The sequence below is a fragment of the Equus quagga genome, chromosome 2 (genome assembly GCF_021613505.1).
Source record: "Equus quagga isolate Etosha38 chromosome 2, UCLA_HA_Equagga_1.0, whole genome shotgun sequence".
Classification (NCBI taxonomy): Eukaryota; Metazoa; Chordata; class Mammalia; order Perissodactyla; family Equidae; genus Equus; species Equus quagga.
The window spans coordinates 69,902,553-70,046,731 of NC_060268.1; the positions used below are offsets into that span (position 1 = coordinate 69,902,553).

The following is a 144,179-nucleotide window of genomic DNA, read 5'->3' on the forward strand; positions in this document are numbered from 1 at the left end:
CATCATTATATACTGCCCCTCTTGGTCTCTCTTTACCTGTCTTATCTTGAAGTCTACTTTGTCTGATATAAATATTGAGACACCTGCTTTCTTTTGTTTGCCATTAGCTTGGAGTATCATCTTCCATCCCTTCACTCTGAGCCTGTGTTTGTCATTGGAGCTGAGATGTGTTTCCTGGAGGCAGCATATTGTTGGGTCTTGTTCTTTAATCCATCTCGCCACTCTTTCTTTTTATTGGAGAAGCCAATCCATTTATGTTTAGGGTGATTATCGATATATGAGGGCTTAATTCTGCCATTTTATCACTCATTTTCTGGTTCTCCTGCATTTCCTTTGTTTCTCGTCCTGTGTATTTTGGTCTACCAATTGAGTTATGTAGTTTTTTATGTTGTGTTTCTTTTTCTTCTTATTTATTATTTGTGTCTCTGTTCTGCTTTTTTGTTTAGTGGTTACCCTGAGGTTTGTATTCAAGATCTCGTGGACAAGATAGTCCCATTTCTGATGGCTTCTAATTTCCTTAGACTAAACTGATTGAGTCCCTTTCCTCTTCCCCTCGTAAGTTGTTTTTCTCACATCCTATTCCATCTTGTGTTATGAGTTTGAGGTTAAAATGACAAGATTATCTTTGTTTTTGGTGTTGTCCTTCCCTTTGTCTTTAATGCTGTACTTGAGTATTTGCTATCCTGCTCTGATTCTGTCTGCCGATTTAACTCACTACTCTGTGCTTTGTTATCCCCCCCAACTATTTTTTAGGTATGAGGGCCTTCTTGAGGATTTCTGGTGTGTGTGTGGGGGTCTCATGGCTACAAACTCCCTTAGCTTATGTTTGTCTGGGAAAGTTTTTATTTCTCCATCATATCTGAAGGATGTTTTCACTGGATAGAGTATTGTTGGCTGACTGTTTTTGTCCTTCAATGATTTGAATATGTCATTCTAGTCTCTCCTAGACTGTAAGGTTTCTGCAGAGAAATCCGTTGAAAGCCTGATGGGGGTTCCTTTGTAGGTTATTTTCTTCTGCCTCGCTGCCCTTAGTATTCTTTCTTTGTCATTCAGTTTTGCCAGTTTCACTACTATATGCCTTGCAGTAGTATGCCTTACATTGACATATTTAGGAGATCTGACAGCCTCTTCCACATGGATTTCCTTCCCTAGGTTTGGGAAGTTCCCTGCTATTATTTCTTTGACCAAGCTCTCTACTCCATTCTCCTTTTCTTCTCCCTCTTGAATACCTATAATTCTTATGTTGCATTTCCTAATTGAGTTGTATATTTCTTGGAGACTTTCTTGATTTCTTTTTAGTCTAAGTTGTCTCTCCTCCTCTGTCTGGACCATTTCAACATGTCTGTCTTCAGTTATGCTGATTCGCTCCTCTATGGTGTCTGCTCGAGCATTCAGGGAATCCATATTTTGTTTTACTTCTTCCATTGTGTCTTTCATCTCTAATATTTCTGATTGATTCTTCTTTATAGTTTCAATCTCTTTTGTTAAGTAGCTCCTGAAATCATTGAATTTTTCTCTACATTCTCTTTTACCTCATTGAGTTTTTTGTTGATAGCTGCTTTGAATTCTTTGTCACTTAGATTACATATTTCTGCATCCTCAGGACTGATTTCTGGGTACTTGTCATTTTCTTTCTGGTCTGGAGATCTAATATAGTGTTTGATATTGCAAGAGGCTCTTTTTTTTCACATTCTGGTGTTATTATGTTGCAGTTACCACCTGTTGCCACTGGGTGGGGGTCAAGTGCTCTGTGTTCTGAGCCCTCTGCCTTCAGCTGAAATCCAAGGGGCTGGAGCCCTGCTGAGCATGTGTGGGAAGGGGTGCTTTCTCCTGCGTGTTCTCTCTGGGTTTTCTCCCTCTGCTCTCCTGGGGTGTTGGCTTGATGAGGTCACCCCTCCCTCCTCCACCTTCTTCCTCCTCCACCCTCCTCCCCATGAAGGCTTTCACTTCTCTAGGCTGCAAGGGCCCTAGGGAGTCCTTGGTGTTCCTGTGAATGAACATCCCCTCCCCCATTCCTTCCCTCCAGGAGGCCTCCTGTGGTCCTGATCGCAGTCTTTAGGGGAGCCAGCGAAGATTTCTCTTAACCCATTCCAGCTCTGAGGGGGGCCCCAGCCTCTCCAATGTCTGTCTGTCGTATGGCTGCATGGATCTCTCTGACGTTTTTTGTGTTGAGTTTGGATGTCCTCTGTTGGAGTATGGATTTTTTTGTTGTTGTGTATTGGAGGCGGAAGATTTCTGTGAGACCTCCCTCCACCGGGATGCTGACGTCACTCCACATTAGGAGTTTTAAGTGAGAGGTGAAATTTCTTACGTCAATAGAGTAGGGATCAGTTGAGATAAAAGGGAAGAAAGAATGAAGTTTGATAAGTTTGGGTGACAGAGTAGTTCAGTCTGGCCAGAATGGAGGAGACAATATAGGAAGTAGAGGAGGAAAGGCATTTGAGGCCAAATTACTGAGCGCCTTCAATGCCAGAATTTTTTGCCTGTAGGTAATGGGAAGGGAAGATTAAAGTGATGTTTTAGGATGATGAGGCCTCACACTCTCCCATCCTGCATGTTCCTCTTACAATGTCGCATGGATGCTTCTCATTGACAGGTTCTGTGTCCTCTTGCCCTGAATCTGGGTGGGCCTGTTGCTACAACTGAAGTGACATCATGTGACATCCAAAGGTAGGTCATAAAAGATGATATAATTCTGTCTTGTCCTCTTGGATGGTTGTTCTTAGAACCTGGGCACTTTGCTGTGAGGGAGTAGAGACCACATGGAGATCTGTTTGGCCAACAGCCTGGATGAGATCCCAGCATCACCTGCCAGATACGTGAGGGAAGATTCCTCCATATGGTTCTAGTCCCCAGACACTGAGTCTCCCAACCATAAAATCTCCCCCAGCATTCAAATCTTACTACCTGAGGCCCCAGGCATGTGATGTGGAGGTAGGCTGTCCCAAGGCCTGTGTAAATTCATGACTCATAGAAACCATGAGATAATAAAATGATTGTTTGAAGTTTTTAAGCCATTATGTTTTTGGTTAAATTGTCACATTGTGCTAGCAATATATGTAAATAGAGTTTTTATCTGCCTCTAATATGAAGGATGTAGGTTGGAAAGACTAAGGATAAGAAGACCAGAAGGTAAAGTTCTGTTGCAGTCTAGAGGGGATAAAAGCCTGGACAGAAAAAGATACTTGCAAGAGCAGAGTCTTTGCCAGACTTATGGTGGTGATTCCAAAATCTAGAACTGGGTTTTCTCCTGTTGAAATAAATTTCTAGGCCCAAGATGGAGCTGCTTCTACCCAGGGTGCTACATCAGCAAACCAAACTTTCATATTCCTGTAAATGCTCCAACTGACCAGAAACACAGTATATCCAGTCATCTAATCCCCAAATGCCAAGTCAAGTCTGGGCTCTGTATTTATTTCCTTAATTTTTCTAAATAAGGTCAGATTTACAACCCCAGGCAATCATGCCCTGTCTCTGTGTTGCTGCTTCTAACACTCTATAAAACTCCTCTTGCCCCAAATCCCTTGGGTAGAATGCTCCACTGCTTGAGAGGCAGTGTACTCCCTAAGTCCATGGACTTTTCCCTTGAATAAAGGACATCCAACTCCTTACTACATTGTTTTAATTTTGTCATTTGACACTCCTCATTAGTTGCAAGGACAGGGACTGGCACTTGTAGAAGTGCATTCCTTCTTATAGTTCATCCAACACATATTTATTAAGGGTCTGCTAGGGACCTGGCACAGAGCTAGGTCCTGAAGATAACATCAAATAAATATTATTCAATTTATGTCATCAAAGAGTTTATAAACTGCATGGAACTGATTGATTTGAGATAAGCTAGGCAAACACCATAAAATATCAATGCAAGGCAGCACATATTTAAATATTGAAATAATGCAATATTTGGGTTAGGAATTCAGTGAAGGGGAATCCATGGTAGTAAGAGCAAGAAAGAGGAAAATCCATAGAGTTTCATGGTCTAAGAGAATGAACTGTGGTCTGTGAGTGAAATCCAACTTTCCGTCCATTTTTCTGTTCTCCAATTTCCTGAATGGTCAAGCTAGATAAAAATCATAATCCCTTAAATTTGAGAAGCATAAGTGGTTTCAGGTGAATGATCTCAGTTGATCCGCTTACACAGATATGTGTGTGCATGTGTGTGTGTGCACGTGCACGTGTTCGGGGGACAGGTGGGGAGGAGGAGGAGAAGTAATATGGGGCACTGGCCCTGGCTCTCTTTGAGCAAATTGATTCAACTTTTCAAGCATCTATTTCCTCATCTGAAAATGGGGGTTAATCATAACACTACTTTTCTCGTGGGTTTGTTGTGGAGATTAAATGGGATTAAAGCATGTAAAATACTGTAATATAAGAAATATATGTTTGGTCTTCTAAAAACCAAAAAGTCCTTGTAATTTCCTGAGGGGTAGGGGAGAGAGGAGCGTCTTTTGCTATTCATAATAAGCCCCTTTCAGCCACACCTGAATTTATGCTAATGAGGTGACTCTTGGAGGATGAGTACTGGCTGCCAGAAGAACCAACCAGGTGATTAGAGGGCTAGAACTTTCAGCCCTACCCCCCAACCTGCAGAGACGGAACCGGGACTGGGGACTGACTTAATCACCAATGACCAGTGATTTAATCGACCATGCCTGTGGGTTCAAGAGCTTCTGGTTGGTGAACACATCCACATGCCAGGAGGGTGGCGCACTCCAGCTCCATGGGGAAAGAAGCTCCTGTTCTCTGGACCCTTCTGGACCTCACTCTGTGTATCTCTTTCTCTGGCTGTTCATCTGTATCCTTTATTATATCCTTTATCATAAACCGATAAACATAAGTATTTCTCTGAGTTCTGTGAGCCGTTCTAGCAAATTATCAAACTGAGGAGGGGGTCATGGGAACCCTCAATTTATAGTCGGTTGGTCAGAAGTACAGGCATCTCAAGTGGAGGCAGTTTTGTGGGACTGAGCCCTTAACCTGTGAGGTCTGTGTTAACTCTGGGTAGTTAGTGTCAGAATTGTTTAATGTGAGAGAAAACCCCACATATTTGATATCAGAAGTGTTGTGAGAGTAGAGAGAGTTTTCTTTTAAGTACTTAATGCTCAATAAATATTGGTTTGTATTATATATTGTTAAAAACTTAAAGCGGGAAGGAAAAGGATTATGACCGCCTTTTATTGTTGTAAAATTCTGATTCCTAAGAATCAGATCACTGATTGAGTATGAGAGAGGCAAATGAAAAATTACTCCAACATTTTGAGTCTGGGTAACCTGGAATATGGTTCATTCATTTAGTAAATATTTATTAAACGTCTCCTATGTGCCAAGCACTATGCTAAGAACTTTGTATTATTCTCTGTGAAATCCTCACAACTAACTCTGTGAGATAGGTATTACCATTACCCCAGTTTTACAGATAAGACTTTTAGCTAGTCACATGGGATCCCAGATTTGTAGGACTTGGCAGTTTCAAACCAGATTTCTTCTACAGTTTTCTGGCCCATGTCAAACATTTGCTGTAAGTGTTTCCACCCGGTTTTTGCAGTGATCATGAGATATTCTTCATTCTCTGGGTGTAGCTGGCAAGAGTATGCAGCCATGACAAGTGACTGACAAAAACGACTGCATACAAGTAGAAACAAAGCACTTCTCTCTACAGTTGTCAGTGGGATTATACTTTCAAACCCTGCAAGGACATGACCTCCTACTTGTATAGGATTCTTACTTTCAATCATCATATACATGATGGTGATTGCCAATTCAAACACATAGTAGCCATAGCTCATGTCATCAAAGTCTAAAATCCCAGACACTTGATATACAGCATCTCCAAAGGCTGACTTGCTGGACTCTATTAAAATGTTATGGTCATTAAGATCTCCATGATTGATACCTGAAAGGAGAAGAATCAAGCCATGTGAAAACAGTTATTTAATACCCCAGTTCATTCCCTTGCCGATTCTCTTTCTCAAGCATGGCCATTCAGATAATTTGATGAGCAGTCAGAGATAAAGAGCTAAACCCTATTTTTCTTGAAATAAAACAATTTCCCTGAAAAAGATAAAAGCAGTTAATTTTGGTGGTTGTTTTTGCGTTTGCTTCTCATCAGTCCAAGGCCAGAAGATGGAGATTGTAGTTATTGCAAATATCTGATTTTGGCTACTAGCAGAGTAAGGGGATAAGGAGAAATGCCCCAAACCAGAAAGGTTCAAAAAGAATATACATATATTCATATTACTATAAGAAGCAAAGAGTCCTCAAATGGACCAGATGTGCCTTTACTTTAACCTAGAATTTCCAAAAAAAATTTCTGATGACCAAGTAATTCTGAATTTCCCCAGTCTTTTGATTACTAGAATAGATGGTGATATTTTAAATCAGTACCACTCAAAGTGGGGATCTGTGGTCAGTGCTGGCCCACAAACTGTTACTAATCTGTGTGAGATAAAAACAGAAATTGAGAGTGTTTAGATAATTTTATTATTTGTCATCTAAGAATGTGATCAGTGGCCTTGTCTCATTGAACAGAGTATAGCCCAGTTTGGGTATTGTTAAACTTGCATGGTAAGTTGCGTGTGGTGCAAGCTGTGAGCTAATCATGAACAGTAGGACCATGTATCAGGTGGCAGTGGGTTGAGGAAAAAAAACCCCAGATTTGTCTTTTACCATGGATAGTTTGAGAAGCACTGATTTAAACCACTGACTAAGGATTAGAAGAAGATGGGGTGTCCATGAGCACTGATATAGTAGTCATGTACTTTAAAAGTATGTGATATAAAGTCCATAATATTAACTTCTAAATATAAGCTGACTTTTTCTATATGAGTTAAGATTGTGTAAATCATACTTAAGTAATGTAGCACAGTGGGCGGCATATAGAAGCAATGAACATTACTATAAACCACAGATTCTAGACTACATCTTTCTGAAATTGGGATGCATTGTACAATTGATGCTATGTCATAGTTTCATTGGCAATGTTTTCCTCTCTTATTTCATTGTTTCCATTCTCATGTACAATGGCCAATCAAGAAATGATACAGCTATTTAATGCCTGGAATAAAATACAAAAGTTGTTGAATTTGGGAATTAAGGAAGAAAAGGAGTTCTGATGAAGATGGCAGAATGAATTCATTCTTTGATAACTGCACTGTACTTGGTATACTTAGCAGTGATAAAAATAAAAAAAGAAAATAATACAGGTACAGCCAGCCTCAAAAATAGATCTGCATACTAAAAAACAATAGAAATGCCAAGCAGTGAGCAGGAATAAAGCTATAGGTCTGTCTTTTGTGCTCCAGATCAGCAATGTGCTTTACCCTTTTGGGAGAACAGGAACTGAAAGTGCTATCTGCCACTTGGGGAAACAGGCTCACTGCATGAAGCCAGGGGCAGTGACAAGGTCTTCCTAACTCACAAAAGGATGACAAAAGCGGTTACCAGTCCACTGCTTAGAATACTATGGGTTCAAGGGAGCAAAAGGACAAAAATTTAGGCTTGAAACCACATGCCAAACTTGGCTGCTATGTGAATATATTCTCTGTCTGATCATTCTAGGTACTGAAGTCTTTGGTTCAGTTTGTATACAGTAGTCAGTTTCTTTTGGTTCTTGCTCCTAGGATCTTATTTCCTTGTGTGCTGGTATATAGTATGTTCTCTGGCCACAAGGCAATTACTCTAGAAAAATAACCAAGAGGAACTTCTAAAACCAAAAAATACAATGAATAAAATTAAGAAAATAATGGATAGGTTTAACAGATTAGACACAGCTAAACAGAGAATCAGTAAACTAGACAATGGGTTAGAAAGTTATCCAAAATGCAGTAGGGACAGAGAAAAAGATTTTTTTTTTTTTTTGAGGAAGATTGGCCTTGAGCTAACATCTGCTGCCAATCCTCCTCTTTTTGCTGGGGGAGACTGGCCCTGAGCTAACATCCATGCCCATCTTCCTCTACTTTATAAGTGGGATGGCTACCACAGCATGGCTTGCCAAACGGTGCCATGTCCGCACCTGGGATCCGAACCAGCAAACCCCGGGCCATGGAAGTGGAATGTGTGCACTTAACCACTGCCCCACTGGGCCAGCCCCCAGAGAAAAAGATTTTTTAAAAAACACACACAGATGAGAAGGTAAGAGAAAGAGAGGATGCACTAAGAAGACCTAAGACTAACTTAAATGGAGTCCAAAAGGAGAAGAGGGAATGGGGCAGAGGCAAGAATTTTCCATAACTGATGAAAGACAATATCTACATACATATGTAAGAAACCCAAGCAGAGTAAGAAAAAAATTATTTAAGAAAAAGAGGACATCTTAAAAGTATCCCAAAGGGGAAAAAGACAGTTTGTCTTCAGAGGACCAACAGACTGACAGCTGGCCTCTCAGCAGCAAAGGAAGCTAGAAGACAGTAGAATTCTAAAATTCTAAACCCCTGAAACCTAAAATTCTATAGGCTGTGAAAATATCCTTCAAGAATGAAGACAAAATAAAAACATTTTCAGACAAATAAAATCAGAGTTCACCAGTAGAAAACTGCATTAAAGGAAATTGTAAAGGATGTATTTCTGACAGGAAAAAATGACTCCAGACAGGTTTGAGGTTCTGGAAGATATGAAGCTAATATCTAAGTAAATCTAAACAAACTTGACTATAAAACAAAAATAATAATGTCTTTTGGGGTAAAAATACAGAATTAAAGTTTAACACAACAGCATATAAGTCAGGAAAGAGATAAATGGAATTAAAGTATTTTAAGATCCTTTGTATGGTCTTGCATACCAGTAGACTTTATAAGTTAAAGTCACATGTCAGAATTTCTAGGGTAATCAGTCAAAAAATAGAAAGAGAGTATATAATTTCCAGACTCCTGGAAAGAAAAGAAAAAGAATGACAAAAACAATTAGCTCAAAAGAAGGGAGGACAAAGAAGAAAAAATTGGAACAGAAAAACATCAGGAGTACAAAAATAAGATGGTATAGCTATATAATGTCAGACAGAGTAGACATTAAGGCAAAAACCATTAGGAGAGGTAAGGAGAGATACTTTATATTGATAAAAGGTTCAATTTGCTAGTAAGATAACTTCTAATTTTATACGTAGATTGCCTCAAAATATATAAAGCAAAATTTTACAGAAATACAAGTAAAAATAGACAATCCACAATCATAGTGGGAGATTTAAAATACACTTTTCTTAGTAACTGTTAGAATAAGCAGGCAAAAAAATAAGTCAATAGTATAGAAAATTTAAACAACATGATTAACAAACTTGACCTACTGGACATATATATATAATTCTGTACCCAAAAACTGCAGAATAAACTTTCTTTTTAAGCACACATGGACCATTTAAAAAATTTTACCAAATGCTGCATTATAATGTAAATCTTAATAAATTTCAAATCATATACAGCCGCTGTATCTCATATGGTACCACTAATCATATGTTGCTATTTAAATTCATTAAGATTAAAAAAAAATACATAGCATTGGAGATTGGACTGGTGGTTACCATTAGGGAAGGGGGGAGGGGGGAGGGCAAAAGGGTCACATGTGAGGGGATGCACTATAATTAGTGTTCGGGTGGTGAACATGATGTAATGTATACAGAATTTGAAATATGATGTACATCCGAAAAAAAAATTAAAAAAAAAGCAATTAAATAAAATTGAAAATCTAGTTCCTTAATTGCACTAGCCACATTTTCAAGTGCTCAATAGCCACACAGAAGCTATTGTATTGGACAACACAGATATACAACATTTCCATCATGAAGAAAATTCTGGACAACACTGATATAAATTATGTTCTCTGACCATACTGCTATTATGTAGAAATCAACAGTAAAAGGATAACGAAAAATTTCATCATGCATATCTTTTATTGATCCAAATAAAGAGACCAATGTTCATGGATTACTCAATCTTATAAATATACTATAATATCCATTTTCTCCCAATTTATATATAGATTCAATCAAATCTAGCCAAAATCTCAACAAAAATAGTCAAGATCCTCTTATAGAAGAACAAGAAGGTGGGAGGACATGTTCTACCAGATATGAAGGCTTAAAAAGTTAAAGAAATTGGGGCAGGCCTGGTGGCACAGTGGTTAAGTGCACATGTTCCACTTTGGCAGCCCAGGGTTTGCTGGTTCAGATCCCGGGTGCGGACATGGCACTGCTTGGCACGCCATGCTGTGGTAGGCGTCCCACATATAAAGCAGAGGAAGATGGGCACGGATGTTAGCTCAGGGCCAGTCTTCCTCAGCAAAAAGAGGAGGATTGGCAGCAGTTAGCTCAGGGCTAATCGTCCTCAAAAAAAAAAAAAAGAAAAGAAAGGAAAGAAAAAAAAAAGGTTAAAGAAATTAAGATAGTGTGGTAATCTTTAGGGATGCTCACAAATATGCCAGTTATCTCCCTTCCAGGAACATGCTGGGTTGCACTTTCCTGCCCCCACAAAACTTGTGTTTGGCCAAGTGGTGTTTTTTTGGCCACTGACATATGAACAGAAGTGGCATCTCTTCAGGGCAGAAGCTTTAAGAGTCAGTGTGCAATTTACTACATTTGCTTTCCCCATCCCATAGCAGTACTCCAGCTGGTGACATTCCATCAGTCTAAATCCCAAAGTGAGAATGCATAGAACAAAGCCCTAGCCAATCCGTGAGAGACATGCAGCTTGAGTTAGAACTAAACCTTTGTTATTTTGGATCACAATGATTGGCAGGTTATTGGTTACTGTAGCATAACCTAGCCTAGCTGATACACAGTGTAGTATGGGTGCAGAAATAGACAAATAGACCAACAGAATAAAATAGAGTGTCCAAAAACATATTTGATTTACAACAGTGGTAGTACTGCAAAACAAAGGGTGAAAAGATGATTTTCCAATAAGTGTTGGTGGGAAAATTTATCAGACATAAGAAAAATTTACACCATATATAAAAATAAATTCCAGATGGATTGTAGACCTATTACGAAAGGCAAAAACTATAGGAAGATAATATAGGGGAATATCTCCATGACCACAAGGTAGGGAAAAATTTCTGTATAAGGCACAAAATACTAACCATGAAGTAAAAGATTTATATATTTGAAACCAATGAATTAAGGATTGTTCACCAAAACACATTATAAAGTGAGTGAAAAGATGAGCCACAGAATGGGACAAAATATTTGTAACATATATAACCAACAAAGGACTTGTATCTCGAAAATATTAAAAACAGGCAAAAGATGAATAGCCCTGCACAAAAGAGTTTCTCCAAATGGTCAACAAACAGGGAAATGTATATTAAAACCACAATGAGAAACCATTACACACACATCAGATTGGCAAAAGTTTAGAAGTCTGATAATACCAAGGCTGTAGAGCAATGAAAACTTATGCTCTGCTAGTAGTAGTATAAAGTCACATAACCACTTTGGAAAACTGTTTGGCGTTATCTAGTAAAGTTGAATATAGACATGTCCTACAACCCAGCAATCCTACCCCAGAACTCATGAACTTATAGACTCAAAGAACTCATGAACATGTATATCAAGAGACAAGAATATTCATAGCAGCACTGTTCTTAATAGGCCAAAACTGGAAACAACTCAAATACCTTTCTTTTTGTTGGCTGAGGAAGATTAGCCCTGAGCTAACATCTGTTGCCAATCTTCCTCGTTTTTTGCTTGGGAAAGATTAGCCCTGAGCTAACATCTGTGCCAGTCTTCCTCCACTTTATAGGTGGGCTGCTGCCGCAGCTTGGCTGACGAGTGGAATAGGTCCGTGCCTGAGATCCGAACCCATGAACCTGGGCCAAAGCGGAGCGTGCTCAACTTAACCACTACACCACAGGGCCACCCCCCGCCCCCAAATATCTTTTAAGAGTAGAATAGCTAAAGTGTGGTATATTTATGAATAGAACACTCTACAGCAATAAAAGTTAAACTATAGCCACATGCAACAATGTGGAGAATCTTACAAAAATAATAAGGGAAAAAAAGGGAACACAAGTGAAGATATACTGTAGGGAGACAGATGGGTGTGGGGGGGGAACAGTTAGGAGGCCACTGCAATAATCCAGGTCAGAAAGGATGGTAGCTTGGACCAAGTGGAAGTAGTAAAGGTAGGCGAAAGTGGTTAGAAGTAAGGTATGTCTTGAAGTTAGAAGTGATAGAATTTGATGGGATATGAGGTGTGAGAGAAAGAACAAAGTCAAGGCTGATGACTCCTAGAGTTTTGGCCAGATCAACTAGGTGAATGGTAGATACCATTTTAATGAAATGAAGATGACTAGGCGGGGGAAAGAGTTTGGAAGGGGAAAAAAAGCAACTCTACTTTTATGTTACCACCTTACATTGTGTGTACACAAAGTGCGTGCTGTGGGCTGAATTGTGCCCTGCCCCCCACCCCCCGCAATTCATATGTTGAAGTCCTAACCCCCAATGTGATGGTATTTGGAGGGGAGACCTTTGGGAGATAATTAGGTTTAGATGAGGTCATGAGTGTGGGGCCTCATCATGGGATTAGTGTCCTTATAAGAAGAGATACCAGAGAGCTTGCTTGCTTTCTCTCTGCCATGCAAGGACACAGAGGGAAGGTGGCTATTGGTAAGCCAGGAAGCGTCCTCACCAGAACCTGACCTTGCTGGCACCCTGATCTCAGACTCCCAGCCTCCAGGACTGTGTGAAATAAATTTCTGTTGTTTAAGCCACCCAATTGATGGTATTTGTTATGGCGGCCTGAGCCGGTTATGCTCTAGAGAAACTGTTGTACATGTACATGAGATGTGTACTAGCATGCTCGTTACAGCATCATTTATACAGCAAAAAAATGGGAACCAACCTAAAATTCCATTAACAAGGGAATGGACAAAAAATTACAATACGTTCAAATAAATTATGATGTATACATTACTAGGGAATACTATTAAAAATGAACTAAATTAACTAGAACTACATATATGAAATGGATTGATCTGAAAAACTAAGTTGAATAAAAAAAAGGTTGCAGAATAATACCATTTATCTAAAGTTTTTAAATATGCAAAACACTGCTATATATATAATTTATGAATGAATACATAAGTAGTAATGAATTAAAACGTATGCAAATTTAGAAGGGAGAGGAGAGGTGGAATCATATAAAGTTTAGAGGGGGCTTCAAATGCAGCAATTTTAAAGAAAATAAAAGTATTATTTTTTAAAAAGCAAACAGGAGCAAATATGGGAAAATTTTAAGATTTGATAAAGCTAAGCTGTGCCTTCACACTTTTCTGATGGTTTGAAATTTGACAATTTAAATATCAAGAAAAATACTTACTTGGTTGGAGAAATACTCACATTCTCGAAAATGACTTAATTTGCTCATTACTTCATCCTTGAACAGCTGAATGATCTGTTTGACAATTTCTCGATTTCGATTCTGGCCCAAGGCATACAAATATTTCTCCAGAAGAGGAACATTTTTCAGATTCCAGATGAAGTTCTCCCGATGAAGACTGCTTAACTTTGGGTGATGGAATTTCTAAATCAAAAGCAAGAAACTCTTAGACTCTTGATAGAGCAACCACTACTGAGAGATCTGCTGTATACCAGAAGACTGCACCCTCCAAAGTGTAGGCCTGGGAGTGCCTGAGGTGGAGAGCTGGCCTTCCCTCATGGCCACTGACTTGCTCCATTGACAGTAATGCACAAAATGGTAATAACGTCATATTTGTACAGGATCTCCTAGTTTTGAGAGCACATTCCCATCTCACTTGATCCTCCTAACTGTGTGAAGGGAGGTATTATTATCCATAGCCTCCAAAGGAACTGGAGGCAACTCCAAAGAACTCTGTCCTCACCTGCATGATCTGCCCCAGGCCCCTTGTTACCTCTCTGATTTCATCTTCCACTACTCTTGCTCTCTTTCCTCCAACCACACTGCCCTCCCTGCTGTTCAAGGAACACGTCAGACGTGTTCCCACCTCACGGCCTTTGCATTTGCTGTTTCCTCCTCCTGGGATGCTTTTCCCCAGATATCCGTATGGCTAGTGCCCTCATTTCCACCAGGTCTTTACTCAAAAGTCATCTTCTAGGGGAGGACTCCCTGACAACTCCATCTAAAATTTCAACCCTCTCTCTGATACTTTTATCCCTCTTTGCTTATTTTTTATTCTTAAGCACTTAGCACATGTTGCTGTCTAACACTCACCATAATTCACTTACGGACATACTATCTATCCTCACTAGAATGTAAGTTCCATGAGAGGCAGGAGCTTTGTTTTTGGTCGGTTTTGTTTGCCTCTGTATCGCCACACCTAGAACAGTACCTGGCTCATAGAAGGCACTGCTCAAGCGATGTCTGCTGAATAAATGAATGTTCCTAAAATAGAAAATTCTAGAACTAGAAGGGCCTTTAGACTTTGACCACTCCATCTAAAGTTCTAAATGGCTTTAACCATTGTTGCACAAATGGGGAAACTGAAGTTCAGAGAAGGATAATGAGTTCCACTGTGGGAATGAGGGGAGGACCCGGGTCTGCAGACTCACAGTCCAGACCTCTTTCACAGAGTGAGTGCTAGAAGGTGCTTTGGTAGTCACCCAGGGGAGTAGCTTTCAAGTGTTTTGACCATGACTCGCAGTAAGAAATATGTTTTATGTTACAACCCAGTATACAGGCAACACATACATAAAAAGTCTCAGTAAGAATACTGATACCATTACATGTAATGTATTCTAGTGTTTTGTACTTTATTCCATTTGTTTAAAAATGTTCCTCTAAAATGATTTTAACACACACGCTCATGACCTGGAGTTTGAAAACCTTCCCCTGATGCTGCTGTTATCACTAGCATGTCCTTGCTAAGTGATCATGTAGCCTCTGTCTAAATACTTCCTGCAGGTACTTTTTACCCTTCCCGAGGTGCTTTTTCCCCTTACTGAGATGGCTCTATGTTCTTCTTTCGCTGAGCTAAAATCTGCCTCTCCAATAGTGTCCATGCCACTGGTGCCAACTGTGACTTCTGGGGTCATCTGGAACAGGAGCCTTCTCCCATATGACTGTCCTCTAGACACTTGAAGACAGCACTCCTGCCCCGTCAGAGCCTTCTCTTCTGCGGAGTAAACCTTCTTAGTTCTTTCACTTACACCCCGCATGGCATGGTTTTGAATCTCCTGACCATCTGGTATGTTAAATGCTACTGTGGATCAGAAAAATACTCTTCATAGTACGCACTGAAAACATTGTTAGGAATTGTGACTTTTGGGGAGTGGGATTGGGACGAAGAATGGATATGATGATGAGAACAAATGTTCATTTTACATCTTTCAGTACTGCTGGAAATTTTTATCATGTGCATATATTACTTTTACTTTTAAAGAAAGTAAAATATAACACTCTTGTTGGGTTTCCAGCGGAGCAACTGTTCACTCAGGGAAGGCTGTGAGTCAGCTGCTAAAATGGTTGCATTGTTACCCCATGCATCCCGCAGGAGAACTTCTCAGCTCTAGATGGACTAGCGGGGAAAACACTTGGAATCTGGACTTGGATTCAGCCAGATCTGAGTTTCAACTGGCTCTACCACTTAATATCTCATATGTTAGTTTCCTTAATAGTAAACTCAGAGTATCAATACCAACCTCACAGTCATCTGTGGATAAGCTAAGACATGAACTAAGGACCTCAGACATACAGGTGCTCCATAAATGTTGAATATGAACACTGCAGCTGTTGCGCCTCGCTTCTCTGGCCTTTCTATTGTTTTGGCTCCTTGGCACACCAACCTGAATTTCTGATAGTTTAGTCACTACTCTTCATTAGTCTATCTCAGCCGACATTCTGTCAGCTTCCTCACTCTCTACATCACCCCAATTCCCATTTCCCAAGCACCTTGCTTTCTCTGGTACAAAGCTCTGACCATAGTCATACTCATAAGCTTGCCCTGTATTTTCTTCTTTCTTATACTTTAACAAACGTCCTGAGATTGACCTCCAGCCCATCTGTGGACGATGCACCAACCAAATTCTAGGACAGATTAGTTGACTCCGTCAATTGTGAACACCTCAGTTCTGGTCTCTGCCATCCCCAGGGCTCCTGTCTACTCTGGATCCCCCAGGCTGGCCCAGCTGCTGGAAGCTTCAATGGCCCGGCCACATCCCTTGTAGAGCAGGCACAGCTTCTGCCACATCTACAGGTTAAAATGCTGCACCAGTGCGGCATCTTGTGTAGACCCTATGATTCCTAGTGCTTACAGAGAAACTAAGAACTTCCCACCTGCAAAGGCATGGGCTGAGGTGAGGTGAGATGGGCAATGGGAATAAAGCATGATAAAATGCATTGCAATAACAAGTGAAGAATACTTTTCTTGGTTTCTTCTAGAACTCCCTTGGCCCCTGCATGACAACTTACAATAAGATGCATAGCAGAGCAGCAGGTGGTTAACTACACAGCAGAACTCACTGTCAGCAATGACGTGGTGCTATCTCCCTCTGAAAACTGTATTTGCCATTTCAAAATGCAGCAGTAAAAGTTGAAACTTCAATGGCAAGAAGCATATTAATGAAGCCCATAGGTAGCATAGGTTAGTGATAGTGATAGTGAAGGAAAGGTTAATGATAACTCTGTTATGTAACAGATACTCATTCAAACAGCTCACTCAGTAGATTTGAGTCTGAGGATGGTAGAGAGGCTTTACTGAGCATTCCAATCAGTTCAAAAATTTTTCTAAATAAAAGTGATATGTGAATAAAATTTCCTAAAAGTACATTTAATTAGGACAGGCTATTTTAATCCAAATTACATTAATATTCAGAAATTGATATTTTAATGGATGTCCATAAATGGATTTATTCCAGCTTACTGGAAAATTATTTCAACTGAAATGCTTAATACATTTTCCACCCAAAGCCTTGCACTGCTCAATAAATATCTGTTGAACAAATAGAGTGCAATATAAAATGGTAATTATTGTCAACACAGAAGAAAGTCTGTCGGTTGACAAACATTTGCTAGTGTTGGGATAGTGTGGTCTCAGATTCATGGAACGAATAGGTTAGGAGTGTCTTTTCTGGGTGATGAGATTACTGGTAACTTTTAGTTTTTCTTGTATTTTTATCTGATTTTCTTTAATGAGTCACTGAAAGGGGTTTTTAATCAGAAAAAAACTGTTATTTCTGTTTGAGGATAAAAGGATAAATATTTAGACTGTAGTATGAACTTCAGTTTCTGGCCAAGAGGGAGTAACAGGGATTGGGTTTATCCTCCTGGTTGAAATAGCTAAAACACTAGACAAAATATATGAAATGATGGTTTTCAAGTTTTTAGACATCAGGCAATGAAGGACAGTGATCCCTGAGAGATGGCAAACACATGAGGTGAGTTTGTCCCAGCTTATTGCCTTGAGAGAGGCCACAGTGCAGGGAGGGAAGACGTAGGGCGGGGAGTACTCTCTGAGCTGAGAAGGCAGAGTGTTCGGGAGACTAAAGCAGCTAGAACTTGCAGGATAGGTTACCAGAAAACAGAGAACTGCAGAGAGAGAGAAAACTCTAGAGATCTGCAGAATGCCCCCTTGAAAATTTGGCAGATCAGTGTATAATCAATGTATGAATATGAGGAAGCTACTCAAAGCTGGGGAAAGAACCACCTGAAAGGATTAGAGGGAACAATACCCAGATACACACAGGGCCAGGCATAGTGCCTGTTCCTACCAACCAGACTGGAAAACCTAATAGTTAGTTCACAGGACATTGGGTAGAGAACTCAGAAGGGTCTTGCATTAACTAAACCCAGCCCTGGTCCCCCCATCAAGTATTAAAAGCAAGATGCAAAAGCATCAAACTGCTTCCAAGTAACTGCATCCACTCAAGGAAGTTTCAAGCACAAGAAACGTGAAGAAAATTGTACCAAGACACACCATAATCAAATTGCTCAAAAGTAGAGATAAAATCTTAGCAGCTACCACACAGATACACACACACATGACACATTATGTTACATTTAGAGGAACAATCTGACAGGAGATTTCTGGTCAGAAACAATGCAAGAGAGGAGAGTGGAGCAATGTCTTTAAAGTAATAACAGGAAAAGACTGTCAATCTAGAAGTTTATGCCCAATGAAAATATCTTTCAGAAATGAAGGTGAAACAAAGACTTTTTCAGACATACAAAAGCTGAAAAAACTCATCACCAGCAGAACTACTACAAGAAATGTTAAAGAAAGTCCTTTAGGTAGAAGAAAATGATACCTGATGGTAATATGGGTCTACACAAAGGATGAAGAGCACCGGAAAAGGTAACTACATAGGCAAATGTATCATTTTTCTACTTAAATCTCTTTATAAGGTAATTGAAAGTTAAAAAAAATAATAACGATGTATAAGTAAAATTTATGACAACAATAGTATAAGGCAAGGAAGGAAGAAACAGAAGTATACTATGTATGGTTCATGTACTATACATGAAGTGATATAACTTAAGGTAGACTCATAAATTAAAGGTATATTCTATAAACCCTAAAGTAATCACTAAAATAACAAAACAAAGAGTTATAGCTAATAAGCTAACAAAGGAGATGAAATGAAATCATAAAAAATACTCAAACCAAAAGAAGGCAGGAAAAAAAGCAAGTTAGAGATGGGACAAATAGAAAACCAATATAAAGATGATAGACTTACACTTAACCATATCAATAATCACATTAAATATAAATGGCCTAAAAATCCCAACCAAAGGGCACAGATTGTCAGACTGGATTTAAAAAAAAGACCAAATATATGTTACCTACAAGAAACACACATCTAATGTAAAGACCGCAATATAAAGGAGCAAAGAATTTTTTTTTCACTCATTCCCAGGAGACTATAAATATCAAGTCTTTGGAGTAGAAAGAATAAAAAAATCTTCTAAGTCTTGTTGTTAAAGTGTTCCTCTCCCTGTCCCATCTCTCACTTAACTCCTCTGGCTCTAAGTCTTTTCTCTAAAGCACCAGCCAGATAGAAGAAAAAATGTGGAAAGAAGCAAGGAGTGGAAGCAGGCGGGCTGATCCCAGCAGCCACTAGGGGAGCACATTGTGAAATGAGTAGGGGCTGATCTACTTTCTTGTAGGGCAAGAAGCCTTTGCTTCCATAGATCTCACACCTTCTAGGCCCCATCCCTGGTATTTCCCCCCGTCTCATCTCTCCAGTCCTCTGTTCCCGGCTATAGAGGCTACCACATGATTGATACCAGGGGAGAACCCTGCCTACTTTAGAATGGTGTTGTGTCCAAGCAGACACAGGTTAGAATTCATATCTTGCTCAGCCCTTCCCTCTCCCACAGGCTTAACCTTAAATCAATTACCAAATATGGTTGGCTCTGTCTCCTAAATATATCTTGAACCTTTTCTTGGTTTAACCCCTCAATCAGGTTTTATCTGATTGCTGCATTAGTTTCCTAGATGCATTCCCCATCTCCGTTCTGGCTTTCTGCCAATCTATCCATTATATTAGCCCTCAGAGTGCTATAAATTAAAGATCTTTGCCTGTTTAAAAACCCTCCAAGATGCCCTACTGGCTTTAAGACAAAGTGCAAACTCCTTAATATCATTTTTGGTAATGTATTTTGTAATCTGATTCCACCTTACATTTCCAACTTTATCCCCTGTCTCTCTGAGGTTTAACCCCTATACTCCAGCCACAGTGAATTATTCAGAGGTTCTGGAACATGGTAGTTGTACCTCCAGGATTTTTCACATGCTCTTTCCTTTAGCTAGAATGCCCTTCCTTCTTTTCTCTGCCTAACTGATGGATTCCTAATTTTTAGCAGTCAGCTCAGAAGTTTTTATTTTTTATGAAGCCCTCCTTGAATACCTACCACGTGTTTGACACTGCTAGATACCAAGGATGAATAATTAAGACATAGACCAATTTCTTAGGAAGTTCACTGCTTCTTATGTATCATATGTAACAGGAAGCACAAACAGCAAACAATTACAACACCGCATGCAGTAGGCTGTTACCCTGATGGCCTCCTATGAACCATGCCTTCTAGTATGCATGCCTTTGTGTGGCTTTTCCCATTTGGCTTTGGGATTAAACATGTTACTTGCTTTGGCCAATGGGACATTAGCTAGCATGCTTCAAGCAGAGGCTTGATAAACATGTGTACACTGGGGCTTGTCCTCTTGGAAATCTTTCTCGGAAGCCAGCAGCCATGTTGTAAGGATTTCAGGCCACTCTGGCGGACACCACATGAAGAAAAAGAGGCCACATGGAGAGGAACTGAAGCACCACAGTTGGCTCCCAGCTGAACGTAGCTGCATGAGTGACCCCAATCAACACCAAGTAGAGCAGAAGAGCCACTCAGTCACCCCATAGAATCATGAGAAATAAATCATTATTGTTTTAAGCCAATAAGTTTTGGGATGATTTGTTACACAGCAATAGATAACTGGAACATAGTACAATAAGTACAGTGACAGAAGGATGTACAAGTTCAGAAGTAGCAAAGAGAATAAAGTAATCATCTTTGTGCAGCATGGGAAGATTTCACAGAGGAGGTGATGCTTGAGCTGTGTGTTGAAGGATAAGCAGGAGTTCTGCAGAGCAGGGAAAAGGTGTTACTGGTTGAGAAAATGGCATATGCAAAGGCACAGATGCATGAAACAGACGGGCACATTCAGGTAACTACAAGAAGTTCTATATTGGAAGTGAGAAAAGCATGAAAGGGGAGACATTGACAATGAGACTTGGGGGCAGAGGCAGGGACGAGGCCATGCAGGGCCGTGTGTGAAAGAAATGCTGAGGACCTTGGCCTTTATTTTGAAGGCAGTGAGAAGCCATTGAAAAGTTTTAACTATGGAACTGACATGGTCAGATTTGTAATTTAAAAAGTAACTCTGGACCGGTATAAAGAATGAACTGGAGGAGGAAAAAAACTAGATGTAGGGAGGCTACTGTGGTAAGCTAGGATAGCTGAGGTAGGAACGGAGAAAAGGAGATGGAGTACAGAGACATTTGAGATGTAGAATGGACAGAATTTTGTGAGTGATTGGAAGTGTTTTACTCATACAAACTGTAATTACTTTTTTTAAAAAAGATTTTATTTTTCCTTTTTCTCCCCAAAGCCATCCAGTACATAGTTGTGTATTTTTAGTTGTGGGTCCTCCTAGTTGTGGCATGTGGGATGCTGCCTCAGCATGGTTTGATGAGCAGTGCCATGTCCATGCGCAGGATTTGAACCGGCGAAACCCCTGGCTGCTGAAGCAGAGGGCACGAACTTAACCACTCGGCCACAGGGCCAGCCCCTGTAATTAGCTCTTAAAGTGTTTATCTGTCCCCCTGGAACATACTCCTCCAGGACAGGGAAATCTTCCCCTTCCCCTAGTTCCTGGCATATAAGAGGTACTCATTTATTAAACATTTGTTGAGTAAATTAAGATGTTTTGTGGATGGGTCTGGAAAAATATTTGTCATACATAATATTATTCTATAGGACAAAAAGATCCTCAACATGTCATTTTATTTTTTGAGTAAAGCCACTATGAACTTTCTTATAAAGTCTTTTTTTTTTAATTTAAACTAAGAAAACAAAACAAAACAGTTCACCCATTTCTCCTACTTCCCCAACCCCCATTTCTAGCAACTACCACTCTGTTCTCTATATCTATTATGTTGATTTTTTTTTCAGATTCCACATGTAAGTGAGATCATATGGTATTGTCTTTCTCTTTCTGACTTATTTCACTTAGCATAATCCCCTCAAGGTCCAACCATGTTGTTACAAATGGGAAGATTTCATTCTTTTTGAAAGTAGACCATTATCTTACACCATATACAAAAATTAACTCAAAATGGATTAAAGACTTGAATGTAAGACCTGAAACTATAAAACTTCTAGAAGAAAACATAGGTGATACACTCTTTGACATTGCCCTTAGCAGCATATTTTCAAGTACAAGGTCTGACCAGGCAAGGAAAACAATAGAAAAAATAAACAAATGGGACTATATCAAACTAAAAAGCTTCTGCACAGCAAAGGAAACCATCAACAAAATGAAAAGACAACCTAACAATTGGGAGAAGATATTTGCAAACCATATATCTGATAAGGGAGTGTGATGCTTCCAGCTTTGTTCCTCTTTCTCAAGATTGCTTTGGCTATTCGGGGTTTTTTGTGGTTCCACACAAATTTTAGGATTAGTTGTTCTATTTTTTTGAAAAATGCCATTGGAATTTTGATATGAATTGAATTGAATCTGGAGATTGCTTTGGGTAGTATGGACATTTTAACAATATTGATTCTTCCAATCCATGAGCATGGAATATCTTTCCATTTATTTGTATCTTCTTCAATTTCTTTCATTAATTGTCTTGTCATTCTTGATATACAGGTCTTTCACCTCCTTGGTTAAATTTATTCTGGGTATTTTATTCTTTTTTCATGCAGCAGTAAATGGTATTGTTTTCTTTATTTCTCTTTCTGATAGTTTGTTATTAGTGTATAGAAATGCAACAGATTTCTGCATGTTGATTTTGTATCCTGGAACTTACTGAATTTGTTTATTAGTTCTAACAGTTCTTTTGTTTGTTTGTTTGTTTTTAAGGAAGATTAGCCCTGAGCTAAGATCTGCTGCCAATCCTCCTCTTTTTGCTGAGGAAGGCTGGCCCTGAGCTCACATCTGTGCCCATCTTCCTCTACTTTATATGTGGGGCGCCTACCGCAGCATGGCTTGCCAAGCGGTGCGATGTCCGCACCCGGGATCCAAACCGGAGAACCCTGGGCCGCCGAATCAGAACGTGTGCACTTAACCACTGCGCCACCAGGCCGGCCCCAGTTCTAACAGTTTTTTGATGGAGTCTTTAGGGGTTTCCATGTATAGTATCATGTCATCTGCAAATAGTGACAGTCCTACTTCTTCCTTTCCAATTTGGATGCCTTTTATTTCTTTTTCTTGCATAATTGTTCTGGCTAGTACTTCCAATACTGTGTTGAATGAAAGCGGTGAGAGTGGGCATCCTTGTCTTGTTCCTGATCTTAGAGGAAAGGCTTTTCAGCTTTTCACCATTGAGTATGATGTTGGCTGTGAGCTTGTCATATATGGCCTTTATTATGTTGAAGTACGTTCCCTTTATACCTTCATAAGTATATGTTGACTTTTGTCAAGTGCTTTTTCTGCATCTATTGAGATGATCATATGATTTTTATTCCTCATTTTGTTAATGTGGTGTATCACATTGACTGATTTGCCAATGGTGAGCCATCTTTGCACCTGGAATAAATCCCACTTGATCGTGGTGTATGATCCTTTCAATGTATTGTTGAATTCAGTTTGCTAATATTTTGTTGAGGATTTCTGCATCTATGTTCATCAGGGATATTGGTCTGTCATTTTCTTTTCTTGTGGTGTCCTTGTCTAGTTTTGGTATCAGGGTAATTCTGGCCTCATAAACTGAGCTTGGAAGAGTTCTCTCCTCTTCTATTTTTTGGAAGAGTTAGAGAAAGATTGGTATTAATTTTTCTTTGGATGTTTGGTAGAGTTCACTGGTGAAGCTATCTAGTCCTTGACTTTTATTTGTTGGGAGGTTTTTGATTACTGATTCAATCTCCTTATTAGTAATTGGTCTGTTCAGACTTTCTATCTCCTCATGATCCAGTCTTGGTAGGTTATATATTTCTAGGAATTTATCCATTTCTTCTAGGTTGTCCAATTTGTTGGAGCATAACTGTTCATAGTAGTCTCTTATGATCCTTTTTATTTCTGTGGTATCATTTGTAATGTCTGTTCTTTCATTTCTAATTTTATTTATTGGAGTTCTGTCTTTTTTTCTTGGTAAGTCTAGCTAAAGGTTTGTCAATTTTGTTTATCTTTTCAAAGAACCAGCTCTTAGTTTCACTGATCTTCTCTACTGTCTTTTTAGTTTCTATTTCATTTATTTCTGTTCTATTCTTTATTTCTTTCCTTCTGCGAACTTTGGGCTTCTTTTGTTCTTCTTTTTCTAGTTCCTTAAGGTGTAGAGTGAGGTTGTTTATTTGAGACTTTTCTCTTTTTTTGAGGTAGCCATTTATCCATATGAACTTCTCTCTTAGAACTGCTTTTGCTGCATCCCACAAGTTTTTTTCTTTTTTCTTTTTTTTTTTTTTGAGGAAGATTAGCCCTGAGCTAACATCTGCCACCAATCCTCCTCTTTTTTGCTGAGGAAGACTGGTGAGCTATCATCTGTGCCCATCTTTCCTTTACTTTATATGTAGGATGCCTGCCACAGCATGGCTTGACAAGCAGTGTGTAGGTCCACACCCGGGATCTGAACCAGCGAACCCCAGGCTGCCAAAGCAGAATGTGTGAACTTAATCGCTGTGTCACCGGGCCGGCCCCAAGTTTTTTTTTTTAAAGATTGGTACCTGAGCTAACATCTGTTGCTGATCTTTTTTTTTTTTCTTTTCCCCAAAGCCCCAGTACATAGTTGTATATTCCAGTTGTGGGTCCTTCTAGTTCTGCTATGTGGGACACCACCTCAGCATGGTTTGATGACTGGTGCTAGGTCCGCCCCCAGGAACCAAACTGGCAAAACCCTGGTCTGCTGAAGCGCAGCAAGTAAACTTAACCCATGCAGCTGGCCCCCTGCATTCCACAAATTTCTGTACATTATATTTCCAGTTTTCTTTGTTTCAAGATATTTTTTATTTCTCTTTTAATTTCTTCTTTGACCCATTGGTTGTTCACAAGTGAACACAAGTCATTTTAATCTATTTGCAACTTAGCTATTGTTTCATATACAGCTCTGGCTGATTACACCTTATTTGGATGAACACTTCAAGTTTTAACTTGTGAATACAGACTGTTTTCAGTGAGCAGCATGAAGAATATCATGAGTTTCTAAAAATGTAGGTGATCTTGTCAATATACCAGTAAAGGACAGACCTGGGCAGAAGGAAGCCTTTTGTCATAAAAATTCATGCATCTAGGACTCTGTTTCCTTCATAATACACTTCAGGAAGCACCATACATAAAAAGAGAGTCTGACCCTGGGTTTATTTAAAAAATAAAATAAATCAAAACCAAACAAATAAAAAACTCATAACCAAAATAAAGCCCCAAATCTTACCTCTAGTGTCTTATCCAATTTGGCAGCTAGCCTTCCAATTTCATACAATAGCTGGGGGCTGATGGGAATCTCAGCTATGGGTCTTCCTGGGAGGTAAGTCAGCAGCCTCACCAAGTAGTTTTTGATTTCAGAGCCACTATCTAGATGGATGGAATGATAGATCTTGTCAACTATTCTTGAAAAAGATAATTAGAGGCCATTCTGCCTTTGCAATTATTATTGCAAAGAATAAGAAAAATTACAGAACAAGAGAAAAAAATGTGCTAACCTAAAACAAGTCAGCAGGATTCTCTGATGCAGGGCTGAGTGGACTGAGCAAAGCAGGTAGAACAGACAAATCTTAGAACATTGGAACTGGCCATTTATATACCAACAAAATTATAAACCCAACTCTGCAAGCCTCAGCTCTAAACATAAATTACCCACTCTGGTAAATGAATGCCTAAAACACTTTTTTATAAGTTTACAATTGATGAAAGTGTGATGTAAAGAAATGAGTGTTTCAGAATCACAGGCTTCTTCAGGGACAAACTGGGGAACAGCCAGTTTGCAACACAGGAAAAGAACTACTTCTCAGGGACTGTAATGGGCCTCAGTTGTTTGGAGCAATGCAAATTAAGGAAGAATGGGTGACCAGTTAAGACAGAAAAAGAATCAAGGTTTCAAACCTTTAAAAAACCCCAAGGAATTGATTTAAGGCTGCTGTTTAGAGAATCCTATTAGGTATATCTCAGCATATCAGCATTTAGAGGTGCAAGGGACCAAGTCTCACAGATGAGGACTCAAACGCTTAGGGACGTAAGTGGTGTGCCCAAGGTCACATATACAAGAATGACAGAGCTGGGATCTAAAATTCCTGATTTCTAGTTCTGTGTTCTTTCTACTATATCACAGCACCAAAATATACAGCTGATCTAACAACAAAAAACATTAATTTTTCTGCTTAAAAAAAAGTTCTCCTAATTTCCACCTGTCCCCTTAGTTACTCCTCCATCAGGCCCTTTCTAAGCAGAAGCGTTACACAAGATCCCAGCTCTAAGCACTTCTGAATCAGAGCCCCAGTCTCCACTCTGGTGATGCTGTGGCTTCTCCTAGCAGCTGAAAAAATAACCACATCTACACTTGGAACTATGGACATGTTCTTGATATTTCTACGTGTAGCCAAAATGCAGTAATTAATGTACATGGACAGGCGATGACTGGTGAGTTGATGGTCTCTTACCTACAGACATGAGAGAGGTTATGTTGTCTCCTTTAGTACGACACACAGAGGCTGTCGGAAATCCAGCTGCTCTCAGAAACATGATGATGTGACTCTGCACTTCAATCAGGTCTGGAGTTTTGCTAGACTTAGTATTGCTTATTTTGAGGACATATTCAGTTGGGCCATCTGTAGTGTCTTTGGTTCTTGAAATGCATACATGAAAGTTTTGGTCATCATAGCTAGGAAGTGGCTGGATCTTGAAAACTTTTAACCCAAATACTGATTCCACTAATGCCGAGGCTTGTACCTCACTGAAAGTGGGTTTGGCAAGAGCCTGTGATTGCTGATCATCTCCACTTGACATTATGTCTAGGGGAAACAAACAAATCTGAAAGGGGACATATAATGAATATATTTATTTAAACGTTTTTTCTTAAGACAGGCCAGTAATGTTTCTCAGCATTGATTCTGTATTTCTTTTGAATAATTTTCACTCATAAAGTTAAAAAAAACCAAATCAGTAAATGAGATAAAGAAGTAGATGTTTTGACAGGTCAATAAAAACCCTTATACTATAAATTATTGCTAAACTTTCCTCACAAACTGAAGGTATGTTTCCAGGGACAGAATACAGACCAGGAAAGCACCTCGGTATCATCTAGCCTGATTCCTCCCCTCGCCCCCAGCCATCAACTTTATTTACAGGGGAAATTTAGGTCCTGAGAGGTTAAGTGCCTTACACAAACCACATACCAAGTTACAGTAAGAACTCAGTTCTCTAGACTATGTTTATGTCCTTTTGACTACATTACCATCAGTACAGTGATCTTACTTTTCTATCCATAAGTTTTATTAAATTATAAGGATCATCATCTAGCTCATCATGTGTGCTTCAAATATAAAAGTGTGGACTGATGTGCAAAGCACATCATCCTATGAGGCACTATGGGAAATATGAAGATGAGCTTAGAGGGCTCTGTTACATCTGAGAAGTCAAATCAATCACAGGTATTCTAAACAATAAAAAACCTGAAAAGCTTTTCAAAACAAGAAGTTATAAGGCAGTAGGTAATAAACTGATAGAATGCCAAAGAAAACCCTGAATTAAGTATAAACTTGAAATGACTGAATTAACACTGAAGTGACTGAGGTTACCTTAAATTGTAAAGAATAGGTCTTCTATTGCTAAAAGGAATAGGGGCTTGAAATAAAAATTAAGGTCAGTTACAAAATATAAAGTTACATCTGCATTTATGACATGAAATTAATATCTATTGAAACTATGATAGAAATTCAGAGAGGAGAGAGATTACTAAGCATAAGGAAAGGTATTATTGAGAAGAGGGATTTGAATCGAGTTGTTGAGTATGACTTGGATAGACAGGGTGGGGAGACTGTTTCTTCCCCTTGGTAACGCCACCCTCTGCTACACATACCTGGTATATTTCCAGAGCACCTGGCAATGTAAGGCTTCTGAACATCCTTCAGGAACCAAATATTTAAGGTCTTTGCAATCTCAGCTCCCTCTTTTCCCAAAATAGTTTTATTCCAATTCTTCCTTCATACTAAATTGTAGATAATTAATAACATCTTGGGGTGGGTTGTATTTTAGGGGACAGTTTTGATTGCTGTTCAAGGGATGGAGTGTCATATAAAAAGAGTCTCATAAATACTTAGCTCTGTTGATAGAAATCAGAACAGCTGTTGCTTCTGGCAGGGAGGGGGCATGAGGGAACTTTCTCAGAGGAAAATGTCCTATATTTTGACTAGGCTTTCATTACAAGGGTGTATAAATTTGTCAAAACTTGACTTAAAACTTAAGTAAGCATAAGATCTGCGAATCTTGCTGAATGTAAACTTTACCTAAAAAAAAAGTTAGCCCTTGCAAGAAATTGGCTAGGACAAGGAGGTGGAGGTGGGGTTTTAGGACTTTCTCAGAGCTTCCAAATCAGACCATATGCCTGTTAATGTCTAATCACTTCACATCTATGACAGCCAAAGTCCAACTTATTCCAGTGAGGGAAAGGAGATAAAATTCAGGGAGGTAAGCAAGAGCTCGCCTATACAACTCCTTCCCTGCCTCAGTCCCAAGACTGTAGACTGCTGACTGAAGTGCTGATAAGAGTATAACCCTCAGATGCTGCTCCCCTCCCCCTCCTCGCCTTCCCTGATTCTCCTACCCAAAGTAATTTTTCCCACCTCTAAGCCAGCAGAGCCCCTTGTGTCATGGCTCGGTTTCCACCACCTGTTACAGTTCTTGCATAATTGACAATCACTTCTCATGTTCATTTTCTGATCAGAGCATTTGTTTTCAGAAGCAAATTGTCATTCAGATTTTGTTCACTAAAGAGATTGTTAAAAAGCCTGAATGAGGTTTCAAAACAATCTTTGCACCTGAAACTTCTGGGAACCAATATATATCCTGTCACACTGTATTTGGGCTTAAGACTTTACATGGAATTTTAACATTCCTTCTGGAGATTTGTAAACTGGTGTAAGGCCAGTATTCAGACTGTAATATGAACTGAAGCTTTAAGTACAAGATGAAATCCTGGAGTTGTTTTTCAACTTCTAAAGCATTAAGAATGTCAGAATAATCCTGAATTTAATATTAATTGTAAGTTCTAAAGTTGGAAGGAACTGTAGAGGCAATTGGTAAAAGCCAATCTCCCTTCCGGTCTAAAAAATGTTCCTATAACATCCTTGAGTGGAGCTTATTAAGACTCTGCTTAAAGAGCCCTGTTTTTCAAAGCAGTTGAAAGCACTGTTGACAGCTGCAGCCATCAAAGACTGCCTGGAATAATAAAAAGTTGTGCTGGTTAAGTGTATTTCACCACAATAAAAAAAAAATTGGAGAAAAAACAGTTGCCGTGCTGGGAGAAAAAAAGACATATTTTAGGTACAACTCTGCTACCTAGCCTCTGAAACTGTGGACTCATTACATCTCCCTTTTAGAGGGAGCTGGACTAGATCACTTCTGAAAGTCCCTTCTAAATCTAACATTCTATACTTCTAAAGGTCTTTCTTTTTGAGCTTAAATTTGCCTTTTTTCTTTGTATACGGGAATTCTAGAGTGATGTCAGCAACATGGTGACGTGAGCTCACCTGGGAGTCTCTCCCCTCCAAACTACAACCAAAAAGAGCAACTGCTTTCCAACCAAAAAAAAAAAGGCCTAATAACAGAAATCATCAGAGACCCACAGCAGCCAAACGACGGAAGGTGGAGAGGCTGAAGCTGGCATTGGAGGAGCTGGAATGGGTAGGAGAGAATTTTGCTCCCTCCCCTAGAGACTGGGATCACTGCCACTGGTGAGGGAAGGAGCGGGGGAGGGGCCGTGCATCAGGGGATCGTACAGGACTCCCACCTCCCGAGCAGCAGAAACCCTCTAACAGGGGAAAGCTTTCCCATGGGGGAGCCCCAGCAAGCCAGGGCCCCGGAGACCAGAAAGTGAGAGCTGATCCCATACGGGTCTCGTGAGAAAGTGCCCCTCCTCCCCCAACCCATGCTGGGCGCTGCCATCTTGGCTGAAGGTGCAGGGCTCAGAGAACAAGCCTCTCGACCCACATCTAGTGGCCACAGGCTGTAATTGCAGCCGAATAACAGCAGCATGCGCAAAAACCACTCCTCTACCATCCAGCAATTTATAAAAGCTCCAGTCCAAAAGGAAAACAATAAAAATACAGAAGTAGGTCCTGAGGGCTTGGAAATGGGTAAACTAAGTGAAGAGGAGTTCAAAATGGCTATCCTCAAAATATTCAATGAGGTAAAGGGAAATATAGAGAAACAAGTGAACGAGTTCTGGAGTTACTTCACAAAAGAGACTGAAATTATAAAGAAGAATCAGTTAGAAATACTAGAGATGAAAAATACAATGGATCAGATAAAACAGAATACGGATTCCCTGAATGCCCGTGTAGACACCATAGATGAGAAAATTAGCATAATCCAAGATAGACAGGCTGAATGGCTCCAGAGGAAGAAGGAGAACTAAGAATTAAAAAAACTGAAGAAAATCTCAGAGAAATAGCTGACTCAATGAGAAAATGCAACTTAAGAATCATCAGAATTCCTGAGGGTGTGGAAAAGGAAAATGGAGCAGAAAGTGTGCTCAACTAAATAATAGAAGAGAACTTCCCAAATCTAGGGATTGAGAAAGAAATGTGTGTGGAGAAAGCTTTCAGATCTCCTAGATTTCTCAGTGCAAAAAGACCTACGACAAAGCATATAGTAGTAAAAATAGCAAAAATGAATGACAAAGAAAGAATACTCAGCGCAGCAAGGCAGAAGAAAATAACCTACAAAGGAACCCCCATCAGACTTTCAGCGGATTTCTCTACAGAAACCTTGCAAGCTAGGAGAGATTGGAGTGACATATTCATAACTTTAAAGGATAAAAATCTTCAGCCAAGAATACTCTATCCAGCAAAAATATCCTTCAGATATGAGGGAGAAATTAAATCTTTTCCAGACAAACAAAAGCTGAGGGACTTCGTAGTCACATGACCTCCACTACAAGATATCCTCAAGAAGGCTATCATACCTGAAAAAAGAAAAAAGGGAGTAAGGGGTCACAAAACACAGAGTAGGGAGACAAATAGAAAGAATCTGAATAGGATAGCAAATATTCAACTATAGCATTAGGATAAAGGGAAGGAAATCACAAAAGCATAGACAATCTTATCACTCTAACCACAAACTCACAACACAAGTTGGAATAAGAGATGAAAATAATAATTTAGGAGGGGAGGAGGAAAGGGACTGAAACAGTCTAGGCTAAGGAAGTAAGAGACCACCAGAAAATGGACTATGTTATACACGAGATTCTGAATACAAACTTCAGGGTAGCCACTAAACTAAAAAACAGAACAGAGACACCAAACATAAATAAGGAAAAGTCTAAGAAACCCAGCATAAGAAATTGCAGAAGTCAATGAGTAGGCTAAAACACACAGGACAAGAAACAAAGGAAACACAGGAAAACCGGAAAATGAGCAACAGAATGACAGCATTAAGCCCTCATGCATCAATACTCACCCTCAATGTAAACGTATTGAACTCTCCAATAAAAAGACACAGAGTGGCAAAATGGATTAAAGAACAAGATCCAACAATTTGTTGCCTCCAGGAAACACACCTCACCTCCAAGGACAAACACAGGCTCAGAGTGAAGGGGTGGAAGACAATACTCCAAGCTAATAGCAAACAAAAGAAAGCAGGTGTCGCAATACTTATATCAGACAAAACAGACTTCAAGCTAAGGCAGGTAAAGAGAGACACAGAGGGCCAATATATAATGATCAAAGGGACACTTCATCAAGAAGAAATAATGCTTATAAATATCTATGCACCCAACACAGGAGCACCAAAGTTCATAAAGCAACTATTAACAAACCTAAAAGAAGATATCAAAAATAACACAATAATAGTAGGGGACCTCAACACCCCACTCACATCAATGGACAGATCATCCAGACAGAAAATCAACAAAGAAACAGTGGAGCTAAACAAAAAGCTAAAACAGTTGGACTTAATAGACATACACAGAACACTCCATCCAAAAACAGCAGAATACACATTCTTCTCAAGCACGCATGGAACATCCTCAAGGATAGATCATATGTTGGGAAACAAGGCAAGCCTCTATAAATTTAAAAAAATTGAAATAATAACAAGCATCTTCTCCAATCATAATGCTGTAAAGCTAGAAATTAATTACAAGAAAAAGATGAGAAAGGCACAAGAATGTGGAGACTAAACAATATGCTATTGAACAAGCAATGGATCATTGAAGAAATTAAAGAAGAAATAAAAAAACACCTGGAGGCAAATGAAAATGATAACATGCCATACCAACTCATATGGGATGCAGCAAAAGCTGTATTAAGAGGAAAATTCATCACAATTCAGGCACATCTTAACAAACAAGAAAAATCCCAAATCAGCAATCTTAAACTATACCTAACTGAATTAGAGAAAGAAGAACAAACAAAGCCCAAAGTAAGCAGAAGGAGAGAAATAATAAAAATCAGAGCAAAATAAATGCTATTGAAACAAAAAAGGCAGTAGAAAGGATCAATGAAACAAAGAGCTGGTTCTTTGAGAAGATAAATAAAATCAACAAACCCCTAGCCAGACTTACAAAGAAAAAAGGAGAGAAAGCTCAAATAAACAAAATCAGAAATGAAAGAGGAGAAATAACAACAGACTCCGCAGAAATACAACGGATTATAAGAGAATACTACAAAAAACTATATGCCAACAAAATGGATAACCCAGAGGAAATGGATAAATTCTTGGACTCCTACAATCTCCCAAAGCTCACTCAAGAAGCAGCAGACAATTTGAACAGACCAATCACAAGGAAAGAGATTGAAACAGCAATCAAAAATATCCCAAAGAATAAAACCCCAGGACCAGATGGCTTTCCTGGGGAATTCTACCAAACTTTCATAGAGGATTTAATACTTATCCTTTTCAAGCTATTCCAAACAATTAGGGAGAATGGAACACTTCCTAACACATTCTACGAGAACAACATCACGCTGATACCAAAGCCTGACAAGGACAGCACGAAAAAGGAGAACTACAGGCCAATATTGCTGATGAACATACATGCAAAAATTCTCAACAAAATTTTGGCAACCCGAATTCAGCAACTCATTAAAAGGATCATACATCATGATCAAGTGGGATTCATACCAGGGACAAAGGGATGGTTCCACATCCACAAATCAATCAACGTGATATACCACATCAACAAACTGAGGACTAAAAACCACATGATCATCTCAATAGATGCAGAGAAAGCATTTGACAAGATCCAACCACCATTTATGATAAAAACTCTTAACAAAATGGGGATAGAAGGGAACTACCTCAACATAATAAAGGCCATATATGACAAACCCACAGCCAACATCATTCTCAATGGGCAAAAACTGAGTGCCATCCCCCTGAGAACAGGAACGAGACAAGGATGCCCTCTATCACCACTCTTATTTAACATAGTTCTGGAGGTCCTTGCCAGAGCAATCAGGCAAGAAAAAGGAATAAAAAGAATCCAGATAGGGGGAGAAGAAGTGAAACTCTCGCTGTTTGCAGACAACATGATCTTATATATAGAAAACCCCAAAGAATCCACTGGAAAACTTTTAGAAGTAATCAACAACTACAGCAAAGTTGCAGGGTATAAAATCAATTTACATAAATCAGTAGCATTTCTATACTCTAATAACGAACTACCAGAAAAAGAACTCAAGAACACAATACCATTCACAATCGCAACAAAAAGAATAAAGTACCTCAGGGTGAATTTAACTAAGGAAGTGAAAGACCTATACGATGAAAATTACAAGGCTTTTCTGAAAGAAATGGATGACGGCTTAAAGAGATGGAAAGACATTGCATGCACATGGATTGGAAGAAGAAACATAGTTAAAAGGTCCATTCTACCTAAAGCAATCTACAGATTCAATGCCATCGCAATCAGAATCCCAATGACATTCTTTACAGAAATAGAACAAAGAATCCTAAAATTCATATGGGGCAACAAAAGACCCCAAATTGCTAAAGCAATCCTGAGAAAAAAGAACACAGCTGGAGGCATCAGTATCCCTGACTTCAAAACATACTACAAAGCTACAGTAATCCAAACAGCATGGTACTGGTACAAAAACAGGTGCACAGATCAATGAAACAGAACTGAAAGCCCAGAAATAAAACCACACATTTATGGACAGCTAATCTTCGACAAAGGAGCTGAGGGCCTACAATGGAGAAAAGAAAGTCTTTTCAACAAATGGTGCTGGGAAAACAGGAAAGCCACATGTAAAAGAACGAAAATTGACCATTCTTTTTCACCATTCACCAAAATAAACTCAAAATGGATCAAAGACCTAAAGCTGAGACCTGAAACCATAAGGCTTCTAGAAGAAAATGTAGGCAGTACACTCTTTGACATCAGTATTAAAGGGATCTTTTTGGACACCATGTATTCTCAGACAAGGGAAACAATAGAAAGAATAAACAAATGGGACTTCATCAGATTAAAGAGCTTCTTCAAGGCAAGGCAAAACAGGATTGAAACGAAAAAACAACCCACTAACTGGGAAAAAATATTTGCAAGTAATACATCCGACAAAGGCTTAATATCCATAATACATCAAGAACTCACACAACTCAACAACAAAAAATTAAACAACCCAATCAAAAACTGGGCAGGAGACATGAACAGACATTTCTCCAAAGAAGATATACGGATGGCCAATAGGCACATGAAAAGATGTTCATCATAGCTGATCATCAGGGAAATGAAAATCAAAACTACACTAAGATATCATCTTACACCCATTAGAATGACAAAAATAACTAAAACAAATAGTAACAAATGTTGGAGAGGTTGTGGAGAAAAAGGAACCCTCATACACTGCTGGTGGGAATGCAAACTGGTGCAGCCACTATGGTAAACAGTACGGAGATTGCTCAAAAAATTAAAAATAGAACTGCCATATGATCCAGCTATTCCACTACTGGACATCTATCCAGAGAGCTTGAAGTCAGCAATTCCAAAAGTCCTATGCACCCCAGTGTTTATTGCAGCATTATTTACAATCACCAAGATGTGGAAGCAACCTAAGTGCCCATCAACAGATGATTGAATAAAGAAGATGTGGTATATATATACAATGGAACACTACTCAGCCATAAAAAAGAACAAAATTGTCCCATTTGCAACAACATGGATGGATCTTGAGGGAATTATGTTAAGTGAAATCAGCCAGATAGAAAAGGAGAATCTCTGTATGAATCCACTCATATGAGGACTTTAAACCTGTGGACAAAGAGAACAGATTAGTGGCTACCAGGGGAAGGGGGGGGGTGGGAGGTGGGCACAAAGGGTGAAGCGTTGCACCTACAACACGACTGACAGACAATAATATACAAGTGAAATTTCACAAGATTGTAACCTATCATTAACTCAATAAAAAATTTAAAAAAAAAGAATTCTAAATTATGGAATTAGTGACAGATAAGGTCAGCTTCTGAAAGTAAATAAACACAAAGGAAGAAATGTGTTTATCAGAGATGTTTGTCTTAAGCAAATGTCTCCTGTGTGCGGACAGGGAGGGAGGAAGGGAATTCGAATCCTATAGGTAGTTAATCTAGATTTCCTGCCAGCGGTGTTTCACTTAGCTCCTGAGAAAGCCCTCAGGAAGCACATGTTTCAACTCCAAGGCTTATGCCGGAATCTCACAGTCTCTGTCCGACAACCAGGGGGGTGGAGCTTAAACTGTGTACTTTGTGCAGATGTACCAAACAAGAGTCATTCTTGACTCTTTCCTCTCCCTCACTCCCAAAGTGTTACAAAGTCTAGTAAATTCTACCTTAGCATGTCTTCCAAATCTACCCTTCTGCAGTTCCTTCTGCTGCGGCCTTCTAAGGTTGGAGATCAGAGATGATACCCAGTAAATCTCTGTATCCTCAGCACCTAGCCCAGTGTCTTATCAAGTATCGGTGGAACCAATGAAAGAAGGACTTTCACTCCACAGGCTCATGGGACCGTTTACCCTCAGAGGAGATCAGGAAATAGAAAGGCAGGGAAATTACAATCTGTAGTTTTTCAAAGACAACAACAATGCACTACTGAGTGCTCTGAGGGTCTTCCTGCTGGATGAGGGGAAGAATGGTGGGCAAGCAGGCTGCAGAGGGGCTGCTGACCTAAGAGGCAGGAAAATAAGGGGAGGAGGAGGGCACACGAGTAGGGTTCACAGCGATACTATGCTAGTGAGGTCCAACGGAGCCTCAGAAATTGTTCCCACCAGACACCTGGCCCTGAGTGACAGGCGCCGCACCTTCCCTCTACCAGGGGTCTCACAGAGGAGTCGGGAGGGTTGGACCGGATGGTTTCTCTTACGCCACGCTCCAATTGTGGGATCTCAGCCAAGCCCTTCTGGGTTACAGGTGAGGTCCAGAGAGGAGGGTCACTGGCCCATCACGGGCGCAGCCAGTCTGAGGCGCAGAAGCGGCTGGGGGAGCCCGAGGCACACGACTCCTGGCCCCATACTCTCACGAGCCTCCTTGCTCTCGTGGGCGGTCCCCCAGGGGACCCAGGGCTAGCCTCTACTTTCCCCACCCGGCTCACCCGCAACGACCGTCCTGACTTGGATCCTGCTCTGCAGCAGCCCTGGACTCCAGCCACCGCACAGCGCTGGCACTGGAAGGTCGCGCCCGACCCCGCGGCACCCAGGTCCGCCCATCCTCCAGTCCGTGAGCCCTGAGTTCTGATTGGCTCCTCGAGACACCCCGCCACCAATCAGCGCAGACTACTGGTAGGCGAGGCTTTGTTGGAGGACGGGCATTTTCCCCGCCTCGCCCCGGATCTGCCCAGGAGGCTGCGGGGAGAAATTCAGAGACCGGGCTTCTGATTGGCTTCCTGCAATCCTGCCCCGCCTTCTCTTGGTGGTCACCTCAGTCAGAATCCGGCACATTTCCACGTAACTGGACTTCTTGTTCCTGACCCGCTCTTCGAGATTCCGCACCGCCCCTCGGTGGGTAGCCATTTAGCAGGCTTCCGGCCCTTGAGTGGCCCGTCGTAGTTCCGCCCAGTCCACGTAGCAGTGGAGGTAGCCGTGGAGGCTTCGTGGACCGTTTTCTCGGGGTTCTAGGTGTCTAGGTAGAACTCACTTCCTCTTTTTTCCTTCCTCGCTCTCCTTCCCCCTCCTGCTGGAGGCACTTGTCCCGGAGGCCACATTTGCAAGCGCGGCCAGAGGTTGACTGGAACCCATCCTGGTCCCGGGAACTGCAAGGGTTCCGATTGGCGGTCCTGGGAGTCGGGCCTGGCTGCGTTCTGCTCCAGACCTAGCTCTCCCAGGACACTGGAAGGTTGGAATGTGAAACTGTCTTATTTATCGAATAGGTCCACACCCTCCTTGTGCTGATGAGGGTGCTGAAGTCTAGGGGGCACAGAACCTCAACCAGATCTGGTCACCCAACTTCTAGTTTAAGCTCTTGCCACAGCACCGACTTTTCTACTCTTCCAAGCCATTACGTACAATACAATAGATGTAAAGGGAGCGTGAAGGTTGCCCCACAAGGTTTCCCCGGGGGACTGAGGTAACCACATTTAGGTCTGGCGTGATGAGTGATTCACTTACACTGAGAAAGAGAGCTAGTAATTGGGTCAGAATCCTTATTTAGGTAGTGCAGTCAGTAGATTCTCTCCCTGCAGCAAAGTGTAGAAAGCACATGATTTTCAGGAGGCTGCCTGGGAATCAGGGTGTAACAGCCAGGTTAGTTAGGTGATATTAAGGGTACTAGATTGATAGCTTGAAGCATGTCTGCGGCCAAGCAGAGCTTCTCTGATAGAGCTTCTCAGAGCACTTTCTACTGGAGGAGAGTTTTAGATACCATACCCACCCCTCATGTCTGCAACTTCGTCTCTATTTTAGTCAATGCATATACCCCCCACCCTCCCCACCCTCCCCACCCCTTGCCATGGGTGCTTTTCTTCATTTTTTCTTCCCTGTAGAGATGTAGCACACTCTGGTTATCAACAGTCACCTTGATTGATCAGCTTGGACGTTTCCCAAAACTTTATCAACCACCTCTTGAGGGATGCCCTCTTTTCATCCTTTAGATGTGGTTCTTACCTGTTTCACTTCTAATCTTGAAGTAGCAGGGCTGTCTTTTTTACAGCCTCAGGGTGACATTCTTAATGTCTGATTCCTTTAGGTTGTCAAAGACCAACTTTGATTTGGATTTTCTGTAACCAGAATCTGACTCCTATTGGCCCCATTAGCTGCCCTCAGGCAGCTCCTGAATTCTTTCTACCCTCTCACTATTCCACCTTACACTGCTCAGTCATTTTATTGGGTGTAAGAGAACAAACATTTCTAAGGCTAATACCTGCTGCCAAATCATGTTTTTCCTCAATTGGATATCATAATGAAAAAAGCTCCACCAATCTGATAGGCAAGATAGGCAAGAAATGTCATGTCGTATTAATGTAATTTTCTTCTTTACGTGGCCACTGGGACACTAAAGTAGTGGTTCTCAAAGAATTCAGTGATCAAACATTGGAGTGAAACAAACTGATTTGCAGAGTGAGATTACAGACATGATTTTCTATTGTAAAAGTGCTGTAAGACAAAATACCCAGTAAGTTTTGATACTTCAACTATGTATTGCAAGTTATTTTAAAAGCTCAAAAGTCAGTGCCAACATCTTGTGAACACAAAATTCCGTGACAACACAATTGTCATTATACAAGTAAATTTTGTGGGGATTACATATACATCTGCTTTTGCAATAGCTGTTCGATTTGTGAAGAATACTCAATACAAGCTTTACCGTCTGATATTTTGGAAAACTTAGCCAAACAACTTACATCACATCAAAACAAACTAAAGCTAAACTAATTTATAATTAAAGAAAGACAAATTGGCATCAAGTGAAAACTACAAGTAACAAAATGCAACACTGATGATGCGCTAAGTTTCCTCAAAAACTCTGGGTATTGAAACTGTCAGCATGTGCGGGTGTTGCTATCAGCCTTTGTAATACAAACTTCTTACAATACTGAATTGGAATCCTTAGAAAACTCTTACCAGTTTTGATTTATGAACACCAAATTTTAATAAACTTTAACCACTTATTTAGGTTGCTATTAAGAGTGAGAGAAAGGGCGGATGTTTTTAGATCAGTGGACAGCCGCCTATGTTTATAAAACATTAGAGATGAGGCTGTGTTCCTGGCTTCCAGCTCTGGATGACTTGCTTCATGAGAGCACTAATGAACAGCCAGCAGAGGGGGTGCACCATTCAGCTGGTCCTAAAGCGTAGAGGTTGATGAAAACACGGCACCTCCATCCTGCATCATCAAAAAGGGCCATTTCCTCCTGAAAGACAAAACTCAAAGCAGGAGACCACCAATTCAGTTCTAAGTGTTCACTTTGACATAAATTACCTCCATAATAAAAGATCTATATATGGAGGTTATGTGTAACTTGTAGGGGGGCCCAACTTATTCATTAAATATGTACTGAATGTTTAGTTGTACCAAAGTGCTTTAAGAGGCATAGACAAATTAGGGAGAACCAGAATCAGCAGGTATAAACTACAAGGACAGACTTCAGCTTGAAATAAAGTCAAAACTTCAGTCAACAGGTTGGGTTGCCAGGATGGGAGCACAGTAGACAGTCTCCATCTCTGGAATGTTCAAGAAAAGCTTGCCCAGTTAGATGTTGTTTGTATAAGAGATCCTGCTTTGGGTGAAAGATTAGTTGTTTTAACTCTAAAATGTGACTCCATGACTCTAAGTACCTGTTAGAACAATCCTTGAATCAAGTTCAACTTTTTGTTTCCTCCAGGCCATCCCTATTGCAAACTTTTATCCTGGGTTTCATTCTCATTGGCCCTAGAACAGAAAGGAACTGCCAGATATAAGGATGAGAATGATCATGGTCCACATTTTGGCAGTTATATTTGGAATAACTAATGTCTGAATATTTAGATAACATGTTTGAAGAGAAACTTCTGGATGGCATCCTATTTCTTTTTAAGTTATGATGTTTTCTTTTCAACTACCACAAAGTATTTTATAACAAGAGTCAAATATGTGATAATACAATTTTCTTTATTAAAAATAATTTACAGCATCAATAACATATACACAATTGTCATCAACTGAACTTTGCCTCCAATATATTTCTATACAATACTTAATATTATTGAACTTAAAACTGTTACACTGTGTTGTTGGCTTTAACTATTAGACAATGATTTAGTTACTTAAGTGAGACATACAGTTTCATAGTCACACATTATGTGTAAAATTGATAGAAACATCGGCACTATCACACTCTAGGGGAAGAAGCCACTGAAGAAAGCCTAAGTCCATCTCCTTCCCCTCTCTTTTGTTACTCCAAATCAAACTAAGGTAGAGTCAACCTCCAGTATCTTAGTGCCGTCTCCTAAACCTAAAGGCAAAAAAGAAAGGTGTCTTAATTCAACCATAGAAAAATGTCAGTCAAAATAATTTCTCCTCATCCTGTCACTCATCAGAGAAGGCGAATGCACACAACACTGTTACCATATATGCAAACAACTATGACTCTGATTTAGGTCTTAGCTGTACTTTTTTCCCTTAGTACCACCGAAGTTTGATGACCAGTGAAAAACTGAGCAATCTGGCTAAACAGATTCTGATTCCTCTCATTCAAATGTCAGCTTGGAGATAAAAGAGGAAATAATGACAACTGTCATCTTGGAAACCTTTTAAGTGTACTAATGGCAATTCAGTGGTTGGATGACATTTTCACTGGTTTCATTTTATAGGAGTAGCAAAACCCAAGGCATGAAATATGGTAATTGGTAACAATGGTTTTTAAAAGATAAACAAAAAATGCTGCTGTTGATAATGACCTTTGAAATTATACTTTAAATTCACAACACTGATTTGCTTCTCTCATGTGCCTATTATACTTCCTTTCCATGATATTTGTGTGTTTTTATAAACACAAAATTACCCAGATATAGTCAACAAAGGAGAAAAGTAAAACAATAAAAACCAACAGATGCCACATTATTGCAAACAGAGAATTTGGCTAGAGGCAGAATTCTAAGGTACACACTAGGACATAACATCCATGACTCTCCTCCTCAGTTGACAACTATGCTTATCGAGCTTTTTGGATCACTGTATATGAGAGATTAAGAGGACCTTGATTTTATTCCTGAAACACAAGATTTGCTTGTACTATTACTGGACTAGGTAGACTGGAAAATTAAATGCTTAATTCATAGCTGGCTTGCTTTAGCATCTTCATCTCCTGGATCAGCCGTTTATGATGATGCCCACTCTTCGGCCCAAAGGCTACATGTTATAGTATGACTTAAAAATAATACAGATGTTTCCCACACACATATAATCTGGAATTATCATTTCTTCAAAGCATATAACAGATATTTTAACATTCAACTTGTAAATTCTCCCTCCCTACCTCATGTTTTCATGTAAATCAAAAACACATGCACTGACATATACACAGCATAATATCAAAAAACACAATATGATTTGAAAGTACCAAAGAAAATATTTATAAAAAACTTAAAGAAGGGAAATAATTTTGTCAAACTCTAGTCCATCTAATTGTCTAAGCACATATTTGCAGAATATTTTCACAAGATTGTATAACTGCTATGTGCAAAGTTCTCAGTGGTCTTTACCCACTGGTTTGGTAGTTTCAGCATTTTAGCTTAAAACAAACAATTCTTTATTTTGTGCAACGTGAGCTAATTCTGAATCACAGTAACTTAACTAGGTCATATGAAGATTTCCATGTGAGAAAAAAAAATAAAAATTAACCTTTTGGCTGCTAAGTTTAATTTCTTAATTTAAAAAACAAACAGGTATAGGTCTTTCTGGAATTAGTTATCCAACCTTTTTCTTAAAAGTTGCCAAACTTCTTGTTGCCAGAACATTTGATGTGGTCAACAGACATAATATAGAGAAAATATGGTACTCAGACAGTAGCAATTTAACTGTTTTATCCTGATGGTCAGCTTTGGTTAAAACAAAAACATAACAAAATTAATAGAATCATGCATCCTAGATAAAACAATGATTCAAAATGACAGGAAATCTATTTAAATAATTAAGAAGTAACCAACATTTAAAAAAATGCTTAGGGTTGAGGAACCACATAATTTAGGGTGGATAAAAGTCTAGAGGAAAATCACTTTAGTGATTAATGATTAAATAAAGTTCTCTTTAGCGACTATAAATGAATGTGGAATTTTGGTTAATGAAACCTAAAATATAAAGTTACAGTATCACATAAGGTGAGCAAAATAGTCTAATCCAATTAATATAATGCCATCTGAGGCTTGCCAGAGAGGGTCACAGTAGCAAATTACCGAAAACTTAAGGGCTGCATATGTGATACATATTTCCACTGTTAATACATGGTGCTACACAATCAGCTGTATTCTGTAATAAATGGTCCATCTTCAGATGAGGAGGAAACCTTGGCTGGATTGGAGAAAATGATTGTGTCTGGGGCAGGTTCCATCCCTTGCAGTTAGGCTGAGACTGAGGATAACCCTGGCTTATATTACAAACTAAGAATGCCAACTATGTCCAGCTCCATGTTGAAAAGGAATGAATACATCTGAAAGCCCATTTATAAATCAGATTTGAACTTACACAATTTCAGAGTCTAATCTGGCTTCTTATATTTCAATCTGCTACTCTTAAACCAACAAACAGCAGTATACAGTTTTATAGGTGCAAAACTAAATAGATGACTTCAGGAAGGTTATTCATATAAGAATCTTCAACACAAATTCAAATTCTGCCTTTATTTACAAAATGGTCTGATAAAATACCCTCCCCCCTATACTTACAGGTCTCATCCACAACACACTTTACACGTTGATTTTTAGCAATGTTAATAGCACCATTCGTATATTATTTAAAATCAAGAAGATTTCATTTCAGTCACTGCGTTGATTCATAATCATTTACACCCATGGATGAGATAAGAGAGCATACTGGGACCATCTGCAGCTCCATGGTAAGGATTCCTGGGTCCAGCACACAAGGCTTTGTTTACAGTTACGACTTATGAAAGGTATCCTTAGTGAGTAGATACTATGAGAATTTTCGTGCCACAAAGTTTAGTAATCCTCCATGTTTGTACAATGTTATTTCCACATCATTTTCAAACGAAGCAATCACGCTGAATACTTTTCCAGTGCTTGTCTTTAAACAAACAAAAACATCTCATATGAGTGATAAAATCCTCAAAGTGTTACTTAGTGCTAAGACCATTTGTCTTCATATACAATGACTATATCTGAATATGACTATACACATTCTGTCTGAGAAACCTTTCTCCTGCTTGGAAAATAACCGAGACACCTAAACATGGGCTTCATAGCTAAGTAGAAAAACAGGTATTTTGATCCCTAATTCTAAATGACAAATATTCTATCACCTACAACACTAAATCAAATGATTTAGATTTTGACTTAGGGAAGTTACACTCACTATTAATGTTCATTTCACATTAAATATTCATTGCATATAATATCTGCTACTCTTTTCCGTTTTTTCCTTAGTTGTAGAGTCTGTATTACCCTAATCTTGAATGCTCAACTTTGCCTTCTCTTTGGAGTGATATATATGCCTGGATTAAAATTAGATTGGGATAGAAAGAGCTGATAACTAGGAAAAGGAAGTTGACAAATATAAGTGGAAGTTCAAATGTTTTCTTTTTTCTGGACTGAAGTATCCAGTACTTTCTACTTTTCTTCAGAGAACATCAACTGTATTAACATTGGTTTAAGTACACAGGAAACAGCCATCTTAAACTACAACTGATGTTCACTAACTGACATTAGTATGCAATTTATACTAAGTGGTTTTTATTTAATTTACAACCATCTATTTGAGTATATAGTACACAATCATATATTTGAGAATTTAAAGATACCTTCATATTTAATGTAATTCCAGGAGACAATTCTTCAGGAAATTTTAAAGAAAATGTTTCTCTGCCAGAGAGGCCCAAGGAATCTGCATTCTCTCCTGGAAGGAACTGAAGCGGAGCTATGCCAATTCCAATCAAATGATCTTTGTGAATTTTTTCATAACTTTCAGCCAAAACAGCTTTCACACCCTGCAACAAATGTGCATTTTATTTCTTCCAATCATTTCTGAAAGTTCATTTAGCATTTTAAAGGGAAAAATTTTACTTTTGGCCTGTCTATAAACACTTTTAATCTAATGTCCCATATACTAAGGGTCAATGTTGTATCGAAGTAGTTCAGAAGCCTTAACTTTTTCTCTATTTTTAAGTAGCTCCCTAACTTATTCTAATTGCCCCTCTGCCACTCCAGCGTTAAGTACTGCCAGTGCCTACCACACAGTAAGAGCTCTATACATGGGGGCAGCTGCTTGGACCTCAAATAGGGTTCAGGTGGATTTCTGTTTAATTATGGTGGACCTAACATATGTGTTCATCAGCACTCTCTCTTGAAATGCCAATAAAATAAAGGAAGAAAAATGGCATAACCCCATAGCAACAAAGGAACGAGTGAATTCTATAAATACTCAGAAGATAGAGAAGATAGAGATAAGTAACTGACTTAGCAGACAATGTTGAAACTACAGAATGATAAACAGAAATTAGAGAGTGATACCAATAAGGTTTGAGTCAATCTGCAACAAAGAACCTAGAAAAGGCTTGAGACTTAGAGGCATGAGTGTTCCAGAACACTGAAGTACTAGCTAGGAATCTATACAAAGCAGTAAGATCTCCCACTCAGTTCCCACTCAACCCTCCACTCCAGAAGAGTGAAAGTTTACTCTCTGGAGAAAATAAGCTAGAAAGGCTCTAGATCCATGTTTCTCAGTTTTTTTCCATTATTGCCTCCTAAGGAGCATTTTTTTAGACATTTTCCCCCTAATCACAGCCTCCATTTCACTGCCCACCTCCAAAAATTTAATACCACAAATATACTGTATATCTGTTTATGTACTAAATGTACATCTGTACGTTATACATAACAAGAGTATGATTTTTTCAACACGTGAGAACCATTTTTCACCCCTTGGGAGTGCCATCACTCTGCTGAGAATGGAGGCTCTAGACTGAGGAGCACTGGGAACAGGGGAAGGCTGCGGTGAGAATACACTGGACACAAGGAGATTAAGGTCACGTCTGTGTCCTGAATGGGTCTCCTTCCTTGAAGAAACTGAATGGCCTCAGAAAATACTTAACAGATACTGACATACAGGGCTCTCTCAATGAAAAAGGTAGCTTGACATCCAATCACCTACATTAAGGCCTGATAACTGGCAAAACCCACCCCACATCCACAGCTTGTAATAAGTTTTTAACCTTTAACTGAATGGCGAGCCAAGGATCACCAACAATATGAGGAAAGCCTCCCCCATAGGAAACAAAGACTAAATAACTTTCAGAAAAAAGGGGACCTATACCTATAATTAATATTCACAATACTTAAGATTAGTATCTTAGAAAGATGAGAAAATGCAGCTTATTCCTACAACTCCTTAAGGTATTAGCATTTTAAGGGGGGAGATTAAGATTCAAAAAGAATGAAGTTCGTATGAGGGTTGTGTTTTGGCCAGCCTTTTTCCAAGTACACAACTGTAAAGATGCAGTTGTGTAAGTAAGAGATGGCAGAAGGTGCCTGTCATATGACTATTCTCTCTAGCAGGTCTCCTATTTGCTCTTCAAAAGAAACAGTCTCAAGAGAAATGTCTCCCAAACAGCCAGGCACCATCATCTCCTACCTGGAAAAAAAGAAAGTAAAACCTGGCCCATTATCTCTGAATCTGTTAACCCTTGATGAGGCAAATCAGAAAAAATGAAATAAAAAGGGGTTGAGTAAAACTACCAATGAGTACAAATAATAATTATTTTAAAGCAATAATTTAAGACAGAATCTCCTTTCCCTCTACCATATTGATTTCCTCAAATAAGAAAAGATTGATGTAGGTTTAACCAAATTCAGAACATTAAAATGCAATTAGATTGTACAAAATATTATATAAGATCACTTTCAAAAACCCCACAAATATGAGATCCAAATAAGCATAAAAAAATCCAAATGAGTAGAAAAAAACTTTGATAGGATGTTGCTGACAAAGGGAATATTTAAAACGCTTTGAAGTTTAAGAAAACAAAATTTAAGAATAGATACCAGCAAATATGGTCCTTTTGCAGCCCAGTCTCTTGAATTTCCTGAACCATATTTCTTTCCTGCTAAAATAATCAGTGGGATACCTTCTTTCTGATACAGCTCTGCGGCCTCAAATACATCTAGCTGTAGATCAAAACAAACACAAAGATCTTTAATACAAGTTTTTATCTAGTTAGCAAGTGCCTAAATACTTTGTATATACATCCTTACCGTCTGTCCTGATGGAAAATGAATTGTTTTAGGAGCTGGTTTTCCAATAAACTTATTGAACAGCTTGATATTTGCAAAAGTGCCTCTTGTCATCACAGCATCATTACCTCTTCGGGCTCCGTAAGAGTTGAATTCACGAGGGGTAAGGCTACAAGAAAGTTATGAAAGTCAGTTTTCATTTCAGATGGCAAATAATCACACATTATTGAATTGTAAAACTTATTAAAAAGCATGTTTTTATTATGGAAAATTTCAAGTGTGTACAAAAGCAGAGAAAACAAAAGAGTGAATGCCTAGGCGTCTATCATGAAGCTGTAACAGTCAACTCATGGACTGTTTCTTCTATAATCATCTCCTATTAGATTATTTTGAAGCAAACTCAGATATCATATTTTAACTGTATTTCAGTATGTTAACTGTATTCAAAATGTTAACATATTTCACTATGTTTCTCTACAAAATATGGACTCTTAAAAAATACTATCTTGATACCAAAAGAGAAAGAAATCACTATTTCTTAATATCAGGTAGCCAGTCAATATTCAAATGTTCCTGATATGCCCCATACTTTTGTTGATTTGTTCAAATTGGGATCCACATATGCTTCATAAATTCATTCAGTTGATCTCAAGTCTCTTTTTTTTTTTTTAAAGATTTTATTTTTTCCTTTTTCTCCCCAAAGCCCCCCGGTACATATTTGTATATTCTTCGTTGTGGGTTCTTCTAGTTGTGGCATGTGGGACGCTGCCTCAGCGTGGTTTGATGAGCAGTGCCATGTCTGCGCCCAGGATTCGAACCAACGAAACATTGGGCCGCCTGCAGCGGAGCGCGCGAACTTAACCACTCGGCCATGGGGCCAGCCCCTCAAGTCTCTTTTAATTTATATGTGCCCTCTCCCTTTTTGTCCTTGCTTATACTTTATCTGAAGAAACTGTCATTTGTTGTATAGATTGTGCTGATTGCATTTCCATGGTGTCAAATGTTGTTCTGTCCCCTTTATTTCTTGTGAACCAGATGTCAGATCTAGTGGCTTTGTAAGATTCTGGTTTTTAATTTTTTGCCACAATGCTTCCTAGATCGTACTTCCATCAGGAGCACACAATATACAGTTGTCTCTTTCTGGAATGTTAGCAGCAATTGATCATCATTGTCTAGACTGATTTTTCATTAGGGATTGCAAAATGGTGATCCTCTAGTTCTATCATTTTTTCTTCATTTTTTAGCTGGAAAACTTCTATAAAGACAAACATTTCTTCATTAATGATTTGTTATGTTGAAATATACTCCATACAGGAAAGGCTCTTGACTCGACTGTGAAATAATGAGATGGTTCCCTATCATCTCATTGGTAACTTGGTTTTTTTATCCTTTTATTATTATGAACTCATGGATTTAAATATATTATGTTTCAATCCATTCCAGTTATTATTCTTCATCGATGCTCAACAAGTCCCATCTCTGAACAGTGACTGGTTCAAGCTGGCTCCTGAGACCTTTTGACAAAAGCTTGATAGTCTCTGATCTCTTTTGCTTCTGGTACAAGATGTCTAGAATCATCTTGTACATTTCCCAGTCCCAAATCTAGAATCAATCATTTTTCCAAGAAGCTTGTACTGGGAAATGGTATTTAGACACCATAATCTGGATGCTTCAAGTGTCAATGCTGCTATCTTGGTCACTATATAAGTGACTTTTTAGGGACAACAAACAACTAAGCATAAGCATTTCAACAATCAACAACCAACTTTTATCAGCCTCTCATTCGGTCTTTTATGTAGAGGAAACAAATATTCTAAACTGTACTAAACTACTTACTTCAGAATGGGGGTGGTGGGAGGTTTGAGCATCTTTATTTAAAAAAATATTCTAACTGATGAGAACTACTGGATTAAATGTGCTAAGAAATCCATATCAGAAATAATAATAAATACAAAGTGACCTTTTTTTTGGTGAAAACTATGTCGTGATTATGACCAAGGTGGAAATTGTGGCCAAAAATTATCTGGAAGAAGGAAAAATTATTTTATTTCTCACCACTATAAATAAAAGCCATGTGTATAACAAACTGATTCATCTTCCTCAAGTTATACTAAATGGAACTGCTATTAGCAATTTCTACCAAAAAGTGTTTTAATTTATATCAAACTAGTTAACTAGAAAATAAACTGAAAAACAAATTTAATAATAGCACTAATGAGATTACAGTAAGAACTATACAGTATTATTACACGTCAAACCAAGCTATATAACACTGATTTTTATAAGATATTTCAATGAAAACTCTCGTTATTTGAATAGTGCAAGCATTCAAAAGCTAATCAGGCAGCAGTACCACAAATTCTGCCTTTAGCAAAACTTTGTCTCTGCTGTCAAAATAGTTCTTTGATAATAGAGCAACTCTACATTATTAATCATGTAGAAATGAAATAAAATCTTTCTAGTTTTAAATTTGCATCTCCTATATAAATGGTTTTTACATTCACATTTATTATTATTGTAAAATTTTAGGCTTAAGAAGATGAAATTCATTGTCATTGATTTGATACAAATGAAATCTAGCCTCAAGCAAGTACACTTTATAGCCCACAAAATATTTAAATTTCACACCCCAACAATGGGAGGATAGTTAGAACCAACTGATCAGCATTTATTTCATAAGTCAAACCAAGCTAACTTTTCAACAAAGTAGCATTGAAAAAGAAAAACCTTGGGACTGGCCCAGTGGCACAGCAGTTAACTTCACATGTTCAGCTTTAGTGGCCTGGGGTTTGCCGGTTCCGATCCCAGGTGTGGACCTATGCACCACTTGTCAAGCCATGCTGTGGCAGGCATCCCATATAAAACAGAGGAAGATGGGCACAGATGTTAGCTCAGGGCTCATCTTCCTCAAAAGAAGAAGAAGAAGAAGAAGAAGAAAAAAAACTTTGTTTCCAAACAGTTGTTTATCTAGACTACAGGAGTCAATTTAAAATAGCAATTTCAGTTTCTAAAGTTATAAACAAAGGCAGGTACAACCAGTACCCCAGGTATTGCTTAAGTCAAATATGCTGACAATTAGACGCCTATGATAGTGTGTATTTATTGGATAAAGGAATATGATCAGTAGAAACCTCTTAATCAGTGAGAAAGAAGATAAAGACACCTTAAAACCATGTAGACATACCCTCTGTTTGTCAAATACTTAGCAGCAGCACTACTCCTAGCAATGCTTCCAGCAGGTGATATATGGTCTGTTGTGACAGAGTCTCCCAGGTATAACAAGACATGGGCATTTTCAATGGGCTGGGGTGCAACTGGCTCTTTGGTCTAAAAAGTAAAAAAAAAAAAAAAAAAAAAAAAAAATTGAAAGCATTTAATTCTTCATGAGATTTTTTAGTTTATGATAATCTTTAAAAGATCAAATAGTAAAACAGTACTTACAAGCTTATCAAAAAATGAAGGACATCTGATGTAAGTAGACTTTAAGTCCCACGGAAACAAAACCGAATCTGGTGCTTCTAAGGAATTCCAACGTTTATTTCCCATCTGTGAATATGGTTTTGGTTGATGAACCAGAAGAAAGATAAAATGGAGTCAGAATAATAGGTTTATGAAAATGATCAAGGGAATAAAACAGTACTTAGGTTAGAATGAAAAACAAAAAAAAAAAGCCGTATCTATTTGAAAAGAAAGCTAAGATACTGCATTCTATAAAATCATGACATTTTTGGACAGAATGAATAAAGATTTGCTTATCAAATTAAAGCACACCAGATTCTAGGAACACCCTAACAGTTAATTTTCAATATAAATTGAACATAAAAGATTTTATAGAATCCAAAAAAAGTTAAAGAATTTAGAAAGATCTATACATGTTGTTATTAAGTGTGTTCCGGGGTATACCGTTAACTTTTAAGAATATTATCATGGAGGAAAACAACTGCTTTTTTCAATATGTGTGTCCCACATCACTGTGTATTAGTCCTGCCTTAAAATTACGTTCAAAATCTCACCATTCCTCACCTATGTCCACACTACCCCAATGGTCCATGCCATTACTATCTCTTACTGTGGACTACCACAATTGGTCTTGCTGATTCTATCCTTACCCAGCCCTCTCCCCCAATATATTTTCAATATAAAGATTGTTCAAAACCTTCCAATTGCTCCCCATCTCACTCCACTCAGAGTAAAAGACTAAATCTGTATAACGGTCTAAAATTCACTATGTAATCTGGACCTCCATGTCTCTCTGCTATCATTTCCTACCACCATCCTTCTTATTTCCTCTGCTCCAGCCACAATGCCCTCATTAAGGTTCCTTCCAGAAGGCCTTTACACCGCTCCCTCTACCTGGAAAGTCCTGCTCTTTGTCCAGATACACGGCTAACTTGTTCACTTCCTTCAAAACTTTGCTCAAATGTCATGTTTTCAACCATCCTATATAAAACTGGAATCTACTCCCAAATTTTGCACAATTCCTTCTCTTTACCTTGGTCTATATTTTTCCATAGCACTTGTCACTTTTTAACACATTGTATACTTTACCTAATTATTCTGTTTACAGTTTACTATCTGCCTCTCTCCAGGAGAATTTTTCTACTGTTTTGTTCACTGACACATTCCAAACACCAAGAAGAGTGCCTGGCAGATAGCAGGGGCTCAATAAATATTTGTTAAGTAAATAAATACTTCTTCTGCCCTCACGTTTATATTCTCTGTTTTTTTTAAAAAAAAAGCATGAATATATATATTTAGCTTGAATGTGCATAAAATATCTCTGGAAAGATGCTTAACAAACTGACACCATTGGTTGCCTCTAAGGAGGTGGAGGAGATGGCTAGGAATGGGTGAGAGGGAGATTTCATTGTTTGCTCTTATTTCTTTTGGAGTTTGAACCATTTGAATGGGAGTGACAAACAAGGGTAGCTTCTATGAAATGTGCTCATATTCAGGATGCCAAATATAAATGCTTGCTATACATTTCTAATAAGTAAATAAAATCAATTCTAATGCTCTAAGCTATTCTCTTAGATATTGGAGATTCCAGATACAAAATGACTATCACTCATTGCAAACTGTGTATTTAAAATACATTTTTATTCCATTCAGAAAGCAATATGCAGGAAACAAAGAAACACAGCCACTTTATTAAACTAAGAAAGAAATAAGACTCTTACCTCTATTTTCTCTTTTAATGCTTTAAACATGGATAATATAACAAGTTCTTCCTCTATCTGATGAACTTCTTCTCGACTAGGCCAAATATCATGCAGGTAAATGTTCTTGCCAGTAGAGTCAGTACCTGGTTAAAAAAATCTTAATTTGATATTTAGTATAAAAAATAATTCCCTCAAGATGTGAACATCTGTTCAAAAACATTATCATACAAACCAAGTAAATTATACAACAACAGAGTGCTACAGGCTTAAGCAGCTGGAAGAACTAATTTCTTGAACATTTTATATTCTTCATATGAATACAGAAATTAGTAACTAAACGTTATAATAAGATTTCCTGAAATAATTTAAAGAATGAATGGTCTAAGAAGCACTTCAAAAATACAACAACTTTTGGGGGGAAAAATGTGTGCAGATGTATATGTACATATATATATAAAGGAAAAGATACCTAAAGGCTCTGTCTGGAAATCTATATTCACTGTGCCTGCTATGGCATAAGCTACCACTAAGGGTGGAGAGGCAAGATAATTGGCACGAACACAATCACAAAGACGACCTTCAAAATTTTTGTTTCCAGATAAAACTCCACAAGTAACCAAATCACCCTGAAAAAAAATACACACAAATTTATTCAACTCAAGAGGTGATACAGATTTGGATAATCATATATAAGCAATCTCAAATATTACATTTCTGAGGGCAAGATAACCAAAAAAGCATATAATCAATTATTAGGTATAGAACTATCAATCCTATAAACTAATTCCTTATATTATTAGCTAATTATTTCAAAAATCTAAAAATGATCATTTTAAGACTGACAGGTTACTCTTCCCAAGAGGTGCAAGCACTACAGAAATACAAATATATCAATAAACAGCTTCTACAATTTTTGTTTTTTGAGGAAGATTAGCCCTGAGCTAACATCTGTCACCAATCCTCCTCTTTTTGCTGAGGAAGCCTAGCCCTGAGCTAATGTCCATGCCCATCTTCCTCTACTTGATATGTGGGACACCTACCAGAGCATGGCTTGCCAAATGGTGCCATGCCCGCACCCGGGATCCGAACCGGCGAACCCCAGGCAGCCGAAGTGGAACATGCGTACTTAACTGCTGCACTACCAGGCCGGCCCCCACACCTTCTAAAATTTAATAGTAAAATATAGTTAAGAAAACCCATTTGGATGTCTTACTGAGCCACACAGTTTACCTGTTTTACTGCATTTAAAACTGCTTCTGATAAGGGTGCTGTATTTCCCACACATGTTGAACATCCATAGCCAACTACTTCAAATCTGCATTTCAAAAAATAAGTGTGATTGGACAGAACATCAAAATATTTGTAAAGACAAGTCTTATCTTTCATTTCCATCACTGTGCTAAGAGTACTTAAGAATATTTATGACACATGGTTTAATCTTCATCAATATGTTCATTTCACAGCTTTTGAGCAATCAAGTCTGACTCTCAGGCATGCTATTTGTACTGAAAGCAAAACTCTGAAGAGCCTTAATACTTAGCATGTTCCCTAGTTAGATTTGGTTAACTAAATCTGACATAGCATCCATCACACTCCACAAGAAAATCCCTCAACTACTACTTGTTAGGAATACAACATGACCATTTGAAACATTGATATTATACTTCCATCCAAAGGGGTTTAAACTGCAAAGTATCAAGAGGATCGGGCTATAACAATCTGACCAAAGGCCCCCAAAGAGGTATTATAATTGGGTACTCTGATGGGAGTAAATCTTTCAATTCCCAACCAATTAAACCCAAGAATAGTCCCTGAAAAAATTCCAAAACAATATAACTAAAAAAATTACAGGTATAATCCTCGAAATTATTTTCAGCTGCTCTTCCAAAAGCAAAGAAAAAATCTAAAATTTACCAGGCTTGCAAAGGAATTGATGATTTATGTAAGATAATATGTCCCAAAATACACACTGAAAACCCCACTAGCATCAATTATTTTTTAAGTACATAAGAAATATAAAAGTTACTTTCCTCAAAGTTCAGGGACAACTTAACCTAGGCTTAACAGACCCAATAACCTCAAAAAACTTCAATTAAGACAACTTACTCAGTTAATAATGCAACCTATGAGATTTCACTCATTTCTGAAAACTGATCTATAAAATTCATGAAAATTATGCACTACTTTGTACCATCCCTCTACAGTCTCCGTCACTGTTATCTGGTTTTACTTGTTTGTCTTGTTTCTCCATTCTCAAACTAGAGATCACATCTCCCACTTCTCTGCAGCCAACACATTGCCTTGCTCACTGAACACACCCAATAAACATTTGTTGAGTGATAAGGCCTGAGATTGTGTGGTAATGGCAAGGTAACAAGGAGAACTAAAGCATATTTTTCCCATCTTCTCTTTCTACATCAAAGGTCCTAACAAGCAGCTTCAATCATACCAATGTCATTATAAATAGTGATAACTGTCACTTACCCGAGCTTACTCAGATATGGTAACACTCCACTCGAACTGAGGTAATGTGTAACCATCCCACTGCCTGGAGATAAGCTTGTTCTTATGTAAGGTTTAACATGCAGACCAGCTTCAACAGCTTTTTTGGCCAAAAGACCTGCACAATAAACAAACAATGATTTATTATGGCATTATTTCTTTCCCTCATATTAAAGTAGGAAGCAAGAAAGGGTTTATTTAACAGGTTGATCTCCAATCCATGTTAGGGTAAAAGTCCAAATTCAAAATGTCATTATTTTGCCCATTTTATTCTACTGATCTGTTTCATTTAAAACAAAGAAATTGTAGTAGATATACTACCGTTTACATTAAAATATTAAGGTACAGCTGGACATCATGGCAATGTGCACACAAATGGAAAAAAAAGGATATATAATAATATCATGCACACATATAATAGACATCATTACTGAACCATTTTAAATGCCATAATAAACTACTAACAATTTAACATTTATTATACATTTTATACAATTAATGAATTGTTCCATGTACATACAATTGATTTCATTTACAACTCTTGTCAATAATCTTTTACTTCCTTTATACTCTCAATGGAATCTAGCACACTATGAGAAACTTCTAGTAGATTACCAAGAATTTTGCTAATTAACTATACTTCTAAATTAACAGAAGCAGATACAACCTAAAAGTCTCAGAAAGTCTCTCAATATCAAACATAGACACTCACTCATGCATAATCCAAGAAAAATAAAGTGAACATACCAGAAAAGTAAAAAATAATTTAGAGAAAGAAAATCTATGGTCATAAACCACAACCCACCTGCAGCGAGCATGACAGATGGATTGCAGTTATTGGTACAACTGATAACTGCAGCAATGACCACAGATCCATGAGACAGCTTATATTCACTTCCTTCATAATGAAGAGAGACAGTATCGCTTTGCTTTTCAGCTGCAATTTGGAAGCCTTTAAATCCAACCTATACAAATGTGCACATAAATATAAACTAAGTATTCTGGATATGTATAGAAAAAAAGATTGTTAGAAAATACAGCAGATCTTTGACATTTGATGATTTAACACTCAAAGTTCTGACTATTTGGAAGTGATATTGACGGTCTATGACATTCAGTAGCTGTAATTCAGATGAAGCATAATTTGAACAGTCACGAAAGGAGTCTGGTGGTGTTCATAAGCTTTTATCTACTGAGTGAGTCCACCCAACTACCCAGGATCTAGATCTTATCTGGCTTTGTTCTCTACTCATCCCTGCTTACAGTAATTCTCAAGAGATGGTATAAACTTTTTCTTTGTTAAAAAGGGCCCTAGAGACTTGCTTCAACAAGATCCTGTGTGTGTGTAGAACAGATGAAGCAAGACTAGCTATGAGTTGGTAACTGCTGAAGTGAGATACATAGGAATTCATTACACTATTTTACTCCTGCACAAGTTTAACATTTTTCACATTAAAAAAAATCAAGAAGTTATAGAAAGAAAGGCTCTGAAAAAAGAAACCAGCTACTAGTTTTCAGAACAGAGAAAAAGACAAGATTGAAGCCGTGATTCTTAGAAAGTACAAACCCCAAAAGTCAAAGAGGTCTCTTGTTATTCTGTTACATTTACCAGATTTTACGAGACTAATTACACAGTATGGACTTTTATCCTAGTCTGGAAAGTAACAAAATTCTAGAACAGTGCTGTTCAATAGAACTTTTTGTGATGACAGAAATATTCAGTATCTATGCTGTCCAATACAAGAGCCATACCCACAAGCAGCTACTCAAGCACTTGAGATGAGGCTATTGTGGCTAAGAAACTCAATTTTTAACTTTAATTTAAACAGACACAATCAACCTCTGACCCTCACAGTGGACCTGGGAATAAGCTTTCCAAATTGCTGACTTGTACTTTGCACAGAAGGAAAAAGAGGAGGCTGCTGGTATGTGCCGTAACATACAAAAATATCGCAGGAGATTGAGTTTATGGGTCACCCTGTTCTTTACTGCTTAATTAGCACAAAGTGTATTGACAAATAAAGATAACAAGAGGTAATGTACCTTTTCATTTAAGCAAGCTTGGAAATCATTTTTCATATCTGTCACAGCAACTCTATCCTGAGGTCGTTTTGGACCACTGACAGATGGAACTATTGAATTCAGATTAATTTGAATCACCTAGGAAATGAGAGAAAAGAGGAAAAAAAGGAACAGAATTTTTAAGTAGAGATTCCAATTTAAGAACTACTTTCTGAAGCAGAATGAAGATATTCGCATTTATTTTAATGCAATTTAATGGTGAAATACACACCCAGAAATAAAGATTTTAAAACTCCATTTAATTTATGAAATAAAATATTAAAAAATTAGCTAAAAGCAAGACTAGCAGATAGTATGCAAACTAGCACAATATCAACTGTATTAGACTATATAAAATTTTTTGTTCCCCAAATCTTTTTCTCCCCACAAAGATAAACACTGTCTTCAAAGATGACTGATGATAAAGTAGATGCCTGTGCCAGCTATCAATTTATTGCTTCTGAGCTTCAAATTCACTCTTCTTTGCCTGCTCTCTGATAATGGAGGTGGGCTTAGTAAACATTCCTTCTTTCTAGCTTGCATGATATTAAGTCTGGTCGACAGAGAGAAAGGGTTTTTCTCTTTCTGGTTCCAGAGTGTCTAGTTGGTCATGCTCCTGTAGACCATATTTTTATTCCTTGGTTAAAATAAAATCGTATTTTGTTAAAATCCTAATCCCACCTCTCAATTAGGTTTTCATTCATTTCTTCTGGCATTTCTACCATTTTCCTTCATACATTTTATTTGTGTATAAGCAATTCAAATTAAGTTTTTCTTCTCTACGGCTTTCATCCATTATTTAACAGTCTTGTTTATTCTGACTGATTATATATAATGGCAACACCTGCTTTTCTTATACTTTCATTTCATGGATCCAGGTGATCCTAGATTTCGTCTTTAAGTAGGTATTTAATGAGTTTCTCTTGAAATCAACATCCTGATGGGTTTTAGTTTTATTTCTTAATCTGGTTGAGTTTTTAATAGGCAAATTTATTCCACTTCACTATACCATCAAAATTTTTCCATTTAATTTTTCTTATTGTTTCCCTGTATGTCTTTTTTTTTCTTTTTTTTAATGTAGACAAAGCACTAGATTCAATAAATAATCAGAGAAGTTAAAAGATTTGCCCAAAGTGTCACACGAATTCACTTCCTATGGGTTCTATACTCGCCTTCAATATACCTATAAATATTCATTTATTCACCTAACATATTTACTGAATATCTACTATGTGCCAGGCACTGTTCTAGGTGCTGGGGATACAGTGTCATACAAAACAGATGAAGTTCCTGTCTTCATGGAGCTTACTTGTATCCTGGTGGTGGAAAGACAGGCAAAAAGCATACAAATTAATAGATAATGTCAGGTAGGGATACATGCTATGAAGAAAAATGAAGCTTTTGAGAAAATGGATTTCCCAACAAAAACTTGCTTAACAGTTAACTGGACCTACAACACCACCAAGTGGTTTTAGATCCTTGACACACTCCTAGAAAATAAATTTTATTAAAATTTAGACTCTCCTGAGAGTGAATTTTACCAACTTCAAGATAAATATAAATTTCCAATAGATAAGAAATATTTGCTTAGACTGTAAAATATCTTTAACATTTAAGACCACATAACTGTATATCCCTTTCACAACAGAGACTTTTTATAAAATACAGACATTAACCAAATGCCGATGTTATCAAAATTGATATTTTGGGAGGATATTATAGTACTCTTATCATAAAGTAGAAAAAAATTAGAGCAATAAATTAAGAGTCAATTATATATTTTAAATACTAAAAATTTAGACTTCATAAAATTCACTCTAGTAGAAATCTATGTAAAATTAATGAATAAAATGAAAGCAGAGTCACAAATGACATTTGTTAAATAATAATAGTAATAGCTAACATTTATTAAGCACTTACTATGTGCCTGAAACTGTTCTAATGAATTTGCATTTACTCTCTTAAGAATCATATGAGGTAGATATTATCTTCATATTATAGAGATGAGAAAAATGAAGCAGAAAGGCTAAATAAATTGCCCAGGGTGATATAACTAATAAGTCTTAGAGCTGGGTCAGGTTCCAGAATTTACACTCCTAACCACTACTATGTTGGTTATTTGTATATACCTGGGAGTATTCAGGTTCTCCTGAATTATTCTGGTCATTTCGAAACAATTTCACAGCTTTAAGGTATGTTTCCATTGACTTGAGTTTGGCTTTGTCAAAACCTAAAAAGATGATGAACAAGAAAATCCAGTAAAGAATTTTGAAATCTTTGTGGGTAAGGTTGCTGAATTCCAATAATGAGCAAAAAACAAATATTATTATTACTAAGTACTCATAGTAGAATTTTTTTTATAAATTAGTACTTGATATTATTCTCAAGCACAGTAAAATTTTACCCTTCATGAAAACTCCACTTTATAAAATACATAACAGCTCCCCCTTAAAATTTACTCAATCGCAGGCAAGATCAGAAATACTGAGCCAGTTCTATAAAACTTACAAAAAATATTGTTTGTAAAAGAAAAACCAATAATAAAACTGAATATAATAAATTACTACTCACCATGAAGGGTGAAATAAGCAACCTAAATATAAGCAATATGCAACTTAATAGTCAAAATGAAAGAATAAAGTAATCAAAAGTTAAGAACAGTTTCATAGAGCAGAAGGATAAAAAGATCTAACAGATCTTCAAAAAATTAAAAGAATTTAGACATTAACAATAAAAATTTCCAATTAAACATCTGGGTAGTTATCTGTAAGCCTGATGAGAAGTAACTAACCATGGCAGATGGTATTTTCCAATGTTTGGCACAGCAATATATATCCTAAGTTACATATTCTTCTTACAATGTGACAACGACATTCCTCCATCAAGAGGTGGAACTGATATTCACTTCTCCTGAATCTGAGCAATGTGACTTCCAGCTGGCAGGATGGCTGGGACTCCATTTCTCTCAGGTTACTTACCCTTGAAACTCCACTATGTGAGAAAGCCTATACTACATGGAGAACCACATATGGGTGTTCTGGCTGACAGCCCTAGCTGAGTTCCCAGGTGAGAGTTAGCATTTACTGTCAGATATGCGAGTGAACAAGCCTTCAGAATTCCTGTCCCTAGCTTTCCAGTCTTGCAGTTAAGACCTAGACATTATGAAGCAGAGACAAGTTGTCCCAGCTATGCCCTGTATGAATCACTGACCCAGTGAAATCATGGTGGCAATAAATGTTATTGCTGTTTTAAGCTACAAAGTTTTAGGATAATCTGTTACATGGTAATAGGTCATTAATACATTAACTCATGTTAACATGCAAGGAATGAGGCACCTCTAACCTTTTTTCTCTTGAATGTTTTACCAACCAAACTCCAGTGTAGAGAAAGCTCTGCATTCTATGAGGACCATTTCCTCTAAGATTCCTAATGACCAGTCATCCATTTTGCCATTTGACTTATTAACTTATAATCTGCCCCTAAACGGAAGAATACAAGAATATATCCCCAAAATATACCTATGATTAGAGAGAGTAGTTCAGCAATTCTCTCTTAAAAAAACGAAGTGGCTCAAGGGGCCTTATGAAATAGAAACACATCCTGGCTTTACAGGTACTTTCTATTTTATTTTATTTTTTTAAGATTGGCACCTGAGCTAACAACTGTTGCCAATCTTTGTTTTTTCCCCTGCTTTTTCTCCCCAAATCCCCCCAGTATATGGTTGCATATTTTAGTTGTGGGTCCCTCTACTTGTGGCATGTGGGACGTCACCTCAGCATGGCCTGATGAGTGGTGCCATGTCTGTGCCCAGGATCCAAATTAGTGAAACCCTGGGCTGCCGAAGTGGCGTGTGCAAACTTAACTCAGCCACAGGGCCGGCCCCCTATTTTTTTTTTTCTTTTGAGGAAGATTAGCCCTGAGCTAACATCCATGCCCTTCTTCCTCTACTTTATATGTGGGACACCTGCCACAGCATGGCTTGACAAGCGGTGAGTAGGTCCACACCTGGCATCCGAACCGGCGAGCCCTGGGCCACCAAAGTGGAACGTGTGAACTTAACCACTCCGCTACCAGGCTGGCCCAGGTATTTTCTATTTTAAAATAAACAGTCAGTAGAAGAGCTGTCAAAGTTCCTAGATAATGAGGCTATAAAAAAGATTTGAAATCTGTAACCCTGTGTTGCATTTAACAAAATTATGTGCTTCTTATTCTTTAGACAAGCACTGGTTCTCAAACTTTTTTGTCTGGTGGCTCCTCTACTCCTGGATACGGAAGGGAATACCTGTGAATACGCTCAAGCCTGGTTTCCATGAAACTGCAACCTCTGATCCCTAGGCAGGGTGTAGGTATTCATCATCATGGGGAAAAAGGGAGGCGAAGATCAGCTGTTTGAATAATTCCTTTAAGTTGCTCTAAGTGAGTCACAGGGTACTAGGGTTTGAGAGCACAAGATCTTTGAAGATATCTGATGCAGTTCATTTGAAAGCCACTGTTTCAAAATTATTAAATAACAGGTACAAGGCAGTGATTTATTATAAAATATTTCGGACACAGTGGAAATGTAACACATTTATGCTAATGATATCTTCTTACCTGTATGTTCTAAATGTTTTAATGTCACATTATCAACAGGGAAAAAGCTGAGGATAGCACCATATTCTGGACACATGTTTGCTATTGTAGTTCGATCCACTATAGATAATTGTGAAACTCCACTTCCAAAAAACTCAACAAACTTTCCAGCCACTCCTACTTGCCTGAGGTGCTATATAAAGGGATACACAGAAACACACAATTAGCAATGCTAAGATTAGCATGGATTCTCTGAAAACTATAAAATCTAATTTTTAACCAATACTAGTGACAGTGAAGAAAAGAGGTTCTCTGTCATTCTTATGAAACATCGACTCATTCTAAAATCATTTTTCTTAGTTACTTCTAAGTAACCAAAATACCTACTCACCTCTTCTAAACTGTAAAATGGTCTCAGATTGGTATAGGGTGAGTGCCTACAGGTTGACTAAAAATGAAATAACCTTCAACCTATGAATAATATTAAGTCCTAACATACTAGAGGTGCTAGGGATCACTTATTACAAAGTCTTTTATAGATGTAGAAACTCAAGCCTAAGAGATAGTCATGGATTCATATATTCATAGAAATATTTTATTTTTATTTATTTATTTATTTTTTGAGGAAGATTAGCCCTGAGCTAACTACTACCAATCCTCCTCTTTCTGCTGAGGAAGACTGGTCCTGAGCTAACATCCATGCCCATCTTCCTCTGCTTTATACATGGGACGCCTACCACAGCATGGGTTTTGCCAAGCAATGCCATGTCTGCACTCGGGATCCAAACCAGCAAACCCCAGGCCACTGAGAAGCGGAACGTGAGAACTTAACCACCGCACCACCAGCCGGCCCCTCATGGAAATATTTTTGACGATGAGAGCAATACAGATTAGATATACCAAGCCAAATATTGCTTTCACCAAATTAATGAGATATCACAATATACATTTTGAAAAACAATACAAGATTAATGAAAAGAACATGAAAAGAACAAGGCCTCAAAAAAGAAATAAAATAATCAATAGATGTAAACATACACAATACATTTAACTTTTATATCACTGTAAAAGCAAAAATGGCAAAACAGACATGTAATATTGTTATGAAAAAATATAGCCAGAGAGTTCTGAAAAACAGCATTAATTTTCAGGCTGTCCAAAGGAAAGAACTGATTTCTCTAAAAACATACTGGGATATTCCTTTTCCTTTAGGAATAGTCCTGCAATTCTCAATTTAACTTCTTGATCTTTTGGTACCATAAGTCAATCAACCATTTCTGTAAGACGTCAAAATTTTTTCTAATTAAGGAAGAAGATCAATACTAAATGCCAAGAGGGAGGAAATACCATTTTCTTTCCCTGCAGAGTATTCTAAAAGCCTTCAGACCAATAATCTAACCAAAGAATGCTGAGATTCTGGGATCTAAACTGAAATTGTATGTGGAACATTTCCCAGGTTCATTCATTTAACAAACTGGGACCTAATCATTAAAATAAAGTTAATGAAAATCAGAAATTTAAGATGCAGAGTTACAAATTATTGTTCACTAGGAAACCCTAGAGTATATGTATTGAATGCATGCAGCCAACATTTTAAAATTGCAGAGAAAAAAATTTCTATATAATACATTAAAGAAACGTTAAAACAGCCAATAGAAAAATTTGACACAATCACACTTTACAGTCCATATTTTTGAAAGTATTATCTAGTAAAATAATAGTTTCTAAAGGGAAAATGATTTAAACAAGTATTAAAGGAGATGCAATTAGATCTTTCCTAACTATGATTCTTTTAATTCATATAGTCAACAAATATTTATTGAGGGAATAAGGCATAACGGTCAAAAGCATGGACTCAAGAACCTGACATCCTGGGTTACAATCCTTGTTGTACAACTTCCTATTCAGCTCTATAACCCTTTGGTAAGTCATTAAACTTTACTGTGTCTCGAGTTTTCTCAGAATTAAAATGAGGATAGTAGTAGGACCAATCTCACAGACTTGTAATGAGGAATGAGTGAGTTAACATGTCAAGTAAACGACACAACAAATTGTTTTGTACTTACTCATACAAAGTACTATATATTTGATATTATTACTATGATGATAACTATGACAATGCAGCTAATAATGTCAGATGATGAGGATGAAGTGAGGAACTAAAATCCCCGCTCTCATGGGGCTCCTCTACGTACATAAAAAGAATGTCCACTAAGTTATACATCTGGCACAATTTTAACTTACCTTTGTAATGCCAAGAACAACATCTATGGATGTAACAAAAGGGTTTGATGAGCCAGTTAACTCACATCCAACCACCTCTGGCAAAGTAAGAAAAACTGGCAGACCAAGCATAACTGCTTCTGTTTCGATGCCTCCAACCCCTAAAGTAATAAAGACAGGTATATTAGCATAGTACATTTAAAGATAGTTTAAGTTATCTTTGTAACATCTAAATCTCTAGGTATTTCACGAGCTTGTCTTACACAGTAGCTTACAGAGCTGCCACACTGCTTCTACTGTGGATATGGGACTCAAGTCTTCTCAAAACATTTTTACCTTTATATTAAATTCAGTAAACATTTATTATTTATTAAGCTAAGTACTGTACTATGCTCAAGATATAGGTATGAAAAGAACCCAGTTCCTGCCAAGCTCAAGAAGCTCAGTCTAATGGCAAAGACAAAAAAGTCAATCATTGTAACACCTTGTAAAAGACTAAATGCATTCTGCCAGAGGGAATAGCCTATGGAAAGCCATGACATATAAGAGCACAGCCCATTCAGGGAAATAAATGACTAGTTGTAAGATGCGTGTGGGTGAATGCTCAAAGAGGCACTAGGTTGTGAAGGGTCTTTGTATAAAATGCAAAGGAGAATGATATGGGGAGTGACGTCATCATAACGGTGGAGTGAGCTCTTCCCTTAGTCTCTCCCAAGATATAAGGAAAAGGACATCCACAAACCAACAGAGGACATACACACAACACAAGAGCTGTCTGAGAGATCCATGCAGCCAAATGTCTGAAGGTGAAGGTGCCGGACCTCCTGGGAGGCAGTGGAAGGAGGTAAGGGGATCTCCTCTGCCTCACACAGAGCAATGATCTAGGGCAGGACATTACCCAGTGGTGTGCAACTCTGAGAGGAGAAGGGAGAAAGGGCAGCCTTCTGTAGGAATGCCTTCGCTCTTGGAGTTGCCTTCCAGCCTGTAGGAATGTTCCACCCTGAGGAGACTAAGCAATTGAGCGGGGTGTCTTCACCAAGCCAAGCAGCCTAGGAGGGCAAATAGTTGAGTGCAGAGAGGGGTAGCCTGAGATTGCGCATGTGAAAGAGAGCACCCCACTATGTGGTACACAAGCTTGGCCAGTTGGCCAGAGCAGAGGACCCATGCCAGAGCACCTGCGTTTCTATATGTAAAGCAGCAGCGGCCAGCAGGCAAATGCAGACAGGCCCTGTTGGCATAGCTTCCAATGGACAAGCACAGCTGCCAGGGATTGTGGTGGGTTCAGAATACAAAGCTCCTGCCCCACTCCAGTAGCGGCAGGTGGAATCTGTGACCAGATACTACCACTACACAATGGTACAAGTATAGTATAAAGAGGTACGTTAACACTCCAGACCAGATTGAAAATGACAGGAACCCAGAAATCAATCCTGAAGTCACAGAAATGTACAATCTAAATGACAGAGCCTTCAAAATAGTTATCATAAACAAACTCAACAAGTTACAAGAAAACTCAGAAAGGCAGTTCAATGAGCCCAGGAATAAAATTAATGAAGAGAGGAAATTCTTCACATAAGAGATTGAAACTATTAAAAAAACCAATCAGAAATGTCGGAGATGACAAATATTATTGGTGAGATAAAGAAAAATCTAAAGTCCTTAAATAACAGAGCTGATATTACAGAGGACAGAATTAGTAACTTAGAGGATGGAAATACAGAAACGCTTCAGGAGGAAGAGGAGAGAAAACTAAGACTAAAAAGAAATGAAAACATTATCCAAGAAACATCTGACACAATTAGAAAAAGTAGCTAAGAATTTTAGGTATTCCAGAGTGAGAAGAAAGGGAGAAAGGAGCAGAGAGCTTCTTCAAAGAAATAATAGCTGAGACCTTCTAAAACCTGGGGCAAGAGCCGGAATTACTAGTAAACGAAGCAAAAAAACTCCTAATTACATCAATATAAAAAGACCTTCTCCAAGGTATGTATTAGTAAAACTGGTGAAAGTCAATGACAAAGAAAAAATATTAAGGGCAGCAAGGCAGAAGAAAATAACCCACAAAGGGACCCCTATCAGGCTTTTAGCAATTTCTCAGCAGAAACCTTACAGGCTAGGAGACAGTGGAATGATACATTCAAAATTCTCAAAGATGAAAACTTTCAGGCAAGAATACTCTATCCAGCAAAAGTACTCTTTGGATATGACGGAGAAATAAAAACTCTCCCAGATAAACAAAAGCTGAAGGAGTTCATCACCACAAGACCCTCCTTGTTTACAGGAAATGATCAAGAAGGCCCTCCTACCTGAAAAGATAAAGAAAAGGTATACAGGGGCTGGCCCCGTGGCTGAGTGGTTAAGTCCGTGTGTTCCACTTTGGTGGCCCAGGGTTCAGATCCTGGGCACAGACCTAGCACTGCTCATCAAGCCATGCTAAGGCGGTGTCCCACATGCCACAACTAGAAGGACTCACAACTAAAAATACACAACTATGTACCGCTGGGCTTTGGGGAGAAAAAGGAAAAAAATAAATTCTTAAAAAAAAGAAAGGGTTTACCAATCTTGAGCAAGGACATAAAGAGACAGGAAAAATCAGGAAGGTACAGCTCTCTATCAGAACAGGTTAGCAAACACATAATTATAACATTAAAGAGAAGGAAAACATCAAAAATAACTATAATCACTTCATTTTAATCACAAACTCAAAACACAAAATAGAGTAAGTTGTGACAACAATAACTTAGATGAGGAAGAGGAAATGGATGGAACTTGCTTAGACTAAGGAAGTAAGAGGCTATCAGAAAATGGACTATCTCATCTACAAGATCTTTTCCACAAATCTCACAGTAACCACTAAACAAAACATCAGAACAGAGATACAAGTGCTAAATAAAGAGAAAACTGAGAAAATCATCATAGAGAACCACCAAACTGAAGTGGGAGTCAGAAATACATGGGATGAAAAACAAGGGAAATACAGAACAATTGGAAAATAAGTGATAAAATGGCAGTATTAAGCCCTCGTATATGAATAATCACTCTAAAGGTAAAAGGATTGAATTCTCCAATCAAAAGACACAGTGGCTAGATGGATTAAGAAACAAGACCCAACAATATGCTGCCTCCAGGAAACACATCTCAGCTCTAAAGACAAACATAGGCTCAGAGTGAAGGGATAGAAGATGATACTCCAAGCTAATGGCAAACAAAAGAAAACAGGTGTTGCCATACTTAGATCAGACAAAGTAGACTTCAAGATAAAAAAGGCAATGAGAAACAAAGAGGGGCAGTATATAATGATAAAAAGGACACTCCACCAAGAGGACATAATACATGCACCCAGCACAGAAGCACCGAAGTACATAAAGCAACTATTAACAGACCTAAGAGGAGAAATTAACAGCAATGCAATAATAGTAGGTGATCTGGACACCCCACGAACATCAATAGCTAGCTCATCCAGACAGTAAGTCAACAAGGAAATAGTGGAATTAAATGAAAAACTAGACCAGATGGACTTTACATATATGTAGAACATTCCATCTAAAAGCACCAGAGTACACATTCTTCTCAAGTGCACATAGAACATTCTCAAGACAGACCATATATTCAGAAACAAGGCAAGTTTCAATAAATTTAAGAAGACTGAAATCATATCAAGCATCTTTTCCAACCATAATGCTATAAAACTAGAAATCAACTATAAGAAAAAAGCTGGGCAAGTCACAAATATGTGGAGACTAAACAACACGCTAATGAACAACCAAGGGATCACTGAAGAAATTAAAGGAGAAATCAAAAAATATCTGGTGACAAATGGAAATGAAAATACACCATACCAACTCACATGGGATGCAGCAGAAGTGGTCCCAAGAGGGAAATTCATAGTAATATGGGCCCATCTTAACAAACAAGAAAAGTCTCAAATAAGCAATCTTAAACTAGACCTAACAGAACTAGAAAGAGAAAAACAAAGCCCAAAATCAGCAGAAAGAAGGAAATAATAAAAATTGGAGCAGAAATAAATGAAATTGAAACAAACAGTAGAAAGAGTCAATGAAACTAAGAGCTGGTTCTTTGAGAAGATAAATAAAACTGACAAACCCTTAGCCAGACTCACTAAGAAAAAAGGAGAGAAGGTTCAAATAAACAAAATTAGAAATGAAAGGAGAAATAACAACAGATACCACAGAAACACAAAAGATTATGAGAATAGTACGAAAAGCTATATGCCAACAAAATGGACAATCTAGAAGAAGTGGATAAATTCTTAGACTCACACAACCTCCCAAAACTGAACCAAGAAGGAATAGAGAATCTGAAGAGGTCAATCACAAAAGATTGAAACAGTAATAAAAAACCTAAGATATCAAAAACATAAGATCTTTATAGAACATAAAGATTTAATACCTATCCTTCTCAAACTATTCCAAAAAAGTGAAGATGACAGAGCACTTCCTAACACGTTTTACAAGGCTTAACATTACCCTGATCCCAAAGCCAGGCCAGAACAACACAAAGAAGGAAAATTACAGGCCAATATAGCTGATGAGCATAGATGCAAAAATCCTCAAAATATTGGCAAACGAAATACAGTAATACATTAAAAGGATCAATCATACATCATGATCAAGTGGGATTTATACCAGGGACGCAGAGATGGTTCAACACCTGCAAATCAATCAACATGATATATCACGTTAACAAAATGAGGAATAAAAACCACATGGTCATCTCAATAAACGGAGAGAAAGCATTTGACAAGATCCAACATGCATTTATGATAAAAAAAAAAAAAAACCTCAATAAAATTGGTATAGAAGGAAAGTATTGCAACATAATAAAGGCCATATATGACAAACCTACAGTCAACATCATACTTGACAGGAAAATACTGAGAGCCATCCCTCCGAGAATAAGAATAAGACCAGGGTGCCCACTCTTGCCACTCTTATTCAACGTAGTACTGGAGGTTTTGGACAGAGCAATTAGGCAACAAAAACAAATAAAAGGAATGCATTAGGCATTGAAGAAGTGAAACTCTCGCTGTTTGCAGGTGACATGATTTTATATAGAGAAAACCCTAAAGAATCCACTGGAAAATTATCAGAAATAATCAATAACTACAGCAAAGTTGTGGGGTACAAAATCAACTCAAAAAATCAGTTGCATTTCTATACTCTAATAACAAACTAACAGAAAGAGAACTCAAGAAAACAATCCCATTTACAATTGCAACAAAAAGAATAAAATATCCAGAAATAAATTTAACCAAAGAGGTGAAAGACATATAACACTTAAAACTACAAGACATTATTGAAAGAAATCAATGACAACATAAAGAAATGGAATGATACTCCATGCACATGGACTGGAAGAATAAACATAGTTAAAATGTACATAACTACCTAAAGCAATCTACAGATTCAATGCAATCCCAAACAGAATCCCAATGACATTCTTCATGGAAATAGAACAAAGAATCCTAAAATTCATATGGGGCAACAAAAGACCCCAAATTGCTAAAGCAATCCTGAGGAAAAAGAACAAAGCTGGAGGCATAAAAATCCCTGACTTCAAAATATACTAAAAAGTTATAGAAATCAAAACAAGATGGTACTGGTACAAAAAGAGACACACAGATCAATGAAACAGAATTGAAAGCCCAGAAATAAAACCACACATCTATGGACAGCTAATCTTTGACAAAGGAACCAAGAACACACAATAGAGAAAGGAAAGTCTCTTCAATAAATGGTGTTGGGAAAACTGACAGCCACATGCGAAAGAATGAAAGTAGACCATTATCTTTCACCATATACAAAAATTAACTCAAAATGGATTAAAGACTTGAAGGTAAGATGTGAAACCATAAAACTCCTAGAAGAAAATATAGGCAGTACACTCTTTGACATCGGTCTTAGAAGGACCTTTTCAAATACTATGTCTACTCAGGCAAGGGAAACAAAAGAAAAAATAAACAAATGGGACTATATTGGACTAAAGAGCTTCTGCAAGGGACAGGAAACCATGAACAAAACAAAAATACAACCCACCAATGGGGAGAAAATATTTGCAAATCATATATCCAACAAGGGGTTAATCTCCAAAATATATAAAGAACTCACATAACTCAACAACAAAAAAGCAAATAATCCAATCAAAAAATGGACAGAGGATATGAACAGACATTTTTCCAAAGAAGATATACAGATGGCCAAGAGGCACATGAAAAGATGTTCAACATCACTAATCATCAGGAAAACACAAATCAAAACTACACTAAGATATCACCTTACATCTGTTAGAACAGCTATAATCACCAGACAAAAAATAACAAACGTTGGAGAGAATCCAGGGAAAAGGGAACCTTCATACACTGCTGGTGGGAATGCAAACTGGTGCAGCCACCAAAGAAAACAGTATGAAGATTTGTGAAAAAATTAAAAATAGAAAATACCATACAATTCAGCCATCCCACCACTGGGTAGCTATCCAAAGTACTTGAAATCAACAATTCAAAGAGACTTATGCACCCCTATGTTCACTGCAACATTATTCACAAAAGCCAAGACATGGAAGCAACCCAAGTGCCCAACAACTGATGAATGGATAAAGATGATGTGATGTATATATATATATACACACAATGGAATAATAGCCATAAAACACAAAATTGTCCCACTTGTAACAACATGGATGGACCCTGAGGGTGTTATGTTAAGCGAAATAAGCCAGACAGAGAAAGACAAACACTGTATGATTTCACTCATATATGGAAGATAAACACATGGACAAAGAGAACACATTAGTAGTAACCAGAGGGAAAGGGGATTTGGGCGTGGGCATAAGGGGTAAAGGGGCACATACATATGGTGACTGATAAATAATAATGTACAACCGAAATTTCACAATGTCATAAACTGTTATGACGTCAATAAAATAAAATTTTTAAAAATGCAAAGAAATTTGGAGAAGTCAGGAGAAGATACTGAAGGAGTTTAAACAAGGGAGTAACCACAACACCTTCAGAAACATCATCATCATCACTCTAATCACTCCACAAATGGTAGTACTGTGCCAGGTATGGTGCAAATTTCTTCTCATAAATTCTGTCTTATATGACACTGTCCACAAATACTTGAGTTAAGATTTACTTTTATTGCTACTAGTATCGATGAAAAAACACCCTCAGAGGCTAAAAAACCTGTTATTTATGTTCTTTTATAGTGTTCCTGACATCTTCTCCCCAAAAGAACTAAATATATTTAGTCATTTACTTACCCCACCCCAGAATCCCCAAACCATTCACCATGGTTATATGAGAATCTGTGCCAACGACACTGTCTGGGAAGAGGAGGTTCTTTTCTTCAAAAACCACTCTCGACAAATATTCTAAGTTTACTTGATGAGCCATTCCAGTTCCAGGAGGGATTACAGCCACATTCTTAAAAACTCTTGAACTCCACTATATTTTGTTTAAATTTAAGAAATCCAAGTGTTAGTACATTACATGAATTTGTGCTCACAATAAAGATATAAGTAAATATTGACACTAAAAATATTTTACCAATGTTCAATATGGTCACAGTTTATAGCATATACTTAAAAACAAATATGCAGATACTAAACCTAAACACACCCATTTTTCAGATTATTAAAACAAAATTAAGTCAAAGGAAAATGTTCCAATAGTCCAGATAAACAGTAGTTATCAACTATGTTCCAGCAGTTCTCAAGTATAAGGCCGTCCAAGCTCACTTGAACTAAAGCCACTGTTTTTATCTTTTTTTATACACTGGGGTTTCCAGTAAGATTTTTTTTTAAAAAAAGAGTTAATCACTCGTTGGTTTTTTTTGTGAGGAAGACTGGCCTTGAGCTAACATCAGCTACCAGTCTCCTCCCTTTTGCTTGAGGAAGGTTGTCCTGAGCTAACATCCCTGCCAATCTTCCTTTACTTGGGATGTGGGACACCACTACAGCATGGCTTCATGAGCAGTGTGTAGGCCCATGCCTGGGATCTGAACTTGCAAACCCTGGGCCACAAAAGCGGAGCGTGTGAACTTAACCACTATGCAACCAGGCCAGCCTCTCTGATAACATTTTATCTGAAGGAACAAAAAAAGATTCTACTGCTATAAAGTATTTTAAACCTATTAGTCTAAAGATATAAAAATTGTACCTATCAATACTTTATAAATTTCAACATAAAAATTTCCCACAAATCATTTATACCTTGAAAAATTGAAGCCTCTCTCGATTTCTGCCAAATTCTACTTCTTGATTTTTTAACACTGTTTCAGGCCTAAAAGGAAGAAGAGTTGGCATTAAATGTATGTATTACAGACGTGCCTTGTTTCTAAGTCTTCACTCGTACACACATACATACAAACATATTTTTAAAATTCTTGGAACAGGAATTTACTAGACTTCTCACAATCAGTTATTTTCTTTTCAACAAGGAAGTTCCTCTTTAAGTTATACACTAGAAAGCTATTGCAAGGACTTATTATTTTACTGGGTATATTAAAGCCACGTCCACACCCATGTCCCAAACTGTACTTGACATCCATGACTGTGAGATTTGGCTAAAATCATATGAAAAATAACATGGTAAGCTTTGTTGGATTTTCCACTGCAAAGAAAAAGGAAGGTAGCAGCTCGTTCAACAATAAGTATGTACATTTCCACCCACTTGGCTCTTGTGCCAGTTAAACTAGGAGATGGAAGTTGATTATCAATATGTAGCAATGACAAAAACAGTTCAACATCATTTTATAGTTTAAAAAGAACTTCGGGAAAAAATCTTGTATTTATCTCACCCAAAATGGAAGGTTCTATTTTATGTATAAGTAGCAGTTTACTTTATAGGGATTATAAACATATTTGACATGCATTATTTAAACAAAGAGATAAAAACAATTCACCTCTAAGCAGTAAACATAGTACCATTTTCAGGAAGCTATCTTTATCTAATGGATATTTAAAAAAAATTCTTTCTAATAGCTTTAAGTTGTTTATGTCACCTGTCAGCTGGTGATTAAGTGCTGACTAGAACAACAATATAACAAATTATACATGTTCTCCAGGGTCCACAATAATTACTGTTGTTTAACTATATATATATTTTTTAAACAAAGATTACTCTAACAATTCAATGCTGAGCGATCATTTGAAACCATAGCATATCTTAATGAGATGTTTCTCAGGACCGCAGGGAACACAACTTTCTAGAGCCGCTCCAATTATTTCACCTTTCCATAGCACATATGGCTACAAAGTGCCATTTATTAGCTCATAACCCAACCTCAAATTAGGCAGTGATTTTAAGTGCCAAACGTATGCTCTCAACTTTCTACTCCTCAGTTTCTTGTTTGAGTCTATAATTAATACTCCATTGATGCAGTGAATCACACAAAAGAGAGTTATTATTTTCATACAGCCAGGGACAATATAACCCATATTAATATTTTGTAATTTAGAGTCAAAATTGAATGGAAATGTTACACCAGATTGAATTTTTAGAAATAAAAATGTATCATCTTAGCACTTCATACTCTGCCAGTTGTAAAAAGACAACCAAGAAAATCAATAATTTTTTAATCAATAAATCCTCCTTTTCAGGAAATTAATTTCTGTATAAGTAGAGATGTTAATCTCAAAAGTCAGGATGCCCCTAACAATCAGGACAACTAGGTAGCAGGGATAAGAGTGATCACATGAAATTGTCATATATATATATTATTTTGGCGAGGACTGGCCCTGAGCTAACATCTGTGACAATCTTCCTCTATTTTGTATGTGGGATGCCACCACAGAATGGCTTGATGACTAGTGAAGGTCCACACCTGGGATCCAAAACCATGAACCCCAAGCCACTGAAGCAGAGTGCGCAAACTTCACCAGTAGGACACTGGGCCAGCCCTAAAACTGTCATAGTTTGATGGCAAAGAACCAACGGACTATACTAAATTGAAACACATGAAGCCACTACAACCTGAGGCTTTATAGAAATATTGAGCCAAAAACTTTAGAACTAGACAGAACTTGAAAGATTCAGTTTGGGGACAAATGAATTAATGTTTTATCTGGCACTTGGGATGACCTGTGGATATTATTTTTAGATATTCTAATAATCTTAAATGTGTTAAATTTTTTTAAACTTTAAAAAGTTTAAGCCATTTTTTACTAAATTAAAAAGAATTTTTTTTACAGCTTATTAACAATGGGATAAACAATATAGCTCTCTTAAAAATAATAAGACTTAGGAAACTTTATACCATATAAAAATTCAAGTCATAGAATTTTCTTATTTTGAAAAATTATCTATTAGGAGATTGAACCAACTCCCAAAAATAGGATCTTTTCTAGGCAGGTTTACTACTACCATACAGGCAATCACTTATCTAAGAGGGCTCATTAAGTTTGTGACATATGTAATATACAGTTCTTAATGCAATAAGAAAAAGTAAGAAATCTCCTCATAGGGGGAAAAAAGCTAAAAATATAAATAGGGAATTCACAAAATAAATATGAATGAATAATGAACATGTGAATGGCACAAATTCCCTAAAATAAAAAATTCACAGTTCAAGATGAGATCCCATTTTCCTGCCACATTAGTTAAAAAAATTAAATACATTTACAGAAATATCTTAAGGTTTTCTTCCTAAGGAACAGAAATAAATAATGATATTTAGAGACTAGCATTTTACTTAACTTTGTTTTACTTTTACTTTACTTAACAATAGGAAATACACATACAAATGTAATCTAGCATAGTAAGTAGGAAGGCAATATAATAGGAATCAGGAGGGTAAGGAGAATAAATATGATGTCCTTAACTGAAAAATAATCTGGCATTAATAAATATTTTTTAAAAAAATCTCATACTCAGGCACTGGTTGCAAATGAAAAGGACACAGAATGGGTGTATTCTCAATCTGCGAAGAAAATTTTCCTGAGTTTCGGCTTAGTTCTCCAGAATCACACGATCCTCGGCAGGCAGTCTGGCCTCTGCAGGGAAGCTTTCTAGGCTGCGCTTTAAGTGGAGAGAGCTTTCCTGCTTTCTGCAAGTCACCACCTCCAGGATTTGGAGCATTCTGTATTGCACTATCATTCCAAGAAAGGAAACAAAATAAAACCATTTAAAAGTGACAGAAATTTAGCTCTTCAAAAAACGCACACTAGTAATAATATCTGGAAGTAACTGTTATTCGAAGGTTAATATATAATTTAACTCAGATTTCAAAAGCAAATTTCAGATTACCTAAAAAACTGAAACAGGTAATTGAAATTTATAGAGATGAAAACATAATTCTAAGTGCCCAATAAAATCATTTTTATATACTTTATAACAATTTAAATAACTTTTATCAAGTACCAAAATAGATTTTTTTTCATCTAACAATCTAAAAGAAGCTCAGAGCCATAGTTTTAATCTGGAGGGCAAAAGCTCTCATGGGATCTAATACAGTCACGTGTCACTTAACAATGGGAGGATACGTTCAGAGAAATGTGTCATTAGGCGATTTCATCATTGTGCAAACATCATAGAGTATACTTGCACAAACCTAGATAGTATAGCTTACCACACAACTAGGTTATATTTAACCTAATGGGACCACCATGATATATGCGGTCTGTCACTGACCAAAAACATTGTTATGTGTTACGTGACTGTACCACTACTCCAGCAAATGTAAAATAAAGCTGGTGCATGACAACAAAATCATGACGTCTCTAGTTTGACATTGGTCAAAGGGACCTTTTAAGAAATTTATTTCAGTGTAAGGAAAATACACCTTTAGGAAATTCAGTGTTTTCATTCACCAATTAATTAAAGACATTTGTGGCTCACGTTTTTATATTCTCTTTATATTCCCTCTGTTTTTAACTCATGTTAAAAAACAAAAAGGAAATAAATGAAGACTGAATTCAGATATTAACTCCAAAATACAGGTTTTAGGCTTATACATTTCTATCAGAAATGGCAGCAGAAACATACAAATGAACTTTTTATCAGTTTTTCTTTTTATATAGTATATATATTTAGTATGCTTTACTCTGACATAAACTGTCTCTGCTCTCTTTCTTCTGTATCATACACTTCCAGTGAGTTGGCTGTCAGTTAACTTGCATGGTCATCTTCATAAATATCTATATTAAAGTACCATTTATTGAAGTCAATTTGTAAAGAATGGTCAACCGTGAGATCTGTAGGACAGGCAGGATGGACTTTCTTAGGATCCCCTCCAAGAGTTTTCACTGCCTCCCTCATAGCAGCAAAATCCACCATTGCCGGTATTCCACTAAAAAATAAAAAATGATCAAATTGTAGTTCTAACTGTTCTCTTATATACTCTCAAATGACTAATATGCATTTACTCATATTTTTTTCCTGAAGACTACATCGTGTTCACCAACGATTTTTGTATTTTAAAAATATCTCTTTTTAGTTTGTATTCATGTTTGACAATGCACTTGGTTATCCAAAGTTAGATGTATCCTGGTTTAATGAAAATTAATATTAAATATCATTTGAGAACTTGAGTGCTCAGGGGTAGATGTGCCAAAAATAACACAAAAGATCATTTTTAGAGGTATAACATAACTTCAAGGGAAGTGCCTATGGAATTCCTTCTCCTGCCTTCAAATTTATGATACCCTGTCTCCCTTTTCTCTAGCTCTAGCCCCTTCCCTCCCAGTGCCTTCCTGCTACTAAATATATATAAAAATAGATATATTTATATTTATTTATATATATTTATATTTTACATATAAATATAAATTTTATTATTTATAAATTTTTTTTTTAAAGATTGGCACCTGAGTTAACAACTGTTGCCAATCTTTTTTTTTTTTTCTGCTTGATCTCCCCAAACCCGCCCTGTACACAGTTGTATATCTTAGTTGCACATCCTTCTAGTTGTGGGATGTGGGAGCCCACCTCAATGTGGCCTGACGAGCGGTGCCATGTCCGCACCCAGGATCCAAACCCTGGGCTGCCGCAGCGGCATGTCCGAACTCAACCACTCGGCCACGGAGCCAGCCCCTATTATTTATAAATTTATATTATTATATAGATATATTTATATAAATATATCTATATAAATAGATGGATGGATCGATATCTCCAGCCAACTAAATATATATAAATAGATACATAAATATATTTTAGACATATATATTTAGATATATGTATCTATTTATATAGATATATATTACCTATATATCTATATAAATAGATAGATAGATGGATAGATAGATATCTCCAGCCAACTGTATAACAAGCATTTACCAAATGCCTTCAATGTGCGAGACACCAACGGCACAAGGCCAAAGAGACAGTTCCTGCTCTCAAGGAATTTGTAGGAGATAAGCAGCAATCACAGCATATTACCATAAGTACTATAAGAGCAGCATACATAGGGTACATAAAGCAGTGACATACAAAAAAGATTTGGATAGGTGGGTGAAGATGTTCTTATTTGTCTAGCTAACACTTATGCCTCTTTCAAAACTGAGCTAAAGATTAACTCTTCCAATAAATAATCCCTGGATGCCCAGATAAGGCAAAGTCTTTCAGGCTATGGTAAAGCATTTGGATTTCATTCTAAGTGTCATGAAAGCCAACTGGTATATGGGGAAATGATATAACTTTGATTAACATTTTTTTAACCAAGTTACTTCATCTATGTGAAAAGACTACAGACTGCAAGTGTGGAAGCAGGGATACCAATTAAGAGACTATTATAGTTGTAGCCCAGGTAAGAGAGAATGGGTCTAGAACCAGGATGATAGTAGTAGGGGATGATAAAAAGTATTTGGACTCAAGATATATTCAAAGGTAAAGCTCACAGACCTTGCTGATAGACCGGATTATGTGTAAAGGAAAGAGAGGAATCAAGGTTAACATCTAGATTTTTGCCCTAAACAAACGGGAGACTATACTGCCATCTACTATGATGGAAAAAGACTTGAAAAGGAATAGGTGAGGCGGGCTGGGCAATCAAGTTTTGGATATGTTCAGTTTGAAAAACCTATTAGAGCTAGGTGGAGGTGACAAATAGGCAGTTAAGAAAAAGTAGTTTTTGGGGCTGGCCCAGTGGCACAGCAGTTAAGTGCACACGTTCTGCTTCGGCGGCCCAGGGTTCACTGGTTCAGATCCCCAGTGCGGACATGGCACCACTTGACAAGCCATGCTGTGGTAGGCGTCCCACGTATAAAGCACGGGAAGATGAGCACAGATGTTAGCTCATGGCCAGTCTTCCTCAGCGAAAAGAGGAGGACTAGCAGCAGATGTTAGCTCAGGGCTAACCTTCCTCAAAAAAAAAAAAGAAAAAGTACAACAACAAACATTTTTTGAATAAATAATACAACAAACAAGTTTTTGAATAAATGGTACAACAAACAAGGGTCTAATTTTTAACAAATTGCTTTGGTTCTGAAAGGGCTATTTTCTAAAATTTATAAACTAATCTTCAAAATTAAAAAACAACAGAGCCAACCATCGGGGAGTCTGAATTTTAAAAAGGGAACGCTGAAAATTCACTCATAAAAAAATAAACCCATCACTCACGTAAAATCTTGAAGAAGAACACGGGCAGGGAAAAAGGGCACTTCGACATTGCTTTGTTTGGTTTTCCAGTCTAAAATGTTCATAACCTTTTCCTTTGTCATTAAAAAGCCATCACAATTTCTCACAGCAGCTTCCAACAGGACCCGTATTGAGTAAGGCAGAACATCTGATACAAGAGAAAATATTACTATTAATAATAGAATAATCCACTCTATATTGTAAAAATTACAATAGTGTAAGTCAGATAAGACACAGAAGCATTGTTTTCTCAATTAAAAAAAATTTTCAGTCTAGTAAACACAGAGTAAAATATCATTCATGTTAAAACTAGGCCTTGTACAAATTTGACTTTTCTATATTTAAGCCAAGGCCCTGAAAAAGGAGAGAGAAAATCTTCACCAAGAGCTGTACTGATTTGGGCATATGAGACTGACAAAATACTTAATATTCAGAGAAGACAGAGAAAACTTGCAAAGCACAGAAAATCAGAATTAAATACAATAATGAAGACATCTATTTCTTTTATCACAAAAAATAGTTGAACTGTGTAAAAGTTTAAAATAAATTTAAAAGATTTCCATCAAAAATGGTTGAGGTTTGAAAGTAAATCAGGGTGTTTAGGTGAGTAAAATTCATTTCATGAAAACTGTCATTCACTCGATTATTATTAGTTTAAGAAAACTATAGAGAAATAGATTTTAACATTTAAAAATTTTCAATCATATTAAATTGCCACACCAGATTTTGCTACATACAAGTGTTTCCTTAGGACTTAAAGGGAAGACTGAATCAGTATGGGACTGGTTGAATAAATCATGGTAATCCAGGAGGCCAGCCCCATGGCCAAGGGCTTGAGTTTGCACGCTTGGCTTCCGCAGCCCAGGGTTTCGGCGGTTCAGATTCAGGGCACAGACACGGCACCACTCATCAGGCCATGCTGAGGTGGCGTCCCACATAGCACAAACATAAAGACCTACAACTAGAATACACAACTATGTACTGGGGGGCTTTGGGGAGAAGAAGCAGGGAAAAAAAAAAGAAGATTAGCACAGATGTTAGCCCAGGGCCAATCTTTAAAAAAAAAAAAGGTAATCTACACAATCCATACTATGCAGCTGCTTAAAGGAATGAAGATCTCTAAAAGCTGATCTCCAGAATATATCATTAAGAGAAAAATGCAGTGCAACATAATGTTCATAGTATACTACCTTTGCAGTAAAAAACGGAGTAAAAAAATGTATAATACATACTATATATTAAATATAATTTAAATATTAATAAATATTAAATATATAATTAAAATATTATATATTAATAATTAATATATACATTTTCTCCCAGAAAGAATATTGAAGGATAAACTGAAAATCTTAGTATATATTCCACACTGTATTTTGGCGGTACGCCTTAGTTGGATATATACTAAGGACAAAAGATCCACAAAGAAAACATATCACATTTAGGCATTAATACTGATATTCTAACTTTGAAAGTATCATATATATAAGAAGAAGAATGGAAAAAGTAACTGTTGTTACTATGATTGGAAACCAAGATTTTCCATAGTAATAATGTACAAGTATAAATCAGAGTAGCTAAATTAAAAAAAAAAACCACATTTCAGTTGGAATCATGGGTACAAACTCATGATTTATTTTTATCTATCTTAAAAATATGTATTTCCTAGCTCTGTTCAGTGAGAATGCCTAAAACAATGATAATCCAATAGCAATGAACCCCTAACAACTCAGTTTGTTGTTTCCAAATACTATTTCTCATTTTAAAAAAAACAGAGTTCCTTGGAGAAATGGCTGGTTCCATGTTTAGGAAAGGATATGTACAAAATGAGCCTGGCACACTTTGCGTCAGAAACCAAAAAAATTATCAAAGACTAATGGGCACACTAATGGATCAATCTGAGCATCAAAATGAATGATGACTGTAATTCACTGAAACATATCAAATACAGAAATAGCCCTTAGCTCATAATGACTCTTTAAAAAAAAAACCCTTCACCGATCGCCAATGGGAGGTGCTAGAGCAACTCATTACCCTGAAAACTGACAAATAAAGAGGGAAAAAAAAAATCAATCATTAAGGATTTCCTGATTTCAAGTAACCAATTAGTTAAGAAGCGAAAGTTCCTCATTAAAGAAGAATTACAGCTAATAAACATAGAAGGAATGATATAATTAGAAAAATCACCAAAGTACACCTACTGAAATAATGGATCTAGACAATGATCATAAGTGGATAGTAAAATCATTAGGTGATGTGAATAGGGAACTTATAACGGATGGATCAAGCAGATAACAACTATACCCACTGAGCATCACCAAAAGTGGGACATTATTTGCCTACTGATGAAACAGGAAATACAAGCAACCAACTACAAAGTGTCCTTGAAAAAATACATACATACATAAATAAACCTGAATCTAATCAAATGTCTAGCCGCAACTTCCAGTTAACAGGAAATATGGGGGCTAGTGCAACAGTAAAATGAAATCATGAAGAAGCAATCAGCCAAATGGACAATGTGGTACATTATGCAGAATAAAGAACCCAGTTTCTTCAATACAAAAGTGCCATGAAGAAAAGAGAGAGGAGAGATATCACACATTCTTGAAAGAGACTTAAGATATATAACATCCGAATGCTATGTGCGGATCCTGTTTGGATATTATGTGAACAAACCAACTGTAGAAATATATTTTTGAGACAACCAGACAAAACTGAATATGGACTGGGTTTTGGGTCATATTAAGGAATTACTATTAATTTTATTAGACATAATAAAGGCATTGAGATTATGGTTCTTTTCTTTCAAGTCCTTTCCCACATCAAAGACGCATACTGCAGCATATTTACAGGTTAAAAAAAAAGTGGAATATTTGAAACAAAAGCCTGGTGGGGCCAGCCTGGTGGCATAGTGGTTAAGTTTGTGTGCTCTGCTTCCACAGTCCAGGGTTCGCAGGTTTGGATCCCAGGCGCAGATATACACAGTGCTCATCAAGCAATGCTGTGGCAGCATTCCACATACAAAACAGAGGAAGACTGGCACAGATGTTAGCTCAGTGACAATCTTCCTCAAGCAAAAAGAGGAAGATTGGCAACAGATGTTAGCTCATGGCCCATCTTCCTCAGCCCAAAAAAAAAAAGAAAGAAGACTGGCAAAATGTTGATAATTGGCTGACAAATATATGGTAGGTTATTATACTATTCTCTCCCTACTTTTACGCTTGAAAATTTTAACACACAAATTAAAGATTAACAAAGTTGTAAGTAAAGAGGATAAAGAACTACATAACCAGAAATACTAGATTCAAAGTCTGTATGTGCTGTTCACTACAGGTACGTTCTTTGCAAAGTGACTGAAGATGATGCCTTTTCTCTCTTAAAATAGGAATGCCAGCTACCTAACAGAGACGTGAAGAGTATCTTACCTCATCTTCCATCTAGTACATGTAAAACTCTCAAACATATCATGACAAATAGTAGGTAACTTACATATTATTTTCCACTCTTAGCTCAATCAGAAACATAATCAAGTCCCAAAAATCAAGAGAAATTACAGCAGGAAAATTTTTTTAATAGAACACTTGGAAATAATGAGAAAGAAAATATTATCACAGAAGCAAATACACAAAATTAAAGTTTGTATTTGGTTAATTATTCTGGAAAAACACTCAGGAATATTTTTTGTTAAAAGTACCTTCACAAAAAGCACTGCATCTATTTCTAGTAAAATAAACACCACCAATATCTCTACTCGCTCCTGAAACCCACTAAGCTAATAGTAAAGAAATAAAAGTTAGAAACCCACAGGAACAGAGAAAGGGAGAAGCAAAACCAACAAAATTTTGGAAAACACTGCACAGATGACTGGTAATGGACTGAGCAGAATAGAGAAAGCTGAAACTAAATATCTACATAGGAAAAAGGCAATCAGAAACAAAGACTAGGAATCAGGATAGCCTGAGATTTCTGAAGAGAAGTGTGAGAAGCTAGAAGGCCATGAAATAAGGCCTTCAAAATTTCAAGTGAAAGTAATTTCCAACCTAGAAATTTGTACACAGGCAAACTATCAATTAATCATGCAAGGTCTCAAAAACTTACTTCCCAGGCACCCTTTCTCAGGAAGCTACTGGAGGATATGCTTTATAAAACAAGAAGCAAATGGAGAATAGAAAATCATGGAATCCAGGAAATAAAGTCTCTAACACAGGAGATAACAAAGAGACTCTTCTAGGACAATGGCCCTGCAAGCCATAGTGCAATCAGTATCAAATGGAGCAGAAAATGAAATCCAGATGGGACACTGCCAAGAGAAGGGAAAAGTATTAATTGATAGATTGCCTGATTATATTGTGAGGAGTTTAGTTCTTTTGGAGAGTCTGGAGATGAATTATTGATAAGGAGATAGAAAACTAAGCAAACAAAAAAAGAAAATCATTAATTCCAGGAAAAAATACGAAAAGTTGTAAGAGAAATGAGACGCAATCATCATTTACTACATGGATTGGTTGAGATTTAAAGTCATAACAACAAAAACACTGGATATTGCTTTAACCAAAAATTATAACTATACTAGGAAGAGGTACATGGAATATATGTAGGAGAGAAGAAAAGTGCCAAATTCTCATTTTCCACAGTAGAAAGTTAGTAAAGTCTAAAATTGAAAAAGAAGAAACAGCTGTATAAGCAAGGCTATTTAATAATATGGAGGAAATTACCAAAGGAAATAACCAAGAGAATTAAAAATAGTATTCTCTGCAGGATAGAAATTTAGGATGGGGCAAGAGGCTACTGTTTTGCTTATAATCTTAGTGGTCTCACTGGTTTTTTACTCTATCATTTGAAAATTAACTAACTATTAAATTAAAAAGCACTTATCAAAAAAGAGTTCTATAAGAAAAAAACGAATTACAAGTGTTAACTGAATATTTTGTCATTAAGAAGTACTAACTTGCACATTTGTCTAAAACTACTAGAGGTCTATTGCAAGGAAAGATGCAAAAAAATAAATACCCCCTCCCCTAAATAAAAACAATTTTGGTAGCCAGCCTCCAAGATGATACCAATAATCCTCACCTCCTGGCATTCATGCGCTCATGTAACCTCGAGTGAAGATCAGCTGTTTGTGTGACCAACAGAGATTGGCAGAGAGAACAGCATGTGACTTCTAAGACTAAGTATAAAAGCATTTGGGCATGTCCTTTCTTGGGTTACTCAGTCCGGGAGGCCAGCAGCCTGTTACGAAGAGAATCAAGCAGCACTGAGGAGAGGCTCATGTGGAACAAATCTGAGGCTTCTGTGCCAACAGCAAGCACCAACCTGCCAGCCATGTGAGTCGGCTGCCTTAGAAGCAGATACTCCAGCCGCAGTCAGGCCTTCAGGTGACTGTAGCCCCAACTAACACCTGCTTATAACCTCAATCAGAGACCCTGAGCCAGAACTATTCAACTATGCCATTCTTGAATTCTTGACCTACAAAACTGAGAGATAATAAATGTTCACTGTCACTTTAAGCCACAAAGCTTTTGGTTTAATTTGTTATGAAGTAATAAGAAACTAATACATTTGTCTTCCTCAACGTTTCTAACAATAACACCTGCAGTTATTTATTTAGGACCTACTAAGGAGTAGAAAGAGGTGCTTGACCTCCATTATTTCACTTAACATCCTTACAGTATATCTATAAGTAGATATTACAGAGCCATAACAGTAGAGAGCAAGCCAGGAGATGTGGAAAAATGGCCACATTTGCTCTAGTTTAGTTTTTAGCAATATTAACTCCACAACCCCACTTTGGAACAGGTACAAAGTTCACAAAGGCCCTTAATCCCTTTCTTCTTCCCTATTCTCCCCACCCAACTTCCACATACACTCTCATGCTCCAACTATACCATCTTTCTCTGATCCCCACTCTCACCACATCTGTTCTTCAACACCATGAGGACTCTACCTTCTCCCTTATCCATTAGCACCTGCTTGTACCTTCCCTTATACAGTTTATGTTCTATGTAATTAAATCTCTCATTTCCCCAAAGCCTATACTTGCTTGCCCCTTTGTTCTTTTATCCTGCCCAACAAAACAACCTGTTTTTTTTAAGTTGGTGAACCCCACATCACTTTCCTGCTGAAGAACTGTTCTTTCCTTTTTAAAAATAACTTTATTGACATATATTTTGCATGTCATATAATTCACCCTTTCCAACTATAAAATTCAATGATTTTTTACAAATTTACTAAGTTGTACAATCAGCAGCAGTTTTAGAACATTTTCATTACTCCATAAGATCCCTCATGCCCATTTACTTTTAATCCCTGTCCCTCTCCTGGCCCACCCCAGGAAACCATTAATCTACTGTTTCTATGGCTTTGTCTTTTCTGGATATTTCATATAAATGGAATCATACAGTAAAGTCTCATGTCTGACTTCTTTCCCTGAGCATGCTTTTGAGGTGTGCCCATGTTGTAGGATGTATCTATAGTTAATTTCTCTTTATTGCTGAAGAGTATTCCATTGTATGGATATACCAACTTCTGTTCATCCACTCACCCACTGAAGGATGTTTAGGTTGTTTCTAATTTTCAGCTATTATGAATAACAGTGATAAGATAATTCATTATGTTTTTATTTCTCTTGGGTAGATTCCTAAGAATGGAATTGCTGGGTCATGTGGTAAATTTATGTTTAATGTTTTAAGAACTGTCAAACTGTTTTCCAAAGTGGCTGCATCATTTTATATTCCCACCAGCCATGTATGAGGGTTCCCATTTCTCCATATCCTCCTCAACATTTGTTATTGTCTGCCTTTTTTATACAATACCCATTTTAGTGGGTGTGAAATAGTTCACTGTGGTTTTAACGGTGGTGATATGTAAAGGAGGAGGAAAGAAAAGAAAATCCATAAACCATCCACAGAGAAACTGATACCAATATAAATACATAATTACAACCTCAGTACAGTCCTCACTATTCATCCAGAAATCCTACTTTGTTTCTCTGATCTGCTAGTTTTCCCACACTCCACAACTCACATCTTCATCCACTCTCCTTAAAATCTAATCTCTATCTACCTTCCACAGGACGTAGCCCCAGTTCCAACCCCTGAGGTAAATGAAAATAGTTCCTACCATGACTTCTTCCTACTATACCCACAAGCCTAGGTGCTTCTGGATTTATCCTTTCCCCAGTTAAGAAGGCAGTTGTGGACCTCCTCCTACTAAATGCAAACTCCTCTATAGGAGCACTGCATCCCATTCACACTGACACATTTTAGGACCCATGAGTCATCAATCACCCTCTGTCTCCTTTTCCTGCAATCTATTGGACTGGAGATCCAATCCTCAATTGGACTCTTCCTATTAGCATTTAAAAGCCTCTAGCCCCAGTTTAACACTAAACACACACCACACACCATACACACACACACACACAAGCTTCAAAGTCTCAACCAAGTTTTTTGAAAGTCACCCATATTCCCAATGTCCAGTTTTCTGCACTTCCATTCATTCTTCGGCCCACACCAATCTGATTTCTATCCTTAAAACATCAGTGAAATAGCTCTAGCTAGGGTTCACGTCCTCTCAGCAATAATTAACATTATTCAACATTCAACAACATTCAATTTCCTCCTTCTTGAAACATTCTGTTTTTACCAACTCTCACAACACCATCCTCCAGTTTTCTTTCTAACAAGTTGTTAGAAGATAATTCTCCAATGACTCCCATCTCACATTTCCGCATAACTTGTAAACAAAGGCAATAACTAACTGCCTTTGTTCCAGACTATTTTTAAAATGATGTTAGTATAGTGAATAGCCTTGGAAGATAAAGATAGTGTCTCCTTCCAGAGCAAAGGGCAAGCATGCTTACTGTCCATTGTAAAATATTTGGATTCTCTACGTCAGAGTTCTTTCTCTGTAACACAACCACTGTGTGTGCAGGAATTACCTGGCCCTCTTTAACAGCCTGTAGAAACTGGAGCTTGGGAAACCAACATAAATGTTGGTACTAAGGATACTCCTTTGCTGTGGATAATCAACTGTCCATTGTCCCTGATCCAAGAGTCTCGTGTCTTCTGCTAGCATCTATGAAATTACATCAGGCTAACTTGTTAACTTGCAAGGAGAGTAAAACCTTAGATCCTTTACAGTTCTTAACACTTTCTGGCAGCCCTGTTTTGGTTTCCTGGCTGGCCTCTACTCCTTTGCCTGACCTTTAAATGTAGGAGTTCTGCAGAGTTCATTTCTAGGCTCACTTCTTTTCTCACTCCATACTGTCTCCCCTCAGAAGTTTTAATTGCTCCTATGGCTTCACTGACTATCTATACACCAATAAGTCCAAAATATTTTTCTGTAGTACAAGTCTGTCTTCTGAGCACCAGAACCATACTCCTACTAACAGCCTCATGAACATCTCTACGTGAATACTGATGTGTTCCTAAATTCACTAGTACCTAAACTAAACTCAGCAATTTCCCCTCTGCCCCTGCCCCATACCACCACTTCCTCTTGTGTTCTCTAGCTCAGTAAATAGCGCCGCCATCCATCCAGATGCTTATGCCAAACATCTGGGCATCAGCCTCGACACCTCTCTCACACATCTTTTAAATGTGTCTGCTTCTATCACCACCACCACTAAATTTAGTCCAAGCCACCACTATGTCATCTCTCATCTAGATTCTCTAGTTTATTTTTTTTTTAAGATTGGCACCTGAGCTAACAACTGCTCCCAATCTTTTTTTTTTTGCTTTTTCTCCCCAAATCCCCCCAGTACATAGTCACATATTTTAGTTGTGGGTCCTTCTAGTTGTGGCATGTGGGATGCCGCCTCAGCGTGGCCTGATGAGCAGTGCCATATCCACGCCCAGGATCTGAACCTGTGAAACCCTGGGCTGCCAAAGCGGAGAGCACAAACTTAACCACTCGGCCACAGGGTTGGCCCCTAGATTTTCTAGTTTCTTTCCACCTTCATACTTGCCCCTACCAGTAGTTTTCAAAGTGTAGTCCTTGGACTCCTGGGAAGAACTGAAACTCTTTCAGGGAATCTGCAAAGTCAACTAAGACATTATTTGCTTTTTTCACTGTTTTGACATATGCATCAATGGTTCAAAAGGAATGATGAGTCAAACTGCTGGTGCCTTAGCAGGACTCAAGGCAGTGGCACCAAATTGTACTTGTATTCACTGCATTGTTCACTTTCACTTAAGAATGTCCTTGATGAAGCAGAAAAACTGTTAACTTTATTAAATCTCAACTGCTGAGGTCAGGTCTTAATATTCTGTGTGACAAAAGTGAAAATTATATATACAGCATTTCTGCTCAAAAGCAAAGTACAATGGTTGTTTTAGGAAAAACACTTGTACAATTGTTTGAATTGTAAGCTAAATTAGCCATTTTTTCCAAAGAACACCATTTACATTTGAAAGAACAACTGACAAACTACGGTCATTCAAACATGGGTATCTGGCAGACATTTTCTCAAAAATGAATGAAGAAAGCCTATCTGTTCATTATCTAGTCCCACCACTGTCTGCTCACTATGTTCACTGAAGGTCTTTGAGAAATAAAGGTTCACTGAGTTATGCAGATCTTCTAAATGTGGACACATTACACAATATACAAAAAATACATACACATACATTTGTTAATATCACCACAGCCTTCTCAACACAGGAACCAGAGCCCCCATGTAGCTGCACACTGTGAAGGACTCCTGCCTGTGTTAGTACCTTAACTGAGACATTCCCGCACAGAAGGCCTTCTGCCTTGCCTGTGCCTGGACTTCCTCTGCAAGCTGCCCAGAGAGTCACATGTTGAGTTGCTGCTCCTTCTGCAAGCCTCCATGTGGCCTATGCACTCTAGAGGGCTCTTGCCCGTGCCATTGAGAGAATCTGTTTTCTCTCAATGCATGCCCACAACACCAGTTGCTGGTCGCCTAGTCCCCTGCCTGCACTCCAGAGGGTAATCTACTGCCTGCCTGGCAACTCCACACCAGCTTCAGCATGGCCAAACCAGCAAACTTCTCTGCTATCTAGTGGGTTGAACCTCATCTTCTACCACGAGGTCTGAACCCCTTCCAAGTTTGTCTTTCCTTGGGTATTCTCCATCAGCCCTACAGGACAATACAGAGTTTCCTCATATCTTATAATTACTCTTTTATCATTGCTAATAATTATTTAAACTTCCCATGTTCTATCTCCTGACTGGACTGACACTGCTACAACATACTAAAGACTGTACTTACATATTTTCCATTTATGTCTCCATTACTAAACCGTGTGCTTTCTTTAGCACAGAGATGCTATTTTAGCCATCTTTCATTTTCCAGAAATATATGAGTACTTAATAAACGTCAGCTCAGGGGCTGGCCCTGTGGCCGAGTGGTTAAGTTCGTGCGCTCCGCTTTGGTGGCCCAGGGTTTCACTGGTTCAGATCCTGGGCGTGGACATGGCACTGCTTGTCAGGCCATGCTGAGGCAGTGTCCCACATGCCACAATCAGAAGGACCCACAACTAAAAAATATACAACTATGTACTGGGGGGATTTGGGGAGAAAAAGCAGAAAAAAAAACAAAGATTGGCAACAGTTGTTAGTTCAGGTGCCAATCTTTAAAAAAAAAAAAAATAGGGGCCTGCCCAGTGGCACAGTGGTTAAGTTCACACGTTCCGCTTTGCTGGCCTGGAGTTTGCCAGTTTGGATCCCGGGTGCAGACCTGCGTGCTGGTTGTGAGGCCAAGCTGTGGCAGGTGTCCCACCTACAAAGTGGAGGAAGATGGGCACGGGTGTTGGTTCAGGGCCAGTGCTCCTCAGCAAAAGGAGGAGGAGTGGTGGCAGATGTTGGCTCAGGGCTAATTTTCCTCAAAACAAAACAAAAAAAATTAATTAAAAACCTTTAAAAAATAAATAAAAATTAAAAAATAATAAATGTTAGCTGAACGAATTAAACGGTGTTAAGAGATTCATGCATCAAGTAGAAACCAGGACTGCAATAATTCTGCCTCTTCTAACCAGGAATTTCTAGAATTCTATGAATCTGAAACACTACTCCTCTAAGGAGAGGTAATCAAAAAGACATGTGGGAACCAGGACAAGCCAGTAACCTAACTAGAAAAGTATGATAATTTGTGTTATCACACTTCTAAAATACACCAATGACAACAGATATATCCTTTTGATCAATTACTTAGTGGAAGATCCAACAGGTGGTTCAGGCTCTGAAAAGAGATGCTGAGGTCGGATATTTTACACGGGAGGTAGTTAATGAAAGGCATATCCGGGCTTCCAGGACTGCAGATCCTACTATTCAAGGCTAAATGGCTGCTACTAAGATTAGGTAATATAGTGTCTCTCTCAGTGCAGAGGTCACAAACTGCTGGCCTGCAGACATGTTTCATCTGCTCTGTTTTAACATTTTGAAATTTAATCACCAACATTGAAAAACCAGAGATTTTTCATATGAAAATCTAAATTTCTGGCTTCTTAAGATAAATATCAGAAAATTTTACAATACTGACCTCATATTTCTGCTGGAACTGAGTAGCACCTACCCCTTTTATATAGGGCATGTGCGCTCCTGTTTGCCACAATTCCAACCAGGGCCATTTCACTTGTTTATGTTGCGTCTATGGTCCTTGCAAGGATGAGCGTGCAACCCTCCATGTAGTAGTTTTTATAAGCATAGGCTTTGGAATCACAGATTTTTGTTCAAGTTTCTCCTCCACCACTTAGTAGGTAATGGTACCTGGTAACAAGACCCTGGCCAAGTGGGTAACAATAGAACTTATCTTACAGAATAGATACAGTAAATAATCAAAAAATACTAGCAGTTTTATCACTGTTTATTAAGCTGGAAAAGAGAATGGTATTAAAGGGGGAGAACGTGTTGGGCTGAAATCAGAAAATATGAGCCTAAGACCAAATCTCCTCACTTGGAAGATATGTGACCTTAGGCAAATTATTTCGGTTTTTTTAGCTTCATTTTCCTCACGTGTATAAAGTGGAGACAAAAGTATCTCCCCGCCTACCACAAAGCAATGTAGTGAAAACAAACAGACAATCTAAAAAGGTTTTGCTATTTGTAAAAAGTGAAAATTCCAGGTTTAAACAGTAGATGAAGAAATCATCCATAGGAGCTATCAGTATTAACAAGCGGCTAGTAAGCAGGCTTTAGATAAACTAAATGAGTAAGACACAGAAATACACCAGAGTGAAGAAAGGCGGAAACACTTAAAACACTCTAGGCCTGCCTTAAGTCCCAAGGAGGGTAGCTCTGGAGTCCAGACTGAGAAAGAGGGCTAGGGGACTGGGCAAGCAGCAGCTAGAGTAGCTACAGAGTAAACCTAAAAACTCTGCTCAAGGCCAGGAGCAAAGATTAAGAAACTGTTCTAGAAGGTTCCATAACCTTTCCAGACCTGGAGACAGGATTAACTCATACCCATGTCTGATGAGAATCAAGGTACTGTTTCTGTCTCTAACCAGTACTAGACTGGATGGGATCAACTTGTGATAAAGAATTCTGACTTTTTTTTTCTTTAATATTGCCATGCAGAGAGTCTAAGAAGGCAGAAAAAGACAAAATAGATTCCTGCTTCTTTAACTTTTTTTTAACTCACTGACAAACAGAGGAAACAAGAAAAATAATATGTATTATTGATGAAGGTACAGAAACACTCTTCTCATTCACTCCTGGTAAACATGTAATTTGGCACTATTTGCTAACATAACAGGTGTACTTCATGGTTTCTGTCCAAACTGCTACCCATGGAATGGAGAGACCTCAGTGTCCCATTACCTCCCTGGCTGTAGCACTGAAGCAAGAACCAATACCTTGGCAGGTCAATTACCAACAGCCTTGTGAGAAAAAAATACACTGGGACAATCAGATTCATCACTCAGAAATTTGCAATCAGGACACAGAGAGACTGAGCCAGAAAGGTGTTAAGAGCTAAGCTAGGGACAGAAGTTGCCATTTGGAAGCAAATATAAAGTTAATAGGCAGACGAGGCTTGTCTGCAATGAAGTAGAGGGAGCAGAAGAATAGAAAGGGGCAGAAATCTGAAGCCCAGAGAGAGAAAAATAAAGAGCTTCCACAATTTTGGCCCACTGCCCATTTTCTTGAGCTATGGCCACATTTCATTGGCCTGGGAGCTCTGCACCATTACAATAAATCTTCCTCCACTTGAGCTAGTGGGTGTCTATTCTTTGCTACCAAAAGAGCCTAATCTAGAACAGAAATTGTTAACAAGAGCAGAGTTAAAACCAACAGCCCCTTGGACAAAATGTGGACGGCTGATGCACGCACGGTTGTACATGGAATAGTAGAATCATGGTAGGTAACAGTACTCCCTAGAAAGTTACGTACTGCATGTAAACATTACAAGAAAACTATTTCATTGCTTATCAAACTCAAAGCCCTTTCCAGAGTCCATAGAAGAGACAAAGTGAGGAAACAAAGACTTGTGTCTACATGCCAGCAAGATAACTGGACCAGCAACAGACACCTGACAAGCCCAGCCAAACCAGGTTAATAGGGGAAAAAGTCATCTAGAGGTGCAAACAGACTAAACTGGCTGGTAAGCCAACCATAACATAGAAAGAATGGCCAGCAGTGGCTATATTGGACATTATACAAAATGAGTAAGAAAAGTGGGCTATAAATAAAAGACTGGAGAGTAGATATTCAAAAAGGAATGAATAGAGAGACCAGGCAGGCTGCAAGTGACAAACAGAAAAGCCTCTGGCTTAGAAATTCTGGGTCCCATGAGCCCTGACTGTGCTTTCTTCCTTTGTTTTTGGAGGTCTGGAAACTGCAACGTCTTCCGTGCTTGAGTGCTGAGTTAAGTGAATTTTTGTTCCTCATATTCAAGAGTAAAGACTGGAACAGAGAGTATATAGTAAAAGTATAAAAAGAAAAGGATTTGATGAGGGTGGAGGGAATGGCCCACTTTCAATCCAACAATTCTATATAATAATAAGCTTGCATCAAAATTTAAATATTATATATACATAGCAGCTTTATTTCTAAGTAGGGAGAAGTTTTAACAACCACGATTTTCAAAGATCGGCTAACTAAACCATGATGCATTCATACAGGCAATAGTGTGCAGCCAGTGGAAGCTATAGTAAAGCATACGCATCCCTTTCTTCCTGACCTCATGATCACTGACTCAGAAGCCAAACAGATTCAGATAGCAAGGGATATTTGTATTCAATGACATGAAGAGATGTTCATGATATATTGAGTCAAAAAAAAAAAGGTTACAAAACAATATATACTGTATTTTTATTAAAAGGAGGACTTCTACTTGGGCCAGCCCAGTGGCACAGCAGTTAAGTGCCCAGGTTCTGCTTCAGCAGCCCAGGGTTCACCAGTTCAGATCCCAGGTGTGGACATGGCACTGCTTGGCATGCCACGCTGTGGTAGGTGTCCCACATATAGAGTAGAGGAAGATGGGCACGGATGTGAGCTCAGGGCCAGTCTTCCTCAGCAAAAAGAGGAGGAACGGCAGCAGTTAGCTCAGGGCTGATCTTCAAAAAAAAGGTAGGACTTTTACATATATTTGTCTCTACACATAAAAATGCGACTGTTTGTGTGCTGTCTATAATGTTCTTGTGTTTTTGTGATTCTTGATCCCAATCTAATTTCTTATAACAATAAGAATTCTCCTAAAAAATTAAATACAGATTTTCTTTCAGATTTGGAAACCAAGTCCTGGCTCTTCTGTAGAATCAACAGTACTGTGGTTAAAAAAAGCAAGCAGTTAGGAAGGAAAAAAGAAAGGGTGAAGGAGATGACCTGAGATAAAGCCTGGGGCTTCATGCCAGCAGAAGGCCCTACTGCCCAATAACAGCTACTCTCTAAAATATACTTCACCATAGCCAGGTCATTTGTGTTTCCATTATGCTATTCATTCTAATTCCCCAAGTGCTGACTGTCCTCTATGACCCCCATGTTTAACATTCATTCAAGTCCCAGTTCTTTCAGAAAGCAGTCTCTGACTATTCTAGGCAACAGTGATTTCTCCTCTCCTTGGAAATAGGTATATTGTCAAATTTAGAGATCTACTTAAGAGAATCACTCAAAATCTCTAAGATTGTTGGGACCAGCCTGGTGGCATAGTGGTTAAGTTCACGCACTCTGCTTCTGCAGTGTGGGGTTCATGGGTTCGGGTGCCAGACACGGACCCACACACACACTACTCATCAAGCCATGTTATGGTGGTGTCCTACATACAAAATAGAGGGAGACTGGCACAGATCTTAGCTCAGGGCTGATCTTCCTCACCAAAAAGGGAAGATATTGTTAGTGAAGCACATAGACTAGGCTGGTTCACTCGTCACCCATTCCCAACCACTTCTCCCTTGCCTTTGCAAGCTGGAAAGCTAAATATTCCATCTTTTAGCCTCCTTAAAGCTGAGTGGCCAGTGACATTTTGGCCAAGGTGACACAGGCAAAAGCCCCTGGGGAAGGCTTTTCTTCCTGTTTTGCCCTTCTAGCTGCCTAGAACACAGACATAATGCCTGGAGGTGCAGCAGGAATTTGCAACCAAAAGAACGAAAACAAAATAGAAAGAAAGGAGAAACCTGGATCCTTGCTGACATTGGTGCTATACAACCCCAGTATGCCCACATCCAGACTTCTTGTCATGTGAGAAAAATACACCCCTATTTGTTAAAGTGACCGTACAATAAGTTTTCAGTTCCCTGCAACTGCAGGCATTCCTGATATAGTTAGCACGGAGCTCAGAAGAGTGGTTCTCAGCTATCTTTCCTCCCCAACATATAACAGAGAGGGAACAGTTTCCCTTCATTAACAGTTACTACAGTTGTGATTCTCAACCTGCCAGGCATCAGAATACGGGATGGGAGTAGAGAAGACAGTGGTCCCAAACTCGGGTGATTACCAAAGCAATGTCTCCTAAGCACATGTTCGGGAGGCTGTACAATCTAGCGCCTCCAAAAATGCAACAAGGATTTTTTGTTCTGATGATAAAGAAGCAAAACAACCTTCTACCTAAGTTGCTTCTTTCTTTCAAATTTAATTCTCCCTTAGGTAACTACTAAGAAATTACTTAAGTAATTACTAATAAACCTCTCATAATCATCACTCTATGAAAAAAGCAGGGTTTTAATGCCATAAGAACAAAAAAACAAATTTCTGGTTTGAAGGCATTTATATTTACAGGTGTTCTATTATTGTATTTACCGTGGTTATAAAAACCCTGGTAGTACTCTGGAACTCAATTATGTTCAGATGCCCAGGACAGCTTATTTCACAAAGAAAATCTAGCTTTTTACATTATTAATCATCCTCTTTCAATGCATTTTACAGTTGTTTTTGATAGTTTCCTACTGATATCTTGCATCTGGGAAATATAGGCCATCTTCAAGTAGGCACTTTTCCACAAATTATCCACAGAAAAAACTTATACACAGTTAAAAAAATATCCTCACAGACGCTCTTACTCTATATTAAGCTATAAAATGTGGGTTAAGAAACTTCCCGGCCAGAATCACTAGATATTTGGGAGAAGTAAAGGGAAATAAAAGATCTTTCTTGTATATAACCAATTTAGCTGTTCTCTTTTCAAAATTAATACAAACTATCAGGGGATAAAATAAATGTGAATCAAAGACATATGGAACTAAGAAAATGGCAAACCTCTCTTAATACAAATCACTGCAACTAAACATGCTAGGCCAAGGAAACTGCTCTCGTCTCCATGAACTGCCTGTTTTTAAATGGCAACTCAATTCTAAGACAGAGATATTCTAAGATACTCCAAAATATCTATATCTTCTCGCAACATACAAGAAAATACCTCTAGTAGCAGTCTAGAACATTTAAATCCATCAAAATCTCCAGAAAAAACAAAAAAGCAATCTTCTTAATTAAATAATGCACAAAGGAAAGAAAACATGATAAAAGAAAAGCTCCCCCCAAAACTGACTGCAATATATTTGGCATTTAATTTGTCTTTTCAAGTAGTTCTCACTGAAAACTTGGATACAAATAATCCTTCTTCCAAGCAGGTCTTCCCTTCATTGGTGTGGTTGAGAAAGTTGCTCAACTGTCAATAAAGTCAAGACTTCCATCCAATACCCTGGGGTACAGCCAAGTTCACTCTTCTGAGACCTCAGCAAAAGATCTGACCCTGATCAGGTGCCTACAAAGGTCTGCCAAAAGTGTTAGTGCACAGGCTAGGCCAAACCACACCCAGTACTGGGAAACAACTCAAATCAGTGGGCCCTGTTCATGATTCCTATTCGAAGGATGGCAGATAAAGAATTGTGGGCACTGTTCACTTGAAAAATTAAAGTATGCATTTAGTAGCTACAAAATATCATCAGTGAGGTCTTTTTCTTTTAAATTGCACTAGTAGTTTCTTTGGAGACAAAAAAATCATTGTTTAATTAACTTAGATTTTTAAAGAGAAGTTAAGGTCTGGGCTTACACCTTCCTCAAACAAAAGTTGCCCCCAGAGGAGTTTTTAAAATGTTAGCGATATGTGCAGGTGTACCTGTTAAAACATGGTAGGAATAAATTTAAAATTTCTTCAGCTCAGCTTGACAAATGCATTTTATTATCAGAAACTAAACAAACCCAAGAAAACTTAAGTAACATTACCATACTTGGTGCCTCCAAGTTTAGGTACATTGAAGAACTTCTTATGTGAACTGTCATCTAAAGTTTCAATAAGGTACTCAAAGGTGTTTCCTGAAAAAAAAATTATACTTTCATTAAACACAGCTACAAAGTACCTTATTCAAAGTGAAAATACCTGGAAATCAGCTTTGTCCAATGAAATTTTCTGCAGTGGTGGACACGTTCTATATTTGCACTGGCCAATAAGGCAGCCATTAGCCACATGTGGCTACTGAGCACTTGAAATTTGGCTCTAGTGACTGAGGAAGGGAATTTTAAATTTTATTTAGTTTTAATTAATTTAAATTTAAATAGTCACATGTGGCTAGTGTCTACTGAGTTGGGCAGTACAGTTCTACATGACTCTTGGCAAGTAAAACCTGGTAACATAACTCCTGAAATGTGATAAAAAATACCTGGAAAGGGATAATAATAATAATTTAAATGACATATAGGCATGTTTTGGGAACGCATGTCCTGAAAACTGCATAAGTACAGATAGAAAAATTTAAGAATGCCACAATTATGTTAGGGGGTTGATTTTTTTAAAAAAAAAAATCAAAAAAAGATTTCACAGAGCATTAAACAACGTGGACAAAATCTAAACCATGCCAAAACAAAAAACTTAGGTAAGACCTCAGTAAGTCTTAAGACTGAAGGTAAAAGTGAACAACAAAACATCTGGGTAAATGAGCAGATTCTCCCTAAAAGAAACATGTCTTCCAGGTTTTGCATCAACTGAAAAAAGTCAAAGACCTAGGATTCTCATTTGAATGTGCGCCAGCTACTAACAATTCTTCGGGGAAGTGGGAGGGAGGCAGCCTTGAGGGAAAAGAACCTTCTCTTTTGTGCAGATTCATTGCGGTGGGTTGGAGGACCCTCAAGAGTGTTAGGACCCGGGTCTGAGATGAGATGAGAGCACAGGCCACTTTCAGAATATATAGTGTTTTTCTCTTTTTTGTAGAGGGTTAAGAGAGAGAAGTGGCCGGGGGTTGGGGGGGAAGCCAGCGCTGCAACAAACGGTCCGGGAACAGAACGACTAACGTTTGGCCTTGACCGCCCCCAACTCTGCTTCTAGACGCAGAGAGAGAGGGAGGGGCTCGAGGCCGGACGGCGGAATAAAAAATTAGCTGCGTGAGACTCACGCAAGGAGAGACTGGCCCCTACTCTCATCTTTCAAAAATGAGGGGCGGGGAGGGGAAGATGGTGGGCCTCTCCCCGACCCCAGTGCTACTGAGGGGTGTCGGAAAGCCGCTCTTAGCCAGCAGCCGCCACCAGGCTGAGGTGGGCACGGGTCAAAGCCAGTGACGGAGCGGACTGGCCTGGTGGGGTCCTGCTGAGGGGCGAGGACGGCGAGGCCCGGCTCTCGCAGCCCGGCCGCACAGAGTGCGGCCCGGCGGGCAGGCCCTGAGGGGAGCACGACCTGAGCCCAGAGGGCCCAGGCGCCGGCCGAGCGACTCCAGGCGAGAGAAGCAAGGAACACGGCGCCTGGGCAAGCGCGCGTCTCCAGCTGCCAGATCCCAGTCGGCAGACTGAAACTAACCTGCACTTGGGGCGTCCATCGCCGGAGACCATATTATCCCTGCGGGGAGGGGGCCCGCAGGGGAAGGCGGGGGAGGCCGGGCGGGGAAGAGGGGGAAGAAGGCGGGCGGACTGGCTAGGGAGGAAGGAAGGGAGCAGTCTCGCGCAAACACCGCGAGAGCCGCAAAGCCTTCCCTACATTCGCACTCGCGGGATTTGCCGCCCAACTCTCGCGAGATCTTGGGACAAGGAAACAAAGAAAGAGAAGGGGCAGAACTAGCCGGAAGGTGATTCGTTGCGCAATCGTGATTGTGCCTGCGAGCATGGGTGAAGCGCCAGAGAGGCTGTATTCCTCGTGTCACTAGCGTGGCCCCTTAGCGCTTACTTGTGGTCCCAAGCGTTTTGAGCAGTGTATAGGTTCCTGTGGAGTGTCCGAGTGTGTGAGTGTTGAGGGGAGGGCGTCGGTATCCGAACTTCTAGGAAAAATAGCTTAAAGAGAACCGCTTTACCCTTATACAGTCCTAGGGTAATCTGTCATGTGTAGCCTACACACGTATTCTCAGGAGACGGTGGCGGGACTGATCTGGCACATAGGAGCCTCTCAACTAATTCTCGAATGAATTACACTCCTGGAGCTTCAATCTCGCCCTCTTTATTGACTCCTTGTGAGTAGCAGATAATCATGCTTAAGTGTCTCCATCCCTCCGCCTCAGCTCCTGCAGTCCCTGCGTTCTCTACAGCCTTGTCTCCATTTGGCAGCCAACTTTCCAGAGAGTTGCTTGTGCTCGCCCTTCTCCCACTCCTTATCCCTCTCCAGTCTGGCCTCTGGTCAAGGTCAGCCATAACTTCACTTGCTAATCTCTCGTTTCTCAATCCTTACACTACTTGTTCTCTCCTCTTGTTGAAAAATACTCTTCTATCAACTTTTGTGACCTCAGTCTCTACTTGTTTTTTTCCTACCTACTCCTAAGGGTGCTCCATCTCAGTTTCCTCTACAGGCCCCTCTCTCTCCCTGTCCAGTCGTTGAATGCACCTTCTCTCACTTCATTTCCCTGGCCTATCTCACCTTCTCCTTTGGCTTCAGTTATTAGTTATATGCTGATGCTTCTCAGTCTACCTGTAACCCAAATCCATCTCCTAAAACCAGAGGTGTATATCCTAGTACCTTTTGGACACCTCCACATCTCACAGGCACCTCGGACTCAAAATCTCCAAAACCGGAGTCATTTTCCCCTTAAAACCACTGTTCCTTTTGTATTGCCTGTATCAGTGAGTAGCACCACCATCCTCCAAAATGCCCAAGCCAGAAACCACCACGTCATCCTTCACTTCTTCACCCTCTTCCTTTAATCATTGACTCAAGCCCTGATAATGCAAATTTCCTCTTTATTCACCTTTCTAACCATTCCACCTGCCACCACCTGGGTCTAGATTTGAACATTCCTGCCTAGGTGACTGTGACAGTCTTCTCAAAAAGACCCTGGGACATGAGTACTATCATAGTCTCCATTTTCATGGTGATGAACTGAAACTCAGAGGGGTAAAGAATTTACCCAACATTACCCAGCTACCAAATGACAGACTCAGAATTTAAACTCAGTTCAAATGGATGCACAAGCCCTCATGTTTAACTTAGTCCTTCATGATCTGTATCTCGTATCCATTCATACCCTTTTGTAGGGAACTTCCTTTAGGCAGAGTTGCCTCTCTGTCACTCTGTAGCATCTCACTTGCTGTTCTCTGTTCTTGGAACACTGCTGTGCTCTGTCCAACTAACCCTTACTCAATCTTCAGGCCTTAGTCAGGATATTATTTCCTACAGGAAATATTTGTTGACTACCCTGCCACCCCCAGTCTGGGGGGGTTCCCTATCATTTTATATTTCAATTAAAGCACTTTATTAGACTTGATTGTAATTGCCCATTTACTGTATTTTCTGGATCTGTCAGATGCTTTTAGCCACATGCAAGAGAATATCCAACTAACAGTGGCTTAAACAATACAGACCTGTAATTATTTCACATGACAAAGTCCACAGTAGGCAGTTCCAGGGTTGTTGTGACGGATCAGTCACATCCAAAAAACTTGAGGTGCTGGCAGGAAAGGTAGGCCAGAGGGGCCTCACGTTGTAGTTTCCCAAAGGACGTTGCCAGGGTGCCAGGAGGATATTTGGGGAGAGAGAGAGGAAGAGTGCAGGGATCTGAAAGGAATTTTGGGATGATGTGGAAACTGTACTCCATTTAATGTAGAGATTTCATAAACTCTTTAAAATGTCAGAGCAAGAAGCAAACATGAGAAACCATCTAGTTTGAGGGCTTTCTATTTGAGCATGGGTCTTGCTTAGATCCCACACTGAGTTGTCCCAGTGAGAGATAGAGCAGGAATTGGAAACCAGATTCTGGGCCCCCAGTCCCACATCCCTTCTGGGAATACTGGGCAGTTGCCTCATGGGCAGTATACGCTGAACCCCCTTAGAACATCCCTTGGTTCTCAGTTCTCTGAGGGCTCCTCCAGGCTGTTCTGCAGGCAGAGCCATGGTTTGTGCTCAGGAAAATAAACAGTGAAGTTTGGGAGATATGGTTTGGGTGCGATTAGGCATGTAGCCTCTGGGTGGCAGTAGCGTGAGGCAGTGTCCCTTGGAGTGATATAAAGAGAGACATTAAGGACTGAGTGTCTGGCCTTAGCACCAGTGGTTAATGAAACACTAAGGGAACAATAAGGGAATAAAGTTCCCAATTGTACCCTCTAACGTGGTAATAAAAACTGATATTTTTTTTATACTCAAGACACCCAAAGAGCTCTTTCAAAGCAGCCATCATGTTAGGCTTGATATCTATTCCAAATGAGTTTGCCCCGACTGAAAACATTGCAGCAATTCTTCTTTCAGAATGGCCGTTGGAACCTGAGGCTGGACTAGAAGGGTGAGGCTTGAAGGTGAGCTCTTGCTTTGGGGGCTGTCCATCTAAAAGCTCATAATGTTAAAATCTGACCTTCTCTCCCCAAATCCCAGGTACCTTGAGCCTTACTCCTACACACGTCTGCTCTTTCCCCACTGGTAGGATACATCAGCCTGGTCTGACTACCACTGGACTATTGCTTCCTTTGGCTTCCTGGTTGGTCTCAGCCCAACAACCAGAGAGATTCTGTCAAAATGGAAGCCAGCTCACGTCATCCTCTGCTCAGAACTCCACACTGGCTCTCATCTCACTCGGAGTAAAATCCAAAATCCTTACTGTGGCCTCCAAGGCCCTCCATGGTCTGCCCCCTTCTCTCTGACCTCATCTCCTGTACCCCACCTTGCTCTCTCGGCATTAGCCTCACTGGTCCTTTGCTGTTCCTTGAACACCAAGCACAATTCATTCTCCAGACCTTTGCACTTGCCGTTCCCTCTGCCTGGAATGCTTCTCCCAGATATCCATGTGGCTTGCTTCTTCACTTTCTCTGGGTGTCTGCTCCAATTCAACCTACTGGGTGAGGCATTCCCTGATCATCCAATATATATGGCAAACCTCAGTGCTCCTTACCTGCATTACTCTGCTTTATTCCTTTTCATAGCACTTATCATGATCCAACTTGCTGTACTTTTAACTCACTGTTTCTTGTCTATCTCCTTCTAGAATGTAGGCTCCATAAGGGCAGGGCCTCAATTGTTTTGTTCACTGCTGAATCCACAGTCCCTAGAATTGGCACGTGATAGGTGTTCAATAAATATTTATTGAATGGATGCATGAATCAAGTCATCCCACAGGCAAACTCAAAGAGAGTACTTAACTTAGGTCTCTGAACCTAGAGTGGAGAACATCAGAGGCAGGGACCTCTACTGAACTCTGGTCGAATTCACCTCTGTGATTTTAGTTAACTGAGTATTTAAAATTTCAAATTGGAAAGGAATTTCCTGGTTGAGGGTGTGCCTACTGTGTTGGCAACAATGATGGTGGAAAATTGTTCACTAATGGTAGAAAATTGTTTAGAAGCAGAAGCCAGACTAGCTGAAGTTCCTCAAATCCCTGTAGCAGAGAACCCCATGGTTCTAGGGAAGACGTCTCATTCCTTGGCCAGATGTCACAAAAGCTCACAGTCTCTCTTAGTTTTAAGACCTGGAATACCTTTGTGTGTTGTTAAAGCAAGGAGCTTTATCTTAAAAATGTAGTGACTTTGTCCTGACTTTCAAAAAGAACTCTAGGGGATCAACAGAGTCTTAAATGGAAGGAATTGAAGTTTGTCTCCCAGTTCTCTGAGTTCAGAGAAAGCTGCATCCTTCTCCTATGTGCCCATTTCCATGCTCTTGCCACCGCCTCATCTGTGCCTAGATTCCCTCTAGCCTGGGTTCCTGCCTGGCCTCCTAACTGGTGTCCACCTGCACCCCACTGACCAGCTGGGCTTCCATAGGCATCAATTTTGATTACAGGACTGGCCCGGTAGTGCAGTGGTTAAGTTTGCATCGCACATTCCGCTTCAGCGGCCCAGGGTTTGCCAGTTCGGATCCGGGGTGCGGACATGGCACCACTTGGCAAGCCATGCTGTGGTAGGTGTCCCACATATAAAGTAGAGGAAGATGGGCATGGATGTGAGCTCAGGGCCAGTCTTCCTCAGCAAAAAGAGGAGGATTGACAGCAGTTAGCTCAGGGCTAATCTTCCTCAAAAAAAAAAAAAAGAAATTTTGATTACAGTAACTTTTCTGCTCAAAACCCCTAGTCCCTGCACAAAGGCCAAAGTCCAAATTCTCTAGCCTGATAGTTGAGCCCTCTGGTATCTGGCTCTGGACACCTGTTTCCCTTCTTGTCAATGTCTCACCTTCCTGGATCTTCCTGGTCATCTACCAGTTACTGAGCTTCCCCGCCTCAGCATTTCTGCTCCTGCTCTTCTACCCCTATCTCCCACTCGTCTCCCATGCCAGAATACGACCCACCTTCCCTGGCTGTGCACACCTACCAGCACCCTTGTTTTCCCTGAAGTTTTCCCAGTCTTCCACACCTCAGGGTGATCACTTCTCTCTCAGCATAGATGACATCAATATCTGAGCTGGTCCTGACAGATCTGCTGCACACCGTGGAAGGACCCTTTAAGACAGGGCAGGCTGAGCAGAAGGATAGTTGGGTTGGAAGGGTTTAGCAGGGTTACTGGGGAACACCTCAGCACAACTGCTTCACCCTGGCCTCATCTCTGGAGCCCCTCCCACAACCTGCTCGCATTTGACCTTTTGGAGCCTCACCCGGCACATTCCCCCTGCTCCTGGTGTCAAGGACCATGCCCTGTTCTGCCTCTGGCTTTGGCTTTGCCTGCCCAGCACCTTCATCTCTCCCCTCAGTTTAGCTTAACCTTTCACAATGTGAGCCTCTGTCTCCCAGCACTGGGTGTGTCTATAGTGTTGAACATTTTCTATTTTCGTACAACACAGCCCTCAGACACAAGCCCACTACTATCTCTGGTGCTCAACTGTCCCAAATAGGGGGGAAAACTGGCTGTATTGATCTTATTGAAAGACAATGCTATCATGCAATGTATAGGCAACCTTAGGAATTTTCAGAGGTAATTTTGACTAAATAGGATTTTTACTTTAGGTGCTGACTTTAGAAGCCAGCCTTGTGTAAGCTGTGAGTCTGCTGTGTATAGTTTGTGAGATCATTAGGGATTTGGACTCTGTTTAGACAAACAGCTGCTCTGTATAGGTAGAGACCTTTGCAAACTATCTCGTGAGTCCTAGGGTGTCTTCTTCTCTAAAGGGTGAGCCCACCATTAAGCCTTCAAGTCACAGATCTGCGCACTGGGAGGGAGCTGGGGGCTGGTTCCAGGATGCAATAGTCTTCTTATCCTGTTATGTCAGAGGAAGCAACTGAAGCCCAGAGAGAGAAGAGGGTAGGTGAAACCCTTTTCCCAGTGAATTCTGCAGGAGAACTCTTTCCTTTGAGCCCCACTCATCACCCTTGGAAAGAATAAGAAAGAACACAGGATTGGGAGAGCTCATGTTCACTGCGGGAACCATCAAACTGCCCTAAATTGAAGGATTTCTTCAGTTCGGCCCCAAATCATACATCTTAGGAACAGTTTCAAGCCAGCATGTGCCCCTGCAACAGGTCCTAATGGGCCTCCCCTCTGCTGCTTTTTTTTTAAAATTTTTTTAATTTTAAAAATTGGCACCTGAGCTAACATCTGTTGCCAATTTTCTTTTTCACTTCTTCTCCCCAAAGCCTCCCAGTAGATAGTTGTATATACTGGTTGTAGGTCCTTCTAATTGAGCTATGTGGGACGCAGCCTCAGCATAGCTTGATGAGTGGTGCTAGGTCCACGCCCAGGATTTGAACCTGGCGAAACGCTGGGCCGCCAAAGTGGAGCACACAAACTTAACCACTCAGCCATGGGGCCAGCCCCTCCCCTCTGCTTAATGAATCAACACCAAGTTTATAGAAGGGACTAAATTTTCCCAGTAACTCTGTGTTAGATATAGCTTATACTGGGGCATCTGCCTGAAAGACTGCCAACAAATGAATGGGCCTAAAGATGTTTGCAGGCTTATGCGGCAACTCAAGGGTTAAGTTTCCGTGGAGAATTCTGAGAATCCTTACATTCTCTTACTCTTTTAGTAAACATTACCTTTATGTTGCACAAAAATTTAACTATTCTTTTTTTCTTTTGGTGAGGAAGATTTGTCCTGAGCTAACATCGGTGCCAGTCTTCCTCTATTTTGTATGTGAGATGCCTGCACAGCATGGCCGATGAGTAGAGTAGGTCCATGCCTGGGATCTGAATCCGTGAACTCTGGGTCGCTGAAGCAGAGCGTGCAGAACTTAACCACTTGGCCACGGGGCTGGCCCAAAATATAACAGTTTGTCACCTGAGTGCCACAGAGTTGGGGATAATAGGACTAACATTTATTGAGCACTTACTATGTGCCAGGCACTTTTGATATTTACTTCTTTATAAAAACCCATTGAATAGGCATTATGATTACCTACTTTGCTCAAGAGGAAACTGAAGCTCAGAGAGAGTAAGTGACTTTCCCAAGGCCACACAGATAGTACATGGCAGAGTCAGGATTTGAACCCAGGTCAGCCTACTCAGAGGAAAGGAGTTTTCCAAATCCCATAGTGTCTTCCCTTCGTAGAAATATAATGGATCCCTGAACACTGAATATATATGGTCTAGACTTCCAACAAATGCAGGAATTCCTTCCCCAGATTCGATCAGTTGGGAGAAAGTGAGGCAGGTAGACAGGGTACTGAGCCAGGTGTTTGTAACTTGGACAACCCAAGTTCATCTGTGTCCAAAGGCTGAACTAGGCTACTCTCTTAAGATCTTTCCTAGCCTAAAGTCAGTGGTTCTGTAGTCAATACTATGAACTGGCCCACGTGATACCTTTCTGAACTGCAGGGACTGGAATACTGATGACTACATTTTCAAGACTCCTTTGCAGGTTGGGATGTGGTTTTGATTTATATTCTGCTGGTCCAGTGCACTCATGCGAGACTGATTCAGAACTGAATTTTGTGGAGAAAGACGGGGGGCATGGGTATTTGTTTTGCTGGTACAAAATGGGATAGAAGTGGCATAATTCTGGACTAAGCCAGTGAAGACAGCCTCCTGATTATCGCATAATAGCTCCCTTGATTAGCCCTGAGCTAACATCTGCCACCAATCCTCCTCTTTTTGCTGAGGAAGACTGGCCCTGAGCTAACATCCGTGCCCATCTTCCTCTAATTTATATGTGGGATGCCTGCCAAAGCATGGCTTGCCAAGTGGTGCCATGTCCGCACCCAGGATCCGAACCAGCAAACCCCGGGCCGCCGAAGCGGAATGTGCAAACTTAAGCACTGCGCAACTGGGCCGGCCCTGCAGTGTAATTTTGCGAACCATTCCCATAAGCTCAGCCTAGACAGAGTCCCAGTGATTTGTTAGGTTCTCTATACCTCTCTGTATCAACCAGGAATCTATTGCAGAGGACAGAATCCATTCTAGTTCATTTAAGTAGAAAATAATTCTCTATGGAGTATGAAAGTGCTTATAGAGTTGATGGGAGAGTTGAAGACACCAACTCTAGGTTGAAGTTGCATAAATGACTCCCACCAGAGTCCCCAAGGGAGCTGCTACCTTGTCTGTGATCAGGTCACCACTGATTCCAGTACTGCACTGGTGGTGCTACAATCCAAAAGCCTCTGCAATTACAAACTGTCACAATCAGGATGCCACCATGGTCAGAGACAATGACCACTGCTGCAGCTCCAGAGTCACACGGTGCCTGCTACATTCTATGTCAGTGCATGCCTCATGCTCTGCTTCTTAATACTTGTAAGGCCAGTGATTGGACACTGGAATTTCTGCAAGCGCCACTGAAAAATCAGCAGACCCAGCAGAAGTGTGGCTTCCATCTCACTTCAACCTTCCATGCAAGCCCATCTGAACCCTGCTACAAGGGGGTCTGAAAAACATAGACTTCAGCTTTCTAGACTCAGAAGTTGAGGAAGGCATTACAAGAAGGAGGGTAGAATCAATGCTATGCACCAGTCCACCATTATAAACTCATTTTATTACCAAACTGAGGTGGGTTTGCCTCTGGGAGAGTTAAATTAGAATCTCCACCAGAAGTAGTTGTCTCATAAAGTAAGGCATATTTGCAGCAAATAGGAGACCATGCAGAATCATTTCCAAAGTCATGGCATCCTGAGCAAAAGGAAGCAGGACCTTTTATTTCAGATGGTAAGTGAATATTCAAAAAGGAGAGGAGGGTATTCACTTGCACAGGCTCAGTTGGAAAACATGCTTCCACATACACTGCAGGTTACGGTAATAAGGCCCAAGCTCCTCCTGGAGAGATCTCAGCATTAAAAATAAGGCAAAGATCATAGGTGTAGCTCTCTGGTGAGGCTTGGTCTGGTTCAGGGTGGTTGGTGATTGCATTTCCTTAAGATAACAAAAGGGAAAAATCAATTTGGAAAAACCGTTAATGCTTCCAAACCCACCCTTGAGTTCCTCAGGGCAACGAGTCCATGACAATTTCTGTTAAAACTAACTGGAGTAGATTCAGATGTCTACAAACCGAGAGCCCTGATCAACGCAGCTTCTGTCGCCGGTGACAGGGAACTCACTACCTCCAGAAGATACCTGTTCAATATGCAACAGTCTGACTGTGAAAGTTTTCTTCTCCATTGAACTGAAACCTGTGTTCCTCTTGTTCTCACCAGTCCCAGCTTTGCTTTCTGGGACCAAACAGAATGAGTCAGTGCCTGTGTCCATTTAATTGACCTTCAGAGATTTAAGGAGTGATGATAATGTTCCCAAAATTGTGCTCAGCAGCACTGAAAACCCCGGCTTTCAAGTGAAAAACTGTTGAGGAGAGCCAAGCACCAAAGTAAAGGTGGAGAAGGGCTGAGATTAAAGAGAAGTCAGGGGCAACCATCGTCGTCTCCCGCTGAGAGAAGACTATATTCATGATGTCTTAGCAAAGGCAGAAACCACTGCCATTTGGCAACTCCCAGGCTACTGAGAGGCTGTAGAAACCAATTAATTCAAAATGTATTATATACAGTATGCTAAATTGGTCACCAGAGGGAGTCTAGATATAATAGGATCTTTGGCTAGAACCATCATTATAACAGTTTGTATTTAGAGAGCTTTTTCTTTCCTCTTTCTTTCATCCAAAGTGCTCCAAGCACCTTGCCACCACTGGTCTCATTAATGAACAAGTGCCTCAGTGAGCTAGGCAGGCGGCCAGTCTAATTATTGCACTTTTTAAAGAAGGGCACCTAGAGGTCAAATGACTTTTTTTCACATCATGCTAATTAAAACCTTCTGTAGCTGTTATTTGCATGTTCATGGGCCCCTTAAAAGCTTTGTCAGTGATTTAAAAAGCCCAATTCACTCAACGACTGCTTTGACACTCCATTAAGGAGTCAAAAATGAAAAGACACAGTTTCTCCCTCATTTTGGTTATGTATGAATGTCAAAGAATTTGGCAAAATAAATTAACTGCCTCTGGCGCCAAAATTTATTTGTTCATAATACTTCTTGGTTTCCTACATTGAGTAGCTATTATGGGCTATACAGAGGCTGAGAACTTGACCCCCAAGAAACAAACAGTCTGGCTAGGAAGGGCTGTATGTGTGGGCCAGAGGAAGATAAAGCCATTTCTGGCTGGGTGATGTGGAAAAGCTTTGCAGAGATGGCAAAGGACAGGAAAAGCAAAACGCAACAAAACAGTGGGCATTCATTCCTTATGGTGGGAGCATCTGGAGGACTGCCCAAGAGTTCAGGATGCCCTGGTCCTTGATGTGGCTCTTGCGTCCCAGACTTCCCACAGATTCTAGTGCACCCCAATATCTTTCCAGTAAATTCTATTTTGGCTTAAGCTAGCGTGAGTCCCTGGCTGATAGTACTTTCTGGGCAGAAGCAGTGAGTGAATAAAGTCCTAGAGAAAGGAAAGACCAGGCCTTTCAGCTGGTGATGGAGCAGGAGATTTGCAATGACAAAGTTTGCACCTCTAAATCTTTTTATACTAGATCCTTGCCCAGATGGTTACAAGTACCAAACACACATTTAAAAAATGTACTGCTGTTATGTGAAATGTTGCCATAGGAGGAAGCCGGGTGAAGGGTACAAAGCACCTCTCTGTATTATTTTTGCAACTTTCTGTGAGTCTATAATTGTTTTAAAGTTTTTTTAAAAAAAAAGCACATTGGTGTTGACATGACTAGTGGAGACAGTGTCTGAATTCCCACCTCCTCTCCTAAAGTGTGTGGCTGGGGGAAGTTCCACAGTCAGGGAAAAGAAGAAGCCAACACCAGAGGTGTAAGCTAAACCAGACTGTACTGGGGAGCTGGCTGGGGGCCACGTCAGGAAGTGGGGGAAATCCAGGAGCCTAAGGCAAGAATCAAGTCAATTCAGTGTACCAGGCATTCAGAACCAGCAAGTGAGGACAGAAGGAGGGAAGGAGAGAGGGAGGAGAGGAGGGCGGGGCAGCTGGGCAGAACAGGTTGGAGATCCAGGGGAAGAGTGAGTAATTGCATCCTGGGTCCACTACTGTCTGAAATTTGCTCTTACAAGCTGCTGGGGTGTGATGTAGAGGTGTATTGGCTTCAACTAAAAAGGGCCAGGGAAGAGGGGAAGGGACAAAGAAGGGGAGAGTGATAAACAGATAAATGGGAGAAGAGAAAACCTTTGCTGCTTGCAAGCCACACACTAGACACTGAGCCAGGTGTCTCCTATAGATTTCATTCAATCCTCACATCAGCTTTCCAGGGTAGGTGGTATCATCTTCAGTAAACAGAGGGGGAAAGAAGCTCAAAGAAGCAACATGACTTGTATTGGACCAAACAGCTAGTAGATGGATGAGTTGGGATGAATGTGCAGGTCTGGTGGTCTGCTCCAAGCCCTACCCTGGAGTGCCCTTGTTGCCAGGAGCTGCTCCCCATAGCCTTGCCGGCACCCCCTGCTGCCTCCCCAGTCTAGAGGTACAGAGCTGTTTCCCCTTAAGGTGCTAAAAATGCCCCTCACGTCACCTTATCCACACCCCCCAACCTGTTCTCAGTGAAGCTGCCTCTGCCCACTTAGCCCTTCAGGGGGCCTGGCATGTTTTATATGACAGGATCCTGCCCTCTTTCCTGGCTTCCTGGACGCAGGGTGGTTGCTGCACTGGAGGGCTGCCAGTCGACTGGTGCATCGCGGGACCCAATGTCATCTCCATTACTACTTTTCATGAATCTTGCCAACTTGCCCTCCACAGAGGTTGCACCACAGGATGCTCTCACTTCCCCACACCAGTCAATACCCATCTGTTACTGGGATTTTTTATCTTTACCAATTTCATGGCAGTTTTTTAAAAGCCAGCTTTACTGAGGTATAATTTATACATGATACCCAGGGTAACTTTGATTCACACTTCCCTCTCTAACAAGTGAGGTTCCACATCTCTTCATATGCTTAAATGATGGGAAGATTTAACATCCCTCAGGTAGAAAGAGGCCTCCCCTGTGTTCTCCATTTGTGCAAGGCAATAATACTCCCTCTCTACCCCCATTAAAGCCCCAGCAGTTATCGCTTGGGTCTTTACTGTTTTTAAGCCCAAGACTGCATGAGCCTCATGTGCATTATCCTGTTTGATGCTCACAGTTCTACGAGGTTGTTGTTATTGTCTCCATTCCAGAGATGAGGAAGTAGAGGACAAACAGTGAGCCAGTGGCAATGCTGGGTTCAAATCCAGGTTGGTTTGAGTCCATAGCTCATAATCTTCTGACTCCCTCCCTCACTTAATTGGACTTGGAGTCAGACCACCAAGACTTGCATCCCAGGTATGCCATCACTTGCTGTGAGACACTGAGAAAATGCCTTTCCCTCTCCAGGCCTCCGTGCAATGAGTAGTTGGAGTTGCCAGCTTCCATGGCCTGAGTGGGAGAATGGGGCAGGAAATAATCCAAGACTGTCTAATCCCAATCTTTTCATTTCTCATCAGAGTGAGTGAGTAGCAAAGCAGAGGAAAAGCAAAATTCCTGCTCCTGCAATGCAAACAGTAGCACTTCTTGATGTATTCAGTCCTGAACCCTGGGGAAAGGTGGGCGAGAAGGGAGAGGTCCATATTTCAAGCATTTATCCAACACATGGGAGGCAGCCCAGCCTTATCAGAGGGTTTCCTTGTCCCCGAGACACATTACACAGGCAGGTGGAAGTAGTTATCCTTGTTGAGAGAAATAGGGCACAGGAACTTGCTCAGAGGCCCTGAAAGATGATGAGAATGAAAACCAGATTCCACAGGGTTATGTGAGAGTAGCCATTTAGTTTTAGAACCTGGGGCAGCAGGCAGTGGGAGGTGGGGCAGCAGGCGGTGGGGGGTGGGGGTGGGGCACACATTTTACAGGAGTGGAGAATGAGGCATAGGCAGTCATGTGTCTTGCTCAAGGTCACACAAGCTTCAAGACTTGAACATGAGTTTCTTGATTCCTGGTGCAATGCTCACTATCTCCTCATGACCCCCGCAACCAGCTAATCTGCTTTTCCCACCAACCCACATGGCAGGGAGACTTGGGAAGGCCCATACTGCTGGAGAGGAGACAGCAGGTTGGACTTAAGTCTTTTTTTTTTTTTTTTTTTTTGAGGAAGATTAGCCCTGAGCTAACTGCTGCCAATCCTCCTCTTTTCACTGAGGAAGGCTGGCCCTGAGCTAACATCCGTGCCCATCTTCCTCTACTTTATATGTGGGACGCCTACCACAGTATGGCGTGCCAAGCAGTGCCATGTCCGCACCCAGGATCCAAACCAGCGAACCCCGGGGCTGCCGAGAAGCAGAAAGTGCGAACTTAACCACTGCGCCACCGGGCCGGCCCCTGGAGTTAAGTCTTGGTGATGCCAATAGGATACATCTGCTGGGCTTCATAATTAGGCTTTTATTATTTACACATTAGTAATGCCATTACGTACATTACCTTTGGATGCTTGGCTAAAATGACTCTGTGTTTTGCTCCATAATTTGCTGAAATATGCAGAGACAGAACTTTACTATAAAGGGGATAAAAAGAAAATTCCAAATATGTGGTTCAGCTCAGGAACACCTGATTTTTACCCAAAGCTTGTAAAACATCTCCATCCTTTTATGGCCTTTTCAGCTGTCACAGCACATGAATTTTGTTTCCTTGGGGAAGCTTGGAGACAAGCAGCCTCTCAAATGTTGCACTCTGTGCTGATGACAGTGCTGGCTGTGTTCTCTCATTGCACTGAGGGGGTGAGCCGTGCTGGGGAATGGGGGAGGTGCTGAGAAATGGGGGAGGCATGGGGAAGACCAGCCCTCATGTTGCTGAACATTGGCTCAGCCACTTCCTGTCATTACTCTCCATGCCTTAGGTTGCCAACCTCTGGAAAAAAGGACACAGGCTTTGGCTGTAGTTCTGAACCAGGATACAAAGGTTGAGCCTTAAGGCTTTGGAGTCCAAATAAACTGGGTTTGAGAGCTAGCTCTGCTTATCAGCTGGTGACTTGGGGCAAGTCACTTCACTTCTGAGTCTTGGTTTTTTCATTAGCAGAATATAAACAATGAGTACATATATTATAGGGCTGTTGAGAAGATTAAATGAGATAACATATATAGTCAAATTAGCACAGTATAAGGACTCTGTAAATGATAGTGAGTATGATTATTACACGTTTCATCAAATCTATGATGTCATCAGTTGTAAGGGGCATCATTATTTTACATATGACTAAAAAACAGAAGAAATATTGCCAATTAAACTATGACACAGGACTTTCTTATCATGTAGAATTTTTATCTTATAAAAAATCTCAGATTTAGATAGACATCAGTGTTTGATAATATATAAAAAGGAAAATGTAAGCAAAATGAATTTACTTCGGAAGAGTGCCACTCTTCTGAGTCACTTTTTGATTCAGCATCACTAATGACCATATTTTCATATAATATTGTCCTCTGAGCAATTAACATCGTGAGTGATACACCATTTCATTCTTTCTTTTTTTCTTTGAGGAAGCTTAGCCCTGAGCTAACATCTGCTGCCAATCCTCCTCTTTTTGCTGAGGAAGACTGGCCCTGAGCTAACATCCGTGCCCATCTTCCTCTACTTTATATGTGGGACGCCTGCCACAGCACGGCTTACCAAGCACTGCCGTGTCTGCACCCGGGATCCCAACCAGCGAACCCCGGGCGGCCGAAGTGGAACATGCACACTTAACTGCTGCGCCACCAGGCCGGTATCTTTTTTTTTTAAGTGTACTTTTTGGTGAGGAAGATTGACCCTGAGCTAACATCTGTTGCCAGCCTTCCTCTTCTGTTTTTTTCTCCCCAAAGCCCCAGTACATAGCTGCATATCCTAGTTGTAGGTCATTCTAGTTCTTCTATGTGGGATGCCACCATAGCATGGCTTGATGAGCGGTGAATAGGTCCACACCTAGGATCCAAAGCAGCAAACCCTGGGCTGCCAAAGTGGAGCACGCAAACTTAACCACTCAGCCACAGGGCTGGCCTCGTGCACTATTTCTTAAAATGGGTTCTTCTCTACTGTCTCCAGAATTTCCTTCCAAGCCACTGATCCCCATCTCCAAAGTTTTATGCACATGTGAGGACAGTGACAGCTGTCCATGCTGACCAGCCAACCATGATTGTGAGATGTGTCCTGAGTTCAGTGATGTCAAAGTGTGGAAAAAGTGTGCATTTTAGAATCCATAACACATGGTATTACCAATGTGTTACAGTCAACTGTAAAGTGTATTGTGAGATATTTGTAACTAGTAATAATTAAATTTTTGAAGTTTGTGGGTGGATTCCTTAAAATATCAGGGTTTTCAATGTTACTCTTCTTCATGGCAAAGTTACTACTGCTTTTATTAGTATTACACTTACATAACATTCTCTAAGTGCCATTCACTGACGTAAATTATTAACACATTTAATCCTCACAACAACCATATGGGGTAGATATGATACTCATTTTACAGATGAGGAAGCTGGAGCAGAGAGAGGCAAAGTAACTTGCTGAGGTTCCTAGTCACAGAGCTAGTCTATTTCTAGAGTCTTTGTTCTTAACCACTACACCAGGGTTTCTCAACTTTGGCACTATTGACATTGGGACAGATGGATCTTTATTGTATATGGACTGTCCTGTGCATGGTAGGATGTTTAGCAGCATCCCTGGCCTCTACCCTCTAGATACTATCCTCCCACATACCCAGGTGTAACAACCAAAAATGTGTCTAGACATTACTAAAGGTCCCCAGAGGGGCAAAATCATCCCAGTGGAGAACCACTACATTACACCTGGCCCCTTTGGGCAGCCAGCCAGGAAGCCAGATCCCAGGGCCTGCTCCTGAGTGTGTCAGTCAAGTCCTGAAATGATGGGAGAGCCCAAGATTCTGGGCATGTGGCCAGTCAGCCTCAGGTAGAACTGTGTAGGCCTGCAGAGGGTCAGTTGCTGTTCCTTGCCTGAGGCAGAGAAAGTGGTCAAGGGTTCAGAAGACAAATGAAGTCAACATGATCAAGAGATGTATTAGATGGAACTGACATGATAGCCTTACAGAGAAAGTAAAGTGCCCTTCGTCCTTCAGACACATCCCATTCCTTTTTCACCCTTCTCAGGGACAACCATTATCATGAATGTAGTATAATCTTTTCAGTCTGTTTTTTATGCTTTTACATTTATTAATTTAGTACATCTATCATAAATCTGTAGTGCTGATTTTTCTATTTGAAAATTTATGTAAAAAGGATTTTAATTTTGTACCATATAGCAATCTTCTGATTTTACTCAATCTATTTTTGAGATCTATCCATCATGATAAATATAGCTTTAATTCATTCCTTTTAACCACTGTGAAGTATTCCGTTATATGACTGTACCATATTTTACTTAGCCCTTCTCCCATTGGTGGCTATTTGAGTTGTTTCCAGTTTTGCATGATTACCAACATTCTGTAGTGAGTATCGTTGGAGATGTTTCCTATGTACACACTGAACTCCTCTTGGGCACATACTTACAGATGGAATTGCAGGCTTATAGGAAATGTAATTGAAATTACATGTTCCATTTCATCAGATGCTGCCAAATTGTTCTCTATTGGGTCTATGTCAATTTATGTTCTCACTAGCAATGTATAAATGCTAGACTTTTCCACATCCTTACCAATACTTGATACTGCCATTTAAAAAAATTTTGCTGATCTGAGGGAGTCTATTCTCATTGGGGGTGCATCAAGCATGTGAATAAACATCATCCATCATGTGTGTCTCAGAGGGGAATAGGTTGAGAGTCACTCAGTCTTTGTGAGGACAGTCCTGTTTGACCACAAACATCATAGTGAGGTTTAAATGCTGCTGAATTGCTTCATAATTCCTTGTGGTAATTCACCTTAGCCAGTGAAACACAGACTGCTCTTAAAACAAAGGACTCGTCAAATTAACTACTGCGATGAAAGAACTTCCTGGTGGACTTTGTAAATGTGGTCTGAAGTCTGGCCAGTGGGTCTCTGTGGATGCGCCTTGGCCATGGAATAAGATTGAACCTGGAGGTCCATCCTCCATTCCAGAAAGCTCTGCAGGTGTGAAATGAGGGGCCTTTAGCAGTAGCTCTGGTACTTCCCCCACATCCCACCCCCATTACTTGACCAAGATTGGTAGGGCAGATGGTTGATGGTCTGCATCTCAGCCCACCACGGGAGAAGCCAGGGTTGGCCCAGCAAGTCTGTTTCAGGAAGTCAGGTCTTCCTGTTTTGTAGGCTGTCTGTGCTGAAAACACCTCCTCCTGCCCCAAGACTTTCAGACCTTCCTGGTTCACCTGCTCCCTCCCAGTCATGTGCCTCCTCCCCTCCAGAGTCACAGTCTTTAGAGCATTAAAAAAACACAGCAGGAAGCCAAGGAATCAGATCTGGATTCCACTTCTGCCCATTACTGAGTGGCCGGGGGACCATGTCTGTACAGTGGGGAGGATCCCTTCCCTTGGGACCTCTTGGGGCTAGTGTGAGGAGCAGCACACACCAGGACTTGGAACACTATCAAGTGCCATAGGTGACAGGTTAAGTGGGGGGCAGTGTGGTTTAGTGGAGGAGGCTCCAGTTTGGCCTTTCAGTGGTCTAGCCTCCACCACTTAACCAGCTAAGTAACTTCAGGAAATCTCTCTCTGGGCCTCAGTTTCCCCATCTATGAAATTAGAGCATTGGACTAAATCAGCACTTCCAAAACTGTATTCCAAAGAGTGCTCAATATGCTCTGTGAAAAAGGGGTTCCACTGTCTATTAAGTCTGCGAAATAGTGAATGCAATAACTACCCTGGAGATCACATTGAAAGGTAGCATTTAAAGTTTTGGAGATATCTTGCAGGAAAGAAACTTGGTGTTTCCCAAACATCTTTGGCTGTGGAACTCTTGCCCTGTTGAATGAATAATACCATTTTAACATCTCTGAAATCAGGGATGTGTCTCACAATTAATGCATCTTAGAGTCTTTGAAATATGGTTTAAGAATAGTTAACATATATAGAGTGTAAACTAAATGCTGGCACTCACTAAGCATTTAACATGTAGTATTTTGTTTAATATTCCCAGTAATCCTGTAAATTAGGGACTATTATTTGTTCCACCTTGAAAATGAGGAAACTGAGTCACAGAGAGGTTAAGAAACTCACCCAGGATCACACAGCTAATAAATGATGGAGCTGGAACTTGAGCCCTGATGACCGTGACCTCTTAAACGTAGGTAACATTTATCTTTTGGGTCCCTTTGGAATTCAATCTGTGAATCAGTGACCATGAATTATATAAGTCGTGGTCCTCAAAGGCCTTGAAAGTACCATGTTGCGTTAGGAAGAGCAGAATCATAAATGGGCAGAACCCTATTCCAGTCCTGGTGTCAGAAGACAGGACAACTGGCCCCATGAACGCCCCCAGGTTAGTGTGAGGAGCAGAGGTGCAGTGGCAGGGATCTGTCAGGTGTGGAAGCAGGGGAATGAGACCTGGCCCCTCAGCGAGGGGTTTTTAATGAAGAGGCGTTGCAGGGCAGTGGGATCAGGTGCCTGGCCTGCCGAATAACAAGGATGGTGCCCTAGAATTGCGTGCTGCTCTGAACCCTATAAACCATTGTCTTACTGGCTGTCCTTAAAGCACACCTGCGAGGGAGATGGGCAGAATTATTTTCCTCACCCAGGGAAAGTGAAACTCAGAAATACCTTCTTACAGCTCTTTCTCACTGGTGTCTGCAGGAGCTGTCTGTTCTACAAACTGCCACATGCAGGAAAAAACACAGACAGTACTTCCCTTCACCTTGGGAAGGCTGATTTCTAGGCCAACTTCTTTCTGATGGTGGCAATTACAAAGACATGCACTTTTCTTTCTCTCTCTCACTCCCTATGTCCCTCTAGAACCTAGTGGGCCCTGCTGGGTTCCTAACACCCTGCTTCCCAGAGAGGATCTGAAACTCATTCCTGTAGAATTGTATCTGTCTGATATCAGCTGTGTTCCTCACTCGAGGGGGATTGGCATCATTACTACGGAAAGAAGCACTTCTTATAACCAGACATGTCTCACACTGTAACATGCAGACTGAACTTGGGGGATCTTGTTAAAATGCAGAGTCTGACTTTGGAAGCCTGAGATTCTTGCAGAACAAGCTCACTCGGAAAATATGCTGAAGCAGCTGGTCCAAGGACCACCTTCTGAGTAACAAAGACACAGAGGTTTGGTGGGGTCAGGATGTCTGGGCTCTTCTCCAGTGCCACCTTTCCATCCAGCTGACTTTTGGAAAGCTACTTAACTTCTGCTAGTCTCAATTCTCCATCTGTAGAGTAGTAAATACCTATTAGGATTTAGTAAATACTTAAATATTAGTAAAAATCTAAAATGGTATTATGTACCTAACAGAATTGTTGGAAAGATTAAAAAGCCCATACATGGTACTTAGCCTGGCATGTAGTAAATCCTTGCTAAATATTAATTAGCAGCTATTATTAAAGGGAATGGAAAGGCTAGTCTGGTAGAATCTCCAGCAGGGAGCCAGTAGGAAGATGGGGAAGGAGGGGATTCTTTCCGGTGTCTTGAGGGTAAAGCCATTCTTATTCTGCCTTAGTGCCATCTCAGGCAAGCTCCTCTCCTGTCATTCATCAGTGCTGCCCTCCTGGTTTCCCTGGAAAGAATGAACACCGTGGTCACCTGGGCAGATGTGATGACGGGTCACAGGTCCAGCCTCCTGTCTCAGCACCTTTGTCTCCTCAGGAGGCTCTCTGCGGATTTTTGACTTGTTTGCAGCCGCCCCCAGCTCCTTCTCCTTAAATCATCTCCACAACCTGGAGGGCTGGGAGCCTGCCTGCATCCTGGGGGCTTCAGCTGTCTTCGGTGGAATATGAATTGTGCCCTTTGCGCTATTTGTCTTGTTGCCTTTGCAATCTGCTTTTTGCACAATGTCTAGGTTGAGCATGTTTACAGTCTTGGTGAAGCCATTATTTTTCTTGGTGACGTTTTCTGGGAGTAGCCTGGATTCAAGAAGAGCTGAGGAAGACAGTCCTTGCTTGTGACTGGAACTGTGTAGCCCACTTTCCCATGGTCATCTGTGTCTATTTGTCCTGCAGACCCATCCACACTCAGACCAAAGAAACCCGGGGCTGGAACTCAGGTGTAGCTCTTGTCAAACTGTCAGGTGCATGTGACCCCCCCTAGGGATCTTGTTAAACTGCAGTCTGATTCAGTAGGTCTGGGGCCAGGTCTGAGATCCTGCATTTCTAATAAGCTCTCAGGTGATCTGATGGTGCTGGTCCATGGACCACACTTTGAGTAGCCAGGTAGTTCTCAAACTTTATCGTGAGTCAGAATCATCTGAAGGTCTGTGCCAAACAGATTGCCGGGCCCCACCCCCAGAATTTCTGATTCTGTAGGCCTAGAGTGGGGCTGACAATTTGAATTCCTAAGAAGTTCTCAGGTAATATTAAGGCTGCTGATCCAGGGACTACAGTTTGAGAATGATTGTTCTGGTTTCCTAATCTTTTCACTACCTTTATTAGTACTCTTTGTGTTCTGTGACTTATCCTACAGGTCTCCAGTCCTGCCCAGTGCCTCTAGTCTGTCATATGTATAGCTGGCAATGCCTCAGACTTGGTCAAGACACCCTTGCATTCTTTATGCCTCTGTCCTGAACTGGTTGCCCCTACTTGCCTCACATTCTGCAGGCTTGCTGGGCTCCATGTCCCACCTACAGCCTCTTCTGGTCCTTTCAGCCTGAGCCCTACTGTGGCCTCCAGCCTTGGTCTTTTTATCATTGCTCTGCCCCTCAGACTCCCTACCCCTGCTGCCCTGGGCAAGCTGTCTACTCCTGTCTGTACCCGGGACCACTACCCTAGGATGCCCCCCTCTTTTCCTGGCTCCTCTAAGGGCACCAAGCAGCTACCAGGGCCCTGGTACAGCAAACCTGGTACCTGCACCCTAGGGAAGCAGCAATCATGGAGCTAATTAAACCAACATGGACACAACTCAGGTGCCTGCCCTCTCCCAGCCCCTCCAAATAGAACCTTGCAGAGCTGGAACGAGTTAGTTTGACCTCCTTGATTGATGCAGTTACTAAAGTGGTTGTGTAACGCTTTGTTTAACTGGACTGGTTTCTGGGCTGGGCCCAAGGCTAGGTTGGACTCTGGTGGGCTTCCACGCTCCCCACCCTGCTGGCTCCCTTGAGTCTTACCCTGGCCAGTGCACCCTAGATCCTGGGGCTGGTATCTTGTTGCCAGCTGCCCTGAACACCTCTGCCTCCCCTGAGGAACCCAATTCCTCTGACATTTCCCTGAAGCCCCACCTCTGTGACACTTTCTGTTTTACAATCTGACCTTTCTTCTTCTCCTTCTTCCTCTTCTTCTTCTTCTTCTTCTTCTCCTTCTTCTTCTTTTTTTTCTTTTTGGTGAGGAAGATTGGCCCAGAGCTAACATCTGTGCCAATCTTCTTCTATTTTGTATGTGGGATGCCACCACAGCATGACTTGATGAGCAGTGTGTAGGTCCATGCCCAGGATCTGAACCCACAAACCCCAGGCCACCAAAGCAGAGTGTGTGAACCCAAGCACTAGGCCACCAGGCTGGCCCCAAGCTGGCCTTTCTTGACTGGGGAATCTGCATTTGTAGTCAGAACAGAAAAGAGCAGGCTTTTCAGCACTCTGGCCAGCAAGATTAAGTGATCACCTGAGGGCCTGGTAGCCATACCTCTGTAACTAAGAATCTTTGGCCTCAAAGTATAGTTCCCAACCTCGTGTGACAGCTCCTGCCTCAACTGTTCAGGTCATCTTCCCTGAGCCCAGCATGCTGGAAAGGCAAAGGCTTGATGTCAGATTGGCCTGGATTCGAATCACAGCTCCACTGCTTTCTAGCTGTGTGGCCTTGGGCAAGTGACTCAACCTCTGTGAGCCATAGTTGCCTCATCTGTAAAATAAGGAACACAGTTCCTGCCACCTCCTGTGGACAGTCTAGGGAGTAAGTGAGAGGATGTGGTAAAGTACCCAGTGCAGCGACCAGCATACAGGGGTCTCACTGGTCACCCCAATGTGACCCTAGCACCCATCAAGGGCTGGGCTCAGCTCTTCAGGCAAGGAATGAGTGACTGGGATCCTAGGCCGGCTCTTCCCTCTTGAACGAGAATGGCAGGCTAGGCTAACAGACAGCACCGGGACAGGGGCCTGAGACCGAGGCCTGGTGAGCCCCTCCTAGCCTGTGTGACACCAGGCAACCCACTTTCTCTCTGCCTTGGTGGTTTCATCTGTAAATAAGGCAGCCCTACTGTGGAACTCAAGTTCTCTCCAGCTCCATGATTTTAAAGTAGGGACTCAATAAACACATCTAGGCTGGTAGATGGGACTTGAACGAAGTGTGGAGTTGCCAGGGTGAGTTCTGGGCGCTCTTCAATCCTTGCCTCTTAGGAAATGCCAAAAACCAAGACCCAATCCCTCTAACCCTAGGGTTCCCCTTCAGTGCCCCACCTTCATCACAGAATTCTCAAGCTGTATACTTCTGAACTGTGCTGTTACGGAGTCTGTGTTTTTCATCTTTCTCATCTAAGTGCAGCTTCCTGGTGAGCCCGATAGCCATCGAGCCACATGTGGTAGAGCAGTGAAAGGTTCCAGAACCTGTAGGTGGTCCCTCCCCAGTGGGCTTGTAATCACTTCCTAGATTCCAAAGTCTCATTATGTGAAATCCAATCTGGAAGCCCCTGCCGGGGTTTGCCTCTCCTATCTGGGCTGTCAGCGGGTGCTTGAATTGTTTAGAACTGTTCTGGGGGGAGATGGGAGGACTGAGGTTCAGGAAGGTCTGTTTGCAACCCCCTCCCTGTCCTTTCCTTGTTGATGTTGGCTCTGCTGGAATCTCTCCTGAGAGCTGTGGTCTCACCCTCTGGGTGTACCTGCTGCTCGCCTGCCAGCCTCACTGGGCTCAGGGGTGGAGCATTTGACTTGGGCCTGACCCTCCCAGTGGGCCGTGGGGGCTGTGGAGGAAAAGGATGGATTCACCAGGGAAGAACTATTTAACAGCTTGCTCACAGTACCAGAGTTGAACTTGATATGGGTCTAGACATCACATTCTACCATTCTTTTCATACAGAGAGGCTGAACACCTCTTACCAAACCCAGGCAGGTACTGTGGGGGCTTAAAAGAATTACCAGGGGCCAGCCCCATGGCCAAGTGGTTAAGTTTGTGTGCTCTGCTGCGGTGGCCCAGGGTTTCACCACTTCAAATCCTGGGTGCGGACATGGCACTGCTCATCAGGCCACGCTGAGGCAGCATCCCACATGCCACAACTAGAAGGACCCACAACTAAAAATATGCAACTATGTACCGGGGGGCTCTGGGAGAAAAAGGAAAAATAAAATCTTTAAAAAAAAAAAAAAGAATTGCCACATACAAATCCTGTCCATAGAGAATGAATATTCTAGCGAGAGGTCAGAGATAGTCATCCCTCTATTCATTCTTTTATGTTCTGGGTCAGTAATCTGTCACCAACCCTGTCTCCTTCGCGAAAGCTCTCAGGTAGAATACCTCTCAGGGTATTTTGGGGGGAACATGGGAGGAGGATGGCTGAAGAGAGTCTGTTTTCATATTTCCACTCACTTCCTGGGGGCTGGTGCAAACAGCAGATCTTGAGATGGGAAATGCAGACCCTGTCCCGGGTTGTGCCAGACCTGGTACACGGACAGCTGTCATACGAGGCTGACTTTGTGAGGCAGAGAGAGAGAACCAGGAGTTCGTAGGAGGGAAGGGTCAGTCCCAACTTGGGCACCCAGGAAGGCTTCCTGGAGAAAGCCATGAGCTGTGCCTGGAAGGATGAGGGCATTCTACAGCTGGAGATGGAGAGGAAAGAATTACAGGCCCTGACAATGTGTGTGTAGTCTGTGGGAAGGCTGGAAAAAGCAGGTTGTGCTCAGGAAACAAGTTCACTAGAAATTAACCAGGAGAGATTCTCCTACTCTTCTTAGTGGCTATGTAGTCTTGGGCAAGTCACTTAACTTCTCTGGGCTTTATTGCTTTGTGTTTACAGTGGGGAGAAGGAGAGAGCTCCTGTGAAGGCCCTTTCATCCTGTCCTTCCTTCATAAAGCAGTGAACAAGATAAACTCCCTGTCCTCATGGAGTGGGGAGAAAGAGAATAAACATGAATAGGACAGATGGTGCTAAATGCCTTGGAGAAAAATAAATTAGGGAAGGGAGTGAAGAATGAGGAGGGGTAGGATAGCAATTTAAAATAGGATGATTAGGGATGTCCTCACTGGTAAGATGACAATTGATCCAAGATCTGAAGGAGGTGAAGGTAGCAGCCATGTGGGTATGTGGGGGCAAGAGCTGTCTGAACAGAAGGAACAGTGAGTGCAAAGGTCTTGGGGTGGTTGCAAGCTTGGTGTGTTCAGGCCCAGTAAGGAGGACAATATGGCTGGAATGGAGAGGAAGAGCAGTAGGTCTCCATACAAAGTGGCTCCCGGAGGATGTAAAAAGCTGGTCCTCTTTCTGCCAGTGGTAAGAGCTGTTATGAATTCAGAAACAGCTTGATTGGGCTGGTTAGCAGGAAGCATTCACAATGCTGGCATCAGTAGCTGGCAGAGTGCCCAGGGTGCCCAGTGCACCTGGGGGCAATGGTTGGCTGGAACACTTGGCTATGCTGAGAACACACTTCCTGACACACTGACAGCAAGGATTCTTAGGTGCTGCCGCCTTTGATCTAGAGGGCTCTGCAGCTCTGTTTGAAGTATAGCAGTAGTACAGCATAGCGCTGGCCCCACACTGCAGTGCGGGCCTCCAGGGCTAATACTGCTGTTCACGCAACCAGATTCTAGACCTGAGCTGAATCTTCAGTAAGGTGACAACATAGTGTGGGGAAAAGACATTTGACGTCTTAACTGGGCCCCGTTTCCCCAATCCCCAATATTTCCTTCTGCCCCTCGACCCTTCCACCATTCCACCCGCCAAAGGATTGCTCCCTTGCTCCTTGATGGAAGAGATGACACAGGAGAGCACCAAGAATAAAAGAGGGTTTTTGGCTTTTGAGTTTCAAATGCCAAGGCCTCGGAGATATTTATGGGACTAAGGTATGAGGATGAGTGAGGGGGCTCTTAGCTCCCCAGAGGAAAAACAAGATTATGATTGGGAGGAAGGAGAGGAGGCAGGGGAAAATGAAGGCTGTGGATGCTGGGAGGACCACTGAAAGGAGTCTATGCTCTGCCACCTTCTAGGTCAAGCGCCCAGTGTGGAATAGGGGCTTAAGGGGTAGCTGTGGGGTGTGTCCAGGCCTACTGGGGTCCAAGAGAGCCCTCCTCAAGCTCTCTGGGTCCAGCTTGATGTTGGCACAAACTTGAGGTCCTGTGTGCTCAAGAATGGCCTGGATGTGGACCTGGTGTCCTGGCAACCCAAAGAGGCCAGGCCACTGGGAACGGGGGAAGGATAACAATGTCAAACTCCTATGTAAACTGGAGTAAATATTTGTCATGTATAGCCTTTCTTCTAAAGCACTTCAGGGGCCAGCCTGGTGGCACAGTGGTTAAGTTTGCAAGTTCTGCTTCAGTGGCCGGGGGTTCGCTAGTTTGGATCCTGGGTGCGGACCTACACACTGCTTGTCAAGCCATGCTATGGCAGGTGTTCCACATATAAAGGGGAGGAAGATGGGCACAAATGTTCACTCAGGGCCAGTCTTCCTCAGCAAAAAAAAAGAAAGAAAGAAAGAAAGAAAAAAAAGAGGAGGATTGGTGGCAGATGTTAGCTCAGGGCTAATCTTCCTCAAAAAAATAAAAATAAGGGGTCAGCTCTGTGGCTGAGTGGTTAAGTTCGTGTGTTCCACTGTAGCAGCCCGGGGTTTCGTTGGTTCGAATCCTGGGCGTGGACATGGCATTGCTTGTCAGGCCATGTTGAAGCGGTTTCCCACATGCCACAACTAGAAGGACCTGCAACGAAGATATACAACTATGTACTGGGGGAATTGGGGGAGATAAAGCAGGAAAAAAAAAAAGATTGGCAACAGTTGTTAGCTCAGGTGCCAATGTTTAAAAAAATAAAAATATAAAAATAAAAATAAATAAAGCACTTCACATGCATTAACTCATTGAGTCCTTACAACAGCCAGTAAGGTAGGCGCTGTTATTATCCCCTTCTTACAGATGAGGAAACTGAGGCTGTAAGAGGTTAAATAATTTACCTAAGGTCCCGGGGCCACTTAAAGGCATGGCTAAGATTTGAACCCAGGCAGGCTGGCTCCAGAATCTGTTCTCTTAACCACTCTACTATATTGCTAAAGCCAGCTGCCTTAGTGGATGATGCCCACGTGGATCCTTGACCACATTGAGGATCAGATTCCATATCATAAACCCCTGTCCCCTGTTTTCCATAAATCTCCCCAGAGCTTAGGCACAACGTAGATAAAACAGGGAGGGGAAATCCCAAATTGACTGAGATTAAATTTCCACCACCTGCTAGAAGGGGCATTCCCAGTGAAATTTAGTTCAGTTACAGATTTTTGCAGAGTTTGTGGACTAAGATTCATTCCTGTTAAAATAACTACCCAATATTGAAGTGCTACTCCCTGCTATTGTTGCTGCTCCTGCCACCATCACCACCATAGGGCCATCTGCCATGGAGCATGTGAGGAAGTGAGCTACCTCTCCGAGGGTGAGAACAAAGATACACCTACTACCAGGAATATGGCTGCTTCTTGCTGGGTGAAGGGTTTCTGGTTCTTGGGTTGAGCCATTCCAAGTGGGTGAGGTTGAGGCACTTCTCCCTGACTCCAGCAGAAGGCTCCCTGGGATTGGCTGGAGGTATCAGTCACCCCTCTCATTCATCCAATGATGCCTGCAGGTCTACCCTCATCTGGGAAGAATGAAGGCAGGAAAGCACTCTCCGGCTAGGTCAGTTCCCTCAGGACAAAGTCTCATTGCACTTTGCAGCTTTCCTGTTGCATCTGTCACAGTTGTCGTTTTACAGTTTTTCGTGTGAATCTGTCCACACAGTCAACTCCATGAGGACAGGGACTGTGTCACCATCATTTCCCCCTGCCTGCCAGCTAGTCAGTATGGAATGGGTAGATCAACATTCATCGAGCACCTGGTACTGTGTACCAACTGCTGAACGACCCTGAAAAGTAGGTATTATTCTCCCTTTACAGAGAAGTAAACTGAGGCCCAGAGAGGAAAGGAGACTTGCTCAAAGTCACACGCTTTGTAAGGTCCAGCGGCAGGCTTTGAATCCAGTTCTTCTGACTCAGGCGGCAGCATTCTTTCTGCCTGTGCTGCCAGCTACTTATCTACTGGCTGGTTGAAGGATTAACCTGACCATTTGGGATGGACAGCATCAGCCTTGTAAGTAAATTTACAGACAGAAGGCTGTTGTTCTGATGCAAATTAGCAGAGTCCTTGCCCAAGAAAGGAGGCTGCTCAGGTTCAGCTTCAGACCAGCCACTCACTGCTTAGCTGGAGGCAACAGCTCCCCAGCCAGAGAGTGAGGTGGCCCAGTTTTCTGGTCCCTTCCATCCCTGCAGGGCCATGAACTCTGTGAGTGGTGAAGCAGATGTTTCCTGGACCCCAAGTTATGTGCCCCTCAGGGTGAATGCTACAGCTGGCCACATGCTCACCAACTGCACTTCGGGAAATTGCCCCAGGTCCTGGTTCACAGAATTGCCGGGAAAATGACAGCTCAGGGTCCCCATGAAAGGCATTCTTGGAAAATCTCCCCACTCTCCCTCCTTCCCCTGCTGGGGAACTTTTTGCTGTGAGTTGTTGCAGCAAATGCCGGAGGATCAGTTTGAGAGGAGGGAGCTGCTCTATTGGCTTTCTTGCTCCAATGTGTGTGGAATCTGTTCTCTGGCAATTTCCCTTCTCTCCACTTTATCATGGAATGAAGATGCTCAGAGAAGTGGAAGTAGCAGAGTGAAACTGGCAGAGAGTTAGCCATTGATGATTAAATAGCTAGGAGCTAAAGTCGTTTCCTTTTTGCAATTACTGATTATAGTCTTTAGCTGTTTAACCCGCCCATTGTTAACTGTGCTGCTTAGGCAATATGCTATCTGACTCCCACTAGGCTCCTATAGGTGACATCTCCCTGGAGCCTGGGTCACCATGGTAATGAGTGTGTGAGCTGTTTTTCAGAAATTAGAACCCCTTGTCCACTCCAGGCCGGTTGAGACCACCAACTCATCAACTGGGCCTGTGGAGATGTCTGCTAGGTGACCTTTTGACGTCAAGAGGCTAAAAACTCCACCCTCAGATCAGGCTAACTCCACCATTTTGTGAACATGGGTCCTATGAAGAGGCATGAAGTCTGACTACGCTTGCACAGATCATCGATTACTTCACCCCTCCTTTCCTCCAATCACCTCTCTCCACATTTCAGACCACCTTGCCCCCATCCCATAAATATCCCTGAGTCCCTGTTCTCGGGTGTGGGGGACTGGCATTGGCCACCCCAAGATATGTCTCTTTGGCATGTGGATTATTTTAGACTGGTTACTTTTAATAAACTGGGACAGGGAAGGAGGCTCTGAGGAGTGGAACTTGCTTACCCTTTGTTAAGAAACATTTACATTTGTAAAGGAAATCTCCATCTGTAAAGATGTCTCCCTCTCTGTACCAGGAAGAAGGGACGATCTTATCTCTAGAAACTCTTAATCAATGCCAAAGGCAAGGACCTAAATCTGCATTTGTTTACTGTACTTGTGTGGTAATCTCCCAAGATCGACTCCCCCTCCACCCCCAACATCTTCCTTTGTCATTAGCTGAAGATGATATTTAAGGTGGGGGCTTCAGCCATTTTGGCAAGTTGCTCAGCTTGCCTGACCTCTCCCATGTATACATGTTATAAAGCTTTGTTTAATTTTCTTCTGCTATTCTGTCTCATGTAAATTTAATTCGTTCTCCAGCCAGATGAACTCAGAGAGGGTAGAGGAAATGTCTTCCTCCCCTACAGGGGGAAGCAGATTTGAGGCTCATGCCCTCGCTTCCTTGCATGGCTGCCATGTGAGTAAACCCTCTCTCTGCTGCAATCTCGTCATCTCCATGTTTGGCTTTCCGGGTGGCAGGCAAAAATGAACCTGGTTTGATAATAAAAGGGCCTCAGGTTCCCTGCACTTTGCTCTGGAAGCTCTCTTCCACATTCCAGACCCTTGAACAAATAAAGAGTTTGAGGGGAAGGGACTGAGGGGCCAGGTTGTAAACCCTCCCCTGCACTGAACATTACTCCATGACTCCTGCGCTTCCTGGAGGTGATGGCCATGGTCATTACTGACCAAGTGCACTGATAGTGGTGAGCCCAGCTGCAAGGAAGAGCGAAAATGCGAGGTAAGACTGAGGACTTTGGACAGAACAACACAGTGTGCTTTTGCTCCCAAGTAGATTTTTATCTACCAAGGGTGGCAGGGAACAGTAACATATCACTCTTTGGGGGTTATATTTCCAATACTGTCAGCCTTGTAGAGCAGTGCTGTGCGATAGAACTTGCTGTGATGACGGCAGTGTTCTATATCTGTCTTGTCCAGTGTGGTAGTCCCTGGCCACATGTGGTGATTGGGCACTTGAAATGTGGCTAGTGCAGCTGAGGAACTGAATTTTTAATTTCATTTAATTTTAATCACCACATGTGGTTAGTGGCTATCATATTGGACAGTGAAGTTCTAGAGTTTTGCTACTCAGTGTGGTCCAATGACTAGCAACATCAGCGTCACCTGAGAGCTTATCAGAACTGAGACCCACCTCAGACCTATTGAATCAGACTGATATTTTAACAAAATCCCAGGTGACTCCTATGCACATTAGCATTTGAAACGCGTTTCTCTGGAGGACAACCAAGAACAAAGGAGGTGAAAGAAAGAAAAAAGGCTAGTGGCCAGGGAGAGCAGCTGTCACAAAGTCGCTGTATCTTTCACATAGAATTCCCTCAGCATGCATTTGGGGTGTATTGATGCTTACTTTGGACCCAATTCTAACAGCTTTGGTGAGGAGAGTTTACTTTCTAGCCTGCAATCAATTGGAAGCAGCAGTGGATAGAAGCAGCGAGAGGCACAGTTAGAGCATCTTTGCCACCTTGAACGCCCCTTGTTTAATCAGCACAAAGTGTCATGTAAATGTAAAAATTACAACGACCAATGCCGTTTTGGAAGGTGAGGTCTGGAGCATCTCTCCAAGACCACGTTAGAGTCTCTGCTAGAATTCTTCAAGCCAGGGTAGCATTCTAGTGTTTCATTTTTAAGTACATGTTAGTGTCTGGTATAATGAAACACATGTTAGATGCCAATGAAATTTAATGTTCAAGCTAAATAATAAAATGTTTTATTTGTGGGCAAATTTTGTGTCTCCCTGTAGGGAGAGGAGTTAGTGTGTGAGTCCTTCCCACTTCTCCTGGGTCTGATGTGAAGCCAGCTTGCTTCCCGTTGACACCACAGGGGAAATGTGGGGAGAGAGGGAGTCAAGGGGTGGAGGGAGAAGGGGCTTTGTATTTATAAGCCTGTGGTATGACATAGCTGGCTGACAATTCTATTGGGTTTGCGCGTGTGAGGACAATGGAGGAAGGAGTTCAAAAAGACTGCCTTTCTGACCACTGCCAAGTCTCCTGTACTGCAGTAGGATTCATGGGGAGGGCTGCATTTTAGAGCTTATTTTTTTAATTCTAAAGAGATCACAGATAACTCTGACTGCTAGGATGACTTCCTAGCCCTCACAGATCCTATCCCTCACTGATAAGTGCGTTTTCATTTCTGGAGTCAATCAGCAAACATTGATTGAGTTCTTTCTGTGTGCCAGGCACTGTTCTAGGTGCTGGGGGATTAAAAAATATGAAACAAATCAGAGACTTTGTTTTCAAGGAGCTTGCATTCTAGTAGGGCATAAACATGTATACAAGTAATTGCAGGAACTGAGAAGAACTGTAAAGAAGATAAAATGAGTAGAAAGGCATGACAGTGGTCAGAGAGGGCCTCTTGGAGGAAGTGACATTTGAGTTAAGACCTTAGATGTAGTGAGAAGGAAATAGCTCTTGAAGATCTAAGGGAAGGGTATTCCAAGGAGAAGGAGAGTGGGTGGGTGGGAGTGGATCATGTGGGGCCTTGGTAAGGTGGTGGGATTTTCTTCTAAGCAAAGTAAGAAGCCATTGGAAGGCTTGTGGCTTATGTCAAGTAGAGGAGTGATATTTTCAAAGCTCACTCTGACTGCCATATGAAGAAAGGACTATAACTTTTTGGAGAAGAGGCTGTTGTGTTCCAGGTGACAGATGATAGAGGCTTGGGTTGGGGGGTCATAGTGTAAGAAAAGGTTGGATTCAGGATATATCCTGAAAAGGGTACTGAGACGGGGAAGGCTAAAGGGAAACTATTTTGAGGAGGAAATGACTATTTCTATAAGTTTGAGGTACCATTGAGATACCCAAGAAGAATAGCATTTAGGAAGTTGGATGTGAGTCTGAAGCTCCAGTTCTTGGGCTGGAGATTTTTTTAAATGTGGTCGTCAGTAGCATATAGAAAATATTTGGAGCTACAGGACCACCAGAGAACAGAAAATGCCTAGGGAAAGATAAGATTAAAAACTGAGCCCTGGGCCAGCCCGGTGGTGCAGTGGTTAAGTGCACACGTTCTGCTTTGGCGGCCCAGGGTTCGCCAGTTGGGATTCCAGATGCGGACATGGCACTGTTTGGCACGCCACGCTGTGGTAGGTGTCCCACATATAAAGTAGAGGAAGATGGGCATGGATGTTAGCTCAGGGCCAGGCTTCCTCAGCAAAAAAAGAGCAGGACTGGCAGTAGTTAGCTCAGGGCTAATCTTCCTCAAAAAACCAAAAATAAAAAACTGAGCCCTGGGGCACACCACCATTTAGGAAACTAAAGGGGAAGAAGGAGCCAGCAAAGGAGACTGAAAAAATATGGCCAGAGAGGGAGGAGGAGAAGCTAGTGGAAATGGCCGACCATGACAACTGAGAATTTGAGTAAGATGAAGACAGAGAACTGATCTTTGTCTCTGGCCTGATATAGGTCACTGGTGACCCTGGTAAGGGCTTTGTAGAGTTGAGGTGGAGATTAAAGTAGGATTAGAGTAGATTGAGGTATTTACTTCTTTTTGGTGGGGCATCAAGAAATGAGTAATATCAGTTGCCTCTGGGGAGGGAAACTGGGTGGCTGGGAGCAGGAGAAAGGGTTAACTGTAACCAAACAAGGGCTCCTTCTGCTCACCGCAATCAATTGTAAATGAATTGGTGGTCAAGGAAGGGATTTATTCAATTAGCCAGCAAAATTAGAAGATGGCGGACTCATGTCCCAAAGACCATCTTAAACAAGCATATAATCTTGAGGCAGTTATATAAAGACTAGTGGGCTATGAAGGAGTGGCTCAGGAATGTTGGCCATCTGATATCAGTGACTGGAGACACCATACCAGGTCTTTTAGTTGTCATCAATGATGGATACCAGCATAGATGCTCTTCTCTGGGGAGGTTGCCATGTTCCTAAGAAACTCAAAAGAACAAAGTTATCATCTATCACTATTGGAAGGTACATGTGTCAGCCAGGATTATTTCCAAGGGAGTAGCTACTTATCTCCTAGGTGACATGCAAGGCAAAATGTATACAACTTGGGTGAGCTAATCAGAGGTTATTCTAAATTACAACATGGCTTCCCTCATGTCAACCTTGCTTCAGGCTAGTATCAATTCCCCACTGTCAGTCATCCATTCCATATAGTCTTAGGGATATGGCTATCATTTCTATCTGCCTGCTCACAAGGGGCATCATGGGGAATAGAGAAGTGGAACCAACAAACTTTGAGTTGAAAGTAAGTATTCTTGAGTAATAGGGCTGATTAACATTATATGAGACTTGTTAGTTTTTTTCCTTTTCAGTATTTAACATAACAGCAGGATAAGAAAAGGATACAAATTATCAGAAGGAGGCAAAACAGGGCAATTTTTATGATTTATCACTACTAGAATTAGACCCAATCAGACAAGAGAACTATCCAATGAAACCAGGACAAACTTACGCATATTTTTGAATTAACTGATTCTCTTTCCTTGCTCCATAACAGTGACCTGTACTTGGTGTGAGATTACTCTAGCTTGCTCAAGAACATTCTGGATTTCTTGAGATGCTAAGTTTGGATTTTGCTCAGGCCATTTATCTTCTATAAGTTTTCCCTTTGTAGGGGGTCTCAGTTCTAACTCCCAATAATTTTCTTCATCGGTGTTATCATAGCTTTTGTTAGTTTCCAGTAAATGAACTTTACCTACAGCCTCTGTATTACATCAAATATTAGACAAATTTATTATGAACTCGGTTTGGTCACAATAATGATCTGATAACTAGAGGGTATTATTCATGGCACCTTTCCAACAGAATCTCCCTTTTCCCATGCACCAAATGCTATCTTGAACCAGAGTTCTTACCACAGGCCAAGTCAAGGTAATCTCTGAGTTCCATTGCTCTTTTGGGCACAGCCGTATACCGTTACATTGTATACAACCCAGAACTGAAATTGGTTCCCATCAGGATAGCGAGTTATTTGAGGAAAAGAGGGCCCAGTGACTTTCTGTGGGAAGTATCCAATAATTGTTGTGGAGGGTTCCTATTCCTACAAGCTACACTACTTCATGTTTGAAATCTTTTCTTAATTTGAGTAGTAAGGCAGTCAGGGAACAACAATGTAGACTGCGGTTTCCTTCAGTTGTCTCCCACATATTGGTGTCTCATATATTTCCTATAAATGGGTTTCTTGGGCCTTGGCTTTTAGGCTAGTGGGCCATTGTTTCATTGCTACTTTTGATTCCATTTGGAGAAGCATGTCCATTATGCTCTGCTGGGTAGAGGTGTATGCTTTTTCCCACAGTTGAGGTTTAGCATATTTTGTGATTATTTCCTGAGTTTTGTTTATCCATTTGCCTAAAGCTTGGTTGGTCTTCCAGACCACTTCCCAACCTTTTCCTTCTTCTTAAAATAATAATCCACCTAATTTTTCTGAGGTAGTTAAGTATTTCTTCTCTTGCCCATGACAGTATTCATCAAAGGCCATTTCCGCTTGACCCAACACACTTAATCCAGCCTCAACTGATCCTAAAATATCTCTTTTTGTCCTTTGGGGCCACTGCTGATGTAACCACCAGATATATTGTGTCCATTGAGGCATGATCATTTCACTAAAATTTGGTTATAAAGTGTTGACCCAAAAATGTTGAGTTCCCCAGACCAGATTAAGATGTGTGGTTGTAACTCCTAAATAAAGGATAGTTTGAGTAGACCAGAGAGCTTCCCATGATTGTCCTTTACAAATAGTGGGGAGGCCAATTATCAGCAGTAGTCTACCAGTTTATTCTTACTGCATGTGATCATCCCTTCTCATTAGAAGTTTCAGTTTTTGGTACCCATCCACAAAAACATGGCTGAGGGGAATGGGGACACATGGCACTATGACAGGAAACACAAGGTTTGGCTAAGTACCTGCTGTTATAACCTGGTATTCTTTTTAGTGGCTCATCATTGATTCCAATGGCAACACAATAATGTTGATACCTGTTGGTGGCACTGGTCCTGATTATTTCTCTATGGAAAATGTTCCCCAGGAGAAGTTCCTGAGCAGTTTTCCCTAAAGCCTGTCCTATAAAATAAATGTACCCTGTAAAGTCCAAATTAATAGGTAGGTCTTAGACAGGTTCAGGGGTCTGGATCTCTTTTAAACTCTGGGTGTTTGTATCATGTAAAAATACTAGACTCATAGAATTCAAGTGGGCAGTCTGGCCATCCATCAAGGGATCAAGGTTAGTGACTTTTCTCCATGACCAGTAATCAACAGTCAGAAAGGAAGGAAGGGGGCTGGTCCAGTGGCGCAGCAGTTAGGTGTGCCCATTCTGCTTCAGCGGCCCTGGGTTTGCCAGTTTGGATCCCTGGTGCGGACATGGCACTGCTTGGCACACCATGCTGTGGTAGGCATCCCACATATAAAGTGGAGGAAGATGGGCATGGATGTTAGCTCAGGGCCAGTCTTCCTCAGCAAAAAGAGGGGGATTAGCAGCAGTTAGTTCAGGGCTAATCTTCCTCAAAAAAAAGAAAGAAAGAAAGAAAGAAAGGGAGGAGATTTCTGGAAGTTATGACTGACATGAGAGAATCCCATAACCATTCATAGCAAGACAGAAACAAATTGTCTTTTGAGCGCTAGAGGAAATGTTAAAGCTTGCACGATTCCCTGTATTTGTCCTGAGTATTGCGTAAAGATTAAAGAACTTTACGGAATATGTATCTTAAATCCTTGGTGGGTTTGCACTTCCATGAGGGGGTCTCAGGTTGCTCGGTTGTCTCCTCCAGTGGAGCTTGTTTTATCCAGGTATGACGCATCCACACTTTTACTCCAGCGAACTTCACGGAAGGATGAGTAGTGAGAAGAATGTCAAAGGAGCCTGCCCATGGAGCAGACAGCTGATTCTTGCTGTTTCCAAGTTTTGAGCAGGACTCAGTCACCTGGCTGGTAAGACTGTAAGGAGCCATCAGATGGGTAGATTGACCTCTTGGAGGCAAACTCATGAACAGAGGTTAGTATAGAACTTAGAGATTTTACATGATTGGTGATCATTACATCCTGTAAGCCTTCCAGAGCATTTTTCCCAAGGGAGGAGGCCTGAAATGGTCTACCATACAGAATTTCAAGAGGGCTTAATTGAAGCCTGCTGTGGAGGGCTACTCTGATTTGCAAGAGGGCAAGGGGTAGCACCTTATCCCAAGTTAATTGTGTTTCCTGGCAAATCTTAGGAATGTTCTTCTTTAGGGTGTGGTTCACCTTCTCTGTTTTCCCCATTGACTCAGGCCTCCAAGCCCAGTGGAGTATCTACTTGAGGGCTAGTACCTTAGAGATTTGTTGTGTGACTTGTGATATGAAAACAGGTCCATCGTCGCTCTGCAAAGTATTAAACAGGCCAAATCTAGGAATAATTTTTTTTAGCAGAATGCGAGCTACTTCTGATGCCTTTTCAGTTTGGGTGTGAAATGCTTCTACCCACCCAGAAAAGGTATCCACAAAAACTGACACAGGCCTGAAGTTTTCAGTTACTCATGGCATCTGAGTAAAGTCTATTTGCCAATCTTCAGGAGGCCAGTCCCCTTTACGTTGGGTTCCCTTATGAGGGGAAACTGGGACTTCCTTGGGGTTGTTTTTTGCTCAAATCATGCAGTTTTTGGTCACCTGCTATACCGTCTTTTGTAAATGAGGCCCTATGATGTTCCTCTGAACCCATTTTAGAGTAGTATTCATTTCATAAGGGGTGCTCTCATGTACACCTTTTAAGATGGGGTACTAGAAGGCCTCCAGGATCAGAATTATTCCTCAGATGTCACTTTTCCAGCCTGCTGGGTGTTCAGCATTGCACCCCTCTTCTTTTGCCAGTCCAAGTCCTTTTCTGAATATTTTGGGCAGTATCCAAATAGATCTATCTGTGGCAGTGGGGAGCCCATCATAGTGGGGGTCTCTATTTTAGTGGCCCTTTGGGCTGTTTGATCAGCCAGCCAGTTGCCCTTGGAAATAGGTGTTTCCCCCCTTTGATGGCCAGGGCAATGTATGATGGCCACCTGGGAGGACTCATTGATAGCTTCCAACAGTTGTAGTATTTCTGGGCTGTGTTTGATTTCTTTTTTGTCTGTCATTAGGAATCCTTTCTTTCTGAATTGCCCTCTGGGCATGTACTACTGAAAATGTATGCCAGGAATCTGTATAGATGTTCATCTTTATTCCCTATACCAAGAATAAAGCTCTGATGAGGGCCATGAGTTCAGCCTTTTGCTGAAGTCCCTGGGGGCAAGGCCTTAGCTTCCAGGGTTTCTTGCAAAGTCACAACCACATATCCAGAGCATCTCATACCTTGGTTCATGAAGCTACTACCATCCGTGAAGAGGTCCAGGTCAGGTTCCTCCAATGGCTGGTCCTTTAAATCTGGCTGGCTGGAATAAACTGTCTCAGTGACCTGTAAGCAGTCATGTTCTAAGGCTTGTAACATTTCACTGGGAGGCAAGGTGGCTGGGTTCAGAACTGAGGCGACTTGTAGCCTGACATCTGGGTTATCCAGTAGGATGGCTTGATAATTGCCCATCCTTCCTGATGTGAGCCAATATCCCCCTTTCTGTTCCAATAACGTGAGGACATGGCAGGGTACATCTATTGTGGTCGGTTGGCCTGAAGTAAACTTTTCTGCCTCTTGAAGAATGTCACAAGTGGTTGCTACTTCCCAGAGGTAAGGGGGCCAGCCCTTCACTGTTTAATCCAATTGTTTAAAGAAATAGGCCACAGGCCTAGAGGTGGTTCCCGACTTTAGAGTTAACACTCCTAGACTTACACCCTGTCTTTCATGTATGGAGACTGAGGGGCTTATCTAGGGCTGGGGCTCGAATCAGCTTAGCCTTAACGGTGTCAAATGCCAATTGGCACTTTTTGGTCCAATTTAAAGATTCTCAGAGCCTCATAGAGGGGTTTTACTATGAGTCCATAATTAGAAATCCAAATCCTACAGAAGCCTTCCATTCCCCAAAACCCTCGCAGTTGTTGGCAGGTTTTGGGAGGACTTAAACATGCTATGGCCTTCTACTGGTCTGGTAATAATTCTCTTTGGACTTTAGATATTGTAGATCCCAAGTATGTGACTTTCTGTTTACAGATTTGGGCTTTCTTTTGTAAGACCTTATATCTGCATTCTACCAGGTAATTTAAAGTTTTTATTGTGTTGGCCAAACACTGTTCATAAGTGGGACTTGCTATCAGCAAGTCATCCACATACTGTAATAGTCCCTCTTGTAATTCCAAATGGCTTAGGTCTCTGGCCAAGTCTTCCCCAAATAGAGTGGGAGAATTTTTAAATCCCTAGGATAGGACTGTCCAACAATATTGTTGAGTTGTCTGAGTATCTGGATCACGCCATTCAAAGGCAGACAATTATTTGGTTTCCTCTGCTAACAGTAAGCAGAAAAATGCATCCTTTAAGTCTGGGACTGAGAACCAACCATATTCTCCTGGTATATTTGTTAATATAGTGTAAGGGCTGGGCACCACAGAGTGCAAGTCCTGAACCACCTCATTTATGGCATGCAGATCTTGGACAGAACGATATTCGTCAGAATTAGGCTTCCCTATTGAGAGAATAGGGGCTAGGCTTCCTTCTCTTTTTCCTTTAGGGGTGTATGTACTGGCTGAGCGTTCTTTGCTCTCCCTGGTTTCCCATCTGCCCAGACATTGGGCCTTACCTTCTTGTAGATTTTGGGCGGCAACAGATCCAGTTCTGGTTCCTGGATATCCAGCAAAGCCATCTGTAACCTCAGGAATTGTTCCAGAGGCACTTGTTTATTGAGTTGTCCTGGAGCAAAAGTCACTTGTGTGTTTGATTTATAAAGGAGATCTCAGCCCAAAAGGAGAATAGGGCATTCTGGCATGTACAGAAAACTGTGTTTTAATGTCAAGGGCCCTATGTGACACTCCAATGGTTGTAGGAAAGCACAATTTTGGATTTTTCCAGGTACCCATGTGACGGGTTGGATTTGCCATTTTTTGTGCTAATTTGGTATTTAAAACTGAATGTGTAGCTCCAGTATCAGCTAGAAAGTCAACCCATTTGTTTCCCACTGTCAGTTGTGCTCAGAGCCCTTGTGGGGAAATTGGGATACAGTGTTTTGTGTCTAAGATAGTCCCTGGGCACCTTCAGTCCTCATCAGAGTGTTCCACTCTATTAACCACCTGGGTGGCTTCTCTTTTCTTTTCTTTCATACTCTCTTTATGTTTTTTAAGGCATTCCCTTTTCCAACATTCTTCCTCTTTGCGATAGTCACATTGTTTCTTTCCTAAGGGGCACTTACTTCCCTTTAGTTGGCTGGACCTTCCCCTGGAACGATTTGGCTTCTGTCCACTCAGAGGAGCTGCCAGAAAAGCAGCATTTCTTTTAGCATCTCAGTGTTTTATCCGTCGTTCCCTGTTGTTGTACACCTTAAAAACAATGTCTACCAACTGAGAGAGATTCATACCTAACACCGCACCCAGTTTCTGCAGTTTCCTTCTAATATCTGGGGCACTTTGTGCTGTGAAAGTCATGTTCACCATCCTAAGGTTCTCAGGGGCTTCTAGAGCTGCATCTGTGTAACGCCTATAGGCTTGGTAGATTCTTTCTAGAACTTCCGAAGGACCTTCATGGGGTTTTTGTTAAATGCTTTGTATCTTATTTAGACTTTTCTGCTTAAAGGAACTCCCATTTTTAATCTGGGCAGAATATGCCTCTTATAATGTTCTAGCCTGAGTCTCTCTGCATCATCGTTGGGGTCCCATGCTGGCTCAGCAATGGGAACCGCAACATTTGCTTCAAGGGTACCAGTGGGATCTGCCAGATGGAGCGTTTGCTTCTTCTCTTGCTTTATCAATTATTATCCTTCTTTCAGCACTGGTTAGGAGCATATTCATCAAGATATGAACATCTGTCCAGGAGGGATGGTAAGTAGCAAAAATGGAGGAAGATAACTCAGTCATTCTTTGTGGATCCTCCCTCCCTATAGAGTGGATTATTGTTCTTCCAATTAAACAAGTCAGAAATGCAGAAGGGGTTGTGCATCCATACAAATCCTGCTGGTTGGTCCTGGCCATTTACCCCTGCAGGATATTATCACAGTGAAAATTGCCCCACTCTGACAGAAGCCCCCTGGCAGAATTGTGTCCCTTGTTTGGTCCGGGAAGGGGAAACCCTGTCTCCTAGTCCTGGTCCCATGTCAGGCATTCTTCCCATGGTGGTTGGTGGCCCTGGAAGAGGGCGCACCACCAGGATTGTAACCTGGGGATTCAAAGTTCGTAAAATCATTACATGATCATCATCCTTTTGTCCCTTCTGTAACACATGGGGTCTCTGTACCATTAAATAGTCTTTCCCTTATTTTTTCTTATCCTGATGTAGTAACATGAAAGCTTGTACATATGGGATCTCATCACCTTTCCCTGTGTTTTTGCAAAAAAGTTCAAGCTATTGTGTAATGGTTTAATGTTCCATTTGTTGGTCATTTTTCCCCAGAAACTAAAATATACTGAGACCAGGCAGTGTTACAGTAAAAGATCATCTTTTTTCTTTGTCATTGGTTCAAAACTAAAATCTGCCCATTGGGTCAGTTTGAGACCCAGGGGACTTTTCTTGGGCACAGATGGCACAGCACCCATACTCACACACCACACAGACATCACATACACACACACACAAGTTAACATAGACTAGTCCACCAGATATTGCAGGTAGTCCTAGAACTGTTCTCTCTGAAAAATGGCACCTAGGAACAGATGGACCCAAGACAACTTGGGCCCTCAGACAGAGGGAAGAGTGTTCTCGGGAGTGCACTCTGAGGTGACTTACCCTACTCTAGATGTGAATTCATGAACTCATAGATGCTTATCCATTTCTCCTTCCACCGAGAAAGGCATTGAAAGTAGTTGGCAATTGGAGGAACTCAGGGAAAAGTCCCTGGGAGAAAGTAAAACCCTGGCAGCTGCTGAGAGTGCCCCAAGATTTTTCCTGAGTTGACTAGCCACAGACAGAATCTAGACCCTTTGTGGTTGCTAAAAATTGTAACCAAGCAGGGGCTCATTCTTCTTGCCACAACTGTGAAGCTAATCAATTGCAAATGAGTCAGTGGTCAAGAAAGGGATTCATTTGATTAGACAAGCAAAATCAGAAGATGGCAGACTCATGTCCAAAGACCATCTTAAACAAGCATATAATCTTGAGGCAGTTATATAGGGACCAGTGGGCTATGAAGGAGGGGCTCAGGAACGCTGGCCATCTGACCTCGGTGACTGGAGATGCCACACTAGGGCTTTCAGTTGTCATCAATGATGGATACCAGCATAGATGCTCTTCTCTGGGGAGGTCGCCATGTTCCTAAGAAACTCAAAAGAACAAAGTTATCACCTATCACTATTGGGAGGTACATGTGTCAGCCAGGATTATTTCCCAGGGGGTAGCTATTTATCTCCTAGGCTACATGCAAGGCAAAATGTATACAACTTGGGTGAGCTAATCAGAGATTACTCTAAGTTACAACATGGCCTCTCTCATGCCAACCTTGCTTCAGGCCAATATCATAACCTTACTTTTGACTATACAGTGGTCCCCTCCTTATCCACAGGAGATGAGTTCCAAGACCCCCGCTGGATGCCTGAAACCACAGATAGTACCTGAACCCTATATATACTATGTTTTTTTCCAATACATACATACCTATGATAAAGTTTAATTTATAAATTAGGCACAGTAAGAGATCAACAACTAATAATAAAATAGAACAATTATAACAATATACTGTAATAAAAGTTATGTGAATGTGGTCTCTCTCAAAATATCTTATTGTACTGTACTCACCTTTCTTCTTCTTGTGACAATGTGAGATGATAAAATGCCTACGTGATGAGATACAGTGAGATAAATGATGTAGGCATGGGGATGTAGTGTTACGCTACTACTGACCTTCTTACAATATGTCAGAAGGAGGATTGTCTTCCGGACTATGGTTGACCAAAGATAACTGAAACTGCAGAAAGCAAAAACATGGATAAGGGGGGACTACTGTACTGTATATCCTTTTGTGTTTTTTTATACCCTGTTACAGGCACCTATTTAAAATGCTGCAATGGGTTGAGGAAAGAATGGACAGTAAAGCAAAAGAGTGGTTTTATCAAATATAGGCAGCTCTTTGGAGATGTTTTGCTGGGAAAAGGAAGTGAAAAATGGGTTGATGTGGGGTCAAGGAAAGGTTGTGTGTGTGCGTGTGTGTACGTGTGTGTGTGTGCATGTGTGTGTGAGGAAGATTGGCCCTGAGCTAACATCTCTTGTCAGTCTTCTTCTTTTCACTTGAGGAAGATTGTTGCTGAGCTAACTTCTGTGCCAATCTTCCTCTATTTTATGTGGGATGCCACCACAGCATGGCTTGATGAGCGATACTAGGTCCACGCCCAGGATCTGTGAACTCTGGGCCACTGAATCAGAGTGCACAAACTTAACCACTACACCACCAGAATGGCCCCATGGAAAGGTTTTTTAAAAGAATGTTTATACATTGATGAGAGTGGTCCAGCAGAGAGGGGGAAATGGACAATGCAGAAAGGGGATGGGCTGGCTGCAGGAACAAGATCCTTAAAGAGACCAGAATGATGGGATCCGGAGCCTAGGGTGGTGGGTGGGGATAGGGGCTGGCCTTAGATAGGAGCTAGGACAGACAATTCATCTCATGTAAGAGGAAGGAAGGTGGGGTTGTGGGTTTAAATACAGTAGGCTGGTGGAATGGGTAGTAGGACGATGAGATCATCAGTTAAGGGTGGCTGTGTGTGTGGGAGAGAGTAGAAATTCAAGAAGAAAGAATGTATGAAACGATCATTCCAGGGAGTGGAAAAGCAGGTTTCCTAGGGTACCAGTGATAGGTTTGTTTGGCAGTATTGAGTGCCTATTTGAAATTTGGGGTCACAAAATTGAAGTCTAATGGTTGAGAGGGGGTGTCTCTAGAAGAAAGGAGCTGGAATTACTTCCCTTTCAGTTCAGTCCCTCTGCATTTAGAGGTCTGCCTTGATTTCTCTTGGGCAGAGAGGTCTTTCGGCTGTGCTGTTTTGGCTCCTTGGATACTTCTTGGTGGTGAGGGGCTATCAGAAAGTGGCATGACATGGATACACATGAGTGGACAGAGCTGGGATTACCAGGCATTTAGAACAGCACTGACAGCAAAAGACTATCCAGCTCTTGGAAGAGCTGCTGGTGATAGGACAACAGGATGTGTTGGTAATGGGATGGACGTGTGGATTGTTTATTTTTCTTTTTGAGTAATATTAGCCCTGAGCTAACTGCTGCCAATCCTCCTCTTTTTGCTGAGAAAGACTGGCCCTGAGCTAACATCCATGCCCATCTTCCTCTACTTTATATGTGGGACACCTACCACAGCATGGCGTGCCAAGTGGTGCCATGTCCGCACCCAGGATCCAAACTGGCGAACTCCGGGCTGCCGAAGCAGAATGTGTGAACTTAACCCCTGTGCCACTGGGCGGTCCAGACATGTGGATTTTGGGGTGCTGGCTTTTGATATTGGCACTGGGTTGGTGGCGATGGCATGTAGGCAGTAGGGTGTTGGCATTGGGCTGTTGGCCCTGGGGGGGGGGTGGGGAGGGAGCGTTTAAAGGGCCAAGGACTGTTGTGGATGCTCACAGCATGGGGCAGCCCTGAGGGACACCAAGAAGGGTTGCCACTGTGAGGTACAAACAAAATTGTGTAATTGGAGAGACCAGAATGAAGCCTAGCCAAATCTATAGAGACAGAATAGACAGTGGTTGCCTGGGGCAAGAGGTGGGGATAGAGATTAACTGTAAATGGGCCTGAGAGATCTTATTGGAGTGATGAAAATGTTCTAAAACTGGGTTATGGTGATGGTTATACAACTCAATAAATTTACTAAAAAACATTGAATTGTACACTTGAAATGGATGAATTTCATGATATGTAAATTACACCTCAGTAAAGTTAAAAAAAAAAAAAAAAAAGAATGACCTAGCATTATGCCTGGCATATAGCAGATCCTTAATAAGTAATTATTGAATGAACAAACAATCTTTGCCAACAAGGAGGGATGTCTCTTGACAGCTGGCGATGTTTTTCACAATGAGCATATATTACTCTTACAATCAGAAGAAAATGATACTGAACCTCTTAATCTCAAGTTTGTGTGCCTGATGCACAGTAAGCCAATCACTGAAACATCGTACTTGGACATGGAGAAAGGTTTTTTTCGAATTGGCCAAAACAAGAAGGTGGGAGGATGAGTTCTCTCAAATCTGCCTTCACAAGAGAAGCAAGGGGTCTTATAGAGCTAAGGGGCTTGGCAGGAGGAGTTTTGGAGAAACAAAGGAGAAATTCATGTTTCTTTCATTCCACATAAATCCTTAGGGCAATCTGACTTCTGGGCGACAATAACTGACAGCTGGAGGCTGGTTATCGGGTGATCATAACTTCCTTGAAGGCATCCTCTTTCTTGTGTAAAACAAGCTCATAAATCCTTGTGACCCTTGAGTTACCCCTCAGGTTAAACAAGAAAACAGCAAATTAGCAAGATTAACTTCTTTTCATCTATGTCTGTGTTGGGAAAAAGGTCGAAGGGTAATCCTGTTCTTGTTGAATATTTGCAGTTACCCTCAGGCTCCTGGCTTCAAAAACAGAGTTTTTTTAAAGTGGTGGTGGTCCTGGGAGTTCTGTCTCAGTCCTCGGTTCTTCTCATTCAAAATGTCCTTCCTGTGCTGAGTCCTTCACACCTGTGGTTTCCGCTCTCACCTGCCTGCTGTCAGCGCCCACACAACCCAGCTCCCTTTGCTCCTCTTCAGGCCCAGGTAGGCACTGCCTGCTGGGTTTCCCTTCCTGAAATCCCATGTTCCCAGGCACCATGTTCCAAACATACCCATCATTTCCATGTCCCCCAACCTGCTCCTCTTCCTATTCCCCATCTCACTGACTAGCCCCAGCCTCTACCCTGTGGTCTAGCTGGTATCCTGGAGGCATCCTGGACCTTCCCCCACCCCACCCCTGCCGTACCAGAGCCACCACCATGCCTGACCTTCCACCTCATGGCCTCCCTCTTCCCATCCCCACTGCCACCCTTGGTCAGCCTCAGCTCCCTCTGCCTCTATTCCTTCGCTAGACAACCCCTCCTCCACACTCAACCTGAGTGACCAACCTAAAGTGTAAATGTAGTCACCTGACACTCCTCCTTAAATTTCTCTGATCTCGTAGTCTGCAGGATAAAGTCCAAATTCCAGAGCAGGGGCCATTCAAGGCTCTCCACCCACCTCTCTGTTTACCACTCTCCAGTTCCTCCCACGCTCAGAACACCTCCAGGACTTTGTGTCTGCTGTTACCCCTGCCTGGACCACTCTTTCCCTCATCCACTGGAAAACCACCCATTCTTCAGGGGCTCAGTGCTATGAAGCTTTCCTCAGCCCATCCAAATGGAGGTGTGATTCTCCTCTCCAGGTTCCCTTATTGCTGTGTACCCTTGTATGTGTACCCCCTCAAGTGTGTGCCATCTCAAGGGCAGGGGCTTTGCCTTCTACCTGTGCGGCCTCCACACCTGATAATGGGCCTGGCACAGAGTCCAATTCCTATTTCCTGGGAACCTGCATTAGCTGCCCACGGCTCAGCCTGCCCAATGACTACAAATGAGAGAGCATGGTGTGACCTTGGAGGGGGACTTGGCTGGACCCTGTGGGTAAAGATCATGTCTTCCTTGTTCTTTGCTATGTCCTATTGCCCAGCACAGGGCCTGGCTCAATGAACACTTTGAAAGGACAGAAGTGTGCAGGCATGAATAAAATGAATCTGACAAATAAAAATGGCAAGCAATAGGATATATTGGAGAATATGAGGAAGCCATTTGGTGTAAACCTAACTCGGCCTGACCTTGTCTTTCCAAAAGGGCCTGACCGAGGCCATTGAGCATGCTTGTATATCTGCTTTAGAGATTCCCTATGGCAAGAGCAAAGGCCCTTGAGATAAAGGTGCAACTTCCCTCCCCGTCCAAACGTTGGCGTCTCTTTAAGGATTAAGCATCTTTCCTTAGGCTAGAAACTGATTGCTGCGCTCACCTGTGACCGCCCAGCTTGAGACAATAGACTTGCTTCCTGCTGCGCCCTTGGAGATAGCAGACCACTCTCTGCTGTGTCCATCAAGCTCTGTGCCGACAGGGCAATCTTGTGACTATTGTGGGAGGGACATTTCAATCATATGTGAAATGTCCTGTATCGGGGTATATAACCACTCTGTATACCTCACTTCCTTGGTGCCCCTTCTTCCTTCGGGAAGAAAGGCCCCGGGCCATGGTCCTCAGATTATAGCTCAGAATAAACTCACCCAAATTTTCATTTATAGATTGGTTATGGATTATTTTCGTCGACAAACCCCAGTAGTGGGAAAGCCCCAGAGATAGTCTGGCCCACCCCATCCCACCCCACTGCAAATGCCCCAACATTTCACAAAGGAAGAAGTGGTAGCCTCCAAGGTGTAGGGACTTGCCCAAGGAGAAACAGAGGCCTCTTCCCCCACAGGAAGACTAAGACCCAAGTATCTTTCCTGTCTAAGATTGCTTCCTTTCCAAAATCTGCAAAGGCAAGGCAGCTTCCAGGAGCAGGTGGGGCTTATTACTAACGCTCTCCCCCATGCCTGAGCACATGCTGTGTACCAGCTCAGTGCTCGGTGTTTTCATGCATCAGCTAACATAATCCCGTATCAGCCCTGGGAAGAGGGCACTACACAGCTGAGGAACTGAAGACTCAGGCTGCTGAAGTTACATGCAAGAAAGTGGTGGGGACAGAATTTGAACCCTGACTTATCTGCCCCCAAGACTGGTATCCTCAAATGCCATGCCCTGCACCAGGATGGTTTGGAAATGAGTGGCTGAAGGGTGGGGTAGGCTGAAGGGTGGGGTAGGCTGAGCTGTGTGTCCCGTGTGAGGGAGAAGTCTCAGCAGGGTGATGACTCCTCTAGGACCTGGCCCCTGGCCCTGGCCACCGGGGGCAGAGTTGGGGGCCAGTAGAACCTTGAACCCTGGGAGAAGATGTCTCCCTTCCCAAAGTGTCTATTGCACTGTGGCACAGGCCCTTCTCTGCTCCTGCCTCTGCTAGTCTCAAAATTGGGATGAATTTCAAGGGGGTTGGACCTGAAGGACTTCCAATTGGGTGCAGAAAAGATAGAAGCCAAATGAGGAGTTAGGTCACATCCAGAACCAACATGCAAAACTGTGACATTCAAAACTCTTGTCGTGGGGGATGAGGACTCTTCCCTCCACGTCCTGTATTCCCCTCCAATCCCTTCTCCGCAAGCTAAACATGCCCACCTCTGTTGCCAGTCAGCAATGGTTGTTGATGTCAACTGGATCAAGTCCAGAGTCCTTAAATTTGGCATTCAAGCTGCTCTGTGATCCCATCCTTGACTGTTTCTCCTATCTTCTCTCTCTCTCGCTGATCTCCTAAACAAGCTCTTTGCATCAGCAAATTATACTGCTCACCATCCCTCTAAACATACCTGCCGCTTTCCTGCCTCTGAGCCTATGCCTATGCTGTTCTCTCTGGCTGGAATACCTTTCATTCCCATCTTCTCCTGTAGCAATCTTACCCATGGTTCAAAGCCCAGCTCCATTGGCAACATCTCCTTCAGTAGATTTTTCCTCCATCTCTTAAAGGCTATTTTCCTCCGTTAAATCCCATGACACTTTGTACATGCCGTCTTAAGACCCTTACCTCGCTGCCTTGAATATGAATTATTTGTGTGCGTACCTTCCACTTTCTGGACAGTGTTTGTATGAGGGCAGCACCAGTGTCCTATCCATCTCCATACCTCCCAAGGGCCATGCACACAGCAAGTGCTCAATGAATGCATATTGGACTAATAAACACATGAATGGACTCCTAAAATCAGTGGGAAGTATTCCTGACCCAGGGGCACTTGCGTTTTAGTGGGGACCCCCACTTGCCCCCATACAGAGAAATTATCCAAAACTTGAAAATAAGGCAGAAAGATTACTGCATGCCCTTTGACAGCCCCGCAGCATTTCCTAAGGGCTGCCTAAGCGCTACTGACTCTAGGGGTGTAACTTTGTTTGACTCACCATTTACCATTAATAAGGGCTCAGTCTTTATAAAAATTAGTGCTAACTGTAGAAAATTGATAAGTTGCAAATTATTTCTAGACATTCGGAAAGGGATAACCCCAAAGGTCATGGTTTGATTGTCCTATAGGACATTACCCCATTTTGTATTTACTTTAGCAATCTTAT

The 144,179-nt window shown here is 40.7% G+C and overlaps 2 protein-coding genes across 8 annotated transcripts; both read right to left on the bottom strand.

The window, feature by feature from the left end:
• Window positions 1-3,064: 3,064 nt before the first annotated feature.
• HYKK (hydroxylysine kinase) lies at window positions 3,065-36,498 on the bottom strand. Of its 5 annotated transcripts, none has more exons than XM_046655216.1 (6): window positions 36,395-36,494; window positions 27,689-27,817; window positions 26,271-26,640; window positions 25,049-25,188; window positions 13,328-13,511; window positions 3,065-5,896 (listed from the first exon to the last, which is right to left on the bottom strand). In XM_046655216.1, exons 2-6 carry the CDS (start codon window positions 27,731-27,733, stop codon window positions 5,433-5,435), a joined length of 1,203 nt encoding a protein of 400 aa, XP_046511172.1. In that variant the 5' UTR covers window positions 27,734-27,817; window positions 36,395-36,494; the 3' UTR covers window positions 3,065-5,432. The 5 variants fall into 5 exon arrangements, with proteins under 5 accessions (XP_046511172.1, XP_046511173.1, XP_046511175.1 ...); XM_046655217.1 differs by lacking the exon at window positions 36,395-36,494 and adding an exon at window positions 36,167-36,385; XM_046655219.1 differs by lacking the exon at window positions 27,689-27,817 and having other exon boundaries at window positions 26,271-26,621; window positions 36,395-36,498.
• Window positions 36,499-39,866: 3,368 nt separating this feature from the next.
• IREB2 (iron responsive element binding protein 2) lies at window positions 39,867-96,590 on the bottom strand. Of its 3 annotated transcripts, XR_006887454.1 has the most exons (23): window positions 96,475-96,590; window positions 94,914-95,003; window positions 77,274-77,439; window positions 74,866-75,003; window positions 73,586-73,804; window positions 70,928-70,997; window positions 69,977-70,160; window positions 62,717-62,856; window positions 60,494-60,665; window positions 58,030-58,130; window positions 55,883-55,999; window positions 54,645-54,804; window positions 53,822-53,957; window positions 52,568-52,652; window positions 51,807-51,963; window positions 51,356-51,480; window positions 49,617-49,721; window positions 49,360-49,502; window positions 46,197-46,344; window positions 45,987-46,109; window positions 43,748-43,933; window positions 42,657-43,014; window positions 39,867-40,228 (listed from the first exon to the last, which is right to left on the bottom strand). XR_006887454.1 is itself a non-coding variant. In XM_046653225.1 (22 exons), exons 1-22 carry the CDS (start codon window positions 96,491-96,493, stop codon window positions 42,904-42,906), a joined length of 2,895 nt encoding a protein of 964 aa, XP_046509181.1. In that variant the 5' UTR covers window positions 96,494-96,590; the 3' UTR covers window positions 39,867-42,903. The 3 variants fall into 3 exon arrangements, 2 of the variants coding, with proteins under 2 accessions (XP_046509181.1, XP_046509182.1); XM_046653225.1 differs by having other exon boundaries at window positions 39,867-43,014; XM_046653226.1 differs by lacking the exon at window positions 96,475-96,590 and having other exon boundaries at window positions 39,867-43,014; window positions 94,919-95,003.
• Between the last annotated feature and the right edge of the window lie 47,589 nt (window positions 96,591-144,179).

Excerpts from the sequence above, each read along its gene's own strand:
- HYKK (XM_046655216.1), bottom strand. The coding sequence starts at position 27,733 with ATGTTCAGAAGCCTTACATTGCCAGGTGCTCTGGAAATATACCAG. Across the intron at positions 25,189-26,270 it reads AACCTCTCTCATGTCTGTAG|ATAGTGGCTCTGAAATCAAA; the intron begins GTAAGAGACCAT and ends CCATCCATCTAG. Across the intron at positions 13,512-25,048 it reads AATTGGATAAGACACTAGAG|AAATTCCATCACCCAAAGTT; the intron begins GTAAGATTTGGG and ends CTTTTGATTTAG.
- IREB2 (XM_046653225.1), bottom strand. Across the intron at positions 58,131-60,493 it reads AAAACATTTAGAACATACAG|GTTTTGACAAAGCCAAACTC; the intron begins GTAAGAAGATAT and ends TCATCTTTTTAG. Across the intron at positions 43,015-43,747 it reads GAATTACATTAAATATGAAG|ACAAGCACTGGAAAAGTATT; the intron begins GTATCTTTAAAT and ends GTTTGTTTAAAG.